Raw genomic sequence first — 125,502 nt, 5'->3', positions numbered from 1 at the left:
AAATATTTTAAAGGTCACTACACCAAAACCGGCTTTTTGCGGCGTTTTTTTTCTTCATATAGCGTCGTTTTTAAGCGCCGCTAAAAACACATGCGACATTATGACAAACGTCGCAAAAAGCGCCGCTGAAAATAGCGTCGCTAAAGTTCGCGGCATTTGTTAACGAAAAACGCCGCAATAGGTGACGATATATAGCGGCGTTTGTTGAAAAAACGCCGCAATAGGTGTTGCTATTTAGCGGCTTTTGTCTTAAAAACGCCGCAATAGGTGTTGTCGTTTAGCGGCGTTTTCCCCCAAACGCCGCAGTAGGTATCGTTGTTTAGCGGCGTTTTTCCCAAAAATGCCGCAATAGGTGTTGTTGTTTAGCGGTGTTTTTCAAACAAGCGCCGCAATAAGCGTTGAGATTTAGCGGCGTTTTTATCGAAAACACCGCTACATGTTATGATATTTAGCGGCGTTTGTGGTAAAAAAACGCCGCTAATAACTATGTATATAGTGGCGTTTTCTTCACAAAACGCCGCAAAAGAACCTGACTTCTGGTGACTTTTATTTACAAACGCCGCTATGGTTATCTGATTTCGCATATATCATTTTTTATTTTATATTACGTAAATTTAATATTCTATAGCATTATCTAATAACAATAAACTTAAAATTTAATTACGACACAAATTTTGTAGAAAAATAAATCAAAATTTATAAAATAAAATTAAAATGTAGCATGGTTCAACATTGGTCACTAGAATATCATTGAAAGCTCAACTGACAAAAAAAGAAGGAAAAGATGCATGTTCTGTTCTTGGAACTACCGCAAAATAGTCTCTGCCTCAGTCCGAACTTTTGTATCCACTGATTGGGCAGCCAGCAGAAATTTAGTGTTCTCCATAGCCATTTTAACTAACCTGCAATTGGAAACAAAAAACACTATTCAACATTGATGAATATGACACAAATACATCACTAGAGATTGCAGCCAGTTATAACTGAACAATATCAAACAGTCATATATAGTAATAATCATGGTTGGAGCCTTGGAGCAGATGTTGAAGGAACGAACTTATCAAAACCACACAAGTTATCCGGAAAACATAAATCAACATTTACCAAGCTTAATATAGAGTAGAATATCATTGCCAATGATAGGTCAACAGTGACAAATATGCTAAAATAGTGAAATCATACTTAAATCCCTATACTTAAATAAGAATATTAAAATTTCACGTGCATGCAGTAACTTCTTTGTTCAATTTCTTAATCGTTGTCCCTCTCAATGATATTTTCATATTATTTGATTTTGAAGTTCAACCTAAACGAAGAAATAAAAGCATTACAATTTAATGTTTCTAGGGTCTATCTTACAATTACATAAACCCAAAAGTTCTTCAAACCCCCTTCGCACAATCATAGAAATCAAACACAACGGTTACTGAAAAGAATAAGAGAGAGAGGGACTCACATTAAGGGGGCCAATAATAGTCCCAGTTCATGACTGCATGTATATATCATCAGTATCATCCATTCCATAGCTAACAGTTCCATCCCCAATTCCCTTTTCGCCCATCTCAAGCTCTTCCAGCAATCTGAAATTCCTGGGCACTGCACAAAACCATACATTTTAGTCCCGATGTCATAATTGTAACAAAGTCATGTATGAAGATTTTATGAAGACCGTCCTTAAAAAATTCAGTTCTAAAAAATATTTAAAACAAAAGTTTCTTCAATAGCAAAAAGTAAAATCCAAGACTAAAAGAAATGGTTGGATGGTATGTCAAAGAATCCAAAACAGTCAACAAGATACCAGAAATAACTGAAGTAATCCGATAGAATACAAGCTAAACCGCAAACATTTGTTTCCAAATGTTCAGTTAAGACGGCTAGCACTCTGTAAACAGATGCATATGAATCCCACATCACAAGTACCGTTGATTAATCTCATCAAATTCCTTGAGAAGTGGATCAATGGTTTTGATGTATGAAACGACTAAAAGGAAAAAGTTACTTCAAAGCTTGTACAGTCCACACATCATAGTCAATTGGCTATCTTAGCAAAGTTTCGAGCATTTTAACTGTTATTTCTTCTTCGTTTTGAATATACTCGATCAGTATCAATATTCTTTACTTGAAACAAGGTACATAGACAAATGTTGTTAGATCTAATTAGTTTAAATATATTGCAATGGCTTTACAAAAAGTAAACATTAAAGGATCAAGAAGTAAACATTCAAGGATCAAGAAGGCTTTACAAAATCAGGGGAGAGTGGAAGTTTCTCAGTTTCACATTGCAACATAGAAAAATGATGCTTCTGTATTAAAAGGAAATGATCATAGCATAACCGCATAAAGGCTACAAGCCAACAAGTATTCGTAATATATAATCATATAATGGTACTGTGAAAATTTAATTAAGAATACATGAGTCAGAAATAAAGAGAACATTTACAAGCATTTATACTGAAAAATACATTTATATGAGAGAAAGTGAACAAAACAAAACCAACAATTAAAGAACAATAAACATGGAAAAAGCATGAACTAACTCCGCATTGCAATGAAGACAATCATATTTAAAATGAAGAAAGCAGTAATTCTGGTTTCACCAGTACAGTCCAAAATAACATCATAACATAATAACAACAAATGAGTGAAACATTCCAGTGAAGCACAAGAAGTTATATATTTTGATCAAGATGGAAATGACCAAATCAGATAATACATACAAGGATAAATATGTTTAAGCATTTTTTATATCAATGAAGTTGTGAATCACCAACGAAAGTTAAATATACAGTGAACTCTGCTATGAAACTAGCACATAACAAAAATGTCTTCTTTCTCCTTTGCAACTTGCTTTTTTTAATTAAACATATAGATTAGTACCTGGGAACTTTTTACTTCCGATTTAAACTTTTTACAACCAAAAATTACACCGTAAAAGCAAACAACCGAATCCAAAAACCCAATTAAACAAACCGGGGCCAAACTTCACACATATAGCACAAACCACCCCAAAAAACACAAATCGAACTCTCACCAATGCACCTAAAAAACAGACAACAATGCATCCCGGCCAAAACAGACTCGAAACTAGCTAGATCTAACCATTACCTCTCCTCCCAACAAGAAACTTTGGCATAACAGTAGGAAACGACCCTGGGACAATTGAGTTAAGAACTAACAGGAACTAAAACGGACATGCACTGCACCGCACTCCTAACAGACAGTACCAGTTATATCCTGAAAATGCAACAATAAACTAACAAAAGTGTAAAGATCACACAAATTGTGATTACCTGAAGAGGTCCCGCAGCTACCAGACTGAACGAATTCTTGTTAAACTGAATCATGAACCCATCAAGAGCGATCTGTGTGTTATTCTCAAACAGCAAGCTGTAAAATATTTGATCATCCTGTCGTGTTAACTGTGCACTGATTTGCAAACCTTGTCCAGTTGATGCTGGTAACAAAATAGGCAAAGGGGGCTGCAATCATAAAGGTAAAGAAAATATCATTTCACTTAAAAACTATATCAAAATCTTTTTCGAGCATTTGATCGAACAGAATAAAAGCAATCTCAATTCACTTAAACTCAAAAAAAAATTACGAATCCGACAGATTTAAGATACAATCCAAATAAGAAAAATTTAAAAAAAATCAATAGAAGTGAAAAATACGAGTACCTTCACAGCCAGAGAAGTCTCCTCTTGGCTCTGAAAGAACCGCAATCAAATCCATCTTCAACAGCCTTAAAACATGGGTTTTAATAAATTTTTTAAGTTTATCTTCATCATCCTTAAATCTCTTTAAACCTAATATTACGAAAAGGGCTTCTTTCCCTATCAGCTTTTTACCTCTCCAAAGGGGACCTCTTGGTCTTCCATCATGATATTGCTTAAACCCTGAAATTGGTTTATGGATAACGGGTAGTAGAGGTGAAATCTGAGGTTTTAGAAGAAACGGAGATCTCGTTATGCCGTTTTTTGTGAGGTTCTGAAGGAGGATCGCCGTTAAAATTGGAAACTTTGATTTTAAAAAGGCGCGAGTTGCCATTAGAGCTTGAAGAATATGAGAACGTGAAGGGTTTAGGCGAAGTAAAATGCTCCCAAGTCCAAGCAAAAAGAAACGGTGCGTTCTGAAGTAAACAATCAAATTACGAGTCTATAGCGACGTTTGGTATTAAAACGCCACAAAAGTACGTGTCTATAGCGGCGTTTGTGTAAAAAACGCCACTAAAGTACGAATCTATAGCGGCGTTTGGTATTAAAACGCCACAAAAGTACGTGTTTATAGCGGCGTTTGTGTAAAAATGTCACTAAAGTACGAGTCTATAGCGGCGTTTGGTATTAAAACGCCACAAAAGTACATGTCTATAGCGGCGTTTGTGTAAAAACGCCACTAAAATACTAGTTTATAGCGGCGTTTGTATAAAAACGCCACTACATTACGATTCTTTAGCGGCGTTTTTATACAAACGCCACTAAAGTATAGTATTTTGCGGCGTTTGTTCAAAAACGCCGCTATATATAAACAATTATCGGCGTTTGCAGTAAAAACACCGCTACATCCGCCGCTAAAAACCATTTTTGCTGTAGTGGGTGTTCATAAATAAGTGCGCAATTTGAATTATTACATTTCGATGCAGGTGTTTATCCCTGTTTTGGACCGTACTCATTGGCTTCTCATCGAGCTTCAGCTCCCATCCCTAAGATAATAGTATATGACAACATGATAAATTACATATCATTGTCTGATTTGAGAGATATGATTAAGGGATGGAGCTCTCATTTGGCTAAATTCTTGGATGCAATTGATTATTGGACTAAGTCTGGAAACAAGAAGCCAAAGAAGTTCAATGTTACAGTTATCAGAGACGAGACCGCGCCACAACAAACGAAGGAAGCCAGAGGAGATTGTGGTCCTCTCGTATGCATGTGCTTGGAGCGTTTGACGACAGGAAGTACACATTTTCTACCTCCCACCGATAGAGATAGAGGTGCAGTAGGCTTGTGGTTTCGGCATTTTATGGTTAGAGCGATATATGCGAGACGCTGCCTACCTGTATTCACGTTATGAAAGTGTCCATAAACAATTTGTAAGTCAAATGCAAGTGTTGTTAAACATATTTACTCTTTTTGGTTTGAAAATGTTTGGTTAAGTAGCTAGAATTCAATAATTTGTTGTTTGTAGGTTTTAGATGTGTAGAAAGTGTTGTTGATTCAATGTTTGGTTTCTGCAGGTTAATCCTGAAGTGAGCTGCGTGAAATGGATGTATGGGTGCAAAAGTTGATTTCATTATTATTTTTTGATTGTTTAATTGATTTGTAAAAGATGATTTGTAAATGTTGATTTGTTTAATTGATGTGTACATAATATTTGTGCTTGTTTAATTGATTGAAATGTAATAGTTGATTTGTTGATTTCAATCTGCATTATGTTGAATGCAAAACAGACTATCGCAACGCGGAAATGACTATCGCAACGATAGAATCGCAATGCGAAATGAAAATTGCAACGAGTGAATCGCAATGCGAAAATGAAAATTGCAACGCGAAACTAATTTCACGTTGCGATTTTCATTTTCGCATTGCGATTCACTCGTTGCGATTTTCATTTCGCATTGCGATTCTCTCACTGCGATAGTCATTTCCGTGTTGCGATAGTCAATTCCGCATTGCGATAGTCATTTCCGTGTTGCGATAGTCATATTCGCGTTGCGATTTCCACGTTGCTATAGTCAAATGAATGTCTAATAAGTGATAACAACTGAACATATCATAACAATGTTCAAACTCAAGTTACTAATACATGCCTAACTGAAAATGTTAAAAGTTCACGCATAATATACACATAATACAACGTTTGCATTTAAAAATCACCTAAGCTAACAGTCCCAAAAGGTGAAGCCGGTTGTGATTGGGATTTTGATGAGGATCCATATTTTAGTAGAGGAAAGATGATTGTGATGGCACTGGTGATCCACATGTCAACCTTGTATGACAACTTTCCTTGCACCGATTACATGTCGATCTCTTCTTCTCTTCACCCTTAGACGGTATACGATCGTGACTTTTTGGTCGGCCAGGTAGCCTTCTGTCCATGGCTGATGGCAAAACTGTTTGTAAGTCATCTGGTATGTCCCACTCAGAAGGATGTTGAATAGGGTAGACAATCTCGCCATAAGTCTGTCGATATACTTCTGTAGTGTAGCAATCCATAGCGTATGCGCTTGAATCAACTTGGTTTAGATGAAGAGAAACTTTTATAACATGGCCACACGGATAACCAGATGTTTGTCATTTCATACAACTACACGTCTTTGCATTTAGATCGACAAGCCCATTTAAGTTATTATCCAGTACTTCAAACAAAGTGTTTGAACATGGTTCAACTCTCCATGACGTTGACTTCACAACACGTTTCGTTATCTTTTTTTTTCTGTCCATGGTGTAACACGATGTTCCAATGTTCCTGTAAATTTAAATAAATAATACTTAGTAAAATATATGATAAGTTACGAATTTAAAGAAATAATACATGCATGGTTTCTTTTCTTGTAGTACCACTGTTGAATAGAGGCTCGAAAAAACTCCATTAACATAGTAATGGGTAATTTCCAGGAATGACGACTTAGAGCGTTGATTGATTCTGCACTATTAGACGTCATGAAACCATATCTTTCTCCAAGTTGATGTACTCTTGACCATCTTTCAAACCCGACATCTTCTAGTGTTTGAGCACACTAAGGTAAAACACGTCTTAAATAATTTATATGCTTATTAAAATCCACTTCCCGATAAGCTTTTACAGCATTCCAGTATGTCCATTTGTGATTTTTTATACCAACAGACATTGATTTTAGATTTCTATACAAATGAACACCACAAAGTCCATGAAAAGCATATGGGAAACACCTTCTAACAGCGTTGCCAATTGAGTTTGCCCTATCGGATATGATTTTCAGATTGCTAATAGGACCTATGTAATCCCTAAGATGCCCCATAAACCATGTCCATGAATTAGAGGTTTCAGATTTGCCAACCCCGTAAGCTATTGGCAGTATCTCATTGTTAGCATCCATGGCTACTGCTAATAAGTTTACTCCAAAGTATCGACCTTTTAAATGTGCTTCGTCAACTATAATAACTGGGTGCATGCAATTAATAAACAAACAAATCTACAAAATCATATACACAAGAAATATAATCATTTAAATGTGAAATGCATGTAACTAACAAAAATGAGTCAACAAAATTATATTGATTTACTAACCGCAGCACCAATGGCGATAAACAACAACTCAAAGCGTCCATCTCTATCTGTTTTGATATGAGTTACCGACACAGGATTTTTCAGCTTTAAATTGTGACAATAAGCCGGCAGTTGGGCAAACGATGCTTCCGGCGACCCCCTCAACAATTCCAAGGCATAACATTTGGCTCTCCAAGCTTGAGAATATGAGATTCTAATCTTGAACCGAGCATTCATGTCAGTCATAATTTCATGTCCCCGATATACCCTACCATTCAAAAAACATTAACTCAGCCAGAAAACCACCCAACACCTTTTTGTTTGCCTATCTATGGTGAGGAAAAACTTGGGTTCTTGAACATGTATGTTTATCAATAAAAGTCCTAACTTGAAACATTTCGTAATCTTTTATCCTCTTTGCAATCATACGCCACATACAGTTTTTGTCAATCATACACCTTGTTTCGAAACGATCTTTGCTTGATTTGTTAACTTTTAGTTGATAGCCATCTTCCACACATTTCGTATACAAAGCTATCTTCAAGTCTTCCTTTGTATCAAAACAATCATCTTTCTTGATACGAATGATTTTTCTGTAACAATCAACTGCTATATTTACCAACTCTCCTTCCGGTATCTGAAGTAATTCTGGCATATTCCAGTTATACTCCCGTGGCATTTTCTTCGGGGACTTTTCTTTGGGGATTTCTTCTTCTTCTTTTTCTTCTTCAGTGTTATATGAATTACATAATGAATGTTCAACATGTTCATTTACAGTCGTAACTTCCTCCTCATTATCATCAACAACATCTTCCTCGGCAACGGCTGTTTCATCATCAAAATTCGGGTATTGACCAATATCAAAATCATTACACGTAGGGTTTGTTTCTTCTTCTGAAAAATCATCAAAATCCGAGTATTGACCAAGATCAAAGTCCGGGTATTGACCAAGATCAAATTTCGAATACTGACTAGTACTCACAATTTTTTCTGTTGGCTCATCATCGTCTAACTGGTCAATACGAAAACCGGAATTTGGTGCTGAAAGTTGATTGGGATTTGGATTAGGGAAATGTTGTGGGTTTTGAGATTGTGTTTGGTATTGGAAATGTGGTGAAACAATATTTGCTTGGTGATGAAATTGTGGTGGAACCATTAAATTTTGAGCACCATAAACTGGGGTTGAAAAACTTAGTTGATTGCTACCCGCTACTGACCTAACTTCACTACTTCTAGGTTCAACAACATACAATGTAACATCATCACTTGAAACACTAATGTAAGCAATGAATCGTTCAACATCTTCATTGTCGGTTAACAAATAAACTTTACTATTTCTCTGATAAGATAGCCTAAATCCACTTAGGGGCTCTAAATTCAATTTATTTGCAACACGTAACATTAGAGTTTCATAAGTTAACTTTTTTAATGACAGTTTTAGTTGAAGATTCATGGGTAAAGACATATATTGTAAAACACCATGAACATTCTCTCATGACCCTCCAAAACACAAATCTATCCAAACATGATCAACATTAGATGATTTCATTATTGTAAATTAATTTACTAAACAAACGAGCTGCGAAACTAAAACCTGTTACCGGATGGGGAAGGATGTCGTTGGATATAGGAACGGATGTCGCCAGAGAGAGAGATAGATGGAGATGGAATGAGTTGCGATTTAGGGATTTAGGTTATGAGTTGTTGCTGCTGCGTAGTTATATACCCAAAACATTTGTGTTGCGAAATTAAAACCTGTTGCGAATTCAGAAATCGAGTTGCGAATTTGAAATTCAGTATTGCGATAGTCAGAATCTCGTTGCGATTTATAGATTCGCATTGCGATTTACGTATTCGCGTTGCGAATCAGGAAAATCGCAACGCGAATTTGGGAAATCGCGTTACGAATATGGAAACTGATTTGCGATACCGGAGATCGCGTTGCGAATTATCAATCACATTGCGATTTAGTTGGTCATTTTGGCAAATCCAAAAAAAGTTGGTTAAAATCGTATATTATAAGACATTTTTGGTCACTAAGGTTATTTTCTCTATTTTATATTGGAATGAAAAATCCAAAGAGATCAAACATATACCAACACTCAAAAATAATATTTTGCATGCATCTATATATAAAAATTGGATTATTTGACAAATAATTGTCTAAGAGATCTCCAACTCTACTTTACTGTAGCATTTTTCTGCACTGTAGCGTCTCCAACCCTGCCCTACATTTTGCTCTACTGTGGAGAATTGCTATAGTATCGCGCCACATCTAGATTGGCACTGTAGCTTGTGTTACATTTTCCTTTTTTTTTAATTAAAATATATTAAATTCTAAGATGAACAAAAATACATTTAAATTAGATAAAAAATCATACTAATTTTTTTTGGATTTTTTTATATTTATAAAATTAATATTATAATAGTTAAATATTATGAATAAAGTAGAGTTAGTGGTAATGTAGAGATAGCGTTGGAGATGAATTACTGTTTCATTTTTAAAGTAAAGATAGAGATACACTAGAGTAAGATAAAAACTATGGATGATCTAAAATACATGTTGCATGTAAATGAATAATTCGAGCAAATGTCACTACTCTTGCCGTCGTTGTTTGATTTGTATGATCAAGACAAAAACTATACTTTTATGTATCAAGAATATCATAATATCTTTTTTGTTCGGGAATTTTCAACTTAAATTTAAAACTAACATCAATTATTAAAATAAATAAATGTGTTGGAATAAATTTATGAGCTTATAATTGTGAAATGAGATGAATAAATAAATATTTACACTACTTAAAGTACACAGAAAAATATATAATTATGATACTAATATCGAAATTGTTCATTAATTAATAAAATTTGGAGAAAAATATTAATAAAAATAGTGCATGTGCATGCACAGTGATAAGAGAAATGAAGAAAAAGGTTTGAAGATTGGGGAAGAGACAAAAAGACAAGAGTTGAAGCTACATGTTGGGATTTCCAAGATTCAACTACTAACTTTTTCCCTCAAAATGACACCTTTTTAATAAAGAAACAATCACAAGCTGACAATAATAGAAGAAATTATATAGCCTTAGTAGTATTCAAATTCAAATTAATAGAATTAATTCTATTTTTTTTCTTCTTTATATTATTGTTGTTTGTAAGTGATATTAATGGAGTATATGCCAACGCTACCTTACCAGCTGCAGCTTTTATTCGAACTTTTGAACTCTTCTTTCTCTCCATGCTCTTTTCTCTCTGCTGCTTCATCGCTTTAAACAAATTTGTGGGTCATTTTCCCCTTTCTCCATTGCTTTGCATTTCAGTTTCTGTGCTGAAAAAGCTTTCTCTGGTCTCTCATGGCTTAAGATTTCATCATTTCTTTTATAAGGTAACATAGCCTTTCTTTTTCACTCTCTTTTTCTCAAATTTTCTTCTTTGATTGTTTAGTTTCATACTTAAACTTTGCTTGACTGTCCCTGAGATTTAAGACTCAAATTCCTTTCTTTTTTTATTGTTTTCTTTGCTATGCTTACATGAAAATAGCTTGTGAAAACTGGGTTCTTCTTCAACCTGAAGCTGCATCTATGTGTGTGCTTATAGATCTGATGCAAAAAAGTTGTTATGTTAGCTAACTAGTGCTGGCTTCTGCTGTAAAATGATTTGAAGTTTTAATCCATTTTATGATCATTTTTGTTAAGAAATGCAGGTTCTCAAACTGTTATTTTATATGCTATGTTTGAGTTTATTCTTGGGAATTTGATCTGTTTTCAAATGCTTCTAATTTGCAGTAAACAACTATGAACCTTGTCTGATTGTTTGCATAATAAGCCAAATATTTTCAAACCTAATTTTTGGAATATTTTATTTGTTATTTGCTTCACCTCACCATCACGCTCACGGTGGTGCGTATCGTTGATTTCTTTTACTCTGGAATCCTGACAGGAGGCAAAGCCAACGCATGCCTGGCTTCCCTTTAATCATACATTACCTTCCCCAAATTACAAAAACACCCTTGAAATTTTTTATATATTTTTGATTTTGTCATGGTAAATTGTCCATATATTGATGTGCATGGAGAGTGGGAAGAAAAAAGCCTTTTGCACTGCCCCAGAAATGCCAGGGAAAGTAGCAAAGAAATATATAGGGAACCAAAGACATAGGGTATTGGAAAATGAAAACTATTGGGAGTTTGTTTTTAACTTTTTAGAAAAATAATATACTCGTATTAAACACTCAAATACTAGTAACATAGGCCTTGCATTATGTCATATCTTCACATCTACCCATTTGCCTCATTTAATTAATGTTTTGAAGATATATGTTCTGCATTGTGTTGTTGACGCATTGAATGCAAGTTCTTGTTCAAGTTCTCCAGTTTTTGAGCTTATGTCAACGTATGTGTGCATTGCATTTCTCAAAGCATGCAAGATGCTACAGTGGAGGATCGGAAATCTTGTTGTGTGCGTGTGTACGCGCGTCGTCTATTTACATCCGCCATTCTTAGTTTTTTCATTGGTGCTCTTTAAGCTCTTCAGGTCTCAAGATTTCAACGAACTAATTCCGTTTCGGGCACAGACTCTTCGACATTCAAGTTCGGAAAATGCCGAGATCTAGGTGAGAATCTAATCTGCCATCAACTAATGAGTATAGTTGTTGTTCATGCATTTATAATCAGTGTTTTGCATTTAAGCAAAAAGATCTGATCCACATGTGTTACACGTTTCTGCTATTTTTCTCTGTGGTGTTGCCTTTTTTTGTATGTGATTTTTGTGTGATTCTTTTTATGAGGACTAGGGGCTCGGAAATGCCAACAAGGCAATCACCTCGAGGAACTCATCAGGTTAAGTCATCAAGTTCTGATTCAGACCCTCTGCACCATAGACCGGTTACTGATCGGATTAGTCCCAAGGTCGGAGATCGTCGTTTCCCGAGAGGTGCTTCGCAATCTGATCCACTGAACCAGAAGAAGCTCGGCACTCGCATTGCGGATTTAGAATCTCAACTCGGGCAAGCACAAGAAGAGCTGAAGATTCTGAAAGACCAGTTGGTTTCAGCTGAAGCTGCAAAGAAAGAAGCGCAACAAGAGCTGGAAAATAAGACCAAGAAGCCAAAAGCTCCGGAATCCGTTGAACCAAATGAAAAGATTTCTCCAAAAAGAACTCGAGATAATAAGAAATCAGACTGCAGCATCAGAGATGAGGTTCCTGATTATAATCAGCGAGAAACTGATGTTTTTGAAGTCCCAGTGGAAAAAGCAGTGATTGAGTCCAAGGTGGAAGTCGAAGAAGTCGAACAAGCAGAAGAAAAAAACAAAGCAATAGAGACATCAATTGCATCGCCGGCAGAATCCGAGCTGGAGAAACCATCTTTGCATGACTTGGCTACAAAATATGATGAGATGAATATGCTAAAGTACAAGCTAGAAGAGAAAGAAAAGGGGCTTAGCCTGTTTACTAAAGAAAACGAGAACCTGAAAAAACAGCTCAATGAAGCAACCTCAAACATTTCGAATGCTAATGCCAAGGAAGAAGAAATGAGTTTGAAGTTGGGCCAAGTAGGGAAGGAGATGGAAGCGAGTAAAAAAAATTTAGCTCAATTGAAGGAAAAGCTCCAATCAGTGGAAGAGCAAAAGGAAGCATTGGAAGCAGAGATGAAGAAGCTAAGGGTACAAACTGAACAGTGGAGAAAAGCAGCGGATGCCGCAGCAGCTATTCTCTCTGGGGGCATGGAAATGAATGGGAGGATTTCAAACCGGTGTAGCTCAATGGATAAGCATTTTGGTGGTGTGTTCGAGACTCCAGTTGCTGGTGGTTTTGCAGGTTATGTCGGATCACCAGCCTTAGGTGATGAAATAGATGATGGTTTCGGAAGTGGAAAGCGCAAAGGCTCCGGGATTAAAATGTTCGGAGACTTGTGGAAAAAGAAGAGCCAGAAATAAAACTCAGAGCCTCTGAAATACTTTCGAATATCGTGTTTCTTATAGCAGCTCATATAATTGTTTGAAATGGTTGCTCACCGTTTCAGTTTTTGTTGATCATGTGTTTCTGTTGTTGCAGCAGGTCTGGCTGCCATATCTCATGCTCAGTAGGTAGTATTGCTCCTGCAAAGTTATGTAAAACCACCAAGGATGATGATCTTTACTGTGTTCTGGTGTTATTAATGAATTAGGTATGGGGACACATGTTACTTAAGGGGCATTTCTTGAAGCAGCTTGTACAAGGTTCCATCCTCTATGTTTCATTCCTTTTAAATTTGGCTATGTTTCATTTATGTTACTTAATGCGGTATATTCGAATGCATCTGGACACAGGTATATAATGGGAAACTGAAACTAAAGATCCAGATAAAGCAAATACAAGCATTAGATATAAAACTAACGATTAACATCTGACAATATGCTACTCAGGTAGAAGCAACAATCAATACAGATTACTGCAATATTATAGCAAACTTAAAGACAAAATGTGCCTAGAAACTTGCCCAGCAATGAACACGAACCATTCTCTACACCAAATAACCAACAACTAAGCATCTTGAGACGTGTGAAATTCCAACATCAATTTGGCTTGTTCCCTTACCAACTCATTCCTCTCCAAAAACAGCTCCAACTCAGCAACCTGCAATTTCCTCCATTTCTCCTCTAAAGCAGTTCGCTTTTCTTCCCCAGCCATATGCAATCCATGCTTCAAAATTGCATTTTCCAAACTGCACACGCCAGATTTCTTATCGAACAAGCTAGCCGAACTCTTGGACGACTTGATATCAACCTCCATCAGTTCCCCATTATCCACTTTCTCATCAGCTGAAGCGACCGGCTCTGCTTTCAATGTATCCGATTCCTTGCCGTTTCCCTTTGCTTTTGCAGCAGAAGAATCGATATTTTTTACGATTCCTTCTTTACCCCAAATCTTTTTGGACAATTCAAATACTTGTTGTTCATGGGGTTTAGAAAACGTCCGATCCTCTCCGTCTTTGCTCCTCCTAGCATTGTTCTCAAACTTTTTCCTCAACCTCCTAACCTTATACATCAACTGAGCTCTCGAAACATCAGCGTGAATCGAATCCTTAACAAAATCATGAAAGGCATGCGTATCAGCAAATGGGTCAACCTCTTTTATGGCCAAGATATCCAACAAACCTTTCAAAACAGCAATTTCGTCGTCATCACTAAAAAGTCTCTGGAAAAGCTGCTTCTTTTCGTCTTCTCCGGCCTTCTTCACCTCCTCCTCAACAACATCGGCAGAATCGGACCCTTCCTCGCCGGATTTCTTCCTGGAACGTTTTGATTCCTTAGGTTGTTCTTGCTCGGACACGCTAGGACGTTTCGTTGAAGAGGCAACCTTGACGGGAGAAGATGAGGGCTTGGATCTGGGTTTTTTGGCCTTTGAAGCTCCATCCATGGGTTTTGTGGCAATTGGTTTGACATTGAGAGCAGAGTTTTTCTGGGTTTGTGGGGTTTGGGTTGAAGTCTCCTCTGAAGAAGAACCAGAGGAAGAAGATGAAGCAGTGGGAGGATCGTCAATGGGGTTCTTCGAGCTTTTCTTCGCCATGGAAGTGGAAAAAAACTGGTTAACTTTTGTCAAAGATAAAGTTGTTTTAGAACTGAAAAGTTAAGACATCAACAGCCTGGGACGTTAAGTACAAAAACCAAGTCGTAAGCCCATTGGCAGATACCCAACTGTGCGTACTGCTTCGGATTCTTAGCTATCGACGCATGCATTTCTTGATTGGATGGTAAATTTATGGCATACAGGTTAAAATTTGAATTTCAAATTTACATCAAAGAATGCCATGCATGGTAGTAGATACTTTGGATTTGGATACTAATGAAAATCTATTTATTTTCTTGTAAATTCATACATTTTATAAATTTATTTTAATAAAAAAATGTATTTCACTTAATTTTAATATGAAATTAACAAGTAGATCTATTAATTTAATAAAAGTTTGAAAAAGGGAAAAAAAGAAGAAGCTGGTTTTTTACTTTGTTCAATTCGATTGTTATCGGTATAAATATGACCATTATCTAATTCTGTACCATAATTAACCATCGTTATATTGAGTTGAAACAAAGAAGAAGAAAGCAAAAATCACACAGTTGTAAAATTTTGTATAGTACAAACTTTCCCTAATCCAATTTCTTATCCATAGTATAATTGAAAATTGAAAATTGAAAATTGAAAATGGAAAATGGAAAATGGAAAATGGAAAGGTTATGAAGCAGCAATTTTTTCGAAGTGAATGAGCCTGTTATCTGCCAGCCTTGAATTGTAAGCAGATTTCTTGTACTCAAACCATGTGAACTCTTTGTACAAGCTTTGCTGCTCACCTCTCATCAGACATGGCAAAGGTGCTATTTTCTCACTCAATGGTGGTCCACCAAAATAAATCATTGAAAGCCTGGATTTCACACTGTTGGTCACCACCCTGTGTTTTACACTTTTAAACCTTCCATTGGTCATCACCTGAAAACATCAACCGTTTGATAATTAAGGACCCGAGTTTAAGCAGATGGCGTACGTAAAATGTTTGTTTTCCTTTACCTGTAAGGAGTCACCAACATTGATGAAAAATGAGTTCTGGTCTGGTGGAACTGAAATCCAGCTACCATCTCTAAGAGAGATTTGAAGACCAGAAGTGTTGTTGGATCTCAACACAGATATGATTTGTGGGTCAGTGTGTTCTCCAAATCCAATCACATCACCATTGTCATTCTCATTCAAAGGTTGAACTTGTGGGCATGGTGGGTAATGGTTAACCCTGAAAACAGAGTCACTCTCTTCATCCATTAACAGCTTACTCAAAACATTTCTGGGTTGAATCTTTAACCCATCAGCCATTACTTCAAGTATCTCGCAAGCCATTTTCTTCACCGATTTCATGTAATTACCCAAAGCCAATCTGAAAAAAGAAACACTAAAATTAAATAAAGAATTCCAATTTCGCAGTGTCTGATAAAGTGACATACCTGAAAGTTTGTAATCTATGGAGATTGGAGTCTTGATTTGTTGTCAAGAGAAGATATTCAACCCAACCAACATCACCATGTACGCCAATCCGTTTATTACCATAACCATAAGGCTTAGGCTGTCCTGTCTTCTGTTTCTCGCAAAGCGGTAAACTAAAGAACTCAGTGGCTTCAGATTCCAGCAGGGAAATGAATTCCGTTGGAACCCCATGGTTGATCACCTTAAAGAATCCCAACTCCTCACAGGCTTTGATCATCTGGTGCTTTGAATCGGGGTCTGACAGGTCTACAAGAGGGATTTGAGTGAACAATGCAGGCGTTGGATTGTTGTTTCTGATGTAAGAGAACTGTTCAATTGCTGGTTTTGACAACACCACCATTGTTTTTGTCAATTGTTGATGCTACTTCTGCTATTTTTTTTATTTGGATGAAATTAAGAAACAAAGAGAAACACAATGGGAAATACAGGATTTAAGTTTGATAGAGGTTTGGAGGGAGGGGTACATGAGCATGAACAAGTGGCTTAGTTTGCTTGGCTATTTATAGGAATAGAGGGAGTGTGAGAGAGTTTTCAAAAAGGAGATAAGAAACAAATATTTTATATATTAATTGAAAATACAAAATATTTCATTAATAATAATATAACAATACTCCATAGATAAGATACATTGTTCTTTGACATTTATTTTTACTTCCTAACATTATATGGAGAAAAACAAACGGGTAAATTACACAAATGGTCACTAATATTTTAGTAAATTTTGGTCTTCTTCACTAAAGTTTTAAAAGTAATAAATTGATCACTAATGTTATCGATTTATAATAAAGTTGTCACTCATCGTTAACAGTAGTTACTGTAATAATGGAATGCTGATGTGACATGTTAAATCAGTTGACTCACCACGTTTGACCGACCATTTAACTTTTCTTCTTCTTTTAGGGTTTGTCTTATCTCAACATTCAACTGATGATTGCGGTCGCTTCTGAAATCTTATGTGCTTCTTGTATTATGGTTTTTATTTGATAGGATAAATTCCTAGTCTATCTAACAATGCCCCAAGTTTTGACTTTGTAAAACATTACCTAACGGTCCAAATGACTTATTTCTTAAAATATGAGTTGAAAAAGGCAAAGTAGCATAACATCAAAAAGTGTCAACGTCGAGGAGGCCTTCTGGTACATATAGCTCAGATTTCTCGTTTCGAATGGTTGTTGAATCATATATGTTCTACCTCTAATTCGTCATGGTTGATGAAGAAGGTGTTGAAATGTCAAAGCTTGGAAAATTGGTTCAAGTTAGGCACCTAATATTGCAATGTCAAAATTAGGTGCAATAATGTTTGAAAATTAAATGGGTAAATTATAAACTTTAGTCACTAAACTTTAGGGTATTTATAAGATTAGTCCTTAAGTTTCAACTATAAATACCCAGCTCATTTAGCTTCAAAACCATCCCAAAGCATTCTAGCTTTCTTCCAATACTAGAGAGAATTTAGAGAGTTTCTTGAGAGTTGTTTTCTCCTTTTTATCGAGAGAGAATTATCATTGTTTTCTCCTTGGTAGATCGAGAGAGGTTGTAATTCCTATTTTCTCATAGTGAAATTCTTCTACCGTTGCCCGTGGTTTTTACCCTATTTTATTTAGGGGGTTTCCACGTAAATTTTGTGTCTCTTTTTATCTTCATTTTTATTTTCTCAAATTATCAGTTGCGATTTTGCTCTATCCGATAGCCGTCTTCCGCAACAATTGGTATCAGAGCTAGATTAGAGTGTGTAATATTTACTTATTGTCTTTGTGGTTGCCACCAAAAGGTGGATCCTTTAACATAAGAAAATAAGAAGTTATTACCCATTCTTTGAAGGTTCCAGAGAACTATTCACGATAGTGAAATAGTGGGAGCTATCCGTAAAAGAAGCTATGGCAACGAAGTTTGATATTGAAAAATTCAATGGGAGAAATTTCTCATTGTGGAAATTGAAGATGAAGGCCATCCTAAGGAAAGACGGGTGTCTAGCGGCTATCAATGAAAGACCGGTGGATTTCGCAGATGACATCAAATGGAACGAGATGGACGGGAATGCTATGGCAAACTTTCATCTAGCATTAGCAGATGAAGTATTGTCAAGCATCGAGGAGAAGAAGACAGCTAAGGAGATATGAGATCATCTCACCAAATTGTACGAGGCCACATCGCTGCACAATAAAATTTTTCTTAAGAGGAAATTGTACACTCTCCTTATACTAGAATCTACTTCAGTGACGGAGCACTTAAATACACTGAACACCTTATTTTCTCAGCTTACATCCTTAAGCTGCAAAATAGGAGAACAAGAACGTGCTGAACTTCTACTTCAAAGTCTACCGGATTCGTATGATCAACTCATCATCAACTTGACAAACAATAATGTCACTAGTCTAGTCTTTGATGATGTTGCAGCTGCTGTTCTACAATAAGAAAATCGGCGCAAGAACAAGGAAGACAGACAAGTAAATCTGCAACAAGCAGAAGCGTTGACAACGATGACAACGATGAGAGGGAGATCAACAGAACGTGGCCAAAGCAGCAGTCACAAACATGGTAGATCGAAGTCAAGGAGCAAGAAGAATTTAAAGTGTTACAACTGTGGAAAGAAGGGTCATTTGAAGAAGGATTGTTGGAGTCTAAATAAAAACTCAAATCCACAAGGCAATACCGCAAACACTTCAGATGATGAAGATGCTCTATGCTGTGAAGCGTCAACCACCGTGGAAGGCAGAAAAAGATTTGCAGATATATGGCTCATTGATTCGGGAGCGACATATCACATGACCTCAAGAAGAGAATGGTTCCATCATTATGAACCTGTCTCAGGAGGATCTGTGTATAGTTGTAATGATCATGCCTTAGAGATCGTTGGTGTGGGAACCATCAAATTGAAGATGTATGATGGAACAATTAAAGTTGTTCGAGATGTGCGACACGTTAAAGGTCTGAAGAAAAATTTATTATCCTACGGATTGTTGGATAATAATGCAAGCAAGATTGAAACACGGAAAGGATTCATGAAAGTGTTCCGTGGAGCGCTTGTGGTACTGAAAGGCGAAAAAATAGTTGCAAACTTGTACATGCTGAAGGGAGAGACTTTGGTAGAAGCAGAAGCCTCTGTTGCCTCATGTAGTTCAGATTCGATAATGCTATGGCATCAGAAACTTGGACACATGTCAGAACAAGGAATGAAAGTCCTTGTAGAGAAAAAGCTACTTCTAGGCTTAACAAATGTATCACTTCCTTTGTGTGAGCATTGCATAACAAGTAAGCAGCACCGGTTGAAATTCAACACATCAAATTCTAGAGGCAAAAGTGTTCTAGAATTGGTTCACTCTGACGTATGGCAAGCACCAGTAACGTCCCTAGGTGGAGCAAAATACTTTGTCTCATTTATTGATGACTACTCCAGGAGATGTTGGGTGCACCCTATTAAGAAGAAGTCAGACGTGTTTTTAACTTTCAAAAAAACTTCAAAGCGTGGGTGGAACTTGATTCTAGAAATAAGATCAAGTGTTTCAGAACAGATAATGGAGGAGAATACACAAGCGAATAATTTGATGACTTTGGCAAGAAAGAAGGTACCAAAAGACAGTTCACAGTAGCGAACACTCCTCAACAAAATTGAGTGGCAGAGCGGATGAACATAACCTTGTTAGAAAGAACAAGAGCAATGTTGAGGGACGCAGGCCTAGAAAAATCATTCTGGGCAAAAGCAGTCAATACCGCCTGTTATTTGGTGAATCGAGCTCCATCAACTGCAATAGAGCTGAAGATACCAATGGAGATGTGGACTGGTAAACCAGTTGATTATTCAAACCTCCATGTATTTGTAAGTATTGTGTACGTGATGTACAACGCCCAAGAAATTTCAAAGCTGGATCCAAAATCCAGGAAATGCAAATTCTTGGGGTATGCTGATGGAGTAAAGGGGTATCGCTTGTGGGATCCCACTGCCCGCAAAGTGATCATTAGCAGGGATGTTATCTTTGTTGAAGATAAAATACAAAGAAAAGAAGACGATGATAGCGCTGAAAAGTCAGAGACTACTCAGATACATGTGGAAAAAGAGTTTGAAGAAGGAGATTATTCTGAAGCAGAACTAGCACATGATGAACAAGAACCAGAGAGTTCTGAAGCACCAACAACTCGTCAATCAGATCGTGTGAGAAGACGTCCCAATTGTCACTCAGATTATGTTATAGAAGGTAATATTGCATACTGCCTTTTAACAGAGAACGGTGAGCCATCAACATATCAGGAGGCAATAAACACTCATATGCTTCACTGTGGATGATGGCGATGCAAGAAGAAATTGAAGCCCTTCATAAAAATAATACATGGGACCTTGTGCCACTACCACAAGGAAGGAAGCCAATTGGTAGCAAATGGGTCTTCAAAATCAAGCGAAATGGTGACGATCAAGTTGAGAGGTATCGTGCAAGACTGGTGGTCAAAGGATATGCTCAAAAAGAAGGTATTGATTTCAATGAAATATTTTCTCCTGTGGTTCGACTAACAACAGTTCGAGTAGTTTTGGCAATGTGTGCTACATTGAACTTACATCTAGAGCAACTAGATGTTAAAATAGCTTTTCTTCATGAAAATCTTGAAGAAGAGATTTATATGATCCAGCCTGAAGGTTTTGAAGAAAAAGAAAAGAAGAACTTGGTTTACAGGTTGAACAAATCTCTGTACGGTCTAAAGCAGGCACCGAGGTGTTGGTATAAGAGATTTGATTCCTTCATTATGTTCCTTGGATATAACAGACTTAATGCAGACCCTTGTGCTTATTTCAAGAGGTCTGGTGATAACGATTTTGTTATATTACTGTTGTATCTGGATGACATGTTGGTTGCAGGACCCAACAAAGATCATATTGAAGAATTGAAGGCACAACTGGCTAGGGAATTTGAAATGAAGGACTTGGGATCAGCAAACAAGATTCTAGGGATGCAAATTCACCGAGACAGAAGTAATAGGAAGATTTGGCTTTCACAAAAGAATTACTTGAAGAAGATCTTGTCACGATTCAACATGCAAGATTGTAAGCCAATTTCTACCCCTCTTCCTATTAACTTCAAATAATCCTCCAGTATGAGTCCTAGCAGTGAAGAAGAGAGGATGAAGATGTCTCGAGTACAGTATGCATTAGCAGTGGGAAGTTTAATGTTCGCTATGATATGCACAAGACCAGACATTGCACAAGCAGTGGGAGTGGTTAGTCGGTACATGGCGAATCCAGGCAAAGAGCATTGGAGTACAGTAAAGAGGATCCTAAGATACATCAAAGGGACCTCAAATGTTACATTATGTTATGGAGGATCAAACTTACTAATTAATGGGTATGTAGATTCTGACTATGCAGGGGATTTGGATAAAAGCAAATCTACTACATGATATGTGTTCAAAGTTGCTGGTGGAGCTGTAAGCTGGGTTTCAAAATTGCAGTCAGTTGTGGCTACGTCCACAACAGAGGCAGAATATGTAGCAGCTACACAAGCCAGTAAAGAAGCAATTTAGTTGAAGATTCTATTAGAGGAGCTTGGGCACAATCAAGAGTGTGTCTCTCTGTTTTGTGACAGTCAAAATGTCTTGCATCTAGCAAGGAATCCAGCATTTCATTCAAGGACTAAGCACATACGAGTTCAGTACCATTTCATTCGTGAAAAGGTGGAAGAAGGAACGATAGATATACAGAAGATCCATACCAAAGACAACATAGCAGATTTCATGACGAAGGCAATCAACGCTGATAAATTTACCTGGTGTCGATCCTCTTGTGGCCTGTCAGAGACGTAAGCAACATGATGGTACAAGGTAGAAAGAATGGTGTGAAGATATGATTGTTCCAATCAAATCTTCAAGTGGGAGATTGTTGAAATGTCAAAGCTTGGAAAATTGGTTCAAGTTAGGCACCTAATATTGCAATGTCAAAATTAGGTGCAATAATGTTTGAAAATTAAATGGGTAAATTATAAACTTTACTCACTAAACTTTAGGGTATTTATAAGATTAGTCCTTAAGTTTCAACTATAAATACCCTAGCTCATTTAGCTTCAAAACCATCCCAAAGCATTTTAGCTTTCTTCCAATACTAGAGAGAATTTAGAGAGTTTCTTGAGAGTTGTTTTCTCCTTTTTATCGAGAGAGAATTATCATTGTTTTCTCCTTGGTTGATCGAGAGAGGTTGTAATTCCTATTTTCTCATAGTGAAATTCTTCTACCGTTGCCCGTGGTTTTTACCCTATTTTATTTAGGGGTTTTCCACGTAAATTTTGTGTCTCTTTTTATCTTCATTTTTATTTTCTCAAATTATCAGTTGCGATTTTGCTCTATCCGATAGCCGTCTTCCGCAACAGAAGGATATCCCATCATCATAGAGCATCCCAAAGGCGGCCGGGTTAATTATATGAGGCACGTCCAACGCTACCAGTAAGATTGTTAATAGCATCATTCTTGGTGAGTTGTAGAACATCTTGCGATGAGAGAGCATCTCCTTCAAAGAGAATGCTTCCCATGTTCGAACTGATACTGTCGTCTTGTTCTGGATCTTCAAATGTCGAAAGCTAACATTTTATAAATTACAGGCCAACTATATTGCTAACCCTGCAAAACTGACGAACCTTGAGATACTTATCATTTGGCCTTTTGTCATCAGTGTTAGTTTTGGTGTAGTAGATGTTTATGCACCCAATGATTAATACATCATGTTTGTGGAAGAAGAAGAATAAGAAGAGTCAAACAATAGATCAAACGTGCTGAGTCAAATAGTCAGTCAAACGTGTTGAGTCAATTGGTTTAACGTGTCATGTCAGCGTTTCGTTACTACAATAATAGATGTTAACGACGAATGATTGGTTTGTTATAAATCGAGAACGTTAATGACCAATTTGTTATTTTTAAAACTTCAATGAGAAAAACAAAAAATACTTAAACTTTAATAATCATTTATATAGTTTACCCAAAAAATATAAGTCAACACCATTAAGACAATGTCACAGCACAATCGAATTTCATTTCGTCCTTGCATTATGATATTATTATTTTTAAGGTATATAAGTTTAACCCTAGCCTCGATATGTAGTATATATCAGGAGAGCAATTCAATTACATTAACGTGAATACGTTGTGTAGTATATGTGGTTAAAGAGAATATCCTTCCTTAAAATTTTAAGTTTAAACAATTGTATCTGTAGAATATATATGTATTGTCGTTGGTTAATAAATATTATAAACAAATATTATCTTATAGTCACCCTAGACTATTAAAAAATATATGAAAATTCTAATATAGCTATAACTGAACATCGAAAGATCAAAACATTTAAAAAAACATTTATATAAAAAAATTAATCAGGTTAATATTTATTTTAATTAATATTCAAATTATTACAGACCTAAAATTAAATATACGAAAAAAATAGGGGAATGCCCTTTTCACCTCCCATTTGGCTTTGTCCCAGATACTCTACAAACTAGAGATGGACGTAGGATTTTATATTAGATGATGGACTCCTAAAATTTAGGGAGGGACAAAAATAAATTATGAATTGAAAATTTAAAAATAATATTTAAAATATATATTAAATTGAAATTTTAAGGGTACGAATGGCGCTTTGCTCCACCCTGCTATTAATAAAGAACATGACTGTAAGAGAAGCTAAGAAATTTGTAAAGAAAAGTGAAATAAAATTATAAAATTTCGGGTGATTAAAGTAATTTGTATGTTAAAGGATCTAAATAAACTTATAAACTCTAAGAGAAGTAAAAAAAAATGAAAATCCCTCGTTAACAAGGACGAAAAGGCCTTAGTTGAATTAATATATTATCTTATACTATGAGAATAAATATTTTTTCCATTTATCATTTTTAGTAAAATTAAAATGAAGTTTTTAAAAATTTAGAGGGGCCAAGCACAATTTACCCCTTTAGAGAAATTTTATAGAATACAAGGAGGCTTGGGACCTACCAACCCCTAGATTCCTCTCTGCTTGGCAACAAAAGCTTCATTAGTCAATGAAATTGTTATTTTAAGATTGTGATTTTTTTAATTATCATCTTGAAAGAGAAATTAGAAACCTTATCTTCATGCAATTATCCTCACTTTCCATTTATTAGAAAGAATCAGATTCCATTTCCATGAATCACACAAATTATATCTATTATTTCCTTACAATTTTTTTTTATATATAACTTAAGATTCTTTTGGGTGTCATTGTTATGATATAATGATATTATTTTTGGTACATATATCCATTCAACTTACGCTACAAGGATATATTTTTATGTTAATTATCTTATAATATGTTGTATTTTTTTAAAAATGAAGAACTATTACTACAATTATAAATATAAAAATAGATAACCATGTGGTAATTATGATTAAAATTAAATACTATAATATATAATCAGATTGTAAATAAATAACCATGTGGTATTTTAGTTCATTTTATATTATTCAATATGCTTTTAAAATGATAATTATAATAAAAAAATGCTTGTAGCAGTCACTAATTGAATCAACTGATGATTCCCATCTAATCCTTTTATTTTTTTAAAAAAAAATAACTATTAAAATAAGTTTTATCCCTCCAAATAGTGAAATAATTTTATTGTAAAGGTGTTATAAACATAATTATATATACAATCCTTATTTAATAATATGATACAAGTAACTAAATAAAAAATATGATTATAATTATTTTATTATATACAGAGATAGAATTAAAAGAGAGATGGTCGTTCATTGAAAAATTTAAATTAGTATATATTTCATATATGTAATTTTAAGAATATATCTCAATTTCAAACTTGTGATTTAATTTATTTATACTTAAATCCTACTTTCATCCTCGATTATATTGAGAAATTTTGTGTACAAAGTATGATTATAATTTACATGTAAAGGCAGAATAATTAGTTGAATATAAAACATAAATGCGATATTATATTTAATACGAATTAAAAAGGAATAACAAATGGATCCCATTTGGATATCCATAGCTTTCACAGAGATCGACTGAAGTAACACATAAAATTAATGATAAATTGAAGAAATTCTTAAATGCGCCTCTAATTATTAGCTATGATCATACTAGAAAATGACTATTCGATCACCGGTCAGTTTTTTCTCTGCTAAGGGAAAAAAATCTCCCATCGTTGTTTGATATTTTGAAGGATAAGATTGTGACTGATGTTACGAGAATGGATATAGAGCACACGACGTATATTAAAATATTATTAGTATGATACGTTAATGTATATTGTTAATTAATTTGTTTTTATTAAATAAATGTGAAGAACATAATGATATATCCACAATTAATCATTATTATTATTTAGATTAATTTTAATAAAATATAGTTAAATTATTTTTTATTAAAATATAATTATTTTATATTTTTATCTTTTAGGATTAGAATACTTAATTTATATATTCATCCAAACAACAACCATCTAAATAATCACCGACGACCCTACTCGTTATCGAAGAATTGTGTAATGAGCTGCTCGATCTAATCTTCAATGGTGAACAAAGCTAAAAAATTACAGAGACTAATAAATAATTAAATAAATTAAGATAAAGTATTAGCAATTAAAAAGATATCAACTGAATAAAAAGGAATTGACTTATCTTTATGGCATTCAAGAATACATTTTTACTAAGAACCTGTTAAAAGAAGGAAAGATGAAAGAGCATCTCAGCAATCACTTTTAAATTGAGAAATAGACTTTATGGATTAAACATAAACACTCTTTCAAAAGCACGACAATGATATAGAAAACTAAGAAAAAAAGGTCTAAGTGTAGTACATCATTTGAACACCAAACCAAAGAGATTATCAAATTGAGAAGACCAGCAAGACTCCGACTGCATGAACCATAAACACACTTAGGTCACTAATCCAAAGTAGCACAAATAAAATCGTTATCTATTGTAGCTATGAGAGCTTTCTCCTCAATAAAACCAGTTTCTTCAACAGTTGCATTAGCAATTTGTGACCATACAAAACTCAAAACAACAAAACAAACCCGTAATTGCGAAGTAAATGAGCTTCTATGTGCTGTATTTTGTTAGTGATTCTTTAACAAAATAACCCATTGACCAAATATGAAAATCAAAAGATAAAAAACCGTAGGATAAATGTTAGTAAAATAAATAAAATTAAAAATAAGAGCACTGATTATGGAAAACATTAAAAAGACACAAACAACAAAACATGTCAAAAAAATAAGAACAATATAATATTAAAATCACATAGATTTGCGTCTAATACATTATTTTCGTTGGTGGACGTAATACATTATTTGAGGACAGGGTCATAAACGGTGAGTTTTGATGGTTGTTGATAAGATGTTGATGTAAAGTTATATAAATTAAGTGTTCTAATCTTAAAAAATAAAAATTCCTAAAATAATTATATTCTTATTAAAATTTAAATTAGATAATAATAAATAATTAATTATGGATAGATCATTATATTTTTTCATTTTTATTTAATAAAATGATAATTTAATTAGTGATACACATCAATGTGCCACATTGAAGGTATATTGATGTACAACGTGCGTTGTAGAATTTTCCAATGTTACAGTTGATATTTTTAGAATTTTTAAGTTTTAGAAGGACTCAAGGGTATATGACGTTGATTAAATAATTTACATGTTTATTTATATAATTGTTTAATTTTAAAATAAAATTACATAAGTACTTTTTTTCAAAGTTATAAAATATTAAATTATTTTAAAATTAAAAAGTAATAATGACTTTTAAATTGATTTAAAATCATCTCTAATTACATATTATTTTATAACTTTAATTTTTTATTTACTTTTTATATATAATTGCTCATCATATATAGATTTAATTCACACAGCTTTTTATATAACAAAAAATAAAAGATTAAACGTTGATTAAACTTATGGCGTGTTCATTATTATTGATGTGGAATATCGAAATAAAATTTTAGTTTTATTGTTTATCTAATACATAATTAATTTTATTAAAAATATATTTAAAGAATAATAGTATACAGAAACTGAGGAGAAACGATTAAAGATTTTCTTAATGAATATATTTTAAATTTGTAATATTTTATAGATATTTTTAATATTTAAATTTCCAAATCTGGTAAAATTGATTGATAGTGTATTGTCAAAACACATGAAAGAATCCGCATAAGAAAATGGACACAAAATTGAAAGCTTGCTTCACTATTGGCCATTAATATGATCTTTCAATTTCTTGGCCCCCGAATGAATGATACATAGTTCCTCACAATCCAAATTAATTTGAGACCATGGATAATGTATTACCGACGCATTTCCACGATATATAATAAAAACGGCAAAATTTATGAACATTATCGTATTATACCATCTATTTCGGGACCACTCTAATGGGATAACGAGTTTCCATAATAAATAAATAATTACAATCCAATAATGAATACATATTTTAATTAATCACTGCTATTCGTTTTATTGGTCAATTAGTTCGGACCGCATTTTATAGAGGTCCATTATGAGGTAACTCTCCCCATCCAATTTATTCCATTTACATACGTCAGAGTTTGAAGTATCTTTGACCTTGTTTAAAAAATCTAGAGCCTCGTCTTTGTTGAAAATTAAAACCAACTTTCGGTGGAAAGTTGGGATTTAATTAATTCCACCGAAAGTTGCACAATGGTGAAGTCAAAAGTTGGCTTGATTTTGTTGATTTCTTGGCAATGATAAAATCTCAATTTTAGTCATTGTACTTAGGGTATTTACAAGATTAGTCCTTAAGCTTCAACTATAAATATCCTAACCCATTTAGCTTTAAAATCATCCTAAATCATTCTAGCTTTCTCCCAATACTAGAGAATTTAGAGAGTTTTCTTGAGAGTTATTTTCTCCTTTTTATCAAGAGAGAATTGTCATTGTTTTCTCCTTGTTAGATCAAGAGAAGTTGTAATTCCTATATTCTCATAGTGAAAATCTTCTATATTTGCCCGTGGTTTTTACCCTATATTATTTAGGGGTTTTCCACGTAAATTTTGTATTTTCTTTATCTTCATTTTTATTTTCTCAAATTATCAGTTGCGATTTTACTCTATCCGATAGTCGTATTCCGCAACAATTGGTATGAAGAGCCAGATTTAAGTGTAATATTTACTTATTGTCTTTGTGGTTACTGCCAAAAGGTGGATCTTCCAACATAAGAAAGTAAGAAGTTATTACCCATTCTTTGAAGGTTCCAGAGAACTATTCACGATAGTGAAATAGTAAGAGCTATCCGTAATAGAAGATATGTCAACGAAATTTGATATTGAAAAGTTCAATGTAAGAAATTTCTCATTGTGGAAATTGAAGATGGAGGCCATCCTGAGGAAAGACGGTTGTCTAGCAGTTATCAGTGAAAGGCCGGTAGATTTCACAGATGACAACAAATGAATCGAGATGGACGTGAATGCTATAACAAACTTTCATCTAACATTAGCAGATGAAGTATTGTCAAGCATCGAGGAGAAGAAGACAACTAAAGAGATATGAGATCATATCACCAAATTGTACAAGGCCACATCGTTGCACAATAAAATTTTCCTTAAGAGGAAATTGTACACTCTTCGTATGCCAGGATATACTTAAGTGACAGAGCACTTAAACACGCTGAACACTTTATTTTCTCAGCTTACATCCTTAAGATGTACAATAGGAGAACAAGAACATACTGAACTTCTACTTCAAAGTCTACCTGATTCGTATGATCAACACATCATCAACTTGACAAACAGTAATGTCACCAGTATAGTATTCGATGACGTTGCAGCTGCTATTCTACAAGAAGAAAATCAGCGCAAGAACAAGGAAGACAGACAAATAAATCTGCAACAAGCAGAAGCATTGACAACGATGAGAGAGAGCAACAGAACGTGGCCAAAGCAGCAGTCACAAACATAGTAGATCGAAGTCGAGGAGCAAGAAGAATTTAAAGTGCTACAACTGTGGAAAGAATGGTCACTTGAAGAAGGATTGTTGGAGTCTAAATAAAAACTCCAATCCACAAGGCAATACCGCAAACACTTTAGATGATGGAGATGCTCTATGTTGTGAAGCATCAACCACCGTGGAAGGTAGAAAGAAATTTACAGATATATGGCTCATTGATTCGGGAACAACATATCACATGACCTCAAGAAGAGAATGGTTCCATCATTATGAACCTGTCTCAGGAGGATCTGTGTATAGTTACAATGATAATACCTTAGAGATAGTTGGCGTGAGAACCATCAAATTGAAGATATATGAAGGAACAATTAAAATTGTTCGAGATGTGCGACACGTGAAAGGCCTGAAGAAAAATTTATTATCCTACTTATTATTGGATAATAATGCAGGAAAGATTGAAACACAGAAATGAATCATGAAGGTATTCCGTGGAGCGCTTGTGGTGATGAAATGCGAAAAGATAGCAATAAACTTGTACATGCTGAAGGGAGAGACTTTGCTAGAAGCAGAAGCCTCTGTTGCCTCATGTAGTTCAGATTCTACAATGCTATGGCATCAGAAACTTGGACACATATCAAAACAATAATGAAAGTCCTTGTGGAGCAAAAACTACTTCCAGGCTTAACAAAGGTATCACTTACTTTATGTGAGCATTGTATAACAAGTAAGAAGCACCGATTGAAATTCAAAACATCAAATTCTAGAGGTAAAAGTGTTCTAGAATTGGTTCACTCTGATGTATGGCAAGCACCAGTTACATTCCTAGGCGGAGCAAAATATTTTGTTTCATTTATTGATGACTACTCAAAGAGATGTTGGGTGTACCCTATTAAGAAGAAGAGACGTGTTTTCAACTTTCAAAAACTTCAAAGCACAAGTGGAACTTGATTTTGGAAATATATCAAGTGTTTCAGATCAGATAATGGAGGAGAATACACAAGTGAAGAATTTGATGAATTTTGCAGGAAAGAAGGCATCAAAAGACAGTTCACAGTGGCGAACACTCCTCAACAAAATGGAGTGACAGAGCGGATGAACAGAACCTTGTTAGAAAGAACAAGAGCAATGTTGAGGGACGCAGGCCTAGAAAAATCATTCTGGGCAGAAGCAGTCAATACCGCCTGTTATTTGGTGAATCGTGCTCCATCAACTACAATAGAGCTGAAGACACCAATGGAGATGTGGACTGGTAAACCACCTGATTATTCAAACCTCTATGTATTTGGAAGTATTGTGTACGTGATGTACAACTCCCAAGAAATTTCAAAACTGGATCCAAAATTCTAGAAATACAAATTCTTGGGGTATGCTGATGGTGTAAAGGGGTATCACTTGTGGGATCCTACTGTCCGCAAAGTGATCATCAGCAGGGATGTTATCTTTGTAGAAGATAAACTACAAAGAAAAGAAGATGATGATAGCAATGAAAAGTCAGAGACTACACAATATATGTGGAAAAAGAGGTTGAACAAGGAGATTCTTCTGAAGCAGAACCAACACATGATGAACAAAAACCAGAGAGTTTTGAAGCTCCAACAACTCGTCAATCAGATCGTGTGAGAAGACGTCTCAATTGGCACTCAGATTATGTTATAGAAGGAAATACTGCATACTGCCTTTTAACAGAGGACAATGAGCCATCTACATACCAGGAGGCAATAAACATCTCAGATGCTTCACTATGAATGATGGAAATGCAAGAAGAAATTGAAGCCATTCATAAAAATAGTACATGAGACCTTGTGTCAATACTACAAGGAAGGAAGCCAATTGGTAACAAATGGGTCTTCAAAATCAAGCGAAATGGTGACGATCAAGTTGAGAGGTATCATGCAAGACTGGTGGTCAAATGATATGCTAAAAAAGAAGGTATTGATTTCAATGAAATATTTTTCTCCTGTGGTTCGACTAACAACAGTTTGAGTAGTTTTGGCAATGTGTGCTACATTGAACTTACATCTAGAGCATCTATATGTTAAAACAACTTTTCTTCATGGAAATCTTGAAGAAGATATTTATATGCTCCAGCCTGAAGTTTTTAAAGAAAAAGAAAAGAAGAACTTGGTTTGCAGGTTGAACAAATCTCTGTACGGTCTAAAGCTGGCGCCGAGGTGTTGGAATAAGAGATTTGATTCCTTCATTATGTGCCTTGGATACAAAAGACTTAACGCAGACCCTTGTGCTTATTTCAAGAGGTTTGGTGATAACGATTTTGTTATATTACTGTTGTATGTGGATGACATGTTGGTTGCAGGACCCAACAAAGATCATATTGAAGAATTGAAGGCACAACTGGCTAGGGAATTTGAAATGAAGGACTTGAGATCAACAAACAAGATTCTAGGGATGCAAATTCATCGAGACAGAAGTAATATGAAGATTTGGCTTTCACAAAAGAATTACTTGAAGAAGATCTTGTCACGATTCAACATGTAAGATTGTAAGCCAATTTCTACCCCTCTTCCTATTAACTTCAAATTATCTTCTAGTATGAGTCCTAGCAGTGAAGAAGAGAGGATAAAGATATCTCGAGTACCGTATGCATCAGCAGTGAGAAGTTTAATGTTCGCTATGATATGCACAAGACCAGACATTGAATAAGTAGTGGGAGTGATTAGTCGATACATGACGAATTCAGGCAAAGAGAATTGGAATACAGTAAAGAGGATCCTGAGATACATCAAAGGTACCTCAAATATTGCATTATGTTACGGATGATCAAACTTACTTATCAATGGGTATATAGATTCTGACTATACAGGGGATTTGGATAAAAGAAAATCTACTACATGATATGTTTTTAAAGTTGCTGGTGGAGCTGTAAGCTGGGTTTCAAAATTGCAGTCAGTTATGGCTACATCCACAATAGAGGCAGAATATGTAGCAACTACACAAGCAAGTAAAGAAACAATTTGGTTGAAGATGCTATTGGAGGAGCTTGGGCACAATCAAGAGTATGTCTCTTTATTTTGTGACAGCCAAAGCGCCTTGCATCTAGCAAGAAATCCATCATTTCATTCAAGGACAAAGCACATACGAGTTCAGTACCATTTCATTCGTGAAAAGGTGGAAGAAAGGACGGTAGATATGCAGAAGATCCATACCAAAGACAACATAGCATATTTCATGACAAAGGCGATCAATGCTGATAAATTTTCTTGGTGTCGATCCTCTTGTGCCTGACACAAACATAAGCAACATGAAGGTAGAAGGTAGAAAGAATGGTGTGAAGATATGATTGCTTCAATCAAATCTTCAAGGGGGAGATTGTTGAAAATTAAAACCAACTTTCGGTGAAAAGTTGGGATTTAATTAATTCTACCAAGAGTTGCACAATGGTGAAGTAAAAAGTTGGCTTGATTTTGTTGATTTCTTGGCAATGGTAAAATCTCAATTTTAGTCATTGTACTTTAGGGTATTTACAAGATTAGTCCTTAAGCTTCAACTATAAATACCCTAACCCATTTAGCTTCAAAATCATCCCAAATCATTCTAGCTTTCTCCCAATATTAGAGAATTTAGAGAGTTTCTTGAGAGTTGTTTTCTCCTTTTTATCAAGAGAGAATTGTCATTGTTTCTCCTTGTTAGATCGAGAGAAGTTGTAATTCCTATTTTCTCATAGTGAAAATCTTCTATCATTGCCCGTGGTTTTTACCCTATATTATTTAGGGGTTTTTCACGTAAATTTTGTGTCTTTTTTATCTTCATTTTTATTTTCTCAAATTATCAGTTGCGATTTTACTCTATCCGATAGCCGTATTCCGCAACAGTCTTAGCAGCCCAACTAATTATTGATCCAATAATAAATAATTTTAATATAGTTTAAGACATATATTTTACGTTTAGGACTATAAAATATTTAATTGAATTTTCTCTCTTCGAAGAGGAAAATATCTCCTTCTCTTCATATAGTTCATCTTTATCTTTCTCATATGAAACTTTTTTTTAATGCATTGTCCTCGTAACATTTGTTTTGAAAGAGATGAATCACAATCGGTCGATCAATTTTTTCTTGTCTTCAGTTCATCTAATTGCTTAAAATTACTATCCCATTAGTTATACAATAACAAAAAATATTATTATTTATATTATATAGTTATAAATTATTTATAGAAAATTAACTTTAGCAAGGGTCAAAGAAGAATCGAATGGCCATAAATATTAAAAATGTATAATATTATTGATTGATTTTGAATGATATACAAATATTAGATGACCCTACAAAAAAAGATTACAAAGTACATAAAATAAACGTGTTGATCCAACCAATATTTGCAAAGACTTAATGGTTGTACGTAAAGAAGACGTGTATATATATGCATGGTGCCTGGCCTCACAATAAAATGGGACACACGGAACAGCTCATGGACAGGTATGTGTTGCATGCATGATTGGGTTTTTTATATTTGATGGGACCAATGAACCAAGGGAAGTTGTTTTTATTTTCGGGATCTTTGATCCCTACCTTAAAGAGTCAATGTTCGGGCAACGAGAAATATTAAAATGTTAGGGCCGAGCAAATATCAATATTTTCAATGTACGGGTCGGAGTATTGCACTAATTAGTTGAATTAAATTTTAGTGTTAAAGATGAGTGGATGATGCGCATGCCAATAAATCCATGGTCAATTCTTCAAAGTTAAATCTTTTCGGCATTTATGGTTGCTTTACACTATAAAAGTTCCTTCTACATTTTTAGCAAGATAGGGATGAATGATGTTATGCGTTCATTTTATAGGGGTTTGATTTACATCACGGTGTAATTTATTTGTTAAGTGAATTGATTCGAATGTAATTTATTTGATTTATCTAAAATATACAAAAATTAAAATTTCTAAGACACAACCGCACGTAATCTCTCTCTTGATCCATCTGCCTAGATTGCCATGGTGAATAATGAAGTTGTTCATAAAGCTTGGTGGAGGGTGGGTATGCAATATATGAGTTATTTTCATGCCTTGTTAGTGTACTTGTTGAGAGATTCAGATAGCCTAGGCCATGCCTAAGAGAGCAGTCATGGAAAGGTCAACCCCCACTGGGGTCCCTATTCGTCAAAAGGTTTTTTATTGATCACCAGTCAAAACGGACATTTAGAGTAGTTTTGTTGTACAATGATTTAATTTAAGATTAATTTAAAGTAAATCTTAATTTAAAATAGTATTATCTAATCTAAAAAATTATATAATTAACCAAATTAAATATTAAAAACAATAAAATTTGGATGAAAGATAATTCAATATAAACTAAATATTATACGGAATCTAGTTGATTGTGACCTATAACAAAATTATTAGTCAAATGAAATTTCAAATTATATCAAAACTGAATCTTTAGGAATCTTTCGGCGATGTCATTATAAGTTTAACCAACAATGACATTAATATATTAAATAACTAATATTTTTATTTTACAACCGTATTGTTTCAAACAGTAATTATGTTCTCAAAGATAAGGAAGCTGATATCCAACTAGGTCCATGATACAAGATAGCATCTTGATTTAGACCAAGTTTAGTTCTTCAAACCATATACTTACTGAATTTTAGAATCATTGGTCTCCGATTTCAGCCGTCACACATAATATTATTCAGGAATTTTATTTAAACACCTGTAGCTTTACATATATTTTTCGAAAGGATAATTTTACAGATGCTGTAGCTTTTCTGCATTTCCTTTTCTAATCGTCTGATTCTTCCCCTCCAACTTCTTAATTTCCCTCTCATCATTAATGTCTATTAACACTAATTATGGAGATACATACGTTGATGCTCAGAATTTTGATTGAGCACCACACTCTATATAAAACACGTGGTTTCCACGTGTTGTCTTGTTTTTTTTTATTTAATAAATCTTTCATTTTTTTGCATTACAAAAGATGCACCACCATTGCCATGGCCTTGAAGCTGGATCCTGAACTCAGTTTAGCACGGTTTGCGAGTCGGATTCCACGATTAATCCACCTTTGCCGGTCCAGCCTACTTCAATAAGTACCTCTAATGGCCACTTTGATTGCATTATTTCTGCATGATCGCAACCCGCGAATGTTAATGGGCCAGGAAACAAACCATGAATCTCGCCCGTTTCTGTTCTCAAAACTCCACCGCTCCAAGAACCGCTGACTTTGCCACACTATCTACAGGGAATTTAGGGATGGACATAGGTGGGTCAAATTTTCGGTCAATCTGATTCGACCCAACCCTAAAATTATACACCTTCCACCCGAATTTGATCCGACCTAACAGATATACACCCTCCACCTGACCTGAATTCGATCCAATTTTTTGAGATAAAATTAAAACTCAACCCAACTCGACATGAAATAATATGTTTATTTAAAAATGTTATTTTTATTAAATAAAAATAGAGTTTTAATTGAAAAATAATGTATAGAGGGGCATTATTGTAATTATTCATAAATATAAAGGTAAAGATATATGTTTTTCTCGGGTCAGATATTTTCACCCTAAACACGATCCTAACCCGACCCCAACACAACATTTAAAAAATCCCGACCCGAACCTGAAGCCGAATTTTTTTTAAAAATCCAACCCGATCGGGTCGGATCTGGTCAGAAGCCGTCGGATTTGAGTCCATGCCCATCCCTAACAGGGATGGACCGAATGGGGATGAGTGAGAGTAATAGTATACTTGAAAATTCTAAACTAGTATATATTTTGGATATTTTCAATTGATAATATGTTTTTACCTTCCCAAATTTTATAAGTTCATATTCACCTAAAATTTTAAAAGTTTGTTCCGCAACATAATATCATACATCTATCCCTATATTTATGTTGAATTTGATCCATCCAACCACGGGAGGACATCACTAATTGATCCGGGCTGTTCCACCATGCTAAAGAGATTTTATTTTTACAATAAAAAGATAAAAAAATAATTCTTTTATTAATTTAGAGCGATTATAACGTCACATTTGTTTAAAATTTTCTTAATTAATTTACAATTAATTTTCCTTTAGTATATTATAATATAAAAATTATACATGCAAATTTTAATTGCAAACAATCCAAATCTCAACCAAAAACCAAATCCAGCAAATCAAAAGCAATCCATCATATAATCTTGTTGTGATTGGGTACATATGTTTGGTACCAAACTTCACTATATATATATGTTGAAAATGGGTTAATGCACATGCACCGAAAGTGCATGGCAAAAAAAATGAAATTTGTCAACAACTGGGGCACCGAATGATGTAGTCAAAAAGAAGCTGAAAATATTGAATTTTATGGCATGGGAAAATTGCTCTTTTAGTCGTTAGACTTTAGGGTATTTATAAGATTAGTCCTTAAGCTTCAACTATAAATACCCTATCCCATTTAGCTTCAAAACCATCCCAAATCATTCTAGTTTTCTCCCAATACTAAATAATTTAGAGAGTTTCTTGAGACTTGTTTTCTCATTTTTATCAAGAGAGAATTGTCATTGTTTTCTCTTTGTTAGATCGAGAGAAATTGTAATTCCTATTTTCTCATAGTGAAATTCTTCTACCTATGCCCGTGGTTTTTACCCTATATTATTTTGGGGTTTTTCACGTAAATTTTATGTCTTCTTTATCTTCATTTTTATTTTCTCAAATTATCAGTTGCGATTTTGCTCTATCCGATAGCCGTATTCCGCAACAATTGGTATCAAGAGCTAGATTAGAGTGTGTAATATCAACTTATTGTCTTTGTGGTTGCCACCAAAAGGTGGATCCTCCAACATAAGAAAGTAAGAAGGTATTACCCATTCTTTGAAGGTTCCAGAGAACTATTCACGATAGTGAAATAGTGGGAGCTATCCGTAATAGAAGGTATGACAACAAAATTTGATATTGAAAAATTCAATGAGAGAAATTTCTCATTGTGGAAATTGAAGATGAATGCCATCCTGAGGAAAGACGGTTGTCTAGCAGCTATCAGTGAAAGGTCGGTAGATTTCACAGATGACAGTAAATAGAACGAGATAGACGAGAATGCTATGACAAACTTTCACCTAGCATTAGCAGATGAAATATTGTCAAACATCGAGGAGAAGAAGACAACTAGAATGATATGGGATCATCTCACCAAAATTGTATGTTGATGGAGTAAAGGGGTATCGTTTGTGGGATCCCACTGCCCGCAAAGTGATCATTAACAGGGATGTTATCTTTGTAGAAGATAAACTACAAAGAAAAGAAGACGATGATAGTGATGAAAAGTCAGAGACTACACATATATGTAGAAAAGGAGTTTGAACAAGGAGATTCTTCTTAAGCAGAACCAGCACATGATGAACAATAACCAGAGAGTTCTGAAGCTCCAACAACTAATCAATCAGATCGTGTGAGAATACATTCCAATTGACACTCAGATTATGTTATAGAAAGAAATATTGCATACTGCCTTTTAACAAAGGACAGTGAGCCATCAACATACAATGAGGCAATAAACAGCTCAGATGCTTCACTGTGGATGATGACGATGCAAGAAGAAATTGAAGCCCTTCATAAAATAATACATGGAATCTTGTGCCACTATCATAAGGAATGAAGCCAATTGGTAACAAATGAGTCTTCAAAATCAAGCGAAATGGTGACGATCAAGTTGAGAGGTATCATGCAAGACTGGTGGTCAAAGGATATGCTAAAAAAGAAGGTATTGATTTTAATGAAATCTTTTCTCCTTTGGTTCGACTAACAACAATTCTACTAGTCTTGGCAATGTATGATACATTGAATTTACATCTAGAGCAGCTAGATGTTAAAAAAACTTTTCTTTATGGAAATCTTGAAAAAGAGATTTATATGCTCCAACCTGAAGGTTTTGAAGAAAAAGAAAAGAAGAACTTGGTTTGCAGGTTGAACAAATCTCTTTACGGTCTAAAGCATCCGTCGAGGTGTTGATATAAGAGATTTGATTCCTTCATTATGTACCTTGGATACAAAAGACTTAATGCAGAGCCTTGTGCTTATTTTAAGAGGTTTGGTGATAACGATTTTGTTATATTACTGTTGTATGTGGATGACATGTTGGTTGCAGGACCCAACAATGATCATATTGAAGAATTGAAGGCACAACTGGCTAGGGAATTTGAAATGAAGAACTTGGGATCAGCAAACAAGATTCTAGGGATGCAAATTCACCAAGACAGAAGTAATAGGAAGATTTGGCTTTCACAAAAGAATTACTTGAAGAAGATCTTCTCACGATTCAACATGCAAGATTGTAAGCCAATTTCTACCCATCTTCCTATTAACTTCAAATTATCCTCCAGTATGAGTCCTAGCAATGAAGAAGAGAGGATGGAGATGTCTCGAGTGTCGTATGCATCGGCCGTAGGAAGTTTAATGTTCGCTATGATATGCACAAGACCAGACATTGCACAAGTAGTGGGAGTGGTTAGTCAGTACATGGTGAATCCAAGCAAAGAACATTGGAATACATCAAAGAGGTACAACGTAGAAAGAATGGTATGAAGATATGATTGTTCCAATCAAATCTTCAAGTGGGAGATTGTTGAAAATGGGTTAATGCACATGCATCGAAAGTGCATGGAAAAAAATTGAAATTTGTCAACAATTGGGGCACCAAATGGTTTAGTAAAAAAGAAGCTGAAAATGTTGAATTTTATGGCATGAGAAAATTACTCTTTTAGTCCTTGGACTTTAGGGTATTTATAAGATTAGTCCTTAAGCTTCAACTATAAATTCCCTAACCCATTTAGCTTCAAAATCATCCCAAATCATTATAGCTTTCTCCCAATACTAGAGAATTTAGAGAGTTTTTTTAGAGTTGTTTTTTCCTTTTTATCAAGAGATAATTGTCATTGTTTTCTCCTTGGTTTTCTCCTTGTTAGATCGAGAGAAGTTGTAATTCCTATTTTTTGATAGTGAAATTCTTCTATATTTGCCCGTGGTTTTTACCCTATATTATTTAGGGGTTTTCCACGTAAATTTTGTGTATTCTTTATCTTTTCTCAAATTATTAGTTTCGATTTTACTTTATCCGATAGCCGTATTTCGCAACATATATATATAAAGGAAATCAAAATTGGCTCGATCGACCTTGCCTACAGGTTGCGAGCCACCGGGTGGTTCACGTGATGGACCCGCAATATCCTACCACACCATGGCTAAATGCCACCACACAAATATACGTAATAACAATCATCTGCTCCTAAAGGATTCTTTCAAGCCATTAATTCTATGTGCCTTATTCACGTTGGCCGGCTTTCAAGCTCAACGGTCCGATGAGATGTCGAACGGACTTGTGGTGAGTGGAGAACAAGTTAGGCCCTAGCTATGGGGAGGGGATTTGATTTTGGGACAATGTCACAATCCCTCTATCTAGTTTATATCCTGACATTGTTTTGATTTTGGCACACGAAGGCCCCATTGACATGTATATTGTCCCTTTTGACATACTAACCTTTATGATTTGAAACATTGTCTCTTTATTCACAGTTTGGATCAAAGTAAAAAGGCATCCTCTCACTATGTTGATTTACAATATATACAATTATTATAGTTAAGTTAGCCGGATCTGAGATTCAAATATGCAAAAAAAAAAGTATATTAAACTTATGTTTTAATTTTTTGTAATACATAGTGAATATTTATCGAAAATTGTAATAAACATATATATATATATATATATATATATTATCAACTGTAGTTTTCAAAAATAATTTAGAAGATTTCGGGTTTTAGTACCAAAATCGGTGAAGCAACCTATTTATGATGACATCATATTCACATTTCTGAGATCAAAATGTGTTTGTCTTAAGGCCTTAACTAGCAGTATAAATCATGTTTAGTGTGTGTTGATTACGAGGACAAAGAAGGACCCATTATATAGAAAACTTAGAGAGCAGTTCACGAATTTTTTCGTGGGATTATCTTATCTGAAAATGTTTGTCGCCCTACCACTGTCCAGTTTTCTCCCTTCATAGAATCAATGTAAGTCTGCTTATATTTTCCATGATTAAATAAAATTAGAGAAATCAAAATCTAATCAAGTGAATAATGCTAAAACACAGAGACAAACCAAGTTTCACTGGAGTGACAATCGAATAACAACCCCACACTTGTAAGCAACTAAATGGTTAGTTGGAGAGCTTGTATTTTTCTGGCATCATCATACAAAGGCAGTAGGATACATTGATGTTGTTTTCGATTGCACCACTTGCCTACGTATATAGATATCAATCACTCCAAGCTTTGCTTTTATATAAGAGAGACAGACAAAAGAGATTTGAAAACAAAACACTCTAATTTTTAAGACAATATGGCTAGGGTTCCTTGCAAGCATGTTCTTGTTGTTTTCATCTTCCTTTGCTTCATCTCTGCAACTCCAATTGGTAAAATAAAACCTTGATCCCGTCAATCCTAGTCAAACCATTTGGATATGGAGGATTCTATTCGTCTTCAATTAACTCTTGTTTTCATGTTTGTAGTTTGTAGTTTGTCGAATGCTAGGGAAACGAAGGAGAGTCTCGGCGATCAGGTGGTTACGGCAACCGAAAGTGGGTGTTGGTAATGCTCAATCCCACATAGTATTGAAAACACTATTGGGAATGGTATTTAAGGCTTGGTTTTCCCACTTTCTTGTTGAGTGATAGAGAACAAGGAAGACTCTCGTGTGATTCAATATTTCTATCTGTGATCTGGATTGCCTTTTTGGATTTTCCCAAGGATGACTTGTTTGTATGCATATAAAAGAAAGTTGTAGGAGTTTATGTTTTATTCACTCATTATAGTTTTCATTTTGCAGTTGCTATGCAAACGCTGTTCTGCAGTGCTTAACATGCACGAAGCCTCTCAGCATCTATTTGCTACATGGATCTCATTCAAGAACCTGTAATTGCTTTAATGTGTTGTACTTGTTCTTTTTTTCCCCACACTAATAGTGACACCTTTCAATCCAATGCATAGCTCACTTTGTTGTACATTGTAGGTTGTGGGAAAGATTGGTGTCTTATGTGTGAGCTTGAACAACACGTTATGTTGTTCAGAGATGCTGGGGGGCCGTTGTCACCTAGTAGGATCCTTTCACACATCCGAAGTATTAATGGCCAGATGGGTGATGGAAATCAGGAAGACGCACATGAGTTCTTGAGGTCTACAGAATTCACGAGCCAATATCCTCCGGCTCCCTTCACTTTCCTCATCTGTGTCTAGATTTGTTAATTTCGATTTGGAATTTGATGCTTTTACTTTATGTAAGAATGGAAATTCATCACCTTGCCTCTCTGAAAGTTAAATTATTGTCTGTTTCAGACTCTGGTTGCCTCAATGCAATCTATATGCTTGGAGAGATTAGGCGGGGAACTAAAAGTTGACCCCAGGTTGCGAGAGACGACATTTATACAACATACTTTTGGGGCGCCTTAAGTCAAAGGTGTTTATAACTATTTTACCTTTTTTTTTTACTTTTATATCACGGCATATTTTTGTGGTGCTCAATTTTACCTTTCCTTGATTCATATGTGTATATGTACACTTTTTTGTTGCCTATATTGAATATTCATGTAACCAGGTGAAGTGCCTTAGATGTTCTCACGAGTCAGAAAGATATGAAAACATTATGGATCTTACTTTGGAGATATATGGTTGGGTTGAGTCACTGGAAGATGCTTTGACTCAGTTTACAACACCTGAAGATTTGGTAGAAGAAAACATGAACAGATGTGGAAGGTATGAAACATTGTTTCAGTGTGTTATCATATTATCGTTTTATTAGAATTATCAACTAATTTGAATAAACTTGTTTTATTCATTGTCTCTGCAAATATTTTGGTTAAAAGGTGTGCTAGTTATGCTCGAGCTAGGAAGCAGTTGCACATACATGAGGATCCTAACATCCTGACGATTGTCAGGTATTACTCTGATCTACATTATCTTGTCTTCTGTTAATGTCATGTCATAAATGCAACAGTGTATCTCAGATCTTGCTGTTTTGGTCTTTAGAAAACTAGGTTCGAGTTTTCTGGTGGTTTACAAGTTGCTTACTTAAGCAACTTATAGAATCACTCAACAAACAACAGACAAATTGGCCTCAAGTTTGATGGTTGGCATCATATTTAGGTCATGTTGTAAAGACATCTCTATTGTTTATTTATGAAAGAATTTATGTAACATCCTCAATACCAGGTTATTGATCAAATTATGAGATTTTAAATTTCAGTGACCAACTAGATAAATTGAGGAAAATTCAAGGATTTAATTGAAATATTCGGTGAAGGATGATTTAGCAAATGAAAGAAGAAGCAAGGGGTAAATGAGTCATTGAACAAGAAAATAATTAAATAATAATTGTGGGTATTTTAATACTCATGTGGAGCATGTTTTGGGAAACAAAGTTTCCAGACAATTCTTCTTCATCTTCTTCTTCTCCACCATGAAGCATCCCAAGCCAAGGTGAGTTTGATTTCTTTTGGTTAATCCTTAAGATTAAAGTATGATTTTGATTAAGGAACTTAGGAAACATGATGGAGATGAAAAAGGTCATAGAAACTCAAAGATTTGTAAGTTACGAAGGATTAAAGATAAGAAGTGGATAAATGAAATTTTGAATAAGGATGTATAAATGAATTTAGAAGTTGAATTTGACTTGTCATACGTGTGAATAAGAAGTTATAAGTGTTAGAAGTAAGTTTGGATTACATGGAAAATTTAGTAAGATTCTTAGTTTTAAGAATCTAAATGAGATATAGGAGATAATAAGGTATTAGAATGATAGAAGTTAATTAAAATGATTATAGTTGAATTTGGTATATAAAAGGAGTTTTATATAAGGAAATTTAATGAAGAGTGTTGGAATTTTCGGGTGAAAAGTCTGTTCTGGGCAGGGTGTATCGGTACACTATGAATAGGTAGCGATACACTAAGACCAATGTTGAAGGTGTATCGATACATTAAGTGGTGTAACGATACTTGTGAATTTCGAATTGAATTTGGGTACCGATACATCAGGAGTGTATCAGTACACTCCTAAAGGAAATTAGGAATTTGGCTTATTAAATTAATTTAAGTTAATAGCATCGAAGTATAAGGTTTAGGCTGCTGATAATTGTCTTAAAAATCATATTTATGTAGATATAAAGCCTAAACGAGTTCCAAAACAATTGACAAGTAAGATTGATCGAGGGAAAGACAATGAGACATAGGTGAGTGCATATGCATACCATGATTATAGTAGTATATTCAACTCTAGACTTATGATAAGTCTAGATTCAATACCTTAATACATGATTCATTTCATATTATGATACATGATATGAATTCATACCATATGCATTGTATGACCTGCTTAAGTGAATATTCATGAAAAGTTACATGAGCTATGTAATAAATTATATGTATATGATATACTATGTGAATTGTGATAAGCCCATGTTATGTAGATGAGAAATATATGTATAGTTGGCATGCCAAGAATACAGAGTCTACGCGGTCCTTTGGGACATATATGTATTCTTTAGAACATGTGTGAGGTCTTTTGAGACACATACTTGATCCTTGGCACATGTATATGATTCTTAAGGAATTTCTACGTGGTCCTTATGAACATCTTATATGGCACTTCGGTGCATTTCTACGCGGTCATTCGGGACAAATTCTACGTGCCCCTAGTGAGAATTTATACGAACTGTGGTGACAACATAGTGCACGACTTCACAGTACTCACATACCTTGGGTTCTTAGTATTGTATCATGAGCTAGTGAACTTATTATAAATTCATGATGGTTAATTTGATCAGATTATGGGTAAGGCACATGGTTATACAACTTGCATGGATTAAATATGTGATTTCATTACATTTCATATCATTATGACATTATCATTATGCCTCACTAAGTCTATGACTTAGCGTGTAAGCGTTTTACATGTAGGTACTGAAAAGCAGAAAGATCCAATATAAGCTCAGCAGAACCACATATCTCCACTTGAAGATCATATCAGAAGTAAATTACACAGTATGTCTTGCTATGTGATAAATAGGTTGACATGTAAACAAAGTCGTTAAATTAAGTATGTATGCTCTGATCGAGTTTTGTAATGTTTTAAACGTATTTATGTAAATGATAACTTTATAGTGATGAAAGTTTAATTTTTTATGAGTTTTATATATGTTGGGCTGAAATTACTGTAGGAGTATATTGATACACTGTAGCAGTATCGATACACATTTTACATTCGATGTTTTGTGCATCGGTACTGTTCACACAGTATCGATACTATTTACATAGTATTGATACTATTCATACAGTATAATACTATTCATAAAAATATTTTTTGCCTTAAATTTGTTATAACGAAACATAATTCAACAATATATTATCGTATTTTCTTAATATAAGTCCAAATGTTATGTTATTTTGTAAGAATATTGTTTTAAAAAGTCAATGTGACATTTTGGACTCGTATCCAGGTTGGGTACGGGTTGGGGTGTTACAATTTAGCCATCATAGGTTTCGATATCGAGTGGTTCATCTTTTCATTCCTTTATGTGTATCTGTTGTTTGAGTATACTATTTTAAGCTATTATTTCTTGATGTTTCTGTTACTTAATCAGGAGGGAAAATATGGGAAAATAACAAGTGTATCACTTTTCCTAACATGCTGGATATGGTTCCTTTCATGACTGGAATGAGTGATATCCCTCTGCTTTACATGCTTTATGCTGTCGTGATGCATTTGGATACACTCAATGTGTCTTTTTCCGGACACTATGTGTCATACATGAAAGATTTGCGAGGCAGCTGGTTCAGGATAGATGATACTGAGGTAAAGTGTGCCCCCTTGCTTCACTGAATGGTTATTGGTTGTATGCATGAACATAATGGTTTTACTTGTCGAAAGATCACTGGTCGAATATCTCTTCAAAAAATAGCCGCTCATTTAAAGTATTTCTGCAATGGAATTGAAACACAGTTTTGGTGTACCTGCTTTCAGGTACATCCGTTCTTGTTGACAAAAACGGGTAAAGAAAACAAAAGAACACGAGAATTTTACGAGGTTCGGCAATGTGCTTACGTCCTCGGTGCCTAGGCGGCGCTAGAAGTTTTTATTCAATGATATTTTAGGTCTAGGTTACATCTCTATTTATAATAGAAAACCCTGGTACATAATTACAAAATTAACCCTGTACCGTACCGCGGGGCTGCGCCCCCGCACCCCCAACCCAGATAATTCGTAACCCCACAACGAGACTTTCTTTGTACTTATTGGTATATTTATGAGCCATACCTAACAAATCTCCACCTTGGCGAATATCCTGCCTCTTGGAAAATTCAATGTGGGTTGGGTTACCTTGATTCTTTAACAACTCGAAACATTCAACAAGTCCAAGCAATGCTTGAACTTGTCTGTCGTAACTGGCTTAGTGAACATATCAGCGGCATTCTCATCAGTATGTACCTTCTGAAACAAAACCTCTCCAGATGCAACCAACTCTCTGATCTTGTGGAACCTTACATCAATATGTTTAGTTCTAGCACGATACACCTGATTCTTAGCCAAGTGAATAGCACTTTGATTATCACAAAGCAACTGAACTCCACCTTGTTGAACACCCAACTCCTTCACTAAACCAGTAAGCCATAAAGCTTCTTTTGCAGCTTCAGCCGCTGCCATGTACTCAGCTTCAGTTGTAGATAGAGCCACAATAGATTGAATAGTAGACTTCCAACAAATAGGCCCTCCACCAAGAGTAAAGACATACCCTGTCGTAGATCTTCTATTATCCAAGTCACCTGCATAGTCTGAATCCACATATCCTACAACCAAAGGATTATCCCGCTGACTCCCAAAAACAATTCCATGTCCCACAGTACCCTTTAAGTACCGAAAGATCCACTTGACTGCTTCCCAATGTTGCTTACCAGGTTTAGACATGTACTTACAAACTTGACTAACAGCATGAGCTAAATCAGGACGAGTACATACCATCGCATACATCAAGCAGCCAACAGCATTAGAATACGGAACCTTTGCCATATCTTCAACTTCCTTATCTGTCTTGGGGCACTGTTCTGATGAGAGCTTAAAGTGATTCGCCAATGGAGTGCTAACTGGTTTTGCACTGCTCATCGCAAACCTTTCTAGCATTTTCTCAACATAACCCCGTTGAGATAGCCGCAGTTTCCTTGAGTCTCTGTCCCTGCAAATTTCCATTCCAAGAATTTTCTTTGCAGCACCTAAATCTTTCATATCAAATTCCTGACTCAATAAAGTTTTCAAACCGATAACATCATCCATGTTCTTCGCAGCAATCAACATATCATCAACATACAGTAATAGAAAAATAAAAGAACCATCATCAAGGCTTAACATAGACACAACAATCATACTCACATCGGTTGTAGCCAATCTTGATCATATAGGAGTCAAACTGTTTATACCACTGTCTCGGAGACTGTTTCAACCCGTACAAAGATTTCTTCAATCTGCAAACTAAATGCTCGTTTCCAGGTTGAGTGAAACCTTCAGGTTGCCGCATGTAGATCTGCTCCTCTAAATCACCATGCAAAAAAGCAGTTTTAACATCCATCTGCTCTAAATGCAAATCCAACTAGCCACCAATGCAAGTACTGCTCGGATTGAAGTGTGCCTGACCACAGGAGAAAAGATTTCATCATAATCAACTCCTTTCTGCTGTGAAAAACCCTTCGCTACCAAACGAGCCTTGAACTTCTCCCCCTCTTTTTCTGTTACTACTGGTTTCTTCTTATACACCCATTTGCAACCAATCGGCTTCTTACCCTCAGGAAGGGGAACTAACTACCATGTGCGATTGTGATTCAAAGACTCCATCTCCTCAACCATGGCTGCCATCCACTTGTCGTTTTCCTGACTAGTAACGGCATCATGAAAAGTAACCGGATCATCACTGCTAACAATAAGTGCAAAAGATACCAAGTCTTCAAAATCCAATCTGTTCGGAGGCTTTATATTCGTCCGTCTCACCCTGTCTCTGGCGAGACTATAATCCTGCAAATCATCCGTAGTGGAACCACCAGAAGTCGGTTGAGAAGTTTCTGGTTTCTCAACTGGAAACTGCTCGAAATCCACCACTGTCGTCTCTTGCTTCTGCTGCAACATGGATTGTTCATCAAAAACGACATCTCTACTAATCACAACTTTCTTCGCAACTGGATCCCAGAACTTGAATCCTTTGACACCTTTCTTGTAACCCAGAAAAATGCACTCCTTCGATTTTGCATCAAGTTTGGATCTCTCATCAGCAGGTACATGCACATAAGCAGGACAACCAAAAATCCGTAAGTTATCAAAACTAACATCATGACCAGTCCATACCTCTTCTGCAACTTTCCCAGCCAGCGATGCCCTTGGCGATCTGTTGATAAGGTAACACGCCATGTTAACAGCCTCAGCCCAGAAGTGTTTGGGAAGCCCCGCATTCAACCGCAAACATCTGGCTCTTTCATTCAACGACCTGTTCATTCGTTCCACAACACCATTCTGTTGTGGTGTCTTGCGCACTGTAAAATGCCTCTGAATCCCATGCTCCTTACAGAATTGTAGGAACTGTGAATCTGTGTACTCCGTACCATTGTCAGACCGCAAACACTTGATTTTTTGTCCTGTTTGGTTTTCTACCTCAGCTTTCCACAGCTTGAACTTCTCAAAAACTTCAGATTTCTGTTTCAAAAAATACACCCAAACTTTCCGTGAAAAATCATCAATAAAAGTAACATAGTACATAGATCCACCCAAAGACGATGTCGTGGAAGGCCCCCATACATCAGAATGCACATAATCAAGAATCCCTTGAGTTGTGTGCTTCGCAGTCTTGAAACGGACTTTAGTCTGTTTACCAAGAACAATACTTGCAAAAGTCGAGCTTACAGCTTTTGACACCATGCAACAAGTTTCTCTTGTGTAATTCTGCCATACCACGTTCACTAAGATGAGCAAGGCGCATATGCCACAATTTTGTCGTATCATCACAGGACTCAACAGAGTGAACTCCACCTGCAACGGTACTCCCTAACAATCTGTAGATATTCCCTGCAGTCATCTTGCCTTTCATCACAGTCAATGCTCCTTTAACAATCCGAATGGTTTCCCTATCCTCGTCAGCCTTAGGGATAAAACCATTCTTGTGCAAAGTGCCCAAGGAAATCAAATTCTTCTTCAAGTCTGGGATATGTTGAACACCACTCAACGTCCGAACGGAGCTATCGTGCATCTTAATTCTGACATCACCAATACCAACAATATTGCAACATCGATCATCACCCAAATAAACCGAACCAGAATTAACCGGCCTGTATGTCGAAAACCATTCCCTATTTGGCGTGATGTGATAAGAACATCCAGAATCAAGAATCCAAGCATCCGTCAATTGTGTCGTTGAAATAGAAAGCATATCACCCTCACTGCAATCAGAATTATCATCCTCGACCACGTTCACAGACTTGGATGAGCCATCACGCTTCTCATCAGTCTGCTTTTTCAACTTCGGACAGTCTCGCTTCATATGTCCCGCCTCCTTGCACTTGTAACAGTGAATCGTCTTCTTATCCCTGGATTTGGATCTGGAATTCCGCTTCCCGGACCCTGCCTTCTCTGGCTTCCGTCCACGATCTCGATTACCCTTGACATATAAGCTATCGGCTTGAGAGCTTTCCCCTGCATTCTGCTTCCACTGGTTGTGAGCCAACAAGGCTGCAGTAATCTCCTCAACATTGATAGTCTCTTTCCCATATGTAAGAGTAGTCACCATGTGTTCGTAAGAGGGAGGCAACGAATACAACAGAATCATCGCTCTGTCTTCATCCTCAATTTTCACATCAAGCCGAGCCAGATCAGAAACGATTTGATTGAAGACATTCACGTGTTGCGCCAAATCGTGATCATCCTGCATCTTCAGCCCATACAGCCGCTGCTTCAGATACAGTTTGTCGTTAAGGATTTGGACATAAACTGACTTTCCAACTTCCTCCAAATTTCGTCTGGAGACGATAGATGCATGACGTGATACATGACCTCGTCCGCCAAGTATAATCGTATGGTTCCTGCCGCTCGCTGCTGCAATTCTTCCCAATCTTCCTCATCCATCGACGCCGGCTTTGTAGATCGCAAAGCCTTCAAGATCCCTTGCTGCGCCAATAGATCCTTCACCCTCGTTTGCCATAATCCGAAGTTACCCTGACCATCGAATTTCGCGACTTCGAATTTTGCTCCTGACATCTGATACCAATTGTTGACGAAAACGGGTAAAGAAAACAAAAGAACACGAGAATTTTACGAGGTTCGGCAATGTGCTTACGTCCTCGGTGCCTAGGCGGCGCTAGAAGTTTTTATTCAATGATATTTTAGGTCTAGGTTACATCTCTATTTATAATAGAAAACCCTGGTACATAATTACAAAATTAACCCTGTACCGTACCGCGGGGCTGCGCCCCCGCACCCCCAACCCACATAATTCGTAACCCCACAACGAGACTTTCTTTGTACTTACTGGTATATTTATGAGCCATACCTAACAGTTCTCAATGACCCAAGTGATGTCTGAGGATGCATACATCTTATTTTACATGAGGTAGACATCTATTGATGTTTCTTTGTTGTATGAATGTTACTTTTGGTTTCCGTATCAATGTTTCTCTTGTAGCTCTGAAAGTATGTGAACATTTCAATGTCATACCCTCGGCCTCAAAGAGCAATCACTGAAAAGACCAAGCAAGTTCCTACTAGGCACATCGCTTCGACAATGGAGAAGCCTTCACGACCAGCCTAAAGAAAATCCAGCAGCCACTGTGTTGGCCCCAAGCTTTACCCAGATTCCAGGCCTGAAATCGCCGCAGGCCGCAACTCTAATGGCATTCTCATGCAGAATGCAAGTAGTAACATTCATCGAGTGGTAGAGATGTATTCCAACCCAACCAATTTGAAGTTCTCTGATTCTACATCATCAAGTGATTGGTCCCTTTTCACGAGCTCAGATGAGGCTTCTTTTATGACAGAGAGTACTCGAGACTCTTTCAGTACCGTCAATCATGCCGATGCAAGCAATGCAGATCCATTCTCAATCTTCAATAACTTGTACACCCCAGAATCATCTTCTTGCAACACGGTTCGTGCAGCATGTTTCAACTAGTAGGCCCCATAAGAGGTACTTCTTAGAGGAGAAGGGTTATGTTCTGGATTTGTACTCATCGGCCCGAATTGTGAACCGAGATCAAGAGAAATTCAAACAGGTCTGTGATTCTTTGACAGATATTTCTTTAGATACCGACCATGGCATGTTTGTAAAACATGGGAGTAACCCAAAAAATACTTTTGATAGAACTTATGGTCATTGAGAATGGTTGTTCATGGAATATCCAACTGATTAAATAGTGACTTAGCCAAGTTAAAAGTGTTGCCTCAAATTTTGTTTTTCAATGGCTTTGTTGATTGAGGCATGTGGATCATATGAAAGAACCCAAATGAAAGGATTATTTCATATTTTCTGAAGATTGTATAGTGCAGACATTTGTCTTGGGTTCTTTTAGGCAATGCTCAGTTTTGGGAACATTTTAATCCCAGTCTGCAGGTACTGAAGGGACACAGTCCATACATATACATATACATATACATATACATATACATATACATATACATATACATATACATAAAGCTTTGGAAAGTGATCATCATAAGAAATTAAACTTCAGCTAGGAGTTGAAGAAAAACCAGGAGATTTTTCCATGCTGCATGTTAGATAGAGACCCTCATTTTCTCATACAAACTTAAGAGATTTAGAGCATACATAATATTTTCCATTACTGTCCTGTAACTTGTAGTTCTGGGAAGCTAGCCGAGTTATTTTAAACTTAAACAGGCAAGAACTCATCTTCCAAATCAAACAACATCCAAATCTCATTCACCCTGCCACTAAATTCAAAAGGAGAGTTGTACTGAGCAACAGTATAAACCGAAGTGGCATCATCTTTCCGGGTCTTGTCGATTGCAGCAGACCAAACAGTGCCTTCAAGACTGGCTTGCAAAGCAGCAGCTTCCTCTGCAATGTTATAATCTGTAACAAATCCCCCGAATTGCCTTATTGCTACATATGCCGATTTCCATCTTTGGAGATGGAGGCCATCAGCTGGCGGCGGATTCGCCTGGTTCACCTTTGGGACATAAAAGCTGACGGTAAATGATGACTCACAGAAGGGTCCATCGCTTGGTAAAACTTCAGTGATCACTGGACCTGTCATTTCTATCTGCTGCTTGTACTTGTTCTTCCCTTGAATGTAGTCAAATAGCCTATAAGCAAAGTAGGAACCACAAACTTCCATTAATTTGTAGTTTTGCTAGCTTTTGTTAAACCTAGAATGTGTTGTAACTTTGAAGCAAAGAAAACAAATTTGACTACAGATGATTATGTTGACAGAAAGACGGTAGTAAAACTTACTGAAGAAAGCCAGTCCTGGTGGCCTCAACTAGAGAAATATCCTGAATAGGAGAAGTTGACATCCACACACTGGAATTGTACCTACGAATCTCATAGCCATTGCCTTGTTGAATCACATCGAAACTAGGGCACTCGATCCGATTACACGTTGGAGGAAATATCCCAACATTGTTCTTGCTGGTTTCTGGCAGGAAACCAATGTTTGAGAGCAGACTCAAGAGTAAGGATAGCTTGAAAGGGATGAAGGCAGCCATCGATGGAGGTTTTTCCAAGTGAAAGTTAAAAAATTTAAGGGACCGGGTTCTTTTATTGTGAAGAATCAGTGCTTCAGGGCCACACATTTACATGGTCGAGCTTGGTGGATGTTTTGTGAAGTCAGCTTCAGCCGCATATGACAATTTAAAACTTCACGTGGATAATCTTTAATGTATGATTTTTTTAATTCGAAAATAAATATTAAAAAATAATTTTAAAAATATCTTTTACGACCACATGTCGAACTTTTTGATTGTATTGTTGTTTTTAGTGAGGGAGATACATTGGATAATTGTATTTACATAATGTACATGAAAATAAATGCGACCATGTTCTATCCATCTTTTTTTTTTTTATTTTATGATTTCGCTTCAATTCAGTGTGACATATGCAACATAATACCATTAATAATAATAATAATAATAATAATAATAAAGATAACATAATACCGGTATATGCTGTTGTGTTAAAGAAATCCACAACGACAAGTCAACACCCCAAATGAATATTCATCCCCTAATATTTTACACAATTAGAACACAAAATATAGTTTTTATTATCACCTGTAAGTGAATCAACCAGCCTTGAAAGTTCTAGCAAATGATATTAGAATTAATTAAATGAATTTATCCTAGTTTTTATTTCTTTTGCCAGAACAAATATTACAACAAACGAAAAATTACAAAACTAGCAAAAGCCCACACACAATACAACATATTTAAGTACAAATCTCAAACAAGAAAAACAAATTAATAATCATCGTGAAACGGAATTAAAATTAAAGATACTGAAGCATCTACTACCTGATTCCCTCGTACTCTCTTCTTTTAATTCGTTTTCATATTGCAGACAGTTGTATATCGATATCATATATATGACTGAGTTTTGCATCGTATAGACAGCAAGTTAAGGGATGAGTGGGGGTGCGGTTGTTGCAAGCATCTTTGCTATAGTGTTGTTGATTGTGTTTGGGTCTGTAATTGCAGTTAAATGTGCAGATAAGAAAGGTGATGAGAAGGAGGAAGAGGGTGTCAAAAAGGAAAAGGAAGATGGGGTTACGGCTGAAGATCCAGCTGAAGTTTTGGAAGCAGCCAAAGATATGGTTGAAGTCATTGCTGAAGTCGATGGCGACCAAGTAGAAGTTGGCGTGGAGATCTGTTGTATCTGCTTCTCATGATACTTGGCTATATGCATGTATTAATACATGATGACGAAGGCATATACGCACGTTATGATACATTTGGCTCTTGCGTTGCATGTTTTTTTTGTATTGTTTTGTTTTATGAACATAAAGTTATGGTTCATGACTTTTAATTCGTTAACGAATATATGAACGGGAAATTAATCAATTTTCCTTTTTGAAAATCATTGTTTCAGATCGGCTTTAACTTAAATAATTAAAGAAGAAATGTCACCAAAAAAAAGGAATCGTTAAAATATTTTTAAATTCAATTTAACTATGATATGATATTATTTATGAGTAGATATGGTGGAAGTAGTTTTTTTTTAATTAATCATTATATTCTCTTTTGATTAAGAAGTCATAAGTTGTATATTTTTGTTTGATGAACCTAAGTCGTAAATTACTAAGAAGGGTAAATTATATAACCATTCACTAAATTTTAGACTCTTCCCACAAACCTTTAAATTACTTTAATTGTGGTCGTTGATTGATTGTTATTGGTTTGTGATAATATCGATAAAATATTATTCATTTTCTCTTTGATTTGTTTTTTCACGATATTCATTTAAATCAATAAAAACCTATCTAAAATTTTGAATTTTGAATAATTCAATTTCTTTCAAATAACATCTCATGTGATTAGTTTATAGATACGTTGATAGTCTAATAACCAAAATCAGTGAACTCTTTATTGTGATATTAATTATAATTAAAACATAATTTTTTAATCATTTCTAAATTGAACTAATACTTAATCAATCTGATATCAATTGAATCTGATTTTTATAATAAAAAATAAAGATAATTTTAGAAAACAGATTATGGGTAAAACAAATAAGTTTACATTTATATTCTTTTTAAACAATAATAAAAACCAACAAAATAAACCCAAGTACGGACTAAAGTAGAGCCCATGAATACAGCAAAAACAGGCCGATCTGTTTCTTTTTCTACATGGGCCGGACCTAGGGTGTGCCTTGAACCTGTGGACTAAATCACAAAATGAACAATGTATAGAAATATAATGTAAAATGAATAAGACGTGTGACTTGAGTTGGAGTTTTCTCATTTTTATCCTAAATTGCACGAATCCCTTGACGGATCCCGGGTTAAGGCGCGAGTCATTAAAAGGATCATTAATTTGCAATTCGTTCAAAGAGATTATTAATTTGTGCAGAATTAAAGGAGAGGCAAGCAAATGTGAATGTGAAGTGTCCAAGTCTCCAAAACCGTCCTATAGGTGATAATTTGTGGAAAATTGGAGCAGGAATTGCGCTACTTATTCTAAACTAATTTACATTTCACACTCTATTTTTGGCTTTATTAAGAAATATCAATACGACTTTGTCAAATGTAGATGTGATCTAACCAAGTCTTTCAGGTCATCGCATTGCTGTTCATTTGTTGAAACTAAACTAATTTTAAATAAAATATAGGAGAATGTATTAATAAATGATAATAGAGGAGCTAAAAGTCCATACAATATGGGATTTAAAACTCTTAGTTGATACTTCTCAACTCCTTTAAATTGTGTGTTCAATATTCATTATGAGTAACATTCTGCTTTCCCCTTTCCTAGATAAGAATGGTTATAAATACAAATATTCCCCCACTGTGATCTCTAATCCATATTCCCGTTAAACATCGCTCCCAATAGTTAAAGCTTGACTTTGGTAGGACAAGTTTGAAATTTCAAGAGGAATACAAGGACTTACTTTTAACTTAACATGCACCAAAAGGACTCTCAATAATAGTCGGAAAAAACAAGGGTAAAGTACACAAATGACCCCTTTACTATAGAGTGTTTCTTGTGGAGTCTCCTGATTATTAAATGTTATAAATGATCACCGACTATTGGGTGTTGTTTTGTTGAGTCCCCCAACTATTAAAAGTTACAAAATAACCATTCAACTATTTATATGTTCCAAACTTATTATTTTCTGTTAAAAAATTGACGACTGTCTAAGCTGGACATTAATCTGCTGATTGAGATATGATATATTTTAATGATATCTACTAACATCGTCATTGCTTTCAAACACTGGCTTGACGATAATAATGTTTCAAGCACTGGCTCGACAACATAATGTAAATGGAGAGTCAATCCATAAAATACAACTCAAACGGTTCTAGGATCATATTTATCATATCTAAGTCAACACGTTAACGTCTAGCTCAGACGATCGCCAATTTTTTAACAGAAAAGCATGAGTTTGGAACATAGGATCTAAACAAAACAAAACAACGTCCTATAGTCAAGAAACCATTTTATAATTTTTAATAGTCGAGGGACTCAACAAAACAATGTTATATAGTTGGAGGGACAAACCTCCCATCTTAGGGTTTACGAAGAGTTACTTTGTAACTGAAATTTCAGAATACTTTTAGAGGAATATCAATCGTTTAATAGTACTATTCGAAAAATTGTTATCCCTTAATATGATCTTTGACAATTTTATGTTACTTAGAAAAACTAAAATTTATTATTAACTGATTATACTAACTATATCTGTCAACTTATAAATAGTTATAATGATCTTATACTTGAAATCAACATTAAATGTCATTATAAAAATTTTCGATTAAAATTGAAAGGATTTAAAATTATCGGAAAAAAAATTACCAAGCTCTCTTTAATTAAAAAAAATTGTATTTATGAAAAATATAAAATACTTTAACCCCACTCTAATAAATTTATAGTTCGGCACTGCTCCAAGCTAAGAGCTATACACGACAATATAAAAGGCCATCACCGGCAACTAAATGTAAATGATCACCTCGAAGTTTTGTTTAGTTTCCGAAATGAATGAGATGCAATCTCTAAAGTTGATATTTCTGGTTGTAGACACCAATTTTCTTAAAAGATAGAGCTAGCAGGAGTTCCTCTCCTAAGAGGACTCTTCCACCACCATATCTTTTAAAGCAACAACCATACCAACAAACGTGCAACAACCACACCAACAAACGTGCAACAATCGAGCAAGGAGTCTAGTTGCATTAGGATTCTATTGTTAGTTACTTTTTTTCCACTATAAATACATGTAATCCTCCCCATTTGTAAGAGGACGATTTATATACAAGATACAGAGGAAAACACGAAAAAATACATAGGCAAAGCTATTGTAAATGATTTAAAAAGGAAATAAAATGTAGTATCTTTTTTATATTGATTCGTTCATTTCTCGCATGTGCATGCTATTTTTCTTGAGATTTGGTTTGAATAACCTAAAGTGTGGGTTGTGTCGATGACCAAAAAGGAGTGGGGTTTCGAAGTTTCAAACCTAGATCTACTCCCGAGGCATGTTCATTTTTTAAAGTATTTAATATTTCCCCTAGGTCAATCTTAATCTTTAATTTACCTTGAAATTTACCCTTTAATTTTACTTTTATATTAATTTCGTCCCATATATATATATATTTTTAATTATATATTTTTTATTTATTTACTATATTCCTTTTTTATTTTTATTATATTATTTTTATTATATATATCTTATATATATATATATATATATATATATATATATATATATATATATATATGTATATATAGATATGTATAGATGTAATTTTTCTCCATTTACCATATATATATATTTCTTAATATTATATTTTATATTATATATATATATTTTCTTAATATTATTTTTATTTTTATTTATTATATATATATATATATTTTACTTTATTTTTTTTTTTTTCTATTATTTTTCCCTTAATATCATGTATATCTTTTTATCCATTTCTTAATAATCTCTTCTTTTACCTTTTTTATTTTTACTCCATTAATATTTTCCCTTTATCTGTGTCTTTGTTTTTAGAACATTTTATTCATTTTGTTTTTACATGTTTTGTTATTTTCCATTTTTTCTTGTTTTATTTATTATTCTCACGTTTGCACACTTGCTATCCTAATTCAATTTTATACTCCGTTAAGAGTCAAACGTTTTTATCTTTTAAGGGTATTCAAATCAATCAATTGTAAGTAATTTGAATCGAGTCTATTAAATTTTAATTTTAATTTTGAATTTTCGCAACTAAGACAACTGACAAATTAATTGGTACCGAAAGGGCGATTCAAGGGTGCTAATCCTTCCTTAACTGTAACCGACTCCCGAACCCGACACATTTATGGTAAAAACGCAGATCAGGTAAGATGGTGTCCGACCCACCTAAATTCATTTTAAAATGGTCGATGGCGACTCCAATCCATTTTTCAAGTCGAAACCCAATTTCGAGGCCCAACTGAAAGACGGTTATGACAGCTTGGCGACTCCGCTGGGGAAAGGTAAGTGAGTCAAGCCGAAATTAATTTTCGGTTGTCTTTTTTTAGCGAAAATTACAAGTTTAAATTTTAATTTATTTATTCGATTCCAATTATTTATCTTTGATTATTTTTTTTCAATTAAATAGTTGTACTAACCGTTTTCTAATGATTTCAACCTTTAAAGATTTTTCGTATAAGGCTCTATACCCGAGCTCTGAACCCTATTTAAGTGGGGGTGAAAGTGACGCCTTCGTGTGAATTTATTCACCGTGCGGGCCTAGCAAGTAGCATTCATCATTCATATACCTTATGTCTTCGTGTGAATTATTCACCGTGCGAGCATAAGGGAATGTTTCCTCTCGAGTTTAACTTAGTCCACATAAGCTTGTAATGAGCTTAGGACTAAGGGTCTGGTAAGCCTAAGGGAGCACGAGCAAAGAGAACTCGAGTACCATTTTTTAGAACCTAAACTGGAGACTTTGAAGGAGTTAGAGCCTACCCCAAAACCTCATTTCAAACCCAAGGCATTGAGTTGTTCATTTGAACATTAGCATTCTTCTAAGACACAACTTGGGACATCTCGCAGGGAGCTTGAACATTGAGACATATTGGGGGAAAGAAGTAGAAAGAAGAATTCATTCGAAATAATTCTATTATGCATTAATTACACTGTTTTCATGTGAATAAAATTAATCCTAAAAATCTATCCCCTGGGATACCTCTTATGTGAAAGCTTCTATGTATGAAATGATGAACGGCTTTCTTTCTTTACCCTTCACAACAAGAGAAATATATATCCCTTGTGTCCCATTTTGAGCCTATAGTATTTTTCTTCTGATTCAACCCTAACCAAGGATCACCCTCTACACCGGGGGGCAAGGTGGAGAAAATCTGATCGTATGAGTGAAGACATTGATTCAGATGAGATACCAAAAGGTGAATCAAATGCCAAGTGCGAAGATTCAATCAGAACAAAAGAGAAAAAGAGAGAGAAAAAAGCAAAGAGAAAATAAAAAGAGAAAAAACAAAGGAAAATTGAAGAAAAAAGAAAACAATATGCATATGTAAAGGTTCTCTCGATTCAAACGACGCATCGAGATTCAAACTATGAGATTGATCAAGCACAATCATTTCCGAATCACTGAACCACTTCACTCGAAGATCATAGAGCATCAAATGAGATTGATCGAGCACAATCATTTCTGAATCACTGAATCACTCCACTCGAAGACCATAGAGCATCAAGAGAGAGACACATACGAGCAAATTCAAATTGAGCAAGATATGATTGAAGACATCATAATGAATTGATCATTGGTTCAAACACCCTTAAACACTTGTTTGGGCCTTTTATCCATTTCTTTCATAACCATGAACCATGACCTACGTTACGTGCCTTAAAAGTCCCTTTTAATCATACATGAAGTTTTGAACAGAAGAGACTATCTTAAGATTTCATCCCGCCCATCAGGATTAATCTTTATTTGCAAAAAATAATGTAATTAATGCATGATAGAGAAAAATAACAAAGGGGGGTCAAGACATAAATTACAAATGACGTCTTGAAACCAAAGGAGGATTCGAGTTGAAAACCTAAAAAGACAGCTCGAATACGAAAATTGGGCAGTTGAGGCGATCGCACAAATTCCTTGATAAGACATCGCACAATCTGAGCATGACCATGAAAGTTGGGAGTCGGAGAACACTTCCAATAGAGGAGCATACAAGGTACCCCATCAAACCTTTGAGCATCAAATAAACAAAAAATGCCAAACCTTTGATCAAACACATTAACCTGAGACTTTTTATCCTTTCTTTACTTAACCATTTCCCAAAAATAGATTTGATCTTGGCACGTGTCAAATAGCTATAATTTATTGAAGGGTTAACATTGTAATTAATTCTTTGATATCCAATGAACTCTAGTTTTATGATTCGTCTCAATTGTAAAATCGTGAAAGGGGTAATATTTTCAAAATTTCTGATTAAACATTTTTCGAAACTCTTTTAATTGATATTTTCAGAACTTTGAAAATAAAAGAGAAACATTTTTTCAAACAAGACAATCTCTCTAGAGTGGATCTTGATAAATGACACGTGGCTCTCAGACAGTAATATTATGCTTAGAATTAATGTTGAAGTAAGAAATGAGGAACAATAGGGGCACTTTTAATGTTGGGGCATTTTTGGAGATTCAACATTGAATATGGGGGAATCTCCGGGATTCAAAATCCCGATGCGAACGATCAGATCTTCCGAAGGCTTTTCCTCCACATGTAGGAACCAACAAGCAAAAAATGAGATTCTGTCCAAGGAATAAAACAAGAACTTATTCATTATGCATACATTTTAGAGCATCATATTTATCATTTTTTCACATATATAAGTTTTACAGCTTTAGAGTCAAGTTTCAACTTCAAGGCGAAATATACTTGATTCAAAAGAGTTTATAAAAATCGATGGTGGTTGCTTAACTCAGTAGCAAGAAGTCACACTTCAACCAATTTGACAGATTAAAAGATCGTCATTCATCTTCAGATTCAACATTTCCAATATAAATTTTGTCTCGCTTGAGACAATCTCATTTAATGCAGATGATTATCTCACTTGAGATTGTTTTTCTTAAAACAGACTTTGTCTCACTTGAGACTGTTTCACTTGAAAGAAGGCATTTCATTTCACTTAAGACTATTTTTAAAAAGAAGATTTTATCTCGCTTGAGATAGTTTCCCTTGAAACAAAATATTGTCTCCCTTGAGACAGTTTCTCTTGAAACATGAACATTGAAAACATTTCCCTTGAAACGAATTTTGTCTCTCTTGAGATAGTTTCCCTTGAAACAAAATTTTGTCTCTCTTGAGACAGTTTCTCTTGAAACATAAACATTGAAAACATTTCCCTTGAAATAAATTTCATCTCTCTTGAGACAGTTTCCCTTGAAACAAATTTTGTCTCTCTTAAGACAATTTCCCTTGAAACAAATTATTTGAATATGTTTTATTTGAAACAAATTTCGTCTCCCTTAAGACAGTTTCTTTTGGAACTAAGTTTTGTCTCTCTTGAAACAAATTTTGTCTCTCTTGAGACAGTTTCCCTTGAAACAAAATCTTTGAATTTATTTCCCCTAAAACAAATTTTGTCTCCCTTGAGACAGTTTCTCTTGAAACACAAAATCTTCAAATTTATTTCCCTTAAAAAAAATTTTGTTTCCCTTGAGACCGTTTTCATGAAACAACAGATATCTTTGAGATCATTTCCCTTGAAATGAATTCTATCTCTTTCGAGACAACTTCTCTTGAAGCATCATCTGAACCGTTACACTCAGCTCAGACACATTCTTGAGATGGTCGAAAAGCATTTCTCAAATCAAAAATAGAATGTGCACATCAGATTTGAACATTTGAAGAATTCAAGATCAGGGATCAGAACTTGAAGATTCAAGAATCAAGATTCCAGACAGGCAATCGAAGATCAAGATTTCTCTCCAGAGCCCCAAGATAACATATGTTGCATATGCATTTTAAGCACACCTAAGAGCATTGCATCCATAGCATTACATATATGCATAACTTTTTCAGGTTTTAGCCAATTTCAACTTCGCGGTGAAGGATATTGAACTTAAAGCGACACAATTTGCTCGAGAGTAGATTTCAACTTCACGACGGAGGATATCTAACTCGAAGCCAAACTTCATAATAAAGGGGTCATCCACGGTTTCAACTTCACGGCGAAGGGAATCGTGTCCACCCGCAACATACAATACTTGGATTTCAACTTTACGACGAAGGATATTCAAGTCAAGGCTCAACTTCACGACGAAGGGGCCATCTGCGATTTCAACTCCACGACGGAGGATATCGTACCCGCACATACACGATTTCAATTGCACGACGGAAGATATCGTGCCACTCAAGACAACACAAGTTCAACTTCACAACGAAGTGACGACTGGTTGTCAACAAACAATTTCCCAGTTTCAGAACCAATTTCAACTTCACAGCGAAGGATATTGGATTCGAGACAACACAAATTCAACTTCACAACGAAGGAACGACTGGTTGTCAACAAACAACTTCCCAATTTCAGAGCCAATTTCAACTTCACAGCGAAGGATATTGGACTCAAGACAACATAAGCTCAACTTCACAGCGAAGGGGCGGCTGACTGTCAACAAACAACTTCCCAATTTCAGGGCCAATTTCAACTTCCAAGCGAAGGATATTGGACCCAAGACAACACAAGCTCAACTTCGTGACGAAGGGGAGGCTGATTGTCAATAAAATTTCATTCAGAGTCAATTTCAACTTCACAACGAATGATATTAGACTCGAGACAACACAAGCTCAACTTCACAGTGAAGGGGCGGTTGACTGTCAACAAACAATTTCCAGAGCCAATTTCAACTTCAAGACGGAGGATATTGGACTTGGAACAATACTACCTACTTGGATTTCAACTTCACGATGAAGGATATCCAATTACCAGGCTCAACTTCACGATGACGGTGCCACTCACGGTTTCAACTTCACGACGAAGGGAATCGTGCACACAAGCAACATCCATCTCTAGATTGGATTTCAACTTCACGACGAAAGATATCCAACTCAAAGAAGGGTTATCTGTCAACAAAGACCCTCGAGTTCGACTACACTCAGCTCCAAGGCACATCATTTACAACATAGCTCAAGGCAAGAAGGGCTATATGTCAATAAAATTATCGAGTTCGATTCTATTCAGCTCGATAACACCTCAATCACACTATTGTCCGGCTGCAATTGAGGTTTTCAAGCCGAGAAGAAGATTTGGGTTAGCCGTGCCTTAGTAGCAAGAAGCCTTTTTCGTTAGCATAGCTTAAGTCGAGAAAAACTATCTGTCAGCGAAGACTTTTTGAGTTCGGTTTCATTCAGCTCGAGGGCATATCAACCACATCGTGGAGTCAAGAGATTACTTTCCATTCGAATTTTTAGCCAAGGTCTTTAAACCGAGAAGAATACCAAAGTGAGCTACAATTAGAAGCCACATTCTGATTCAAATCATTTCAAGATTGACTCGACTTCATGACGGAGGAGCCATCTGCAACTCAATTCGACAGAGAATTATTCTTCAACTCCATTGAACGAAAATTTGTGTCTTTTTATCTTTGTCATATTTTTCGTTCCACAAAAAAGGACAAAGAGGGGCAGCTGTAGACACCAATTTTCTTAAAAGATAGAGCTAGCAAGAGTTCCTCTCCTAAGAGGACTCTTCCACCACCATATCTTTTAAAGCAACAACCACACCAACAAACGTGCAACAACCGAGCAAAGAGTCTAGTTGCATTAGGATTCTATTGTTAGTTAGTTTTTTTTCATTATAAATACATGTAATCCTCCCCATTTGTAAGAGGACGATTTACATACAAGATACATAGGAAAACACGAAAAAATACAAGGCAAAGCTATTGTAAATGATTCGAAAAGGAATAAAAGGTAACATCTTTTTACATTGATTCGTTCTTTTCTCGCATGTGCATGCTATTTTTCTTGAGATTTGGTTTGAATAACCTAAAGCGTGGGTTGTGCCGATGACCAAAAAGGGGTGGGGTTTCGATGTTTTGAACCTAGATCTACTCCCGAGGCATGTTCATTTTTTTAAAGTATTTAATATTCCACCTAAGTCAATCTTAATCTTTAATTTACCTTGAAATTTACCCTTTAATTTTACTTTTATATTAATTTCTTCCCCTATATATATTTTAATTATATATTTTTATTTATTTACTATATTCCTTTTTTATTTATATTATATTTTTATTATTATATATCATTATATATATATGTGTATATGTATATATGTATATATAGATATTATAGATATATTAATTTTCTCCATTTACTATGTATATATATATTTTTTCTTAATATTATATTTTATATGTTTATATATATATTACTTAATATTCTATTTTTACTTTATTTTATTTTTTCTATTATTTTTTTTCTTAATATCATGTATATCTTTTTATCCATTTCTTAATAGTATCTTCTTTTACTTTTTTATTTTTTTACTCCATTAATATTTTCCCTTTATATGTGTCTTTGTTTTTTAACATTTTATTCATTTTTTTACATGTTTTGTTATTTTTCATTTTTTCTTGTTTTATTTATTATTCTCACGTTTGCACACTTGCTATCCTAATTCAATTTTATACTCCGCTACGAGTCAAATGTTTTTATCTTTTAAGGGTATTCAAATCAATCAATTGTAAGTAATTTGAATCGAGTCTATTAAATTTTAATTTTAGTTTCGAATTTTCGCAACTAAGACAACCGGCAAATTAATTGGTATCGAAAGGGCGGTTCAAGGGTGCTAATCCTTCCTTAATCGTAACCGACTCCCGAGCCCGACACATTTCTGGTAAAAACGTAGATCATGTAAGATGGTGTCCGACCCACCTAAATTCATTTTAAAATGGTCGGTGGCGACTCCAATCCACATTTTCAAGTCGAAACCTAATTTCGGGGCCCAACCGAAAGACGGTTACGACACTGGTGAATTTGGTCATCCTGTTCACTTGAGCTGATGCGCAAAGAGCATGTTCTGAAGAAGAGAGGATAGGGCTGTTAGAACTTAAGTCGTTTATGAAGATACAAGTGATGAATGGTGAACAACATGTTGTACTGCCTTAATGGGTCGATGACCAAGGGAACGATTGCTGTTGTTGGGAGAGAGTTAGCTGTAACTCCACCACCAGACGGCTTCACAGGCTCTCCCTCTTTAATATACGACAGCTTATTTCAGTCAATTAAACATCTAAAAACTATCATTTTAGCCTACAATATTATGACGTGGAAAGAAAACCAAGGTATGTTCATTACATTCATATCAAGTTGGATGAAGAATATGCTCAGGTCAGTTTTTGGTTTGCCAAAAACTCAACCCATCCCTATGCATGCTTCCAACGTTATCTTTAAATTTTTGGCTCATAATATCTTATTTATTGGGTGTAAAGGTTGGTCGAGGCTACAACATCTGGAGACGTTGGATATTTCTTATAACATTCTAACAAGCATCCATTTGCACTCTTTGAGGAAACTCAAATCGCTTAGAATTTGAATCTTAGTGGCAATTCCTTCAACAGATCCTTCCCTGCTCGAGGTATACATGTAGTAGTTTAATCAATATATATATATATATATATATATATATATATATATATATATATATATATGTATATAGGATTACAACAATAATTGTTTTCTCTCTCTTCCACAATGCATAATCATCTACTTTCGAAAACTTGGAGACAATGGATTTAAGTTGGAATATACTACAAGATTCTTCAACAAAGTTGGGTATGGGACAATTTCATACCTTTAAATTACCCAATGATTTCAGTATCTGTTCGATATATATGATGATTCACACTCATTGCTTTGTGATAATTATCCAGATTCTGCGAATTTCTCAAAGCTCAGGAATGTAATTCTGCATGACAACTCCTTCACCGGTACTAATATTATGAGGTTTTGTTACGGAAGATGGCTATCGGATAGAGTAAAATCGCAACTGATAATTGAGAAAAAATGAAGATAAAAAGACACAAAATTTACGTGGAAAACCCCTAAATAATATAGGGTAAAAACCACAGGCAACGGTAGAAGAATTTCACTATGAGAAATATGAATTACAACTTCTCTCGATCTACCAAGGAGAAAACAATGATAATTCTCTCTTGATAAAGAAGGAGAAAACAACTCTCAAGAAACTCTCTAAATTCTCTAGTATTGGGAGAAAGCTAGAATGATTTGGGAAGGTTTTGAAGCTAAATGAGCTAGGGTATTTATAGTTGAAGCTTAAGGACTAATCTTATAAATACCCTAAAGTACAATGACTAAATTGTGATTATCCTTTACTAAAAATCAACAATTGCAAGCTGTATAATTTCGGTGCATTAATGCACCGAAAGCCACCACCATATATTTTGGAATTTTTTTTGCCAAGTTGGCCCCATTAACTTTTCAAAAATCTCCAACTTGAAGATTTGATTGGAACAATCATATCTTCACACCATTCTTTCTACCTTGTACCATCATGTTGCTTACGTCTCTAACAGGCCACAAGAAGATCGACACCAAGTAAGTTTATCAACATTGATCGCCTTCGTCATGAAATCTGCTATGTTGTCTTTGATATGGATCTTCTTCATATCTACCGTCCCTTATTCCACCTTCTCACGAATAAAATGGTACTACACTCGTATGTGCTTTGTTCTTGAATGAAATGTTGGATTCCTTGCTAGATGCAAGGCGCTTTGACTGTCACAAAACAGAGTGACATACTCTTGATTGTGCCTAAGCTCCTCCATTAACATCTTCAACCAAATTACATCTTTACTGGCTTGTGTAGCTGCTACATATTCTGCTTTTATTGTGGATGTAGCCACAACTGACTAAAATTTTGACACCCAACTTACAGCTCCACCAGTAATTTTGAACACATATCCTGTAGTAGATTTGCTTTTATCCAAATCCCCTGTATAGTCAGAATCAACATACCCATTGATAAGTAAATTTGATCCTCCGTAACATAATGCAACATTTGAGGTCCCTTTGATGTATCTCAAGATCATCTTTACTGTATTCCAATGCTCTTTTCCTGGATTCGCCATGTACTGACTAACTACTTACACTACTTATGCAATGTCTGGTCTTGTACATATCATAACGAACATTAAACTTCCCACTGCCGAAGCATACGGTACTCGAGACATCTCCATCCTATCTTCTTCATTGCTAGGACACATAATAGAGGATAATTTGAAGTTAATAGGAAGAGGGGTAGAAATTGGCTTACAATCTTGCATGTTGAATCTTGACAAGATATTATTCAAGTAATTCTTTTGTGAAAGCCAAATCTTCCTATTACTTCTGTCTCGGTGATTTTGCATCCCTAGAATCTTGTTTGCTGATCCCAAGTCCTTCATTTCAAATTCCCTAGCTAATTGTGCCTTCAATTCTTCAATATGATCTTTATTGGGTCCTGCAACCAACATGTCATCCACATACAACAACAATATAACAAATTCGTTATCACCAGACCTTTTGAAATAAGCACAAGGGTCTGCATTAAGTCTGTTGTATCCAAGGCACATAATGAAGGAATCAAATCTCTTATACCAACACCTCGGCGCTTGCTTTAGATCGTATAGAGAGTTGTTCAACCTGCAAACCAAGTTCTTCTTTTCGTCTTCTTCAAAACTTTCAGGATGGAGCATGTAAATCTCTTCTTCAAGATTTTCGAGAAGAAAAGTTGTTTTAACATCTAGCTGCTCTAGATGTAAGTTCAATGTAGCACAAATTGCCAAGACTACTCGAACTGTTGTTAATCGAACCACAGGAAAAAAAATTTCATTTGTTACCAATTGGCTTCCTTCCCTGTGGTAGTGGCACAAGGTCCCATGTATTATTTTTATGAAAGGCTTTAATTTCTTCTTGCATCGCCATCATCCATAGTGAAGCATCTGAGTTGTTTATTACCTCCTGGTATGTTGATGGCTCACCGTTCTCTGTTAAAAGGCAGTATGCAATATTACATTCTATAACATAATCTGAGTGTCAATTGGGACGTCTTCTCACACGATCTGATTGACGAGTTGTTGGAGCTTCAGAAGTCTCTGGTTCTTGTTTATCATGTGCTGGTTCTGCTTCAGAAAAATCTCATTGTTCAACCTCCTTTTCCACATGTATCTGTGTAGTCTCTGACTTTTCAGCACTATCATCGACTTCTTTTCTTCGTAGTGTATCTTCTACAAAGATAACATCCCTGCTGATGATCACTTTATGAACAGTGGGATCCCACAAGCGATACACCTTTACACTATCAGCATACCCCAAGAATTTGCATTTCATGGATTTTGGATCCAGTTTGAAATTTCTTGGGAGTTATACATCACGTACACAATACTTCCAAATACATTGAGGTTTGAATAATCAGCTGGTTTACCAGTCCACATCTCCATTGGTGTCTTTAGCTCTATTGTAGTTGATGGAGTTCGATTCACCAAATAACAGGCGGTATTGACTGCTCCTGCCCATAATGATTTTTCTAGGCATGCATCCCTCAACATTGCTCTTGTTCTTTCTAACAAGGTTCTGTTCATCCGCTCTGCCACTCCATTTTGGTGAGGAGTGTTCGCCACTGTGAACTGTCTTTTGATGCCTTCTTTCCTGCAAAAATCATCAAATTCTTCACTTGTGTATTCTCCTCCATTATCTGTTCTGAAACACTTGATCTTATTTACAGAATCAAGTTCCACCCGCGCTTTGAAGTTTTTGAAAGTTGAAAACACGTCAGACTTCTTCTTAATAGGGTACACCCAACATCTCCTGGAGTAGTCATCAATAAATGATAAAAAATATTTTGCTCCACCTAGGGATGTAACTGGTGCTTGCCATACGCCAGAGTGAACCAATTCTAGAACACTTTTGCCTCTAGAATTTGATGTGTTGAATTTCAACCGGTGTTATTTACTTGTTATGCAATGCTCACACAAAGTAAGTGATACATTTTCGTGTTTCAATCTTGCTTGCATTATTATCCAACAATCCGTAGGATAATAAAATTTTCTTCAGGCCTTTCACGTGCTGCACATTTCGAACAACTTTAATTGTTCCGTCATACATCTTCAATTTGATGGTTCTCACACCAACGATCTCTAAGACATGATCATTGCAACTATACACAGATCCTCTTGAGACAGGTTCATAATGATGGAACCATTCTCTTCTTGAGGTCATGTGATATGTCACTCCCGAATCAATGAGCCATATATCTGCAAATCTTTTTCTGCCTTCCACGGTGGTTGACGCTTCACAACATAGAGCATCTACATCATATGAAGTGTCTGCGGTATTGCCTTGTGGATTTAAGTTTCTATTTAGACTCCAACAATCCTTCTTCAAGTGACCATTCTTTCCACAGTTGTAGCACTTTAAATTCTTTTTGCTTCTTGACTTCGATCTACCATGTTTGTGACTGCTACTTTGGCCACATTCTGTTGATCTCCCTCTTATCGTTATCAACGATTCTGCTTATTGCAGATTTACTTGTCTGTCTTCCTTGTTCTTGCACCGATTTTCTTCTTGTAGAACAACAGCTGTAACGTCATCGAAGACTAGACTGGTGACATTACTGTTTGTCAAGTTGATGATGAGTTGATCATACGAATCAGGTAGACTTTGAAGTAGAAGTTCAGCCCGTTCTTGTTCTCCTATTGTACATCTTAAGGATGTAAGCTGAGAAAATAAAGTGTTCAGTGTGTTTAAGTGCTCCGTCACTAAAGTAGATTCTGGCATACGGAGAGTGTAAAATTTTCTCTTAAGGAAAATTTTATTGTGCAGCGATGTGGCCTCGTACAGTTTGGTGAGATGATCACATATCTCCTTAGCTGTCTTCTTCTCCTCAATGCTTGACAATACTTCATCTGTTAATGCTAGATGAAAGTTTGCCATAGCATTCCGTCCATTTCGATCCATTTGTTGTCATCTGTGAAATCCACCGGCCTTTCACTGATAGTTGATAGACAATCATTTTCCTCAGGATGACCTTCATCTTCAATTTCCACAATGAGAAATTTCTCCCATTGAATTTTTCAATATCAAATTTCGTTGCCATAGCTTTTATTACGGATAGCTCTCACTATTTCACTATCGTGAATAGTTATCAGGAACCTTCAAAAAATGGGTAATACCTTCTTACTTTCTTATATTGGAGGATCTACCTTTTGGTGGCAACAACAAAGATAATAAACATATATTACACACTCAAATCTAGCTCTAATACCAATTATTGCGGAAGACGACTATCAGATAGAGCAAAATCGCAACTGATAATTTGAGAAAATAAAAAAATGAAGATAAAAGAGACACAAAATTTATGTGGAAAACCCCTAAATAATATAGGGTAAAAAACACGGGCAACGGTAGAAGAATTTCACTATGAGAAAAATATGAATTACAACTTCTCTCGATCTACCAAGGAGAAAACAATGATAATTCTCTCTTAATAAAAAAGGAGAAAACAACTCTCAAGAAACTCTCTAAATTCTCTGGTATTGGGAGAAAGCTAGAATGATTTGGGATGGTTTTGAAACTAAATGAGCTAGGGTTTTTATAGTTGAATATTAAGGACTAATCTTATAAATACCCTAAAGTACAATGACTAAATTGTGATTATACCTTTACTAAAAAATCAACAATTGCAAGTTGTATAATTTCGGTGCATTAATGCACCGAAAGCCACCACCATGTATTTTGGAAGTTTTTTTGTCCAAGTTGGCCCCCATTGACTTTTCAACAGGTTTCTGGGCTCACTAACGTCGCTTAAGTCTCTTGACCTTTCCGACATTTTATGCGAGGCACTCTGTCGAATCAAGGTAGGTAAACATGCAAATTCCTTTTCTTTTTTTAAATTTCTGAATAGCTTTTTTACTCAAATTTTACTATCTTTTCTTACATTATCTTATGAAACTTGCATTATCTTTTCTTTGTCCGTAGATTTGATAACATTGGGAAGATTGGAGATATTAGATTTACTCTATAATTTAATGGAAGGGGGTATTCCTCAAAATATTGGGAAGCTATACTATCTTAAAGCTCTGTATTTGGCAAATAATGATTTCAATGGCTCTTTGCCGTCCCCAGGTAAGAGTATAACTAAGTTGAGATGAAATTATTATTTTTTCTTGTAAATGATGGAAACAATTTTAATTTCTCCTTCTGCCAGGGTTGTGTGAATTGAAGAGACTTCAAGTGTTAGATATTTTTCATAATAGATTTGAAGGAACTCTTCCTCCTTGTCTAAGCAATTTGACATCTCTTAAGATTCTTGATCTGCATCATAACCTCTTCAGCGGTTCCATTACCCCATATTCAATACCAAGCCTAACGTTTCTTCAGTTCATGGATATTAGCAGTATTGATTTGAAGGTTCGTTCTCTTTTAGCTCGATATTCAATCACTCCAAGCTTGAGGTAATCGTACTTGGGAGCAGAGAAAACAAACTACAGATTGATAATGATGAACAAGTTGGGATTCCGTTGTTTCAACTAAAGGCATTGCAGCTTTCGAATTGTAACATGAAGAATGCTCCTCGGTTTTTGCTAAACCAGCATCGGTTAATATGGGTTGATATCTCGCACAATAGGTTGAGCGGAGCCTTGTCTTTCTGGTTGCCTGAAAATAACACTGATCTAAAGTTTCTGAACCTTAGGAATAATTTGTTTATTGGGAATCTCGACCCTTTTCCGGAGAATCCTATGAGTGGTATGGTTTATATGGATGTATCACACAATCGTATTGAAGGGCTTCTTCCAATGGATCTTGGACTCCCATCCTGTAACTTGTTCGAAGGCGAGCTCCCATCCTCGGTTGGTGTCATGAGGAAGTTGTCATTGTTGGATTTATCCTTCAATAATTTATCAGGGGAATTCCACAGGAATTTGTAGAAAATTGCATTGATCTAGTTGGTTTGATGTTAAACAACAACAATTTTAATGGTGAATTTTTTTCCACTCACTTTAACTTGAGTGGAGTACAAGTGTTGAGACTGGGGAACAATAAGTTCGCCGGAAGTCTGTTAACAAAGAAGGAATTCTATAGTTCCATGAAACTCTTAGATGTTAGCAACAACAACATGGCTGGGGAGATTCCTAATGGAATAGATGCTAAGTTCCTTTTATTGCAGAACAATTCTCTTGAAGGCCAATTTCCACGTGAAGGATTCTATGAAGCGCAAGTCATTGATATTTCTCATTACTTGCTGTCGGGACCAATACCGTCTTGCTTGATCGAGAATTTTCAAGATTATTCACCTGTTTTTTGTTAAACCTTGGAGATAATAGATTGTCTGGAAACGTTCCTTCCCAACTTGGTCCACTTCTTCACTTACAAATTTTTGTTAGGAAATAATCTTTTCGATGTCTTGATTCCAAGACAACTGTGTCAATTAACAGAGATAAGCATATTGGATCTTTCCAACAACTCCTTTTCTGGTCCAATACCAAGCTGCTTGAGTGATTTACCATTTGGAAGTGATTCAAATTATTTCTTTGAAGAATTTACATTTTCTGATGAGTCTAGAACTGTGGATGTTCACAATCTCCTTCAAGAACTTTATGACTTCATCAATTTCTGGAATATTTCTGAGATAGATGCCAAGTATGGGTGTAAGATAGACTTTGTCACTAAAAATAGTGTCTTTTCTTACAAAGGAAACATTCTGAATAACATGTCTGGATTAGATTTGTCATGTAACAATCTGACAGGTGAAATTCCTCAATAGTCTTGGGAAGCTGTCATCCCTTCATGGACTCAACTTATTCCACAATCATCTGACAGGGCAGATTTTGGGTTCGTTCTCGAATCTCTCTGAAATTGAGAATATGGATTTGTCTTACAACAATCTAAGTGGAAAAATCCCATCAAAGTTGGTCAAGCTTAACTTCTTGGAAGTCTTCAGTGTGTCGCACAACAATTTATCGGGCAGAGTTCCAGACAAAGGCCAGTTCGCGACATTCGGCATCAGCAGTTATGAAGGAATTCCATTCCTTTCTGGACCTACCATCAGGGAAAAACCACACGACATTGCCATCGGGTGAAGCTAAAGAAAAATGGTATGCAATGGATCGTAATTCTTTGAAAGTTTTGTTACAACGTACTGTGTGGTCTTGTGGACTTTGGGGGGCTGTTCTCTACCTCAACCCTAACTGGCGAAGGAGGTGGTTTTGTTTCATTGAGAATTCTATTTACGGCTGCTATTACTTTGTTCATGATGCTGTTCGCAAGTTAGCTACCATTTTCAATCATTAGTTGTCTTTCTTTTTTACCTTTTGTAAGTTAGTTTGTTTTCAAGTTACAAAGGTTTTTTCATGTTTTCACATGATGGACAAGTATGAAGTTTGGATTTATACTTATTTTGAATCCATATACGAGTTTCAGTCAGATATATTATAATTTTTAAATTACAGAACTAAAAGCAAACTGATACCAAAGTGGGTTTAGTGACTTACCCTATACTAGATCGTAATCTTAATTAATATTAATTTCAAACTAATGAAATGCCTGAATTGATTTATATATAAAGAAAAATCTTAACCGACATTTCCACTTGTCCTTCAAAGGAAGAATCAGAGCACATGGGTGTGGTTCCATTCATTGTCACTTAACCTAAAAGAGATGTTCAGCTTCATTTTTTTGTGGGGGCAACACATGCACCCAAGTGTTGGTTGGGTAATAAAAAAATATGGGCCAATGCAATGTTGCTTAATACAGTTTTATATGATTGCCCCTTTCCTCCTCAACACCCAACATGACCATGTGACAAAAACTCACTTCTTTCATGTATTATTCAAGGGTTTACTAACTTAGCAATGAATCTTGTCAATGGTGGGTTATGGTGTACAATTGTCTGCTACATTTTTTTTTAAAGAAATCATCCTTGCTGTTTACTTTGTCTTTTGTCACACCCCACAAAGCTAGATCTTGCCTATGTGAAAAATATTTCTTCATGAATAAAATAGTACAGCATTGTCCATCCACTTCTCTTATTATAGAGTTAATTGTATCTCTCGTAATCTTATTTTAAAAAAAGAGAGTATAAAATAGATATGCCATATCAATTTTTATTTTTTTATTTTTTTTAAAATGCAAAAACTAAAGATAACGCAAGTGGAGCAACAACCCCAATATCCCCAAGTTGGCAATGATACTTAATGTTTCTTTGATATATATATTGTCTAACTGGAAAGTTGTTGCTTGACAAAGTGGGTGACTTTTCTATTCCTAACCTAATTGGAATATCTTCGCTTAAATTAATGTGGTGGAAATTAATCGGTCCAACTTTGATTTGTCACCATTTCTTTAAATAATTTTATGTTCTTTCTTTATCTAGCACAACCATTCATCATTAATCAATTATTATTATTGTTTGTCCAATTGGATATCTATTAAATTAATGGATAACCACATGACCGCACGTTCCATGGGGTCTCAACAAGTAACAACTACTTGGCCTATAAAAAGGTTTATAGCTTCCATTGATTAAACCATTCCAAGTTCGAAACATTTTCTCAGGTCTTAACTTATCTTTGTTTGTTATTTTCATTTTTGTTGTTCTACACCAAAACACTGCAAATCATGGCTCTCTTGTTGAAGGAAAACCCAGGATTGATCGATGGAAGCAATGCAATGGAAGAAATCGGAATCCCTGAAATGGATGCTGCTGTTCTAATGTCGTTGTTCGAGGAATCACATTGTGAGGAGTACTACAACGAGGAGCAAATCAATAGTTTCATGGAATCTCTAGAAGCTGAGATTCGAATGGCAAACCGTGGTTCATGCAGTATTGAAGGAGTCATTGAACGCAACGGTAGCTCCGCATGGTCGGAAATGGAAATGGTGCCTTCGTCGCCGAGCGATGATATGAACTGGTGTGTGGATGATCACTTTGAAGAGATATCGATGGATGAGTTGGTTCAGTTTGGAAATGATTTTGCTTTGAATTGTTACGAAATTCAGTCAGAAAATGGCTTTAGTGCTAATTTGTGGCAAGAGACACATGATACAGCCACATACAATTAGATTGTATGTATAATATACATTCAAGTTTAATTTCAAGTGTAAAGCCTTCTACCATTGCTGGAATCTAATTTCTTTGAGTTTATATGCTTCCAATTAGTGTGTGCTAAAATCAAAGAAAGTTATCAGATTGTTAATATTTGTTTCTTGCACCGAGAAAAGTGCCATGTTTGAAACCCAGTTATAAAGGTTCAATTTATCTAACAAACCTTCAAATGTATACAAAATGATGTTACCAATTTCATTAAAAAATTATTTTATACGACTCTCATTTAAATTTAATTAGGGGAAACTATATGTTTAGTCATCTGACAATTTTTCTGTTTCAACCACTCAACTCTCAAAACTTTTAATTTTATAACTGAACTTTTAATTTCACTATTTTTTGTCACTCGAACCATTACTGTGTAACACCAACACTAAAGCTCTGCATTTTGGGCTTTTATTTTTAAATCGTCCTAAACTTTTAGTCGCCTTCTTCCCTAAGGTTGACTCCCTTCTTCGTACTTGTTCAACCACTATTGATCATGTTGTGATGTAATTAGTACCAAACTATTTCTGTTTCAACCCTCTTTCTTATTCTTAATTTACTCTCAAAATTGATAAAAATCAAATCAAAGTTTTGCTTTTATCTTGTTCCAATATGCAATCTCTGTCATTTGATCCGTGTGCAACCGAGATGTATGCTTTTCTTTTCCTTCTTAACCTTTTCATTGTTCATATTTGGAAGAAAATACTCTAATGTCGGTAAATCAAATACAAATTGAAAATCTAGGTTTGAAAGAAATGTTTTAGGGGTTTTTTTTTGTATACACTTATCAACAAATAAAATGATATCAGAATCTTAACAGTCAAGTGTCATAAAAGAGCGGAGTTTGAAAGTTTAGTGATAAAATTAAAATTTTTGAAAATTGAGTGATCAAAAAAGAAATATATTAAAAGTTGGATGATTAAATATATAGTTTACCTATTTAATTAATTAGACAAATTGACCAACGATATCTTGGCTCAATGGTATGGTTTGGAAATCTTAATATTTTAGGTTTGAGTTCCACTACGAGTGAGTTCCTAGTCTAGATTTTATTTATCAGTTATTAGTTTGATTGTATTTTGTAATAGATAACTTTTGTACTTCTATTCTAGATTTTATTTAGTGATATCATGCTTTATATAAGGTTCTAGATTCCTTAAACAACGTCTAGAGTCAAATCATGGCGTTGTGAATAGAACAACTTCAATTTAGAGGGTCACTTGAATAATGAATCTCTGCGATATCCATATTTATATTAATCGATAAATATATAGTATACCAAACAATTATATTATGAGTACTCGTTACGATGATAATTCATTTAGTTTTAGATTGATTCTTAAGCAAAATATCATGCATTAGACGTATTTTGCAGTTCACGTATACATTCATTGTCCCTTAACCTAAAAGAGATGAATGATAAACAATATGGAGCAATGCAACGCTGATTAATCTGTTTATATGATTGTCCATTTCCACCTCAACACCCAACATCACCATGTGACAAAAACTCACCTCTTTTCATGTAGTATTATTCAAGGGTCTACGAACTTGGCCATGAATCTCGACAATTGTGGGTTATGGTTTACGATATATGCTGCAGTTTTTTTAGCAGATCATCTTTGCTGTTTCCTCTGTCTTTTATGTCTTCGCTCACGCTCCACAAGGCTACATCTTAGCCATCCAGAAAACGTCTCTCTTCAACAAAATAATTCACCATTATTCGTTCATTTCTTATTGGGTTAAATGTGCGTGTACTTCGACATCGATAATTAAATTTGTTTAGTTAACTTCACCATATTTGATTTCATTTTTTTTATTTGATGTAAAGATTCAAAGACTAAAAATAAACCAAGTGGAGAACCAGTCCCAAAATACCCAGGTTGGCAATAGTACTTTATTTTAAGTAGATATTGTCTTCTCATTGTTTCGTTATGTAAGCTGCAACATGTGCCTGCCTGGACAGTTGTTGCTTCACAGAATGGGTGACTTTTCTATTCCCAACTTAATCGGAATCCATCACTTAAGATGTACTTAACTTCTTCACTGGGAATTAATTACTCTTAACTTTGATTTGTCACCCTTTCTAAATTAATTTTATGTTCTTTCTTTGTCCCGTATTTGCCTAGCACTACCATCCATTATCAAACAATTATTATTAATATTATTTGTCCAACTGTTCATCTATTTAGTTATTGGATGACCACATGACCGCACGTTCCATGGGGTCTCAACAAGTAACAATTACTTGGCCTATAAGAAGGTTTATAGCTTCCATTGATCCAAGTTTGAAACATTTTCTCAAGTCTTAGCTTATCTTTGTTTGTTTTTTACATTTTTGTTGTTCTACAACAAAAATACTGCAAATCATGGCTCTCTTGTTGAAAGGAAAACCCAGGATTGATCGATGGAAGCAATGCAATGGAACAAATCGGAATACCCGAAATGGATGCTGCTGTTTTAATGTCGTTGTTAGAGGAATCACATTGTGAGGAGTACTACAACGAGGAGCAAGTCAATAGTTTAATGGAATCTCTCGAAGCTGAGATTCGAATGGCAAACCTTGGTTCTTGCAGTATCGTAGGAGACGTTGAACGCAATGGTAGCTCCGAATGGTCGGAAATGGAAATGATGCCTTCGTCGCCTAGCGATGACGTGAACTGGTGTGTGGATGATCAGTTTGAAGAGATATCTATGGATGAGTTGGTTCAATTTTGAAATTATTTTGCTTTGAATTGTTACGAAATTCAGTCAGAAAATGGCTTTAGTGCTAATTTGTGGCAAGAGACATATGACATATGATACAGCTATATGCAATTAGATTGTATGTAATAATGTACATTCAAGTTTAATTCAAGTGTAAAGCCTTCTACCATTGCTGGAATCTAATTTCTTTGAGTTTATATGCTTCCAACTTAGTGTGCGCTAATGTCAAAGAAAGTTATCAGACTGTTAATATTTGTTTCTAGCATCGTAAAAAATGCAATGTGTTGAAGCCCAGACTAAGATCCTTACTTTAATTTGGTCCTTAAACTTTTGAGTATTCCATTTCATCCTTAAACCATGACTTTCATTCTAAATTAATCCTTAAACCTTTGAACATTCCAATTTCATCCCCAAACTATGACTCTCATTCTAAATTGGTCCCCAAGCTTTTGAATCTTTCAATTTCATTCCCAAAGTCATCCAAATATGTAATCAGTTTCAAGCAAAATTTAACCTAATTTTTCTTCTTCTCAAACATATAATAATATAACTTGGCCTAACGATTTTATTAACAAAGGATGCGATTAGTATATACATATAATTTGAGATGAAATTGAAATGTTCAAAAAGTTTGAGAATTAATTTTAAATGAAGGTTATAGTTTGAGGATAAAAATGAAATATTCAAAAGTTTAAGGACTAATTTATAATGAAATTTATAGTTTAAGCATGAAATTAAAACATTTAAATATTTAGAAACGAATTTAGACTAAGAGTCATAATTTGAGGATGTAAGATGCAATTGAGACGACATCATTATCATTCAAAGCTTAATATAGTTATACTGTTGGGATTTTGCGGAAGCACGAATCGACAACTGAAAGGGTTCACCAAGAGGGGTTGAATTGATTTTTGTGTTTAGGGAGTAAGGAGATTGAAAGATAGAAAATTGCACAACGATTTATAGTTGTTCGACTTCTCAACCAAGTCTACATCCACTACCTTAGCTCCTCATTAACGATTTTCCAACAAATTCACTAATTTGTTATTTCTTTTTATAGGACAAAGAAATAAATTTTACAACTTCCTAGTTTTTCAATGGCTAAACTAAAACCAATCCCTAGCTTTTAACAGGCTAAGCTAGAACCAAAACCCCTTTACAAAATGAAATGTAAACAAGAAAACCTCTCTAGGTGTTTACAAGATTTAAACTCACAAAAACATAATATTTACAAGAGAATAGAAAAATAAGATTGAAAAACTCTTATCTTGTGTTTGAATGCTTGGACATGTGTTCTCTTCCTTCTTTAAGTGTCCTTAGCTTATATTTATAGCTTGAAATGAGTTTGAAGTCGTATATAGCCGTTGGGGATGTTTTGGAGTTGTTTGGGCATTATTTTTCTGCAAAACAAGGATGTCCATAATAGGGGTATCGATACCCCTTCATTAAATTCAAATAAACTAGATGTTTACTAGTCGTTGGAGCCTTGGGGTATCGGTATCTCTAAAGGGGTATCAGTACCCATTTTGCATTCTGTAATTTGAGCCTTCATGGGGTATCGATACTCATTCATAGGGGTATCGATACCTCTTAATATTTTTTCTCAAATCCAAATTTAATTGATTTTGAATTATTTTTGAAATATTTGAAAACTTTGAATAAAATCAATTCAAGTCCAAAAACATTTTACCTTAAATTTGTTATATCGAAACATAGTTCTACATATACTCATGCTGAGTAATTAGTAAACATAATTTTTTTATGAATATAACAAATAAAATTAAAATCTTGTTATATAAAATGAAAACTCGTTTATCATCTTATATATTAAATTAAAGTTTATGTATAATTTAAAGATTTTTTTCCGTTAAAATAATATATATACACACAAGATTTTTTTTGTGAGTTCTAAACATTTTAATCGTTCTTAATAATATATATGATTTAAAAAAAAAAAATCTGCTAAAATAATATATATACACAGTTTTCCAATCTAGTCCTTAGTCATCATTTATTGCACTTATTTTTTTTTATTTTTAATAAGTTTATATGTATGGTTTGTTTTCCTATGACTTTATGACATTTTTTTCTGTTTTTTGGTACGTTTTTCGATTGTTTGGTCGTTATTTTCATTTATCTTTATCTAAGAGTTGATTAAACATCGTCACAACTGATCAAGATGATGCTTATTTGTTATATTGTTGATCTTCCTTGCTTTGGACCATCAGATTAGATTTGGATACCCGTTATGCGTTCGTGGATAGTTTTTTATACCGAGCCATAGCCACCTACACCTAATTTTTCTTTGAAAGCGCTACTCATTTGTTTTAGCTGGCGAAAAGAGTACCTTATTGGCATTAGATCACCTTGGCATTTAAGGAAATTTTCAATGGTATCATCAGCAGATAAATGTCTTCTCCGCCATTTGTATGCAACAAGTGCAAGCAAGCAACATATCCCCAGTAAATATCTTGCTAAGATAACTCCTCCTTTTAAAGATAGGTAAAATTGAATGCGTTAGTAAAATCTGATCGATATAAAGTTACCTGTTATGTGCAATATATAGCAGAATTAAAGCTAATTACCTGTTACTCCAACACATAAAACACTAGTACCTGCAAAATATGATTATTTCAATATGAATCAAAAGTGTTAATTGATCAATAGTACTGTAATCTGGGAATTAAACATACTGTCAGGTGCATAATACGTATTTTGGAATACATGAGGGCCATTGAACAAGAAATGCACGAAGCTATCTGCATAGGTTTGCAAGGCATATTGCAAGGATTCTAACCTGGATTGCATTTCAATAATTCATATCAAGATTCAAGACAGACTCAAATGAAGTATTTTTATGAAATATTTATGTAAGTGATGAGAATGGCGGGAAACTCTTACATCAATTGAAAAGGCCTTTCCTTCTCGTAGCAGTACTGGAGTCCAGAAGAATCTATTTCAAAGACGAGCAATAGGTTCTGGTAGATGTCCGAAGTAGACATGCCGCTGATATTCTTGACCATAATCGGAACCAAGGCATCGATCGTGCAAGATTCATCGAATTTTGTGGCGGGGGTTTCCCCATCTAAAAAATAAAAATAGGAAGCAGGTGGATGCGAAGAGCTAGTGGAGCAACGAGAGGCATTAATATACGAAGAAGATTTCATCGGTCTCTTGCAGTTCACAAGAAACATCATTTGAGATGGATAGCCCAATGAATAGGGAACCGTACAAAAGTCATCTACGCCAAAGGAACTGCGAGGAAGGGAGCAATTATCATCCTTGCTGAGATTTGCATCGATGGCTTGCATCGTGTAAGATTCATAAGTGATGTTTTGGACTTGGGATCCGATATTCGAATAGGTAACTCTCGTTCCATAAGTGATGTTTCGAACGTTGAATCTGCCATACTTCATGAGCAAACTGGTGCGGTTTTTACGGTCACATTCCAGTTCAAACCTATGATCACCGCACATGGAAGGTTGCGTTGTTAACCGAAAAGGGTTTCTGATTTCAACGTCTCCACATATCGAAGAACAGCAATCGCTGTTTGCAACTCGAGCGATGCAAGCTTCCGGGATTAGAAATAAAGCGATGGCGGCCATGAGGCCAAACACTGGAGGTTGTGGTGTTGATTTTGGCATGCTGAAATCTGGTAAGATCAGAAGAAGAATGAATGAACTGAACTAGTGAAGGCTACCATGGGGATGTATAATAAAGCTGGTCCACATATATTTGAAAATTCAAAGTCAAAGTCCTAATACATTTCTTTGTCTGGTAAGCAAATGTGAATGTGAAGTGTCCAAGCCTCCAAAACCGTCCTATAGGTGATAATTTGTGGAAAATTGGAGCAGGAATTGCGCTACTTATTCTAAACTAATTTACATTTCACACTCTATTTTTTGTTTTATTAAGAAATATCAATACGACTTTGTCAAATGGAGATGTGATCTACCCAAGTCTTTCAGGTCATCGCATTGATGTTCATTTGTTGAAACTAAACTAATTTTAAATAAAATATAGGAGAATGTATTAATAAATGATAATAGAGGAGCTAAAAGTCCCTACAATATGGAATTTAAAGTTCTCCGTTGATACTTCTCAACTCTTCTAAATTGTGTGCTCAATATTCATTAGGATTAACATTCTGTTTTCCCTTTCCTAAATAAAAAGTTATAAATACAAATATTCCCCCACTGTGATCTATAATCCATATTCCCATTAAACATCGCTCCCAACAGTTAAAGCTTGACTTTGGTAGGACAAGTTTGAAATTTCAAGAGGAATACATGGACTTAGACTTTTAACTTAACATGCACCAAAAGGAACTCTCAAAAATAGCGGGGAAAACAAGGGTAAAGTATACAAATGGTCACTTTACTAATATGGTGTTTCTTTGTGGAGTCTCCTGATTATTAAATGTTACAAAATGGTCCCAGACTATTGAGTGTTGTTTTGTTGAGTCCCCCAACTATTAAAAGTTACAAAATAATCATTCAACTATTCATATGTTCCAAACTCGTCATTTTCTATTGTAAAAATTGACGACCGTCTGAGCTGGACATTAATCTGCTGATTGAGATATGATATATTTTAATGATATCTACTAGTATCGTTGTTGCTTTCAAGCACTGACTTGACGATAATAATGGTTCAAGCACTGTCTCGACAACATAATGTAAATGGAGAGTTAATCCATAAAATACAGCTCAAACAGTTCTAGGATCATATTTTATCATATCTAAGTCAACAGTTAAAAGTCTAGCTCAGAAGATCATCAATTTTTTTAATAGAAAAGAATGAGTTTGGAACATAGGATCTAAACAAAACAAAACAACGTCCTATAGTCGAGAAACCATTTTATAATTTTTAATAGTCGAGGGACTCAACAAAACAATGTCATATAGTTGGAGGGACAAACCTCCCATCTTAGGGTTTACGAAGAGTTACTTTGTAACTAAAATTTCAGAATATTTTTACAGGGATGTCAATCGTTTAATAGTACTCTTCGAAAAATCGTTATCCCTTAATATGATCTTTGACAATTTTATGTGACTTAGAAGAACTAAAAATTATTATTAACTGATTATACTAACTATATATGTCTACTTATAAATAGTTATAATGATCCTATATTTGATATCAACATTAAATGTCAATATAAATTTTTTTTATTAAAATTGAAAGGATTTAAAATTATCGGAAAAAAATCTACCAAGCTCTCTTCAATTAGAAAAAGTGTATTTATGAAAGATATAAAATACTTTAACCCCGTTTTAATAAATTTCTAGTTCGGCCTTGCTCAAGCTAAGAGCTATACATGACAATATAAAAGGCCATCACCGGCAACTAAATGTAAATGATCACCTCGAAGTTTTGTTTAGTTTATGAAATGAATGAGATGCATTCTCTAAAGTTGATATTTCTGGTGAATTTGGTCATCCTGTTCACTCAAGCTGATGCGCAAAGAGCATGTTCTGAAGAAGAGAGGATAGGGCTGTTAGAACTTAAGTCGTTTCTGAAGATACAAGTGATGAATGGTGAAGAGCAAGTTGTACTGCCTTCATGGGTCGATGACCCAGGGAGCGATTGCTGTGGTTGGGAGAGAGTTAGCTGCAACTCCACCACCGGATGGCTTCACAGGCTCTCCCTCCTTAATATAAGACAGTTTATTTCAGTCGATTAAACATCTAAAAACTCTCATTTTAGCTTACAATTGTATGACGTGGAAAGAAAACCAAGGTATGTTCATTACATTCATATCGAATATGCTCAGGTCGGTTTTTGGTTTGCCAAAAACTCAACCCATCCCTATGCATGCTTCCAACGTTATCCTTAAATTTTTGGTTCATAATATCTTATTTATTGGGTGTAAAGGTTGGTCGAGGCTACAACATCTGGAGACGTTGGATATTTCTTATAACATTCTAACAAGCAGCCATTTGCACTCTTTAAGGAAACTCAAATCGCTTAAGAATTTGAATCTTAGTGGCAATTCCTTCAACGGATCCTTCCCTGCCCGAGGTATACATGTAGGAGTTTAATCAATATATATATGTATATAGGATTACAACAATAATTGTTTTCTTTCTCTTCCACAATGCAGAACTATCTGCTTTTGAAAACTTAGAGACATTAGATTTAAGTTGGAATACACTACAAGATTCTTCAATAAAGTTGGGTATGAGACAATTTCATACCTTTAAATTACCCAATTATTTCAGTATCTGTTCGATATATATGATGATTCACACTCATTGTTTTGTGATAATTATCCAGATTCTGCGAATTTCTAAAAGCTCAGGAACGTAATTCTGCATGATAACTCCTTCACCAGAACTAATATTATGAGGTTTCTGTTGCGGAAGACGGCTATCAGATAGAGCAAAATCGCAACTGATAATTTGAGAAAATAAAAAATGAAGATAAAAGAGACACAAAACTTTCGTGGAAAACCCCTAAATAATATAGGGTAAAAAACCACGGGCAACGGTAGAAGAAATTCACTATGAGAAAATAGGAATTACAACATCTCTCAATCTAACAAGGAGAAAACAATGATAATTATCTCTTGATAAAAAGGAGAAAAATAACTCTCAAGAAACTCTCTAAATTCTCTAGTATTGGAAGAAAGTTAGAATGCTTTGGGATGGTTTTGAAGCTAAATGAGCTAGGGTATTTATAGTTGAAGCTTAAGGACTAATCTTATAAATACCCTAAAGTACAATGACTAAATTTGAGATTTTACCATTACTCATTTCAACAATTTCAACTCACCTAATTGCCGTGTATTTTGACAATTTATGCACCCTTTTTTTCCGGTGCATTAGGTGCACCAATTTTAACTTTGCACCATGCTTTCGGTGCACTTTGATTTTCAACAATCTCCCACTTGAAGATTTGATTGGAACAATCATATATTCACATCATTCTTTCTACCTTGTACCATCATGTTTTTTACGTTTCTGACAGGCCACAAGATGATCGACACCAGGTAAATTTATCAGCATTGATTGCCTTCGTCATGAAATCTGCTATGTTGTCTTTGGTATGGATCTTCTACATATCTACCATCCCTTCTTCCACCTTTTCACGAATGAAATGATATTGAACTCGTATGTGCTTTGTCCTTGAATGAAATGTTGGATTCCTTGCTAGATGTAAGGCGATTTGACTGTCACAAAACAGAGAGACATACTTTTGATTGTGCTCAAGCTCCTCCAATAGCATCTTTAACCAAATTGCTTCTTTACTAGCTTGTGTAGCTGCTACATATTCTGCCTCTGTTGTGGATGGAGCCAAACCTGACTGCAATTTTGAAACCCAGCTTACAGCTCCACCAGCAACTTTGAACCACATATCCTGTAGTAGATTTACTTTTATCCAAATCCCCTGCATAGTTAGAATCGACATACCCATTGATAAGTAAGTTTGATCCTCTGTAACATAATGCAACATTTGAGGTCCCTTTGATGTATCTCAAAATCCTTTTTACTGTATTCCAATGCTTTTTGCTTGGATTTTCCATGTACCGACTAACCACTCCCACTACTTGTGCAATGTCTGGTCTTGTGCATATCATAGCGAACATTAAACTTCCCACTGCCGATGCATACGGCACTCGAGACATCTCCATCCTCTATTCTTCACTGCTAGGACTCATACTGGAGGATAATTTGAAGTTAATAGGAAGAGGGGTAGAAATTGGCTTACAATCTTGCATGTTGAATCGTGACAAGATTTTCTTCAAGTAATTCTTTTGTGAAAGCCAAATCTTCCTATTACTTCTGTCTCGGTGAATTTGCACCCTAGAATCTTGTTTGTTGATCCCTAGCCATTTGTGCCTTCAATTATTCAATATGATCTTTGTTGGGTCCTGCAACCAACATGTCATCCACATACAACAACAATATAACAAAATCGTTATCACCAGACCTCTTGAAATAAGCACAAGGGTCTGAATTAAGTCTGTTGTATCCAAGGCACATAATGAATGAATCAAATCTCTTATACCAACACCTCGGCGCCTGCTTTAGACCGTACAGAGAATTGTTCAACCTGCAAACCAAAGTTCTTCTTTTTTTTTTCTTCAAAACCTTCAGGCTGGAGCATGTAAATTTCTTCTTCAAGATTTCTGTGAAGAAAAGTTTTTTAACATCTAGCTACTTTAGATGTAAGTTCAATATAGCACACATTGCCAAAACTACTCGAACTGTTGTTAGTCAAACCACATGAGAAAAGATTTCATTGAAATCAATACCTTCTTTTTGAGCATATCCTTTGACCACCAGTCTTGCACAATACCGCTCCACTTGATCGTCACCATTTCGCTTGATTTTGAAAACCCATTTGTTACCAATTAACTTCCTTCCTTGTGGTAGTGGCACAAGGTCCCATGTATTATTTTTATGAAGGGCTTCAATTTATTCTTGCATCGCCATCATCCATAGTGAATCATCTGAGTTGTTTATTGCCTCTTGGAATGTTGATGGCTCACTGTCCTCTGTTAAAAGACAATATGTAATATTTCCTTCTATAACATAGTCTGAGTGGCAATTGAGACGTCTTCTCACACGATCTGATTGACTAGTTGTTGGAGCTTCAGAACTCTCTGGTTCTTGTTTATCATGTGTTGGTTCTGCTTCAGAAGAATCTCCTTCTTCAACCTCATTTTCCACATATATATGTGTAGTCTCTGGCTTTTCAGCGCTATCATCGTCTTCTTTTCTTTGTAGTTTATCCTCTGCAAAGATAACATCCCTACTGATGATCACTTTGTAGGCAGTGAGATCCCACAAACGATACCCCTTTACTCCATCACAATACCCCAAGAATTTGCATTTTCTGGATTTTGGATCCAACTTTGAAATTTCTTGGTAGTTGTATATCACGTACACAATTCTTCTAAATACATGGAGGTTTGAATAATCAACTGGTTTACCAGTCCACATCTCCATTGGTGTCTTCGACTCTATTGCAGTTGATGGAGCTCGATTCACCAAATAATAGGCGGTATTGACTGCTTTTGCCCAGAATGATTTTTCTAGGCCTGCATCCCTCAACATTGCTCTTGTTCTTTCTAACAAGGTTTTGTTCATCAGCTCTGCCACTCTATTTTGTCGAGGAGTGTTCGCCAATGTGAACTGTCTTTTGATGCCTTCTTTCCTGAAAAAATCATCAAATTCTTCACTTGTGTATTCTCCTCCATTAACTGTTCTGAAACACTTGATCTTATTTCCAGAATCAAGTTTCACCCGTGCTTTGAAGTTTTTGAAAGTGGAAAACACATATGAGTTCTTCTTATTAGGGTACACCCAACATCTCCTGGAGTAGTCATCAATAAATGAGACAAAATATTTTGCTTCGCCTAGGGATGTAACTGGTGCTTGCCATACGTCAGAGTGAACCAATTCCAGAACACTTTTGCCTCTAGAATTTGATGTGTTGAATTTCAACCGATGCTGCTTACTTGTTATGCAATGCTCACACAAAGTAAGTGATACCTTTGTTAAGTCTGGAAGTAACTTTTTCTCCACAAAGACTTCCATCCCTTGTTCTGACATGTGTCCAAGTTTCTGATGCCATAGCATTACAGAATCTGAACTACATGAGGCAACAGAGGCTTCTGCTTCTAGCAAAGTTTCTCCCTTCAGCATGTACAAGTTTGTTGCTATCTTTTCGCCTTCCAACACCATAAGCGCTCCACGGAACACCTTCATGATTCCTTTTTGTGTTTCAATCTTGCTTGCATTATTATCCAACAATCCGTAGGATAATAAATTTTTCTTCAGGCCTTTCACGTGCCGCACATCTCGAACAACTTTAATTGTTCCATTATACATCTTCAATTTGATGGTTCCCACGCCAACGATATCTAAGGCATGATCATTGCAACTATACACAGATCCTCCTGAGACAGGTTCATAATGATGGAACCATTCTCTTCTTGAGGTCATGTGATATGTTGCTCCCGAATCAATGAGCCATATATCTGTAAATCTTTTTCTACCTTCCATGGTGGTTGACGCTTCACAGCATAGAGCATCTCCATCATCTGAAGTGTTTGTGGTATTGCCTTGTGGATTGAAGTTTTTATTTAGACTCCAACAATCCTTCTTCAAGTGACCCTTCTTTCTACAGTTATAACACTTTAAATTCTTCTTGCTCATCGACTTCGATCTACCATGTTTGTGTCTACTGCTTTGGCCACGTTCTGTTGATCTCCCTCTCATCGTTGTCAACGCTTCTGCTTGTTCCAGATTTACTTGTATGTCTTCTTTGTTCTTGCGCCGATTTTTTTCTTGTAGAACAATAGTTGCAACGTCATCGAAGACTAGACTGGTGACATTACTATTTGTCAAGTTGATGATGAGTTGATCATACAAATCCGGTAGACTTTGAAGTAGAAGTTCAACACGTTCTTGTTCTCCTATTTTACAGCTTAAGGATGTAAGCTGAGAAAATAAAGTGTTCAGTGTATTTAAGTGCTCCATCACTGAAGTAGATTCTGGCATACGGAGAGTGTACAATTTTCTCTTAAGGAAAATTTTATTGTGCAGTGATGTGGCTTCGTACAGTTTGGTGAGATGATCTCATATCTCCTTAGCTGTCTTCTTCTCCTCGATGCTTGACAATACTTCATCTGGTAATGCTAGATGAAAGTTTGTCATAGCATTCCCGTCCATTTCAACCCATTTGTTGTCATCTGTGAAATCTATCGGCCTTTCACTGATAGTTGCTAGACAACCGTCTTTCCTCAAGATAGCCTTCATCTTCAATTTTCTCAATGACAAATTTCTCCTATTGAATTTTTCAATATCAAATTTCGTTGTCATAACTTCTATTACAGATAGCTCCCACTATTTCACTATCGCGAATAGTTCTCTGAAACCTTCAAATAATGAGTAATACCATCTTACTTTCTTATGTTGGAGGATCCACCTTGTGGTGGCAACCACAAAGACAATAAGCAGATATTACACACTCAAATCTGGCTTTGATACTAATTGTTGCGGAAGAAGGCTATCGAATAGAGCAAAATCGCAACTAATAATTTGAAAAAATAAAAAATGAAGATAAAAGAGACACAAAATTTACGTGGAAAACTCCTAAATAATATAGGATAAAAACCACGGGCAACGGTAGAAGAAATTCACTATGAGAAAATAGGAATTACAACCTCTCTCAATCTAACAAGGAGAAAACAATGATAATTCTCTCTTGATAAAAATGAGAAAATAACTCTTAATAAACTCTCTAAATTCTCTAGTATTGGAAGAAAACTAGAATGCTTTGGGATGATTTTGAAGCTAAATGAGCTAGGGTATTTATAGTTGAAGCTTAAGGACTAATCTTATAAATACCCTAAAGTACAATGACTAAAATTGAGATTTTACCATTACTCATTTCAACAATTTCAGCTCACCTAATTGCCGTGTATTTTGACAATTTATGCACCTTTTTTTTCGTGCATTAGGTGCACCAATTTTGACTTTGCACCATGCTTTCGGTGCACTTTGATTTTCAACAATTTATGGGATCACTTCCGTCGCTTAAGTCTCTTGACCTTTCCGACAATTTTATGCGAGGCACTCTGTCGAATCAAGGTAGGTAAACATGCAAATTCCTTCTATTTTTTAATTAATTTATGAATAGGATTTTTACTCAGATTTTACTATCTTTGCTTACATTATCTTATGAAGCTTGCATTATCTTTGTTTTGTCCGTAGATTTGATAACATTGGGAAGATTGGAGGTATTTACGCTATAATTTAATGGAAGGGGGTACTCCTCAAAATATTGGGAAGCTATACTATCTTAAAGCTCTGTATTTGGCAAATAATGATTTCAATGGCTCTTTGCCGTCCCAGGTAATCGTATAACTAAGTTGAGCTGAAATTATTGTTTTTTCTTGTAAATGATGGAAACAATTTTAATTTCTCCTTCTGCCAGGGTTGTGTGAATTGAGGAGACTTCAAGCGTTAGATATTTTTCATAATAGTTTTGAAGGAACTCTTCCTCCTTGTCTAAGCAATTTGACATCTCTTAAGATTCTTGATCTGCATCATAACCTCTTCAGCGGCTCCATTAGCCCATATTCAATACCAAGCCAAACGTTTCTTCAGTTCATGGATATTAGCAGTAATGATTTGAAGGTTCGTTCCCTTTTTGCTCGATATTCAATCACTCCAAGCTGGAGGTAATAGTACTTGGGAGCAGAGAAAACAAACTACAGATTGATAATGATGAACAAGTTGGGATTCCGTTGTTTCAACTAAAAGGCATTGCAGCTTTCGAATTGTAACATGAAGAATGCTCCTCGGTTTTTGCTAAACCAGCATCGGTTAATATGGGTTGATATCTCGCACAATAGGTTGAGCGGAGCCTTGCCTTTCTTGTTGCCTGAAAATAACACTGATCTAAAGTTTCTGAACCTTTGGAATAATTCGTTTATCCGGAATCTCGACCCTCTTCCGGAGAATCCTATGAGTGGTATGGTTTATACGGATGTATCACACAATCGTATTGAAGGGCATCTTCCAATGGATCTTGGACTCTTTCTTCCAAATTTACAGTATCTTAATTTATCCTGTAACTTGTTCGAGGGCGATCTCCCATCCTCGGTTGGTGTCATGAGGAAGTTGTCATTGTTGGATTTATCCTTCAATAATTTATCAGGGGAAGTTCTACAGGAATTGGTAGAAAATTGCATTGATCTAGTTGGTTGATGTTAAACAACGACAATTTAATGGTGAATTTTTTTCCACTCACTTTAGCTTGAGTGGAGTACAAGTGTTGAGACTGGGGAACAATAAGTTCACCGGAAGTCTGTTAACAAAGAAGGAATTCTATAGTTCCAAGAAACTCTAAGATGTTAGCAACAACATGGCTGGTGAGATTCCTAATGGAATAGATGCTAAGTTCCTTCTATTGCAGAACAATTCTTTTGAAGGCCAAATTCCATGTGAAGGATTCTATGAAGCGCAAGTCATTGATATTTCTCATAACTTGCTCTCGGGACCAATACCGTCTTGCTTGGTCGAGAATTTTCAAGGTTATTCACCTGTTTTCTTGTTAAACCTTGGAGATAATAGATTGTCTGGAAACATTCCTTCCCAGCTTGGTCAACTTCTTCACTTACAAATTCTTTTGTTAGGAAATAATCTTTTCGATGGCTTGATTACAAGACAACTGTGTCAATTTAACAGACATAAGCATATTGGATCTTTCCAACAACTCCTTTTCTGGTCCAATACCAAGCTGCTTGAGGGATTTACCATTTGGAAGTGATTCAAATTATTTCTTTGAAGAATTCACATTTTCTGATGAGTCTAGAACGGTGGATGTTCACAATCTCCTTCAAGAACTTTTTGACTTTAGCAATTTCTGGAATAGTTCTGAGATAGATGCCAAATAAGGGTGTAAGATAGACTTTGTCACTAAAAATAGTGTCCTTTCTTACAAAGGAAACATTCTGAATAACATGTCTGGATTAGATTTGTCATGTAACAATCTGACAGGTGAAATTCCTCAATAGTCTTGGGAAGCTGTCATCCCTTCATGGACTCAACTTATCCCACAATCATCTGACAAGCCAGATTTCGGGTTCGTTCTCGAATCTCTCTGAAATTGAGAGTATGGATTTGTCTTACAACAATCTAAGTGGAAAAATCACATCAGAGTTGGTCAAGCTTAACTTCTTGGAAGTCTTTAGTGTGGCGCACAACAATTTATCAGGCAGAGTTCCAGACAAAGGCCAGTTCGCGATCCATTCCTTTCTGCACCTACCATCAGGGAAAAACCACAAGGCATTGCCATCAGGTGAAGCTGAAGAAAAATGGTATGCAATGGATCGTAATTCTTTCTTTGAAAGTTTTGTTACAACGTATTGTGGACTTTGGGGGCTGTTCTCTAGCTCAACCCTAACTGGCGAAAGAGGTGGTTTTGTTTCATTGAGAATTCTATTTACGGCTGCTATTACTTTGTTCATGATGCTGTTCGCAAGTTAGCTACCATTTTCAATCATTAGTTGTCTTTCTTTTTTACCTTTTGTAAGTTAGTTGTTTTCAAGTTACCAAGGTTTTTTCATGTTTTCACATGATGGACAAGTATGAAGTTTGGATTTATACTTATTTTGAATTCATTTACGAGTTTCAGTCAGATATATTATAATTTTTAAATTACAGAACTAAAACCATAATGATACCAAAGTGGGTTTAGTGACTTACCCTACACTAGATCGTAATCTTAATTAATATTAATTTTAAACTAATGAAATACCTTGAATTGGTTTATATAAAAAGAAAAATCTTAACCGACATTTCCACTTGTCCTTCAAAGGAAGAATCAGAGCACATGGGTGTGGTTCCATTCATTGTCACTTAACCTAAAAGAGATGTTCAGCTTCATTTTTTTGTGGTGGCAACACATGCACCCAAGTGTTGGTTGGGTAATAAAAAAATATGGGCCAATGCAGTGTTGCTTAATACAGTTTTATATGCTTGCCCCTTTCCTCCTCAACACCCAACATGACCATGTGACAAAAACTCACTTCTTTCATGTATTATTCAAGGGTTTACCAACTTAGCAATGAATCTTGTCAATGGTGGGTTATGGTGTACAATTGTCTGCTACATTTTTTTAAAAATAAATCATCCTTGCTGTTTCCTTTGTCTATTGTCACACCCCACAAAGCAAGATCTTGCCTATGTGGAAAATCTTTCTTCATGAATAAAATATTACAGCATTGTCCATCCACTTCTCTTATTATAGAGTTAATTTTATCTCTCGTAATCTTTTTTTTTTTAAAAATATGAAATAAATGTCATATCAATTTATATTTTTTATTTTTAAAAACAAAATGCAAAAACTAAGGATAACGCTAGTGGAGCAACAACCCCAATATCCCCAAGTTGGCAATGGTACTTAATGTTTCTTTGATATAGATGTTGTCTAACTGGAAAGTTGTTGCTTGACAAAGTGGGTGACTTTTCTATTCCTAACCTCATTGGAATATCTTCGCTTAAATTAATGTGGTGAAAATTAATCGGTCCAACTTTGATTTGCAACCATTTCTTTAAATAATTTTATGTTATTTCTTTATCTAGCACAACCATTCATCATTAATCAATTATTATTATTGTTTGTCCAATTGGTTATCTATTAAATTAATGGATAACCACATGACCGCACGTTCCATGGGGTCTCAACAAGTTACAACTATTTGGCCTATAAAAAGGTTTATAGCTTCCATTGATTAAACCATTCCAAGTTTGAAACTTTTTCTCAGGTCTTAGCTTATCTTTGTTTGTTATTTTCATTTTTGTTCTTCTACACCAAAGCACTGCAAATCATGGCTCTCTTGTTGAAGGAAAACCCAGGATTGATCGATGGAAGCAATGCAATGGAAGAAATCGGAATCCCTGAAATGGATGCTTCTATTCTAATGTCGTTGTTAGAGGAATCACATTGTGAGGAGTACTACAACGAGGAGCAAATCAATAGTTTCATGGAATCTCTAGAAGCTGGGATTCGAATGGCAAACTGCAGTATTGAAGGAGACATTGAACGCAACGGCAGCTCCGAATGGTCGGAAATGGAAATGGTGCCTTCGTCGCTGAGCGATGATATGAACTGGTGTGTGGATGATCAGTTTGAAGAGATATCGATGGATGAGTTGGTTCAGTTTGGAAATGATTTTGCTTTGAATTGTTACGAAATTCAGACAGAAAATGGCTTTAGTGTTAATTTGTGGCAAGAGACATATGATACAGCTATATACAATTAGATTGCATGTATAATATACATTCAAGTTTAATTCAAGTGTAAAGCCTTCTACCATCTGCAATATAATTTCTTTGAGTTTATATGTTTCCAATTTAGTGTGTGCTGAAATCAAAGAAAGTTATCAGATTGTTAATATTTGTTGAAGCCTCGAAAAAAGTGCCACGTGTTGAAGCCCAGTTATAAAGGTCCAATTTATCTAACAAAACTTCAAATGTATACAAAATGTTGTTACCAATTTCATAAAAAAAAAACTATTTTATACGACTCTCATTTAAATTTAATTAGGGGACACTATCTGTTTAGTCATCTGACGATTTTTCTGTTTCAATCACATAACTTTCAAAACTTTTTATTTTATAACTGTACTTTTAATTTCACTCTTTTTTTTTGCAACTCGAACCATCAGTGTGTATCACCAACACTAAAGCACTGCATTTTGGGCTTTTATTTTTAATCGTCCTAAACTTTTAGTCGCCTTCCTCCCTAAGGTTGACTCCCTTCTTCGTCCTTGTTCAACCACTATTGATCATTGTTTGTGATGTAATTAGTACCAAAATATTTCTGTTTCAGCCCTCTTTCTTATTCTTAGTTTACTTTTCCTCAAAATGGATAAAAATCAAATCAAAGTATTGCTTTTATCTTGTTCCAATTTGCAATCTGTCATTTGATCCGTGTGTAACCGAGATGTATGCTTTTCTTTTCCTTCTTAACCTTTTCATTATTCATATTTAAAAGAAAATACTCTAATGTTTTAGGTCTGAAAGAAATGTTTTAGGGTTTTTTGTGTGTACACTTATCAACAAATTTAAATGATATCAAAATTTTAACCGCCAAGTGTCATAAAAGGGCGGAGTTTGAAAGTTTAGTGATAAAATTAAAAATTTTAAAAATTGAGTGATCAAAATAAAAATACATTAAAAGTTGGATGATTAAATATATAGTTTGCCTATTTGATTAATTAGACAAATTGACCAACGATATCTTGGCTCAATGGTATGGTTTGGAAATCTTAATATTTTAGGTTTGAGTTCCACTACGAGTGAGTTCCTAGTCTAGATTTTATTTATCAGTTATTAGTTTGATTGTATTTTGTAATAGATAACTTTTGTACTTCTATTCTAGATTTTATTTAGTGATATCATGCTTTATATAAGGTTCTAGAGTCAAATCATGGCGTTGTGAATAGAACAACTTTAATTTAGAGGGCCACTTGATAATGAATCTCTGCGATATCTAAATTTACATTAATCGATTAATATATCAGATATCCAAATTTATATAATCGATTAATTTATCCAAATTATATTATGAGTACTCATTACGATGATAATTCTTAGTTTCTTTTCATTTAGTTTTAGATTGATTCTTAAGCAAAATATCATGCATTAGACTTATTTTGCAGTACATGTATACATTCATTGTCCCTTAACCTAAAAGAGATGGTTGAATGATAAATATTATGGAGCAATGCAACGCTGATGATTAATCTGTTTATATGATTGTCCATTTCCACCTCAACACCCAACATCACCATGTGACAAAAACTCACCTCTTTTCATGTAGTATTATTCAAGGGTCTACGAACTTGGTCATGAATCTCGACAATTGTGGGTTATGGTTTACGATATCTGCTGCAGTTTTTTTAGCAGATCATCTTTGCTGTTTCCTCTGTCTTTTATGTCTTCGCTCACGCTCCACAAAGCTACATCTTAGCCATCTAGAAAACGTCTCTCTCTTCAACAAAATAATGCACCATTAAATATTTCAAAAAAAAAAAATAATGCACCATTATTCATTCATTTCTTATTGGGTTAAACGTGCGTGTACTTCGACATCGATAATTAAATTTGTTTAGTTAACTTCACCATATTGATTTCAATTTTTTTTTAATTGATGTGAAGATTCAAAGACTAAAAATAAACCAAGTGTAGAAGCAGTCCCAATATACCCAGGTTGGCAATGGTACTTTATTTTATGTAGATATATCTTCTCATTGTTTCGTTATGTAAGCTGCAACCGATGCCTGCCTGGACAGTTGTTGCTTCACAGAATGGGTGACTTTTCTATTCCCAACTTAATCGGAATCCATCACTTAAGATGTACTTAACTTCATTCGCTGGGAATTAATTACTCTTAACTTTGATTCGTCACCCTTTCTAAAATAATTTTATGTTCTTTCTTTGTCCCGTATTTGCCTAGCACTACCATCCATTATCAAACAATTATTATTAATATTATTTGTCCAACTGTTCATCTATTTAGTTATTGGATGACCACATGACCGCACGTTCCATGGGGTCTCAACAAGTAACAATTACTTGGCCTATACGAAGGTTTATAGCTTCCATTGATTGAACCATTCCAAGTTTGAAACATTTTCTCAAGTCTTAGCTTATCTTTGTTTGTTTTTTTACATTTTTGTTGTTCTACACCAAAAATACTGCAAATCATGGCTCTCTTGTTGAAGGAAAACCCAGGATTGATCGATGGAAGCAAAGCAATGGAAGAAATCGGAATCCCCGAAATGAATGCTGCTGTTTTAATGTCGTTGTTAGAGGAATCACATTGTGAGGAGTACTACAACGAGGAGCAAGTCAATAGTTTAATGGAATCTCTCGAAGCTGAGATTCGAATGGCAAACCTTGGTTCTTGCAGTATCGTAGGAGACGTTGAACGCAATGGTAGCTCCGAATGGTCGGAAATGGAAATGATGCCTTCGTCGCCTAGCGATGACATGAACTGGTGTGTGGATGATCAGTTTGAAGAGATATCGATGGATGAGTTGGTTCAGTTTGGAAATGATTTTGCTTTGAATTGTTACGAAATTCAGTCAGAAAATAGCTTTAGTGCTAATTTGTGGCAAGAGATATATGATACAGCTATATACAATTAGATTGTATGTATAATATACATTCAAGTTTAATTTCAAGTGTAAAGCCTTCTACCATTGCTGGAATCTAATTTCTTTGAGTTTATATGCTTCCAATTTAGTGTGCGCGAAAGTCTAAGTTATCAGATTGTTAATATTTGTTTCTAGCTTCGTAAAAAATACCATGTGTTGAAGCCCAGACTATGATCCCTACTTTAAATTTATCCTTAAACTTTTGAATATTCCATTCCATCCTTAAACTATGACTTTCATTCTAAATTAATCCTTAAACCTTTGAACATTTCAATTTCATCCCCAAACTATGATTCTCATTCTAAATTGATCCATAAACTTTTGAATCTTTCAATTTCATTCCCAAAGTCATCCAAATATGTAATAAGTTTAAAGCATAATTTAAACTAATTTTTTCTCTCAAACATATAATTGTATAACTTGGCCTAACGATTTTATTAACAAATGATGCGATTAGTATATACATATAATTTGAGATGAAATTGAAATGTTCAAAAAGGTTGAGAATTAATTTTAAATGAAGGTTACAGTTTGAGGATGAAAATGAAATATTCAAAAGTTTAAGGACTAATTTAAAATAAAATTTATAATTTAAGGATGAAATTAGAATATTTAAAAGTTTAGAAACTAATTTAGAATAAGAGTCATAATTTGAGGATGTAAGATGCAACTGAGACGACATCATTATCATTCAAAGCTTAATATAGCAAATAATTTTTTATGGATATAACAAATAAAATTAAAATCTTGTATAAAATGAAAACTCGATTATCATCTTATATGTTAAATTAAAGTTTATGTATAATTTAAAGATTTTTTCCGTTAAAATAATATATATATACACACATGATTTTTTTGTGAGTTCTAAACATCTTAATTGTTCTTAATAATATATATGATTTTAAAATTTTTTCTGCTAAAATAATATATATACACAGTTTTCCAATCTAGTCCTTAGTCATCATTTATTGTTTTTTTATTTTTTTTTTTTATTTCCAATAAGTTTATCTATACGGTACGTTTTTTTTTGTCTTTATGACACGTTTTTCAATCGTTTGGTCGTTGTTTTCATTTATCCTTATATAAGGGTTGATTAGAAATCGTTACAACTGATCAAGATGTCGCTTATTTGTTATATTGTTGATCTTCTTTGCTTTGGATCTTCATATTGGATTTGGATACCCGTTATGCGTTTATGGATAGTTTTTCATCTCACTCGAGTCTGATTTGTGGTTTGTCTGTAACATTTCACTTTTCAGTAGTTTGATCCACTTTTGTGGTTCGTTTGCCGTTGCAATCAGATCTGTTTGTATCTATATTTGTCCAAGTTTTTTTGGTTAGATTTTAATATTTTCTTGTATAGTCCTTATGTGATCTTAAGGTTTTAATAGATCCAATTATGATTGTAAATATTTATTATAATTTAGGATATTTTTTATTTTGATTAAAATTAGTGATTTTTTTAAAAATGAATTATTCTAATATATACTACGTTGAAATTACTTAGACCAATAAAAAAATATTTATTTGGATCAATGTTATAAGGTTGAAGTTTTGTCTTCTGAAATTGCCCTCTCTCCTCTGTTTTCTCTCTGTTTTTCCGTTGCTTCCCATTATTTGATCTTTGTTTTCTCTCCATATTATTATATTGTTTCTAGACCAACAAATGAATGAATATGATCTAGTTGTTGCTTCTACTATCATTGTTATTTCTTATTAGAGAAATGAGACCGTTAATAAGAGTTTAGTCGTCATACACATTGAATCAAGTTTGACGACTTACATTAATTGCAAGTTAATTTCATCTGCAGAATCAAGAAAAGGTGATGTTTGATCTTCACTTGGAATGTTGCTTGTTTGATCCTCACTAGATATGTCAAAAGGAAGTTGAAATGGCTTTGGAGGTAATTGAAGAAGTTTGACATCGGCTTCGAGCATCTCCAACACTTTCCTCATCGAAGGGCGATTGGTCGGCTTCATCTGTATGCACCAAAAAGCAGTTATTACTATCTTTCTCACGATGATCTTTTCATCATCGGTAAAACCTTCCAATTCTACATCTTCTCCTTGAGAATACCGATCATAAACCCAAGATGGGAAATATATTCGACTCGATTCTTCAACAACTGACTTCATATTCTTCCTCCTCCCAACTATTTCGAGTAACAACATCCCAAAGCTATAAACATCGGCCTTATACGAGATGCCACTGATGCTTTTGTAGACCAACTCGGGAGTAATGTACCCTATCGTACCCCGAGCTGCAGTTAGCGATACGATACTAACATCCGTCGAATATAATTTAGCAAGACTAAAATCTGACACTTTGGGTACAAAGTTCTCATCCAAAAGAATGTTATGCGGCTTGATATTAAAATGTAGAATGTAACATCCTCCATACCAAAGGAAAAATGGACTTGGAAACTTAAAGAATAACAAGTTATGGAGGATTAAATATACTAAGCATTTAAGTGAAAATTTGAATAAGAGGGTTTAAATGAATTTGGAAGTTGAATTTGACTTGTCATCTATGAGAATAAGAAGTTATAAGAGTTAGAATTAGTTTGGATAACATGGAAAATGTGGTAAGATTCTTAGTTTTAAGAATTTGGATGAACTATGGGAGATTATAAAGTGTTGGAATGATAAAAATTAGTTATAGATGAGTTTGATAGCATAATAAGGATTTTATACATGAAAATTTGGCTAAAGTATTGATGAATATCGGGTGAAAACAGCCTAATCTGGGTAGGTGTATCGGTACATTATGAATAGGTACTAATACACTAATACCAAATTTTGAAGAATCGTTACACAGTGTATCGATACCCGTGTATCGATACACACTGGCAGACATCGATACATGAAAATTTTGAACCTAATTTGTGTACCGATACACCTATAGTGTATCGATACCCCCTAAAGGAAAAAGTGAATATTGGTCTATTGAATTCGTTCAAGTTATTAATATCAAATTACAAGGTGTAGATATCTGATAATTACCTTAAAATGTATTTATGAGCCTAAAGCAATTCCAGAACATTTGGGAAGTAAGAACGATCGAGGGAAAAGCAAAGAGATCTAGGTGAGTGCATATGCATAGCATGATTATAGTAATATATTCAGTTCTAGACTTGTGATAAGTCTAGATTTAGTACTTTGATGCATGATTCATTTCATATTATGAAACCTGATATGAATTCATACCATATGCATTGTGTAACATGTTTTAAATGAATATGTATGAAAAGTTATATGAGTTATGTGATAAAGGTAAGGAGATGATATGTCTATGTGATATACTATGTAAATTGAGAAAAGCCCATGTTATATAGATGAGAACTATAGGTATAGTTGGCATGCCAAGAGTAGAGGGTCTACGCGGTCCTTCAGGATATATATGTATTCTTTGGAACATGTATGAGATCTTTTAAGACACATATTTGGTCCTTAACATATGTATATGATTCTTAAGGAATTTCTACATGGTCCTTAGGGACATCTTATATGGCACTTCAATGCAAATCTACGTGGCACTTCAGTGCAAATCTACGTGGCATTTCGGTGCAAATCTACATTTCACTTCGGTGCATTTATATGAGCTATGGTGACAGCATAGTGTACAACCTCACTATACTCATATACCTTAGGTTCTCGATATGGTATCATGCGCTAGTGAACTTATTAATATGAACTTATGAATGTTAATTTGATAAACCTATGTGCAACAAACATGGTTATGGATATTGCACTGATTAAATATATATTCTCATTGCACTCCATCTCATTTTGGCATTTTCATTATATTTCATTGTTATCATTATATTGCCTCACTAAGTCAATGACTTAGTGTGTGAGTGTTTCATGCGTAGGATCCGAGAAAGTAGACGAACAAGGTTAAGCAGCTGGGACAGTATCACTCTTGCAACTACCAGATCAGAAGCAACTTAATCAGTATGTCATTTTGTTATGTAAATAAAGGTTGGCATGTAATCAAATGGTTAAGTTGTGTATGCTCTGAGCATTTTGATAAACTTTGTATAAACTATGTATATTATCGTATTTTAGTTATAAAAGTCCAAATGTTTTATTATTTTGTTAAGAATATTGTTTTAAAAAATCAATGTGACATCTCGGACTCGTATCCGGGTCGGTTACGGGTTGAGGGTGTTACATAGAATCTGCATATCATAGCCTTTGTTGAAAACATTTTGATATTTCGATATAGCAAATTAAGTTAAATGAATTTTAAGATTTTCCAAAAATGTTTTCTAAGTATATTCGATATAATTATTCGAATATCAAAATATTACTCTAAATCTTTCAAATGTCATTTTTAATCCTTACTCAAGTGTAAAATTAAGTTTTAATCTTAAAATAATTTCAAAACGATTTTACAAAATATTTCGAACATCTCAAAGCAAAAAATTCCAGATTGCTCAGAGGGAACCGATTCCCCCTTGAATGGTTTAGCTCCGAGAATTCCAGTATGCTCGGAGGGAACCGATTCCCCCCAGGGGGTACCGATTCCCCCCTGTGTAACGGTCAAAATATTTGAATTTTACACTTAGGGAACTGATTCCCCTTAATGGGTACCGATTCCCCCCACGCTCCAAATTGTTTTATTAATTGATTTCACACTAAAACAACTATATTATCTTCATTAATGATCCCCAACGTTCAGAAGTGATTCAAGGTGTATTTAAGCAAGCTTAGAAGTCATTGATCAACAACAAGAAACATCAAGCAACTAGAATCAAGAGAGAATCAAAGAGAAAGTGTAACACCCCCAACCCGTATCCGACCCGGATACGAGTCCGAAGTGTCACATTGACTTTTTAAACCTTGACTCTTAAGAAAAATCCCGGGAAATTTAAAACTTTATTTAAAACAAAATACAGACTTTATCAGAGTGCTCGTACTTAATGACTTATTACATGCCAACACTTTATACATAACCAAAAACATACTTTGTCAAATATTTCTGATCTGATCTTTTGGTAAGGAAAACTGACATGTCTTGCCCGCATCACTCCTTACTCTTCTCGAAACCTACGTGTGAAACAATCACACGCTAAGTCGAAGACTTAGTGAGGCATAACAACTTATAATGCACTTTAAAACCTATATTGATACATGCATGTTCTATTCTATCATGTTACAGCAATTTCATGCATTTTTCATATCGTATAAAATCATATCAGATTAATTACAGTAAATACATGCATACACATACTTCATCATTAACAGTTTATCATATAATCACATACTATTTCAATCAAACACTATGCACACGCAACATCATATCATTTCTATAGCATTTATCATACCACTAACTTATATTTGTTCATTTTTCTGGATTAGCCCATGTACATATGTGAGAACTATCGATATGTGAGTCTATAGAGGTTGTGCACTATGCTGTCACCACAGCTCGTATAAATGCACCGAAGTGCCCCGTAGAATTGCACCGAAGTGCCCGTAGAATTGCACCGAAGTGCCCGTAGAATTGCACCGAAGTGCCATATAATAATGTCCATAAGGACCACATAGAATTCTGTAAGAATCATATACATATGCTAGGGATCAAGTATGTGTCTTTCCAGACTTCACACAGGTTCCAAAGAATATACATATGTCCCTAAGAACCGCGTAGACCCTCGACTCTTGGCATGCCAACTATACCCCTAGCTCTCATGACACATAACATGGGCGTTATCATTTATTTCATTTCAAATATTCACATAAACTTGTAATTCACTTTCACATATCACTTATCACATAGCTTCTTTTCATATGATCACATAGTCCCGTAGTTCACTTACATGTAGATCATTTCCATATAATTTACATGTCACATATGTCATGTTTTCATATAATTTTTATCATTTCTCATCCAATCACCTTTATTCATATAAACATACTTATCATATCTTGTTCACATAAGATCATATACTTCATATAATACATCGAAACACCTAGAACACTTTCCCGTAGCTTATAGTCATAAGTCTTATCTCATAACATATACTTGTTTTCACATATATATATATATATATATATATATATATTTCATATCATTTCTTATACCATCACTTAATTCATTTAACATCCATAACATATTATGTAACATATTAATAGAAATACCTATAAGTCATATCACTTAGAGCATATATATACTTATAGTCACATTGCTTATATCTTAATCTTATGCCTTCTCTTAGACCTATATATATTCACATGTTCAGGTAATCCATCATTTCATCACATAATTATGTATTCATATAACTCATTTCCTTTCATTTCATATCTATATATATATATATATATATATCCTCAAGATTTATCCTAATATAAATCATATAGCACTCTTATAATTCATATTCATATTCATCTCTGTCAGACTTATAAACACATCTCACTTCTATTATTTCTTTATGTATAATCTAATCTGTTTACTTAATTCAATTTCATATAACTCGTATAATATTCTCATATAACTTCACAAATTTCTATCATTCAACCTATGTGTTATAGCTTTATTTAAACATATGAATCTTTCCCATCTAGCTTATCTTATATGTTCATCTTATCATTTATGTTCAAATCTCCTAGTTAGTGTACTATTCTCACTTCATCCTATAGATCAATATTATCCAGCTTATTTCACTTATCATATAATAATATAATTATATTTTACTATGATCACATAGTTTACATCTCATCTAATTCATAACCTTTCTTATGTAATTACTTATACTTTATCATCTAACACATAAAAGAACAGATCGATCCATATAATCAAGCATACATACATGCATATTCAACTCATGTCTTTAATCATGCATTCATGTGTAACACTTCAGGAACTAGACTCATCGCAAGTCGTATTCCCATCGCACATCATATACTATCGAATATGCACTCACCTGGCCTCACTAGTCAATTCCAATCTCTTATCTTTCCCTTGATCGATCTTACTTGCCAAACGTTCCGGAATTGCTTTATGCGTAGAATCTACATAAACGTATATTTCGAGACCATCATTAGATACCTACACCTTGTAATTGGATACTAGCAACTTAAACTAACTTATTAAACCCATATTCCCAATTTTCCTTTAGGGGGAATCGGTTCCCCCCTATGGGGGTATCGGTTCCCCCATGACATATTGGAAATTCTTGTTCGTTTGAAGGGGTATCGGTTCCCCTTGAATGGGTACCGATTCCCCTTGCCCAGAAATCATATTTTGAGCTCGAAAATCCTTCATTTTTAGCTCAACACATCATACTTCATTCCCTTTAATATTCCTAACTTTCATACACATACTTAAACTCATTTCTACTCCATAATCACTTCTTTAAACTCAAAATTCTATCTTCCATATAAGATTCAAAAATCATACCAAATTTTCAATGTGTTCTAATTCCCATTCTATCACTTCATATCTCTTAATTTAATCCTTGACAAGTCAAATTCAACTTCACAATCTATTAACTCATTCCATATCAAAAATTCACTTAAAAACTCATTTTTCTTAATTTCTCATAACTTGTTAATCTTTGAGGTTTAAGCCACTTAAAGCTTTCCTTAATCTTTCTTAATATCCCAAGAATCAAAACAAGCTTTAAAACGAAAGAATTAACCAACTAAAGACCCACTTACCTTATACCAAGCTTCACGGTTGAGAGGAGGAAGAAGACTGAAGAATGCTCTGGACTCTTCTTCCTCCGTGCTTATTACCCTTTAAAAAAATTATAAAAAATCTTTCTGGTCAAATGACAATAATACCCTTAATTTCCTTTAATAAATACCAAATAACCTTCAATATATATATATTCAAAAAATCATTGAATTCTTTCATTCTTCTACTTTAGTCACCAAATTCTGAAACTTTACAATTTGGTCACTAACCCGGTATTGCGGATGTTACAAATCTCCCCTCCTTTTAAGAAAATTCGTCCTCGATTTTTTTTTTCACTGAACATCTTAGTAAGAACATATCTTCAAATGTTCTTATGTTGCTTCCTTTACTTATTCTTTCTTGTCATCATGAGAAACTTACTTTTCAATCCTTAAGTTCCAACTATCTTTTTTTTTTTCGTTTATACATTCCTCTTCTGTTGCTTATCATATAACCAATAGCATCAGTTCTTATCACTCAAAATCCTTAATCAATCAAATTCTTTATCAATCTTTAATTACCTTATAACCATACCAAACTTGTATTTCGTCATCATTTGACCAAAACACAACTTTAAATCTTCTTCAATGTGATTAAATCTATACTTTAAGGAGTCAAACAATATTTTCACATCACTTTGCACACTTGTCTTATTTCTATATCAAAATTGTCCTCTGTGCTTCCATAGTCATCGTATCTGATCCTTTAAATCAATCCCTTTCATTTCTTTATTCCTTATACATAAATCATATATTTCCTTTCATGTTCACATACTCTTGTCTTATTACTTATGCTCATCTTTATGTACCAATCTTCATTGCATCTTCATTACTTTAATAACCCATTTCTTATACATAACTTCATTCTTTATCATTCTTATACTTGTATTTTTCTTCCTGAAGATTCCATGCAATTACTTATCTCAGTTTCTACATCATAGCTATCTGCTCAGAATATACAACCATATTCAAATTCACATCATAATCAATTAACTCAACTTATCTTTTCCTTCAATCTTATTATTCTATCCCTTTTACTCTGACAGCTAGTCAATAATATATGTTCAATCTAGGGTACAAACCCTAATCAACCAAACACATACATCCTGTCAAATCGAAATTATCTTAAAAAATTCACTTACTCAACTTATCAATTTCCCCTCTATTCTCATATATCCCGAAATTTCTTTTATTCAAACTCAACATTCTGACTTCCTGTGTCCTATAATCTGATCATCGATATACATATTCTCAAACTCTTCTTATCAATCCTCAGCTTTATTTAAATATACCAATTCTTACTTCCTTTTCCTTTACTATACCACATTACTATGATCCAAATATGCAACTATATCCAGATCCATTGCAGATCTGGTTATTATATCCTAAAAATATCTTATAATCTTATAATTCCAGTACATTTTTATCACATACTCTAGTTAGCCAATGCTAACTCTTTCCATCTTAACTGCAAACCCTTATCATAAACATACTCTTGTTTATGCGCAATATTATCACTTCGTTCCAAACTCATAAGCTCTGACATATACATCTTATACGCTTGTCACTAATGCACTTATCCTTGAGTTTTTCTATACATAATCATCACGTCATTAGATCTTTTTAACATTCTTATGGTAACACCCGTTCACCATATTCTATCTTATTCACATAATAGCAAAACTACTCTACATCTTTTTTCTGATTCCAAACGATGAAAATTTTCTATCATTATTCAGATATGATTTCAGCTTTCTGAAATCAACTTTTGATCTTACTAGGCATTTCCTGAGGTGTCCGCTCTTCATTCTGCCTGGCCAGGGCAAGTGAATAGCTATCACAATCAGGAATATCACCTTTCACTTACTTCGAAATTATCATGATCGGATTTCTACTGTATTAAACTATTCTTATTTTATTAGCAAGACTACGTATTCCTTACACTATCAGATCAGAAATTTTTCAATCTATGTTGGCATGTACACCTTTTATGACATTTTTGGACTTCGGTTTATGCCGAGAATCGGCTAAACCATAGCTCTGATACCATTAAATGTAACACCCCCAACCCGTATCCGACCCGGATACGAGTCCGAAGTGTCACATTGACTTTTTAAACCTTGACTCTTAAGAAAAATCCCGAGAAATTTAAAACTTTATTTAAAACAAAATACAGACTTTATCAGAGTGCTCGTACTTAATGACTTATTACATGCCAACACTTTATACATAACCAAAAACATACTTTGTCAAATATTTCTGATCTGATCTTTTGGTAAGGAAAACTGACATGTCTTGCCCGCATCACTCCTTACTCTTCTCGAAACCTACGTGTGAAACAATCACACGCTAAGTCGAAGACTTAGTGAGGCATAACAACTTATAATGCACTTTAAAACCTATATTGATACATGCATGTTCTATTCTATCATGTTACAGCAATTTCATGCATTTTTCATATCGTATAAAATCATATCAGATTAATTGCAGTAAATACATGCATACACATACTTCATCATTAACAGTTTATCATATAATCACATACTATTTCAATCAAACACTATGCACACGCAACATCATATCATTTCTATAGCATTTATCATACCACTAACTTATATTTGTTCATTTTTCTGGATTAGCCCATGTACATATGTGAGAACTATCGATATGTGAGTCTATAGAGGTTGTACACTATGCTGTCACCACAGCTCGTATAAATGCACCGAAGTGCCCCGTAGAATTGCACCGAAGTGCCTGTAGAATTGCACCGAAGTGCCCGTAGAATTGCACCGAAGTGCCATATAATAATGTCCATAAGGACCACATAGAATTCTGTAAGAATCATATACATATGCTAGGGATCAAGTATGTGTCTTTCCAGACTTCACACAGGTTCCAAAGAATATACATATGTCCCTAAGAACCGCGTAGACCCTCGACTCTTGGCATGCCAACTATACCCCTAGCTCTCATGACACATAACATGGGCGTTATCATTTATTTCATTTCAAATATTCACATAAACTTGTAATTCACTTTCACATATCACTTATCACATAGCTTCTTTTCATATGATCACATAGTCCCGTAGTTCACTTACATGTAGATCATTTCCATATAATTTACATGTCACATATGTCATGTTTTCATATAATTTTTATCATTTCTCATCCAATCACCTTTATTCATATAAACATACTTATCATATCTTGTTCACATAAGATCATATACTTCATATAATACATCGAAACACCTAGAACACTTTCCCGTAGCTTATAGTCATAAGTCTTATCTCATAACATATACTTGTTTTCACATATATATATATATTTCATATCATTTCTTATACCATCACTTAATTCATTTAACATCCATAACATATTATGTAACATATTAATAGAAATACCTATAAGTCATATCACTTAGAGCACATATATATACTTATAGTCACATTGCTTATATCTTAATCTTATGCCTTCTCTTAGACCTATATATATTCACATGTTCAGGTAATCCATCATTTCATCACATAATTATGTATTCATATAACTCATTTCCTTTCATTTCATATCTATATATATATATATATATATATATATATCCTCAAGATTTATCCTAATATAAATCATATAGCACTCTTATAATTCATATTCATATTCATCTCTGTCAGACTTATAAACACATCTCACTTCTATTATTTCTTTATGTATAATCTAATCTGTTTACTTAATTCAATTTCATATAACTCGTATAATATTCTCATATAACTTCACAAATTTCTATCATTCAACCTATGTGTTATAGCTTTATTTAAACATATGAATCTTTCCCATCTAGCTTATCTTATATGTTCATCTTATCATTTATGTTCAAATCTCCTAGTTAGTGTACTATTCTCACTTCATCCTATAGATCAATATTATCCAGCTTATTTCACTTATCATATAATAATAATATATTTTACTATGATCACATAGTTTACATCTCATCTAATTCATAACCTTTCTTATGTAATTACTTATACTTTATCATCTAACACATAAAAGAACAGATCGATCCATATAATCAAGCATACATACATGCATATTCAACTCATGTCTTTAATCATGCATTCATGTGTAACACTTCAGGAACTAGACTCATCGCAAGTCGTATTCCCATCGCACATCATATACTATCGAATATGCACTCACCTGGCCTCACTAGTCAATTCCAATCTCTTATCTTTCCCTTGATCGATCTTACTTGCCAAACGTTCCAGAATTGCTTTATGCGTAGAATCTACATAAACGTATATTTCGAGACCATCATTAGATACCTACACCTTGTAATTGGATACTAGCAACTTAAACTAACTTATTAAACCCATATTCCCAATTTCCCTTTAGGGGGAATCGGTTCCCCCCTATGGGGGTATCGGTTCCCCCATGACATACTGGAAATTCTTGTTCGTTTGAAGGGGTATCGGTTCCCCTTGAATGGGTACCGATTCCCCTTGCCCAGAAATCATATTTTGAGCTCGAAAATCCTTCATTTTCAGCTCAACACATCATACTTCATTCCCTTTAATATTCCTAACTTTCATACACATACTTAAACTCATTTCTACTCCATAATCACTTCTTTAAACTCAAAATTCTATCTTCCATATAAGATTCAAAAATCATACCAAATTTTCAATGTGTTCTAATTCCCATTCTATCACTTCATATCTCTTAATTTAATCCTTGACAAGTCAAATTCAACTTCACAATCTATTAACTCCTTCCATATCAAAAATTCACTTAAAAACTCATTTTTCTTAATTTCTCATAACTTGTTAATCTTTGAGGTTTAAGCCACTTAAAGCTTTCCTTAATCTTTCTTAATATCCCAAGAATCAAAACAAGCTTTAAAACGAAAGAATTAACCAACTAAAGACCCACTTACCTTATACCAAGCTTCACGGTTGAGAGGAGGAAGAAGACTGAAGAATGCTCTGGACTCTTCTTCCTCCGTGCTTATTACCCTTTAAAAAAAATTATAAAAAATCTTTCTGGTCAAATGACCATAATACCCTTAATTTCCTTTAATAAATACCAAATAACCTTCAATATATATATATTCAAAAAATCATTGAATTCTTTCATTCTTCTACTTTAGTCACCAAATTCTGAAACTTTACAATTTGGTCACTAACCCGGTATTGCGGATGTTACAGAAAGCATCAAACCTCAAGTTTGAGCATTTCAAGCCTATTTTTCATTCAATATTCATTTTGCTTTCAAGAACAGTTATTGTGCTCAATTGTATTCATTCTTGAGTGTTCTTTTCTTTGTTCTAGAATTGTGCAAACAATCTACCTTTTGAGGATTTCATTGTAAGTTTGCAAATTGTATTGTTCTCTTTGGGAGAGAGTGTTCTTAAGAATTTGGGGTATAATTCTTGAGGGTTTGTAAGATTACTCTTTGTCCTCAAAAGAAAGACAAATTAGTGAATTTGTGGAAAATCATTAGTGTGGATAGCGAAGGTAGTGGACGTAGACTTTGGTTGAGAAAGTCGAACCACTCTAAATCGATGTGCAATTTCTTTCAATTTTCTGCAAAAGCTTCCACCAAAATTTTTATTGCCAATTCACCCGCTCTTGGCCAATTCCGTCAATCGATTAACTCAACAATTGGCATCAGAGCCTAACTCATTTGAAGGTTTAATCACCTCTTGAGTCGATTCGGGAAGAGTTACATCGATAATCAAAGTCATCAATGGCCTCTACTTCAAACTTCGACTCCGGTCTCGATTCGATGCCCGTCAACAAGCCTCTTTTCTTCAATGGGGATAATTATGCCTATTGGAAAAATAGGATGATGTACTTCATTCAAGCAAGTGACATGGGAGCATGGAATGTCGTAGAAGAATGATACTTCAAGCCTCTCACTCATCCAAGATTATGTAGTGAAGGAGAGACAAAAATGTTCCAGCTCAACTCCAAAGCCATCCATATCATATTTTGTGCTCTTGGACCAGATGAATACGGAAGAGTTTCATCTTGTACAACCGCCAAAGAAATATGGGACAAACTTCAAGTCACTCATGAAGGTACCGATGAGGTAAAGAAATCTAAAATTAGTATTCTAACGCATAACTATGAAAATTTCAGGATGAAACCAAATGAAGATATCAAAGCTATGATGGATAGATTCTCAACAATTGTTAATGGTCTCAAATCATATGGAGAGATCATTTCAAATGAAAAGCTTGTGAGGAAGTTAGTCTACTCCCTCCCAAAATAGTGGCAATCAAAGAAGACGGCAATCATCGAGTCTAAAGATCTAACATCCTTAACTCTTGAAGAGCTAATCGGTTCACTCATCACTCATGAAATGATGCTTGAAGATGAGGTGGGCCTTGATAAGATTGAAGAGACATCAAAGGAGAAGGAGAAGAAGAAAAACATTGGAGTTGCTCTCAAATCCATAAAAAATGAGAGTGATTCGGATGAAGATGACGATGACGAGGAAATGGAATTGTTTGCCAAACGGTTTAAAAAAAATGATGAAGCCTTACCGAGGAAGAAAATTCAAACGAAATGAAGGCCTAAAAATGAACCAAAAGAGAAGGACCCGATCATTTACTATGAATGCAAAAAGTCGGGGCATGTCAAATATGATTGCCCACAACTGAAGAGAAAGGGTCAAACAAAAAATAAGCACAAGGCTCATATAGCTACATGGAGCGATGAAGAAGGTTCCGATGAAGAGGAACAAGAAGTAGCAAACTTGTGCTTGATGGCATTCGGGGAAGATTCTAAGGTAACCTCTAACTCATCTGATTTTGATGATTTATCCTATGATGAGTTATTAGAGGAATATAATGGGTTGGATACGAATTATGAGAAATTGTTTTTAAAATATAAAAATGATGTTTCAAAATTGAAAAATGAAAATAAACTCATATCCAAAACCAACAACGATCTTGAAAGTAAAATCAAAGATTTGTAAATCAAACTAGAAGAGTTTGAAAAGAAAAATTTTGATTTGTAAAATTTACTTTCAAAGGTCAATGATGATCATCAAAAGAAAATTGATGATCTTAAAACTTCTTTTGATAAAGTTGGAACAAAACGTTTTGAAAATGGAGAAAATTCAAAATCTAACTTTGTTAGAAAAAGTTTTAAAAACTACAATTATAGAGGTCCCCAAAGAACCTCTAATAGAAAAATCGTTAGAAGTATATGGGTTCCTAAAGAGCTCATTACTACTAAAGATAAGGATATTATACACAAATGGATACCTAAGGGGACTAGGATTTTGGAAACTAATGAATATGGACCTAAAAGAATTTGGGTACCAAAAATTAAAAATTAATCTATGTTTGTAGGAAAATGAGCATTGCTACAAGGCACGAGAAATAAATCCAAATTCATGGTACCTTGATAGTGGATGCTCAAGACACATGATCGGAGATAAAAATCGGTTCATTGAGCTTAACGCCAAAAATGGAGGAGAAGTGACTTTTGGTGATGATTCAAAAGGTCACATTGAAGGTATTGGTACTATTGGTAATACCTCTTCCATACAAATTAAGAATGTTTTATATGTGAATGGATTAAAGCATAATCTATTGAGTATTAGTCAATTTTGTGATAAGGGATTCAATGTCATGTTTGATATTAATGGTTGTAAAGTCATTGACATTGCATCTAATCGGATTATGCTTATTGGTCATAGAATAAGAAACATATACATGGTGCATTTAGATTCTATTGATATGACTAATTTGTGCCTAGTTGCTAAGGATGAACATGATAGTTGGTTATGGCATAGGAGACTAGGACATGCTAGTATGAGTGTTTTGCAACGGCTAACTCAAGGTGATTTAGTTCGAGGGTTGCCTAAGCTTAAATTTGATAATGATAAAATCTGTGATGCTTGTGCTAAAGGAAAACAAAAGCGAGTTTCTTTTAAATCCATTAATGACGTATCAACTAGTAGAGTATTACAATTGATCCATATAGATCTTTTTGGGTCAACTAGGACTACTAGCTTGGGTGGAAAACAATATGCATTTGTCTTGGTAGATGACTATTCTAGATATACTTGAGTTCTATTCTTAAGTACTAAAGATGAAGTATTAGAAAAATTCATCACGTTTTCAAAAGTAATCCAAAACGATAAAGGTTACTCTATAACTAGTGTTAGGAGTGATCATGGCACTGAGTTTGAAAATCTTGGATTTACTGAGTTTTGTAATTTTAATAGTATTAGTCACAATTTTTCAGCACCTAGAACCCCTCAACAAAATGGAGTTGTTGAGAGGAAAAATTGAATTTTAGAAGAAATGGCTAGAACCATGCTTTGTGAAAATAATTTGCCAAAATATTTTTGGGCCGAAGCCACAAATACCGCTTGTTATGTTGTAAATTGAGTAATGATTAGGCCTATTTTAAAGAAAACTCCATATGAAATTTTCAAAAATAAAAAGCCTAACATTAGCTATTTTCATCCTTTTGGATGTAAATGTTTTGTTTTAAACAACGGTAAAGAAAACATTGGCAAATTTGATGCTAAAAGTGATGAAGGAATTTTTCTGGGTTATTCCTTAAATTCTAAAGCTTATCGAGTATTTAATAAAAGAACTTTAGTTGTAGAAGAGTCTATAGATGTTGTTTTCGATGATAATCCCCTTCCGAGGAAGGATTCTTGTGTGAATGATGATGTAGGTATTATAAATACAAATGAAGTTAGACATGACATTGAAGAATCATCATCAAATGAAGAAACAAAAGATGAGGTAACTCATGATCCTCTTGAGAATCCAACCATTGAAGAAAGGGAAGTATCTTATCCAAGAGAGTACAACTATGTCAAGGATAGTGAGATTATAGGTGATCCATCCAAAGGGGTAATAACTCGATCTTCTCTTAGAAATATTTGTAATTATGTTGCATTTATTTCATGCGTAGAGCCTAAGAATATTAAAGAAGCATTAAAAGATGAACATTGGATTATGGCTATGCAAGAAGAATTAAATCAATTTGAGAGAAGTAAAATATGGACATTAGTTGAAAGGCCTAGTAATAAATCTACTGTAGGTACTAGATGGGTATTTAGGAATAAGCTTGATGAGAGTGGTAATAAAGTGAGAAACAAGGCTAGACTTGTTTCTCAAGGGTATACTCAAGAAGAGGGCATAGACTATGATGAAACATACGCTCCCGTAGCTAGGATGGAAGCAATTAGAATGTTATTAGCATTTGCATGTTTTCATGAATTTAAATTATATCAAATGGATGTTAAAAGTGCATTTTTAAATGGTTTTATAAAGGAAGAAGTGTATGTGGAACAACCTCCAGGTTTTGAAGATTCAAAATTTTCGGATCATGTTATTAAATTGACAAAAGCGATTTATGGTTTAAAACAAGCTCCTAGAGCTTGGTATGAAAGATTGTCAAATTTTTTAATTGAAAAAGGTTTTTCAAAAGGGAAGGTTGACACTACATTGTTTTTAAAGCATAAAGGTACAGATTTATTAGTAGTTCAAATTTATGTTGATGATATAATATTTGGTTCTACTAATGATGTTCTTGGCCAAGAATTTTCTAAGCTAATGCAAAGTGGATTCGAAATGAGCATGATGGGGGAGCTCTAATTTTTCTTGGGATTCCAAATCAAGCAAAGAAAAGATGGCATCTTCATCAATCAAGCTAAATATGTCAAAGACATGCTTAAGAAGTTTGGACTGGAAAATGGCAAACCTCATGACACTCCAATGAGCTCTTCAACAAAGCTTGACTTAGATGAAAGAGGTAAATGTGTAGATGTTAAATTATATAGGTCAATGATTGGATCTCTACTTTATCTAACTGCAAGTAGACCGGACATTATGTTTAGTGTTTGCTTATGTGCTACATTTCAATCATACCCTAAGGAATCACATTTACTAGCTGTTAAGAGAATCTTTAGATACCTTAAGGACACTCCTAGTTTAGGACTTTGGTATCCTAGAGACTCTAGCTTTAGCTTGCATGCTTTTTCTGATGCGGATTATGGATGATGCAAATTAGATAGGAAAAGCACCTCCGGTACTTGCCAATTCCTTGAAAATATGTTGATTTATTGGTTTTCAAAGAAACTAGAGTGTTGGCTGGGATTTTTAGTGAGACAAATAACACTAGTATTGTGTTGCATTATCTACCACTGAAGCCGAATACATTTCAGCTGGTAGTTGTTGTGCAGAAGTTTTATGGATGAAACAACAACTTTTTTATTATGGAATTGAAGTTGGTACCATTCCTATCAAGTGTGACAATACTAGTGCTATTTGTCTCACTAAAAATCCCATCCAACACTCTAGAACTAAGCACATTGAAATAAGACATCACTTCATTAGAGACCATGTCACTAAGGAAGATGTAGTTCTAGAATTTGTTGATACTTTGCACTGATTAGCGGATATCTTTACAAAACCTTTAGACAAGGAAAGATTTTGGACACTTAGGAGAGAATTAGGTTTGACCAACCTATCTTCACTTAGTGTTTAAAATAATTTTAGCACTTTTAAGACTAAATGAAAAATGCTAATTTTTTATTGCATTCATTGCTATTAGTTAGGGGGAGTTTATGATTCTTGATGAAAAATTAATTTTATGTTCAAATATCGTTTAAAGAATAATTTGATTGTTTGAACATGATTAATTTTCAATATATGAGTTGCCAATACCACTAGAGAAAATTAATTTAGCATTTTGTGTGTTTAAAATCAGATTTTAGCATTTTGGTGCAGAGGGAATCAATACCCCCATGAGGGAACCGATTCCCCCTTTGAAGGGGAACCGATTCCCCCCACAGGGGAATCGATACCCCCCTGGGGTTCTGGATTTTAACACGGGCAGAACCCTTAAAACCTCAAACCCTCTTCTTATCTCATTCACGTCGTTTCTCCTCTTCTACTCTCTTTATATCTCTATTTTGCCTCAAATCAACGATTTTAATCGAAATTCACTTCAAACGTCATCTTCTAAACCTGCTAGTATCATTAAAATCGTGCAAACAACATCAAAATCCACTCAATCTCATCTTTCAAGGTAAAATTTTCTAAACTCTCTATTTCATTGATTTTGAACATAGGACTAGTTTTAATTAGTTCTAGGTAGAAATAGTGATCGGGCATTGATTGTTTAGTGATTAGAAACTAGATATTACAACTAATTTCATCAAAAACACAAGAATTTTCCAAAATATTTGAAAATTTTGAAATAATAAAAAAATTGTTTTTCAAATTATTGTGTTTTGATTGAATTATGTTGTTGTTATGAAAACTATACATATATTGTTTTTCAAAATCTTATTTTCAATAGTTTTCAAAAACTTTGCCCATTAGGATTGAATTAGAGAACCTTGAAATATTGATGACTCAATTGAGTTTTGGGATTGATTGAATTGCATACATGTGTTTTCTAAATTGCAGGTTATCCATTCTATTCCGATTTCCTAAACCATGTCCAATCCTAAACGTGCTAGGTCATCATCTAGTCACTCACACCGTCAACCAAATCCTCCTCCTATTCCTGAAATTCCAATTCCTAATCCTAATCCAGTTGATCCCAATATAACGATCCAAAACTTGTGCTTCAATCATCCTGGTCCTAGAAATCATCGTTTTTGGTATTATCAATACTTCGACTCTTACAAAATTAGAGAAGAACGTATCCCTTCTCGTCAAGCTATGTTAGATATTAATTTTAAATATCTTCCTCTCTTACAAGAGTGGAAATTTGATAAACTCTTTGAGCTTGAACCCATTGTCTACCATCAACTTGTTCGTATCTTCTATTCTAATGCAATTTGTGTTAAAAACCGAACTGAAACCGAAACCATAGGAGTTCGTTCCTACCTCCTAGGACAATTCTTATTTATTGACTCAGCTTACATAGCCAATGCATTCGGATTAGATAATTATGGTATTTCAAATGAAAAACAAATCTTAGGATCTCGTTATAAAAGAAGGGATAGTGTAAGTGTCTTAGACCTTCATGAACGTTTTCTTCATCTAATGATTTCTTGGTGGTTTCGACCATCCGGAGGTCGTTATTCTACTCTTAGAGCCTTGGATCTTTGGTGGTTACATTGTTTCGAAAACAATATTAAAATAAACCTACCTCAGATCATTTTTGCTGAAATTGTTGAAACCGTAAATCTTGTTCCTAACAAGAAACTTTGTTCATCTTTAGTTTACGGTTGCATTTTGAGTAATCTATTTTCTAAAGCCGGGCTTAAAGTACGTCTAGATGCCTCCTTTCCTCTAAAGAAACAAATTAATCTTCTTTCTTTAACGAGAGCGGGATGGATAAAGGATAAGGAAACCGGTGAATGGGTTCGATCGTCTGAAAATACTCCGGAGCTAGTTCTTCACGAGCTCAACCAGAAGCTGAAGACGATCCCGAGCTTCAACAATTAATGCGAGACATCGATGAAGCCGAAGATGAGACTGAACAGCCTGAGGAGCAGCCCGAGGAGCAAGCACAACAAACACATCAAATGCCTCCATATTTTCAATCTTTTATGGAGACATTCGATTTCCGATATGCTACCATGGATTCGCGCTTTACTTCTATAGAGTCCCATTTATCCACAATGGGAGCTCAACAATTAGAAATCCTCCAAGAGATGCGCACAAACAACGCTTCGATGAATAAACGTATTGATGCACTCTCACACGAGATGGCCGCTATGCGAGCTCGTTTTCCTCCTCCCGATCCGGATGTTTAATTCTGTGTTTAGCTTTAGAACTTTGAACTAAAAGATTATTGTTTCAACATTTTGAATATTTTGGATTGTTTGATTTTGTGGATTGTTAGACTTTGGATTTGTTTGGATGTTTGAACTTATATATTGTGTGGTTAAATTTATTCATTATTGCATCATTTACATCATTTTAGCAATATGACCAATTTTGCCATATCACAATAATTATGAATATTGATTATGGAACTAATGGCTAACATTTCTCTTGATTGTGATCTTATCAGCTTAAACTATATATATTCAATTGGCTATATGATTTAAAAACCTTATTTAAAATCTTTTACAAGTCTTTTTGATTTAACAAAAAGGGGGGAGAAGTGTTAAGTGTTTTAAAGGGGAGAAGTGTTAAAGTAAGGGGGAGTAATTTTTCAAAAACGTCGTTTTTGATTTCAAAATCTTAAAATTACTAAAATATTTTGTTATATCAAAAAGGGGGAGATTGTTGAAAACATTTTGATATTTCGATATAACAAATTAAGTTAAATAAATTTTAAGATTTTCCAAAAAGGTTTTCTAAGTATATTCGATATAATTATTCGAATATCAAAATATTACTCCAAATCTTTCAAATGTCATTTTTAATCCTTACTCAAGTGTAAAATTAAGTTTTAATCTTAAAATAATTTCAAAACGATTTTACAAAATATTTCGAACCATCTCAAAGCCAAAAATTCCAGATTGCTCAGAGGGAACTGATTCCCTCCTGAATGGTTTGGCTCCGAGAATTCCAATATGCTCGGAGGGAATCGATTCCCCCCCTGTGTAACGGTCGAAATATTTGAATTTTATACTTAGGGAACCGATTCCCCTTAAGGGGTACCGATTCCCCCCACACTCCAAACTGTTTTATTAATTGATTTCACACTAAAACGACTATATTATCTTCATTAATGATCCCCAACGTTCAGAAGTGATTCAAGGTGTATTTAAGCAAGCTTAGAAGCCATTGATCAACAACAAGAAACATCAAGCAACTAGAATCAAGAGAGAATCAAAGAGAAAGCATCAAACCTCAAGTTTGAGCATTTCAAGCCTATTTTTCATTCAATATTCATTTTGCTTTCAAGAACACTTATTGTGCTCAATTGTATTCATTCTTGAGTGTTCTTTTCTTTGTTCTAGAATTGTGCAAACAATCTACCTTTTGAGGATTTCCTTATAAGTTTGCAAATTTGTATTGTTCTCTTTGGAAGAGAGTGTTCTCAAGAATTTGGTGTATAATTCTTGAGGGTTTGTAAGGTTACTCTTTGTCCTCAAAAGAAAGATAAATTAGTGAATTTGTGGAAAATCCTTAGTGTGGATAGCTAAGGTAGTGGACGTAGACTTTGGTTGAGAAAGTCGAACCACTCTAAATCGCTGTGCAATTTCTTTCAATTTTCTGCAAAAGCTTCCACCAAAATTTTTATTGCCAATTCATCCCCCTCTTGGCCAATTCCGTCAATCGATTAACTCAACAGCCTTGATGCAAGTACTCAATCCCTCGAGCCACACCAAGTGAAATGTCGAACATCTTTTGCCAGCTTAGAATGGTCTTATTTTCTTCTGCAAATATAATCCGATCCAAAGAACCATTTGGCGTGAAATCGAGCTTGTTTCGATCCCTCAACGCAGAATCCGATAAGTTTCGCCACGTTAACATGGTGAATCCTCCCCATTGTAGCAACTTCACTAATGAAATCTTGTCCATCCGCCTTTACCTTGCCCAATAACTTTATTGCTACGAGATTACCACTACGAAGCCTTCTTTTATATACCGAGCCATAGCCACCTTCACCTAATTTTTCTTTGAAAGCGCTACTCATTTGTTTTAGCTCGCGAAAAGAGTACCTTATTGGCATTAGATCACCTTGGCCTTTAAGGAAATTTTCAATGCTATCTTCGGCAGATAAATGTCTTCTCCGCCATTTGTATGCAACAAGTGCAATCAAGCAACATGTCCCCAGTAAATATCTTGCTAAAATAACTCCTCCTTTTAAAGATAGATAAAATTGAATGCGTTAGTAAAATCTGATCGATATAAAGTTAACTGTTATGTGCAATATATAGAAGAATTAAAGCTAATTACCTGTTACTCCAACATATAAAACACTAGTACCTGCAAAATATGATTATTTCAATATGAATCAAAAGTGTTAATTGATCGATAATACTGAAATATGGGAATTAAACATACATAATACGTATTTTGGAATACATGAGGGCCATTGAACAAGAAATGCACGAAGCTATATGCATAGGTTTGCAAGGCATATTGCAAGGATTCTAACCTGGATTGCATTTGAATAATTCATATCAAGATTCAAGACAGACTCAAATGAAGTATTTTTATGAAATATTTATCTAAGTGATGAGATTGGAGGGAAACTCTTACTTCAATTGAAAAGGCCTTTCCTTCTCGTAGCAGTACTGGAGTCCAAAAGAATCTATTTCAAAGACGAGCAATAGGTTCTGGTAGATGTCCGAAGTAGACATGCCGCTGATATTCTTGACCATAATCGGAACCAAGGCATCGATCGTGCAAGATTCATCGAATTTTCTGGCGGGGGTTTCCCCATCTAAAAAATAAAAATAGGAAGCAGGTGGATGCGAAGAGCTAGTGGGGCAATGAGAGGCATTAATATACGAAGAAGATTTCATCGGTCTCTTGCAGTTCACAAGAAACATCATTTGAGATGGAGCGCTCAATGAATAGGGAACCTTACAAAAGTCATCTACGCGAAAGGAACTGCGAGGAAGGGAGCAATTATCATCCTTGCTGAGATTTGCATCGATGGCTTGCATCGTGTAAGATTCATAAGTGATGTTTTGGAATTGGGATCCGATATTCGAATAGGTAATTATTTGCGCCGTCTGAGTTTCATAAGTGATGTTTTGAACATTGAATCTGTCATACTTCATGACCAAACTGGTGCGGTTGTTACTGTCACACTCCAGTTCAAACCTATGATCACCGCACTTGGAAGGTTGCGTTGTTAACCGAAAAGGGTTTTTGATTTCAACGTCTCCACATATCGAAGAACCGCAATCTCTATTTGCGACTCGAGCGATGCAAGCTTCCAGGATTAGAAATAAAGCGATGGCAGCCATGAGGCCAAACACTGGAGGTTGTCGTGTTGATTTTGGCATGCTGAAATCTGGTTAGATCAGAAGAAGAATGAATGAACTGAACTAGTGAAGGCTACCATGTGGATGTATAATAAAGCTGGTCCACATATATTAGAAAATTCAAAGTCAAAGTCCTAACGCATTTCTTTGTCTGGTATCCCATAAATTTTATTAATAGAAGAAAATTACAAAATAAGAAAACGCGTATGAAATAATAGCGCCGGCCTCAAACGACATTGGAACTGGTTATAGTAAGACAATCCATTGATGTAGTTGGCTCATCATTAGAGCTCTCACCACCATGAACCTCCGATGATGTGTCAAGAGGAAGTTGATGAAATGGCTTTGGAGGCATTTCAAATAACTCATCCTCATTTTCCAGCATCCTCAACACTTTTCTCATCGATGGACGATCAGCCGGTAGTAATTGTATACTCCGAAAGGCTGTTATTATCATCTTCCTCACCATTGTTTTTTCATCATCAGAAACATCTCCAAGCTCCATGTCTTCACCTTGATCTAATCGGTCATAAATCCAAGATGGAAAATAGATTTGACTGGTGTGCTCAGCAAATGCATTCACATTCTTTCTCCTTCCCACCATTTCCATCAGTAACATCCCGAAACTATAAACATCAGCTTTGTATGAGACGCCTCCAAGGTTTTTGTAAACCAATTCAGGAGCAATATATCCTATTGTTCCCCTTGCTGCAGTGAGAGAGACAATGCTATCATCTACTGAATACAATTTAGCAAGATCAAAATCTGAAACTTTTGGATTGAAGTTCTCATCTAGAAGAATGTTGTGTGGTTTGATATCAAAATGCAGAATTTGCATGTCACACCCTCGATGCAAGTAGTCGATTCCTCTAGCCACCCCAAGCATAATATCAAACATTTTTTTCCATCCCAGAGTGTTGTTATTTTCTTCTGTAAATATGATTTTATCCAAAGATCCATTTGACATGAAGTCGTATATAAGAACTTGCTTTAATCCCTTCACACAAAATCCAATAAGTTTTGCCACATTAGCATGATGAATTCTCCCAATAGAGGCAACTTCATTTATGAAATTTTGGCCATTACCCTTTGATTTGCCCACTACGAAACTTTCCTTTAAAAACAGAGCCGTAGCCCCCTTCGCCTAATTTTACGGCACTAGATTGTCTTGTCTTCAAAGGAACTCTTCGATCTTATCATCCATTGATAGATGTCACCTTCTCCATTTATACACAACAAGCGCAAGCAAAGAAGTATCCCAACCAAAGGCCTCGATAAGTCCAACTATGAAGAAAAAACAAATTGCAGCACATTAGTAGTTGTGAAATAAATCCAATAACATGTTACCTACATTATCAAAGTCTGTAAATGTAATTGTTTTATGCTCTTTCATATTTAACTAATGTTTAGAAGAGAGACATCTTCACTAATTTATGCAAGGAATTTTTCAATAGCAATTAAATTATTTGATAACATCATCCATGCTTTGTGTTTCATTTGTATACCAAACATGATAAAATCAACATAGATTTTCTTAAACTGAACTCGAAGATTTTTTCTATAGCTCAGTTTTTAGTATATATAAAAATTGAGTCCACAATTGTCAAAAGAGAGAGTCCACATGCATACCTGTAGCTTCAACACCATGATCATAAGTTCCTGTAGAAACAAATTAAGACAAAAGATATACGTATATCAATATTACTTGAGAACAAAAAAGGTAAAATATCAGTAAATATAATGCAGATAAACTCTGCAAAGTGCCAAAGCATACTTTTATACATTTCACCAGAAGGTGGTCGATAGGGCCCATGAAAAAGGAAATGTTTAAAGCTCTTCCAATATCTTCCCAAGGGTAACTGCCCACCATCCAATCTGCAATATGAACACACCCAAAGAAACAGTGATAGGTTTGATGCAAAAACTCATTAAACGTTTTTCTATTAGGTTATATAAGAAATTGTAAACAGTATCAATTCAAAACAGATGGCAAAGGCAATTGCTTTAAACCAAAAATCTTAATATAATGATCTAATTAACCGCACTCAACCTATGACTATAAAACTGAGATCCTTGAAAAAACTATAAAACTGAGATCCTTGAAAAAACTTACACATCTTGAAATGAAAGTTTGATGCTGCACTGGTCCTTGTTGAAGTACTCCTCCCATGAAACCAAAAAACCCTCCGACAGAATCTTGTAGATACCCAGAGTAGACATGCCTGATATATTATAAACCGAAATATGAACCTCTGCTTCCACAGTGCAAGCTTGGATGAAATCAGATGGCAGGGTGCTTTGATCTAAAAAGTAGAAATAGGAAGAGATATTTGGATTTGTGGTACAACGAGAGGCTTTAATATACAGATGCTAGCCCCTCGCTCTTTAGGATGATGACGATAATAATAATCACTATGACCATTATTCATCGAAAACGAAAACGGATTACAGGAAGAAGAAATATCTGGAGAAGTTAATGGAAGGGAGTTGCAATCATCCATGTCCAGGTTTGCATCAACCACTCGAATAGTATGATTTTCATAGAAGATTTGTTGGACATAGAATTTCCCTTCTCCCAATAGCAAAGTGGTGTGATTGTTGTCCTCACACTCAAGTTCAAGCCTGTGGTAACCACAGTGACGAGGTTGATTTTTCAACGAAATGGATTACTGATATTCAAGTTTCCACATAAAACAGACCCACACCACAGTCCTCGTTTCGGTGCCTAGCAAGGCAAGCGCATGGGAATACAAGTAGAAATGAAGCAAAAGCGATCACGAGGTGACCTAACAAATGGAGTTTTGCTTGTAATTTTGGCATGTTAAGAATTTGGCTAGAGAATTAAGTTTGTAACTAAATCAGGGAAATTTATGAGATTATTTTTGTGTGGAAAGAAGCATTAATGGGACAGAAGACTTTGACGAGGGTGAGGATGGGAAATTTATAACAAAAGTATACAAATGTTAATAATGATTGAGTAATTAATTTATTATAAATTGATATTTTTAAAATATTAGTATAATTTTTTTATTTAAACATTAATAATGATTTATACAATTTTTTAAAAAAAAACTTGTCCAAAAAGTATACAAATGTTGGAACTCGTAGCATACAAACATGGCATTCAATCAAAGCTGCCAGTCAAACGACGAGAAATACATTGAACGAGAGGCATTAGACAATTTATTACAAAATGCAGAGGCATCATCCACTTGGATAAAGACTTGCAGCATGAAAAAATCAAGGGTAAAGTACGTAAATAATCATTAAATTATATTAGGATATTTTTTATTATTAAAATTTATAAAATTATAAAATAATTATTAATTTATTAAACTATTATAAAATAATTATTATATATTATAAAAATAATAAATTTTGATAAATTTAAGCATTATTTTATAATATTTTGATTAATTTAATAATTATTTTATAATAATTTGATAAAATGTAATAATAATTTTTTAATCATTTGAATAGTTATTGATTTTTAAAATTTTGATAATTAAAATACTATGTTAAACATAACTTAATATCAATTTATATATTCAATAACTAATATCAAGATTCAAAGAAAATGATCTCACCAATTAAGTAAATGTAATGATCATTTTTTTTATAATTGTATTTTGTAATATAGTTAATGATAGCACGTTAATTCTTAATTATAGTAAATTATGTGTACTATTTGGCAATAGGCTTTTTGAAAATGGAGTCTTAGATTTCACTAAATGGGTGAAGAATCAGCTTACACATGAATGAAAGGTGAATTCTTCTTTTTAGGCGTAACAGTGGAATATTAAAACTCGAAATTTTTAATTATCGATAATATATACACATTATATATATATTAAAACTCGAAATTATTAAGAAAAATAATAATTTTTTTTCATTCAGATCGCTCAATAAATTCAAATAGTAAAATATTAAAATAGTTATAAGCAAAATAAGAATAATAACCCAATGTTTTATTCAACAAAAATGGAGTAATCCCATATACATTAATTAAGCTAAAATGGTCAATAACTGCTTACAACGTTTCATCATCTCAAAATAAGTGTATTATAAGATAAATTTGAGAAAATCAAAATCAAAATTATTAACTAATCAGATTTTAAGTACATTTTAACATTATATCATCTTTTAAAATAGTGATTAAAAGGTATGACGATGAATTTAAAAAAAAAATTGTCTATCGACGATTTTTCCGATATATCATCGGTGAACAATATATTTCTCGATCTAATATCGGTCAGATTATATTTCCCGATCTAACACTCTTAGCAGTAAAGCGCGTCCCCTGCATCGCGCTATACGATGATTTGACGCCACGTGGGGTATAGCGCGCCCCCTGTACCGCGCTATACGGTGATCTGGCATATACGTGGGTATAGCACGGCCCCTGTAGCGCGCTATACGACATGTAGGGGTATAGCGCGAGGCAGGTACCGCGACATACCTTTACTCCTTACATAATTTTATATAGCGCTGGGCAGATACCGCGACATACCTTTACACATAATTTTATATAGCGCGGGGCAGGTACCGCGTTTTGTATAACTTTCCTCGCTATAAATATCATTCTCTGCCGGTTAAGTTTCTCACATCTCTTCTCTCAACTTATAAATTAATACAACAATTCCGTCAACGAGTTAATAATTCTGGCAATCTTCTTATATTTTATTTAGAAGTTTGTGCGATTTTTCGTTATAAGGTAATTTTGTTATAATTTTTTATTATATTTATTGTTTATTATGATTATTTGAAAAAAATATTATTTTAATTATTTTCAATTAATTTTTGTGTTTGTAAAATTGGAAAGCGGGAGCATACGTCGAAATAGTTTTACGGTGCAAGTAATAATATTAAATTATATTATTTAATTTATTTACGTTGATGTGTAAAAATTTTATTGTGTTATATGTTCGTTCATATATAATTTATTAATTCAGGTTTGTTTCATTTGTTTTTTTTGCAGATATAATAGTGTCGCACTTTTAAACTCAAATAATGGCGCGACTTTCAGCTATTGTTTATTATGATGGTGAAATTCGAGAAGATGAAAACGGCGTTGTTTTCGTATCAAATGAGCGTGTTAAAATATCATTCAAGAGAAACATAACTCTTGAGGAGCTGATAACGAAGATTTCGAGGAAGATTCATGTTGGAAGTAGTAGAAGAGTGTCGTCGTTGCAATATAGATTTCCAACATCATTGTTGTCATTAACTTATACAGCGTTCGAACTTTTGAACAATGATGATGTTGAAATGATGGTTGAAGCTCAAAGTATTTATTCAGACGCCGCTATTGAGATGTATGCACATTTTGTTCAAGTGTGTGCTGTTCGGGGTCAATCATTAAGCTCCCACTATGGGCTGACTGAACAAGTTGATCAAGTTGACAGCCCGACGACAGTAATGTGTAATGATTTTAATGTCATAATGAGGAGACATTCATCCGCAACTCCTTACGATATGTACCGAGGTAGGTCGACGAACAATCCGTATGACAACATCGCGTCCAGTTCAAGGGGAAGGCATTCATCTGCAAATCTCTTTGACCTTATTATGTAGATGCCATCGACGCAACCATCTGTGCAGTTTTCATTTGACGCGATGGCTTCAAGCTCTAGGGGAGGCATTCGACTGCGAGCTTTTTCGATCTCAATGTCGATATGTCTTCCAGTTCAAGGGGAAGGCGTGCAAGTAGTAGGTTCTACGACCTAAATGTGGAGAGCATGGATGAACCATCATCTTCACCAGAAGAATCGCTTCGTGAGCCTGGTGCGGATGGTGCTGAGACTGGACTATTCATTCACCCAGAATCACCGAATCCACCATATGCTAAATACGTCAAGACACGGCTGGGTATCACTAAGTTAAGATTCCTAATAAAAGGATCTAATACACGGTCATTCTCCTAAAAATAAATAATTACAAAAATTAATTCTTAATCTAATAATCATGCATTAAATGAATCAACTAATTATTTTAAATTAAATTAAAACGTTAAAATGTTACCGTATCAGCAAAGTGTCAAGATATTTAATTCTTAATCTAATAATCATGCATTAAATAAATAACTAAATATTACTAATAATTTAAAACGTTAAAATGTTACCGTATTAGCAAAGTGTAGAGATATATGATTTCCATCCGAGCGAAGTAGACTGCCTTCCATTATATATTTGCAAAAGAATTATATTAGTAAAATATTAAATAAAGTAAAAACATAATAGTAAAAATATTATAAATATACTTTAAAAAGAGAGTATTTGAGAGAAATTTAGAGAAATTGAGAGAATTTAGTGTGATAAAAGTGATTGAGGATGGGGATATTTATAGAGAGGATGGAGACGTGAAGGGTGGGTAATTAGGGGTATAGTGCGCCCCTGCACCGTGCTATACCCCACGTGTCAGATAACAATGTATAGCGCGCTGTAGGGGCCGCGTTATACCCACGTGTATGCCAGATCACCATATAGTGCGGTGCAGGGGGCGTTATACCTCACGTGGCGTCAAATCATCGTATAACACGGTG

The 125,502-nt window shown here is 34.6% G+C and overlaps 8 protein-coding genes, 2 long non-coding RNA genes and 2 pseudogenes across 13 annotated transcripts; 7 read left to right on the top strand and 5 right to left on the bottom strand.

Moving 5' to 3' along the window:
• Positions 1 to 8,174: 8,174 nt before the first annotated feature.
• Positions 8,175 to 13,470, top strand: LOC120127915 (interactor of constitutive active ROPs 4-like). 4 transcript variants are annotated; one of them, XM_039145729.1, is made up of 4 exons: positions 10,437 to 10,630; positions 11,778 to 11,856; positions 12,037 to 13,184; positions 13,220 to 13,470. In XM_039145729.1, exons 2-3 carry the CDS (start codon positions 11,843 to 11,845, stop codon positions 13,178 to 13,180), a joined length of 1,158 nt encoding a protein of 385 aa, XP_039001660.1. In that variant the 5' UTR covers positions 10,437 to 10,630; positions 11,778 to 11,842; the 3' UTR covers positions 13,181 to 13,184; positions 13,220 to 13,470. The 4 variants fall into 4 exon arrangements, with proteins under 4 accessions (XP_039001663.1, XP_039001660.1, XP_039001661.1 ...); XM_039145730.1 differs by having other exon boundaries at positions 11,770 to 11,856; XM_039145731.1 differs by lacking the exon at positions 10,437 to 10,630 and adding an exon at positions 11,556 to 11,636.
• An 88-nt stretch (positions 13,471 to 13,558) lies between these two features.
• On the bottom strand, positions 13,559 to 14,841 carry LOC120127914 (GLABROUS1 enhancer-binding protein-like). Its single transcript, XM_039145728.1, has 2 exons — positions 13,761 to 14,841; positions 13,559 to 13,703 (listed from the first exon to the last, which is right to left on the bottom strand). The coding sequence occupies exon 1, from the start codon at positions 14,790 to 14,792 to the stop codon at positions 13,767 to 13,769; it is 1,026 nt and encodes a 341-aa protein (XP_039001659.1). The 5' UTR covers positions 14,793 to 14,841; the 3' UTR covers positions 13,559 to 13,703; positions 13,761 to 13,766.
• Positions 14,842 to 15,447: 606 nt separating this feature from the next.
• LOC120127800 (gibberellin 2-beta-dioxygenase 1-like) lies at positions 15,448 to 16,705 on the bottom strand. The gene is made up of 3 exons (XM_039145620.1): positions 16,211 to 16,705; positions 15,786 to 16,143; positions 15,448 to 15,707 (listed from the first exon to the last, which is right to left on the bottom strand). Exons 1-3 carry the CDS (start codon positions 16,588 to 16,590, stop codon positions 15,456 to 15,458), a joined length of 990 nt encoding a protein of 329 aa, XP_039001551.1. The 5' UTR covers positions 16,591 to 16,705; the 3' UTR covers positions 15,448 to 15,455.
• Positions 16,706 to 44,827: 28,122 nt separating this feature from the next.
• LOC120127681 lies at positions 44,828 to 50,702 on the top strand (annotated as a pseudogene).
• Positions 50,703 to 50,927: 225 nt separating this feature from the next.
• Positions 50,928 to 51,907, bottom strand: LOC120127682 (heme-binding protein 2-like). Its single transcript, XM_039145542.1, has 2 exons — positions 51,646 to 51,907; positions 50,928 to 51,497 (listed from the first exon to the last, which is right to left on the bottom strand). Exons 1-2 carry the CDS (start codon positions 51,897 to 51,899, stop codon positions 51,062 to 51,064), a joined length of 690 nt encoding a protein of 229 aa, XP_039001473.1. The 5' UTR covers positions 51,900 to 51,907; the 3' UTR covers positions 50,928 to 51,061.
• Positions 51,908 to 69,718: 17,811 nt separating this feature from the next.
• Positions 69,719 to 71,036, top strand: LOC120127884 (receptor-like protein 9a). Its single transcript, XM_039145695.1, has 3 exons — positions 69,719 to 69,765; positions 69,887 to 70,033; positions 70,116 to 71,036. The coding sequence occupies exons 1-3, from the start codon at positions 69,741 to 69,743 to the stop codon at positions 70,364 to 70,366; spliced, it is 423 nt and encodes a 140-aa protein (XP_039001626.1). The 5' UTR covers positions 69,719 to 69,740; the 3' UTR covers positions 70,367 to 71,036.
• Positions 70,468 to 71,988, top strand: LOC120127772 (receptor-like protein 56). The gene is made up of 4 exons (XM_039145600.1): positions 70,468 to 70,758; positions 70,827 to 71,126; positions 71,226 to 71,570; positions 71,656 to 71,988. Exons 1-4 carry the CDS (start codon positions 70,468 to 70,470, stop codon positions 71,986 to 71,988), a joined length of 1,269 nt encoding a protein of 422 aa, XP_039001531.1.
• A 6,983-nt stretch (positions 71,989 to 78,971) lies between these two features.
• Positions 78,972 to 118,982, bottom strand: LOC120127771. The gene is made up of 5 exons (XM_039145599.1): positions 118,305 to 118,982; positions 79,605 to 79,720; positions 79,397 to 79,500; positions 79,289 to 79,318; positions 78,972 to 79,192 (listed from the first exon to the last, which is right to left on the bottom strand). The coding sequence occupies exons 1-5, from the start codon at positions 118,980 to 118,982 to the stop codon at positions 78,972 to 78,974; spliced, it is 1,149 nt and encodes a 382-aa protein (XP_039001530.1).
• Positions 82,432 to 97,297, top strand: LOC120127885. Its single transcript, XR_005516578.1, has 3 exons — positions 82,432 to 82,445; positions 90,775 to 90,782; positions 97,162 to 97,297. It is a non-coding gene; the product is annotated as an uncharacterized LOC120127885 (long non-coding RNA).
• On the top strand, positions 82,609 to 83,061 carry LOC120127886. Its single transcript, XR_005516579.1, has 3 exons — positions 82,609 to 82,727; positions 82,810 to 82,884; positions 82,983 to 83,061. It is a non-coding gene; the product is annotated as an uncharacterized LOC120127886 (long non-coding RNA).
• Positions 94,835 to 101,453, top strand: LOC120127883. Its single transcript, XM_039145694.1, has 2 exons — positions 94,835 to 95,391; positions 101,433 to 101,453. Exon 1 carries the CDS (start codon positions 94,939 to 94,941, stop codon positions 95,380 to 95,382), a length of 444 nt encoding a protein of 147 aa, XP_039001625.1. The 5' UTR covers positions 94,835 to 94,938; the 3' UTR covers positions 95,383 to 95,391; positions 101,433 to 101,453.
• Positions 118,983 to 119,163: 181 nt separating the features above from the next.
• LOC120127807 lies at positions 119,164 to 121,537 on the bottom strand (annotated as a pseudogene).
• Positions 121,538 to 125,502: the final 3,965 nt, after the last annotated feature.

Source organism: Hibiscus syriacus, unplaced genomic scaffold, assembly GCF_006381635.1.
Source record: "Hibiscus syriacus cultivar Baekdansim isolate YM2019G1 unplaced genomic scaffold, ASM638163v2 tig00110472_pilon, whole genome shotgun sequence".
Lineage (NCBI taxonomy): Eukaryota > Viridiplantae > Streptophyta > Magnoliopsida > Malvales > Malvaceae > Hibiscus > Hibiscus syriacus.
The sequence above is the reverse complement of the archived record's forward strand: the minus strand, read 5'-3'. Positions and strand labels throughout refer to the sequence as shown.

Bases quoted from the DNA above. Each gene is read 5' to 3' on its own strand.
- LOC120127914 (XM_039145728.1), bottom strand. From the start codon at position 14,792: ATGGCGAAGAAAAGCTCGAAGAACCCCATTGACGATCCTCCCACTGCT.
- LOC120127800 (XM_039145620.1), bottom strand. From the start codon at position 16,590: ATGGTGGTGTTGTCAAAACCAGCAATTGAACAGTTCTCTTACATCAGA. The intron at 16,144-16,210 runs GTATGTCACTTT...TTCTTTTTTCAG, and splicing joins CATAGATTACAAACTTTCAG to ATTGGCTTTGGGTAATTACA. The intron at 15,708-15,785 runs GTAAAGGAAAAC...TGATGTTTTCAG, and splicing joins ATGTTGGTGACTCCTTACAG to GTGATGACCAATGGAAGGTT.
- LOC120127682 (XM_039145542.1), bottom strand. From the start codon at position 51,899: ATGGCTGCCTTCATCCCTTTCAAGCTATCCTTACTCTTGAGTCTGCTC. The intron at 51,498-51,645 runs GTAAGTTTTACT...CTTTGCTTATAG, and splicing joins ACCAGGACTGGCTTTCTTCA to GCTATTTGACTACATTCAAG.
- LOC120127884 (XM_039145695.1), top strand. From the start codon at position 69,741: ATGCGAGGCACTCTGTCGAATCAAG. The intron at 69,766-69,886 runs GTAGGTAAACAT...CTTTGTCCGTAG, and splicing joins AGGCACTCTGTCGAATCAAG to ATTTGATAACATTGGGAAGA. The intron at 70,034-70,115 runs GTAAGAGTATAA...TCCTTCTGCCAG, and splicing joins TGGCTCTTTGCCGTCCCCAG to GGTTGTGTGAATTGAAGAGA.
- LOC120127772 (XM_039145600.1), top strand. From the start codon at position 70,468: ATGAAGAATGCTCCTCGGTTTTTGCTAAACCAGCATCGGTTAATATGG. The intron at 71,127-71,225 runs GTCATTGATATT...TAAACCTTGGAG, and splicing joins AAGGATTCTATGAAGCGCAA to ATAATAGATTGTCTGGAAAC. The intron at 71,571-71,655 runs GTCACTAAAAAT...ACAATCTGACAG, and splicing joins ATGGGTGTAAGATAGACTTT to GTGAAATTCCTCAATAGTCT.
- LOC120127883 (XM_039145694.1), top strand. From the start codon at position 94,939: ATGGCTCTCTTGTTGAAGGAAAACCCAGGATTGATCGATGGAAGCAAA.
- LOC120127771 (XM_039145599.1), bottom strand. From the start codon at position 118,982: ATGCCAAAATCAACACGACAACCTCCAGTGTTTGGCCTCATGGCTGCC. The intron at 79,501-79,604 runs GTAAGAGTTTCC...AATGCAATCCAG, and splicing joins GAAAGGCCTTTTCAATTGAT to GTTAGAATCCTTGCAATATG. The intron at 79,193-79,288 runs GTAATTAGCTTT...TATCTTTAAAAG, and splicing joins TTTATGTGTTGGAGTAACAG to GAGGAGTTATCTTAGCAAGA.